We start from the raw sequence: 130391 nt of genomic DNA on the forward strand, positions 1-130391 counted from the left end.
TCTGATTGGCTAAAGAGAGTGGCAAGCTAGTGTGATGGACTACTGCTGGCACACATGTGTTATTTCAAAGCTATCTGCCAGATTATAGAAACATTTCTTGTTTGGTATTCCAAAAAAATGCAGCACCTTTACATTTGATAATATTTATGCTATGAAATAAGAAAATACAAAAAGCATTAATGTACCTTTTGTCTAAACAGGCAGCATCACAAGCACTTAGTATACTTCTCTGAGCTCCTGAATAAATGGTCAGGTTGAAAAAGAAGACGCTTTCTTTCTCTTCACTCACACATAGCATAAACTGTGGGAAAAGCAGTGTCTATTTCAGGAGGGGTTTATTCCCTTGTCCTTTTAAAGATAAAATACTAACCAAAAACTATAAATAACTTTAAGCTCAGCATGAGGGCTGGTTGATGCCCAAAGATGTCAAGGGGTTCAGGGACTGCAGTGCCAAAATAAAAACACTCACGCCAATCTCAACACATCGTATTTTTATAGGAGAAGCAACGAAACTGCCCATGCAAGCTCAAATAAGAAACGAAAACAAAACCCCGAACACAACCAAGGGTGCATAAACTCTGTTTTTAAATGTGGTTATTGTGTCCTGCAGATAATATTATCCGTTACAGGTCCAACACTTACCTACGAAATACCACGGAATTGTTTGTATGAATGAAAGCATCTGTCTGGATGCCATGTGACAGTAAAGAACACAATTTGATAGAAAATATTGCATTGAAGGACAAAATTCAGATACTGTCAGTTCCCGCCCTCTGCTGACATAAAAACGTTGTTGCAAAATGAACAGATATTGCGACGTTTGTGGGCCGCGATGGTATTGCAGGTGGGCCGCCAATTACTATTAAAAGAAACAATAATATTGTTCATATATGCACAAATGTCTAAGTCATAACATAATAACATCATAATATATATATAATATATAATTAAATAAAAAATTATCTTATTTATGTTTGCTGTATATGCTACAGAACAACAGATGTTATATATATTATGATGTTATTATGTTATGACTTAGACATTTTTACATATATGAACAATATTATTGTTTCTTTTAATAGTAATTGGCGGCCCACCTGCCAGCCCGAGTTATTTTCTGTTCATTGCCAGTTCATTCAATAAAGACAGTTAACAATCTAGCTTCTGAATCTGAGAAGTACTCATATGCCTTTCTTTCCTTCATTTCGACCACAACTTGTTAGGCATGATAAAATATTACATTTATATATATATATATATATATATATATATATGTATATATGAAAGAAATGCAATTCTTATACAAAATAATTATGTTGATATTAATATTTTGGTAACTTTATGTAAGGGAACGTTTCAAAATAATGGACTTTTATTTTGAAAGGCGACTTAGGCCGCCATCATTCAAGACGTAACAGCGTCGCTGTCAGTGTTGGTTGGATCCGGTAACTTTACAGCTTTTCAAATCGTTTACTTTGTACCCTAATGCACAAATGTATTATTGTATTTTGTACGGTCTTGAACGCATGCAGTAACGTTACTTTTTCTCATAGCAGAGGTGTTTATTTATGAAATAACTGCAGTATGTGCACTGTTTACCAAGAACTGTATGCGTGACATTTCAGTATAGCAGCAGTTAAAACCTTAACGAAGTTTAAACACAACACGAAATGCTTGATCTAGGGCTGTTTTAAATGCACTGGGTTAGTTTCCCGAGTGGCTCAGTTGCTCGGACAACATGGGAAGCCGTTATATGTTTATGCTGGAGTGCCTCTGTTTCTACAACACAGAGGGAATCACTAGAGACCAGCCTGAGCTTCACTTCTAATCACTCGAGAGCAGAGGAGCACACAAGGACTCTTGTGCAGCACATGCAGTGATTAGATGCTTTGTTCGTGCTAACTAGGCGCTTACAAGTGATTTTAAATAGTCGTTCCTGATGAGATATGACTGCATCTCTTGACTTTGGTTGGCTGAAGTGGAGTCATTTGTGTTGATTGAGGTCTTTGTGGTTTCTGGGAGAGGTATAAAATCCTTTGCTTTTGTTCCCCTCACTCTATTTTTTTTTCTGCTATGGACCAGATGAACCCTCCAGCGTTAGGGCAGTCATCTGCCCTTTTCCCAAACCTGGAGCCTGCAAGAGGAGGTGGGAAAGCCCCAGTCCTCCTGAGCGGCTCTATGGGACTCACCAGCTCCGATATGGAGCTCCAAAAAATGCTTATTGACGAGAGAATGCGCTGCGAGAACCACAAGACCAACTATCAGACCTTGAAAGTGGAGCACACCAGGTGAGGAACTGTGCTGTGCTGTGAATGAATACTGCATATCTATATACTGTAAGATATCCTGTTTAACTTCAGATGTGTGTGTGTGTGTGTGTGTGTGTGTGTGTAGACTGCAGGATGAATACACCCGGGCGCAGACTGAACTGAAACGCCTGCTCAGTGATCGCCAGGTCGCTCAGGAGAAACAGCAGCTGCTGCTGGCCGAGCTCAGAGGAGAACTGCTGGATAAAACACGTGAACTGGAGGAGCTCAGACTGCAGGTACACATTACTGTACACTACTCTTTAGACTTTTTACATTTACTGGGAGCACGTGGACTACATTTCATTATGGCATTCAAAAGTACTATATAAAACTGTAGTCTTACATACTAGTTGCTACTAATTAATAATCCTAGTCGTTCATATATTTTGATTTGAATCTATATGACAATATTTAAAGTTTTATGAAAATTCTGAATACTTTTGCACATTGATAAATAATTATTAAAATACAAGTAAAATGTTTGGGCACATCTACTCATTCTTTGTATTCCACGTTTTAGAATAATAGCGAAACGTCTATTTAAATTGTGAAATAATGCAAATGTAAATATGGGGAATAGGAAAAATATTTAACATATTAAAAAAAACATATCTTACATATCTTATATGTAATATTCTCACTAGGTCGCGATACTTTTCTCTAAATATTTTGTAGAAATTACAAAAATAAAATAAAAGTATACTCGCAGACAAAATGGAAAGGATTTTTATAGATGCATATGAAGCTTTTTTTTTGTAAGAAATACATAAACCAGTTTCATTTTAGTATTTATACATGTACTATTACAGCATTTTAGTTAGGGTTTAGTTTAGTTTTCTATTTAAATTTGAGTTTTGTCATTTTTATTATTATTAAATTATTTCTTTGTAGCTGTATTTTATTTCAGTTTTATTCCTTTTAGTACTTCCACCTTCCACTTTAATTCAGTTAGTTGCCATGAAAATATATAAAAATAAAACAATAATAATTTCAGTTCATTTCAATAACCATTTTATTTTTATATATATATATATATATATATATATATATATATATATATATATATATATATATATATATATATATATATATATATATATATATATAGTTTTAGTTAACAGTAACAACACAGATATGAATATATCTTGGAGCTCCAGAGATACGTAAACATAAGTATGCTTGAAGTAGACATGTTGTGTTGTGTTGATCGTGTGTTTAAGGTGCTGACCCCTCAGCGACTGGAGCTCTTGAAAGCACAGGTGCAGCAGGAGATGGAGACTCCCGTCAGAGAACGCTTCAACAAACTCCAGGAGGTAAAAGATGCCCCTCCACAACGATTAACTCCTGTTCTTATGACAACCACCTAAGTACATGCTACAGCCACAATCCTGTCCATTACAGATGATTGCTTTGTCTTTTCTACACGTTATAAAAAAAACACAGTATCTACAAAGTAGTCTTGAAATGTCCTTCTTTACTTCTCTCTGTAACAGGAAGCAGAGAATTACAGGTCTGAGTATAATAAGCTCCGTTATGACCTCACTTTCCTCAAGTCAGAGTTTGATCACCAGAAAGAGGAGCACGGCCGAGTCCTGGAGGAGAGGCGGATACGCCATGAAGCTGATGTATGTTTTATCATTCTTAATTAGATTCTGACCCAGCAGTGTCTGTTTATGAAGCAGTGTTATATATGTGATGGTGCAGGTGGCCAGACTTGAGCGTGATAAGGAGGATCTGGCTGCTCAGCTGCAGAGCGGAGACCCGGCACGGGACGGGAAACGGGTCGAAGCCCTGCTGAGGGAGAAAGCTCAGCTCCACCAGCGGCTCAAAGGCCTGGAGGCAGAGGTCACTGAACTCAGGGCAGAGAGGAATAACTCAGGTGCACAGGCTGAAAATGTGCAGCGGATCCAGATCCGACAGCTGGCTGAATCCCAGGCTGCAGTAAAAGCCCTGGAGGTGAGCGGATTAAACTGAAGAGTTGTAGATTTTTGATAACAGATAAGATTTGATGAGGAAGTTTGTGAGGCAGGTTCAGTGTAAAAAAAATTATTTTATATATAAATATATTGTTAGGCTGAATGCAAAAAAAAAAAAAAAAAAAAAATATATATATATATATATATATATTAAGGCATTTGAAGACCATTTTCTGTCCCCCTCTGTTGGTGTTTAGGCAGAGAAGCAGTCTATTCATATGCAGTTGGACCGGACAGAAAGTGAACTCCGACTATCTCAGGAACAAAACACACTCCTCACAGGCAAACTGCACAAAGCCGAACGGGAGATCAACTCGCTCAACAGTCAGGTGCACGAATACAGCCTGAGTGACTTGACCAGTCAGATTCTTTCACCACATTCTTTTCCCCATGCTTCATATCTATATTAATATATCCCATCAATTGTGTGTGCTTTCTTGGCCAGATTGAAGAGATGAAGCACACACATAAGCTGGAGTTGAGTAACTTAAAACTAGAGTGTGTCAGAGCCAAAGGAGACCTAGAAAAAGACCGCGATACACTGCAGTGCCAAGTAGAGGGTAAACAAACATCTTTCCTTTCTTTCATTAACTTTCTTGGAACCTATTTTACAATAATAAGTCTCTCTCTCTCTTAGGTCTACAGTCAGATATTGAGGTCATGAAGTCAGTGCTGGAGAGAAATAAAGAGTTGATATCTGAAAAAGAGCGTGAGATGGTGCGAAAGGTTCAGGCGGCAAGAGAGGAGGAGATACACAAGATGGCTGCTCTTCAGGAAGAAAAGTAAGCACTGTTGGTAATATCAGACGAGGAACGGATTCAAAGCTTCATAGGATTTTCTACATTCAAGTAAATTAATTTCATTGTCATCAGGCTGGAGCTGGAGAATCGTTTATCTGAGCTTGAACAGCAGAGAGCTCTTCAGGAGGCAGCAGGGAGCTCTCAGAAAGAGGAGTGGGAAGAGCGTGTCCGTGCTGCACAGTTGGGGGAAGAGTCTGTTCGCAGGGAACTGCAAAATCTGAGGCAAGGGTCATTTGATTCAGTTTAACATCCACATACATTTTTTTATATAAAAACATACATGGATGAATTGTTCACATTAATATTGATTTCACATTGACTTCAACTAAGTGAGAAGAAATTGCTTAATACTCAGTAGCTGTGTTGCAGTAAGATGGTATGATCTTGAATCCCTGTTTGATTTCCTGTCTGAATGCTTGTGATACAGAGTCAAGGTTCAGCAGCAGAGCCAACAGCTGGAAGAGCTAGAAAACTTAAGAGCAGAAAACGCGGACCTGAGACGAGTAAGCGCTGGAAAATAAGTGAAATTACTGTGAATATAGAGATGGAGGTCAAGACGTAATCTGTTTTGTAAATTGTGTTTATCAGCAAAACGCTGAGCTGAATCTACAGATAGGAACCCTGTCTCACTCGGAGAGCGAGCTGCTGGACACCAATAGCAGACTGAGAGAAAGTCTGGAGCGAGTGAGAGAGGAGCTACGGAGCACTCGCACACAAATAGAACGGACCCAACAGGAAGCCGAGAGGTACGCCTTATTGTAATCTGCACACCAGTGTCACTGTCAAATGAGAAACAAAAAATATTTCAGAGAATGCTGCAAAAACAACCATTTAGCATTTCTTCAGGTTAGAAGCTTGCGGTAGAGCTGATTGGTAAGACGTATTGTTTTTTTCAAAGAGAGATTCAGCTTCTATACAAGTGCTTGACAGAAATGTTTCCTTGCTATTACAAATATGGGTGATTTTTGATAATGGTACATTAGATCTCTTTTTTTTGTTTGTTTGTTTGTTTTTTCCGTCCTGACAGCTATATTAAAAATCTGGAAAACATTAAACCATATTACAACAGGTCAACTTCTTGAATGTTTCCAAACCCAATATAGATTTTTTTCTGTATGTATGTAAATTATCCTGTTTGTATATCCCTATCTTTATTACAATTATTATTAATTGTTCTATTTTTTATGTTTTTTATTATTATTAAATAGTTAATGTGATTTTTACTCTTGTTCTTTCCATGAAAATAGCTTAAAAATGATAACAATATATTGAACAGTGTATTGTTCAGTTAAGTTGATTAAGTGAAACGTCAATGTTTTATTGTCACAGGTTGGTGGAGGAAAGGCGGGTGGAATGGTTGGAGGAGAAACACAAACTGCAGGAAAGAGAAGCAGAACTTCGAGAGAAATACAGCCAGGCCAAAGAGCGCCTGCAGAGGGCAGCTTTTGCTCAGAAAAAGGTAGTGTCTAAATTCTACAAACTTCTTTTTGGAAGTTACATTTATATTTCTTTGTACTTATTGTCACAACTATTGTTATTATAAAGGTCCATTATTGGTCTATTTTCTTATCCAGAGAAAAACCATGACAGAACTGAAAGAAAACAAACTTCAAGACAAGATTCAGCTGCTGGAAGCCAAGATAGAAGAACTTGAAATTGAAGCAAGCATGGCTAGAAAGTACTTTTTGTCTTCAGTTTATAACATCATCAGGGGCCTTTTGCTATAGATAATATTGTATGTATATATGTATGTGTTTATTATATTATATTTTCAGGAAATCCTCATACTCTGAAGAACATGCTCAGCTCAGCAAGCGTTTGAAGGAGCTGCAGAGGAGACACAATGAGTTTCGTCGTCTGTTGCTGGGGAACCAGATGACCTCCTCCACCCTTCTGGCCCAATCCCTCCTCATCCCAGCAGAATCCATCTTCTCGAATATACAGGTGTCTGCAAACATCCCGTCCACAATCTAGAATATTCTTTTGTTAGCCATAACAAAACCCATGATACAAATCTGCTGCTTTCCCATCCTCCCCTCTCTCTTTTCCCCTTCTTCATCCCACTCATCTGTTCCTGCATTTCGTCTTTCAGGAGGATCAGCACCAGAGGGAGTTGTCTGTGCTCCGGAGACGCTTGGAAGAGTTGGAAAACAGTCAGCAACAGCAGCTGGAAGAGCTGGCTGCTCCTCTGGACAGAGACAGAGACCGAGAGAGACTCTCAAGCCCACGGGACGTGCTTTCTTGACCACTATCTGTGTGTTTAAACTCACCATGTGCCAAAAACTGAACATACTGTGACATTTCGCAAGTGGTTTTATTTGAAACAAGACACAATGCTTTGCAACAGAAAGGTCCCAGATGTTTCAAGAAAAACCTGTTGCATTATTTATTAATTGTCTGGTGGGACAATAATGTTTTAACTGGGAGGGAGGGGCTTCTAAAGCTTTCATAAATATTGTTGTACATATTAAAAATGATCTGTAACTTGTTTCAAACCTGAGAAGCCATATTTATATGACTCCAAGTGGGCATCTATAATAGGAGACACCACCTTTTCATCTTTTGGAAAAAAAGAGAATGAAACAAATTCATTAAACTGTTTGTATTTTGTGATCTTGAGATTTATTTATCACAATAGCTTTCAGAAGAGCTGACAGTGCATGTGTAACGGGTATTATGATAAAAAAAAAAAAAAATAATGATTTAATTTAATGAACTCACTCCAACCCCATGATATCATTATTATTTTATTTTATCATTATCTTTTCGTTTTGTTATTGTTTACTTGTGACCAAATAATTAAATTAATTACGCAACAACTCAACGAACTGTCTGCCAAAAGAAAAAGAAAAATTAGTAAAAAAAAAAACCTAAAAAAAACAATACAAAGATACATTTATTTATAAAGTAAAAATTTGATGTCAAGTCTATGATTGTGTCTCAAACCCTACTGAGCATCCCATCCAGATAGCATAGGGTCCACAACCTGATCTAATAAGAAAGCGTAAGTGTTTCACGTTTTGGCGGATGCATACGATTTGACTCGTGTAAAAACGTAGTTTACGTACGCATGAGGTCCTCCTAACAGTGGCGTAGCCAGGGGAGGGGCCATGGGGGCACTGGCCCCTCCTGAAAACTGATTGGCCCCCCAGTGTGCCCCCACATTTCTACTTGTCTGTCACTCACAAATTCAAATTATAATCTTTCAGTTTAGTAAATAACTCATCTGTACTTTTACTTCGTTACTGTGAGCGACGCCCCTCTCGTTACTTTATCTTAATGCAATAAATGTTATAAATGCTTCAGTTTATTCCAAACGCGCCGTCTACTTTTCTCTGGGCAATGAGCGATGCCCATTCGCCAATGATTCATTCTTTTGAGTCAATTCTGTTCAAAGGCTTGATCAAACCAATTGGCAAACGAGTGAATTGGTTCATGAATCAGTTTGAATGATTCGTTCAGTTCCCTGCCTCACGCACTGAGCGTCTGAAGCGGTTCACTCAGAGTTGTAACGTTTAGCATCAACAGCGTTGAAAACGGGACTATGGAACTGCACTGAATTGAAAGCAAATCTGCAAAGGCTATTATTTGCTTGCGATGGAGATCCTTATTAGATGAACACCGCGTGTGCTGTCTACTGTTTAACAGGTAATAACTTGGGCTACATTCGATTACAGTACACGATACCACTATGACAGTAGTTTGTTGTACGTGTGTGGCTTATAACAGAGGGGAGTCAAGTTGAATGCAGCTTCCAAAAGACAAAAAATAGCCGATTAAGATTGTATTAATTTTAATTCAATCACACCGGTGCGAGTACGTTCAGCAAGTCATATCATCAGCTGCTAAATTCAGATCTGTGATCTCTTGCTGGCGCTGAGCCAGAGATAGATGCGTTTTACAGCGTTGCGCATTATAACCAATCACACACGGTTCGTTTGAATGCATTGGCCAATCAGAGGTGTTCCGATGAGTCATCGCTGAAATGCCGGTGCTTCCTTCACTCGCTCGCTGACTGAATAACTTACCTCTTTCTGGCGAATTCTCTCGTCAGAAACAACAAAGTGCAGATGTGTGTACGAATCTATAATTAAGATATTGATTTCACAGTGTTAACAGTTTCAGTGATTTTAATGGGAGTTTCTGAGAGTGATTGAAATCTAGACTGTCAGTGAAAATGATCTTTAATAATGTTAATGTTATTTGCTCTCTTTCTGAACAATGAAAGATTAGTAGCAATATTTATATCACATTAACTTTCAATGTTAAATTCACATTTAATATAAAGTCAGTCGTATTAAAAATATGTTATGGCATGAAACCTATATCTGTTACTTAAGTAAACAGACAGGGTTTTATAATAAATTGCAGTAAAGGCTGATGAAATATATACATTTACACACGCACACATACATTACATACATTTATCTATATATCTAAATAAAAATAGGCTCCGTATATATGACCCAAAGTAACTAACTACTTGAGTAGATTTTTTATCCGATACTCTTTTACTCTTACTCAAGTAACTATTCAAGACTAGTACTTTTACTTTTACTTGAGTAAATATTTCTAGAATTACTTTTACTTTTACTTGAGTAAAGTTTTTGGGTACTCTACCCACCTCTGGACACATGCAAAAACATCGTTTTTTTTACTGGTCAATTTTGAGATTTGGGCCTGTTTGTCTTCAGTAACATATCTTCTTTCAGACTTGTGGTGAAAAAAAAGTCCAAAATACACATATAGGTCTTTATTTTTCTACACCTTTAGTCTATTTGCGTCTGTAGATTCCTAATAAATTCAGTTGGCGTTCTAAATCACCATGGTGCTCCGCGATTGCTGTTTTATAGGATCCACATATTTTACATGTTAAACTAAAGCTACCTTTTTGAACAAGTAGCTTTCTAACAAAGTATGGATATATGATATTTTTAAATCAATATGCTCAAGATTAATTAGCCTTGACATAAGTAGATTTTGTTTATTCGTCAATGCAAATTTACTGCAACTGCTGCTATGCAAATTGAATGGGACGTGGATAATAAACAAAAACATATTATGAAATTATATAAAATTTATAGTAGTTATATTAATTAATTAATTGTGTATTTATTTCTATGAATTATTAATGTTATTCTGATTATTATTATTTGTGAGTTGCACACTATTCATACATTGTATTCTTTTATTTATTACAGTTTTTCTTTCACTTTTGTAAAGTGAAAAGTTAATACAAATTGTATTTGATTTTTTTTTTTTTAGAGCAGTGAATAACTGCTATTAAAATATAATAGGGTATCACTGTTTATTACTGATTTTAAAGGTTACTGAACTCTTGAAATGATTTGGATATACAGTTCAAACAACACAAGATTGGCCCCTCTGTATTAATCGTGGCCCCTCTTGTGCCCCCCAGTTGAAAAAATCCTAGAATCGCCCCTGCCTCCTAACCTAATGAAGTCGTACCAATTCATAAGAATGTGCCAAAATGTAAAATGGTTACGAATTGCTATGTTGGCATGTACTATGAAAGGCATGCACGTGCCTAAATGTACACAAACCTTAATTATAATTTGCACACACTATTCAAATGCGGACGTGTTGATGCTCATAATCCTCCACCTGATGCCCAAATGCTCTGTTCACATCTATAATGTCCCAGAGTGTTGCTTGGGCATTAAAGACTTGTGCAGCATCACTCGGAACTATAGGCTTCTGTTGAGTTAGAAAGCTCACATCGCTTTGACGCACTTGCCTCGACTCTGCAGTGAGCCTGAATCCGGACAGTGGCGCTCACTCCTCCTCCCCTCGCGCGCATCTTCCGATGCATTAGGAAACGCACTTCTTTCTATCTATCAAACATGAACTGGACACTGCTCGTATTGGGTAGTGTGTGCTTACTTGTCCTCGGACAGGACGCGTTCGCTCACGGGAAGCGCAACGCTCGGACGGTGACTTTCTCTCGGGCTGCACGCGGACACGGACACTCGAGACACAGACGGGACACCTGGACTGGACCAGCGCGTTTCACAGCATGCAAGTCTCCACTGTCACCCAGAGACCAAGCGCTTCTGCTCAGCCACACGCACGAGGTGAGGACGACATACTGAAGTTCACTCGGTCCGATTAAAGCCTTTTGACATTGAGATGAATCTCAAAAGGTGACACGATTTACCTGCATTTATCCTACTCCAATCCAACACTTAAGGTGACAGATTATAATCATGCTAAAAATATTTATGTATTTACTAAAAGTTAGATATTAGAGATTTCAACTGACGGTTGGGAATATTAAAAGTCTTCAATTTTATTTATTTATTTTGCTGTTTAGTTGTCCAGTGCACTGAAATAGAAATCTGAAACCATTCTTATTTATCTATTATATAATGTAAAATAATAATAATTATAATGTGCTATAGGTCTGAGGTTTGGAACAACACTAGTAATAGTCAAATATTTAAATTGTTGTCTGAACTGTCCCTTAAAATGACAGACAGAGCAGGAATGTCCACTTCCATCAGTATAAGTGCAACCCTGTCCTGTGGTCTTCTTCCAGACTGTGTTTCAAGGTGATGAAGGATCCAGTTTTACCCTCACATGGGTTGGAGATGGAACTGGGGTAAATCAGTCTTACCAAATCATCTAAAGATTGGCAGTCACTAATCATTATCTCATCTAAGTTCTCTGTTTTAGGGTCATTATCTTGGAAATTTGGATGAACATTGTAGTTTTTCATTCACAATCAGTCAGTTTTGATGTAAAGATTTGATATTATTGTATTTAAAGAAATGATGCAGGGCTGGTCTGAATGCTTTTTTTCTGTCCATCGCAGGTAATCCTGGTCCTTTCTACACTGAGCGCTCCCTCGGACTCGTTTTATGAAGGCGGTTCATCACGTCTTTACAGAAGGTCAGTGGTGCAGTTTTTACCTGAACACCATGTAGACCAGAGCTGCCCAATCCTGTTCCTGGAGATCTACAGTATCTACCTGCAGACTTGAGCTCTGTAATCTGTAATTCTGTAATTGTCAGGTGCTCCTGAAGATCTAAACTAGCTGCTTCCGGTGTGTTTGATCAGGGTTGGAGATAAACTCTGCATGAGGTAGATCTCCAGGAACAGGACAGTGCACCCTGGATGTAGACTAACGTTTATTGGCCTAGCCAGCTGTTTCTTAAATGATGCAACCAGTTTGGATTTATTTACTAATAAGCTGAATCTTTCTATAGTGAAGACTATGGAAAGTCTTTTCATGATGTCTCCAATGCCATTAAAAATACATTCATCAAGAAGGACTTTGGGATAAGTGCTGGGCCTGGGAACTCTCAACAGGTAATGTAACATGTGCTAACATCGAGTCTGAAGCCATAGCTTTATCTCTCGCGAGTCAAACTTGTCTTAGCTAATTCGGACAACTAATAATAATATTAGATGTAGTATCTATTTTTTCTATGTGACACCAGAGATTCCGTTCAAACAGCAGGCCGTGGCATTTATAATTTTCTCACGACAGCTCATGGTTTTAACAGACATTGCTAATGACAGCAGTCGCTCTGTGTTAAAACCAATCATGAAACCACACACTTTTTATAACTTCCTCTGAAGTGGGGTTGGTGTGAAGCTAATATCCTGCTGTGTGTTAGTTCTTTGGAACTAACTTTTGTCATCATCTGAAAAAAACAAACACAAAAAAAACAAAGTAATTCCTCCTCTTCTTGATGTCTGTCCTTTATTGTTTTATAAGTAAACTGGATGTAACGTTTTGTCACCATTATAGGTGATTCTAACAGCCAACCTGCCTTTCACCGAGACCCCAGGAGGAGTTATTTTTACGTCGATGGATGCTGGTGTGACGTTCAGATCAGTGCATCTTCCATTCCATCCAGCTCAGGCCATTCAGTTCCACTACCAAGAACCGAAATACCTCGTGGCCATCAGCAATGACGTGAGTAAGGTTCTACCTCCTACTCTTTGAAGCCCCCTTAACAGCTCGCGAGGTGATTCAGGTGTCTTACACCGCCTGTTTGTATTTGTAATTAGTTAAGACACTTGCAATGTTATATGTGACAGTTTGTTGACATGCTCTCTCTCTTCAGGATGGGCTATGGCTCTCAGAAGACTTTGGGAACAGCTGGTCTAAAGTTCATGAAGGAGTTCATACGTTCACATGGTAATCTATTAAAAAAATATTTTCTATATTGGTTTTTCAATCAGAAACATATTCTTATTTGAAAAAAGCTATTCATTTTTGTAACTAAAATATGCTTTCCATTTTTTATTTCTTTTAAAGGGGATCTGGAATCACTCTTTTCTTCAGTTCCAGCCCAAAAGGAACTGGTGCGTGATTTCATCTAGGTTTTTCATCATTGAATAACATTGAAGGAATCATTAGTCAAAAATAGCTGATGTTCTTTGATATACATGTTATGTACAGCACAGAAAATTGGCCGTGCTTATAAACTGAATGATAAATGAGTGATCTCTATTAAATGGGTTTGACCCAGTGGAGGCAGCGAGACGAGGAAAGCTTATTCTAAGACGGACACAGGATTTCGGCAAAACCTTCACCACCATCGCCAAGAACATCTTCTCCTTCAGATATATCGGTGGCTTCCTGTTTACCTCTGTCATGGAAAAACTGGTGTGGAACTAAGCCAATGTGCACACTCAAGCATGTGTTCTCCCACATGAACACACACCATGTTGCCCACCCTTTTTCATTTTCCCTTCTGTAAAGAATCATCAAAGCTTGCTTGAGTTATGGGATGTTGTGTTTACAGGCCTCTCCCCGTGTCATCTATGTGTCCTCGGACCAGGGTGACCGTTTCCAAAAAGCTCAGCTACCTTCAGCAACTACAGAGCAGGTGTGAAAAACACAAAGTTTTCCTAGATATCTATATATAAATCTAATTAATTAATAATTATTCATGATTTATTGATTAATAATAATACAAATATATTAATGTATTAATTGATATAATGTATGATTGATATAATGATATAATGCATGTAACACTATTATTTATGTAAGTGTAAACACACTTAATAATAAATATATATATATATATATATATATATATATATATATATATATATATATATATATATATATATATATAAATTTATAATGTATCATAATAGTATTGAAAATAACAAATATGAAAAAAAAATAATAATACATATGAGACATTTTATATGAATATAATTAATATAGCAACATAATAAATAATATAAGAATTGATTTGCATTAATTTGTTACTTTATTAATAGTGTATACGTTTATTTATTAGTTATTCATTTAATTGAATATAATTACATATAATAATTATAATAGATTATATTAATAACTTATTACTTTATCATTTATTCATATAATAAAATGTGTTTATTTTTTATGATTGTTTTATGACTGTGTGCAACTGTCTGACTCACTTTTGATGTCTGTTTGCAGTTCTACTCCATTTTGGACGGCGATGAGGACATGATCTTCATGCATGTGGACAACCCTGGAGGTGCCGCTTCACGCTTTTCAGCTTCCTCTATCTTTCTCCGTCCTGTACGAGGCGTAAAAGAAAAGTATCAGTATTATTTAACAGCTCAACCACTCTTGCTGTCAGTTTAACAGTGTATGGATTGGACATGTCAAGGGAGTTCCACTTTGTGTTGACATATCATAGAATTCTAGAATCTTTTGGGTCAGTGTGTACGTTATTCATCTTGGAGTCTTGAGGTCTTTGTGCTGTGACGATCACTGGAAAGAGATAAGAGTGAGGATGGTGTAGACTTTCAGTCAGGCCTCCACAGTCACAGTATAGTGGGAAGTTACACACACATACACCCCTCACTGTATTTACATGTATGTACAGTATGACATACAGTCCATGGCTCATGTGAACAGTTATCTTATTTCCCATCATGCTTTTAACATGTCGATTTGTTTCTCACCGGATATTCGATTCACATTTTGTCACACAAAGCTGGTTAGATGGGTTTGCTGTGTAAGCTTATGGCTGATCTCTTATCTCGTCTGAGAGAAAGCGGTGTCAGCCGAGTGTTTGTGTGTGATGTGATCTCGCATGCTTTCAGAAGACACACATTTTGGGACAATCTACACCTCTGATGACCGTGGAATCCTGTATTCGAAGTCTCTGGAGCGCCACCTGTTCAGCAGCGAGGGGAAGAGCGATTTCACTAATGTGACATCTTTGAGAGGAGTCTATTTCACCAATAGACTGGAGGAGGGTATGAACTTGTCTTAAAGGGTGCCCAAAGGGTTAGTTCACCCAGATTTGAAAATTACCTTTCAGCTTCCGTTTACCGTATTTGGTGTGCTTTATGCATGTATGTGAAAAAGGACTAAATTAAATATTTTATGTTATCATAAAAAAACAAAAAGTGACATACAGCCAAGTACGGTGACCCATACTCAGAATTCGTGCTCTGCATTTAACCCATCCAAAGTGCGCGCGCACACACACACCCAGAGCAGTGGGCAGCCATTTATGCTGCGGCACCCTGGGACACATCGGTGGTATTGCTGACACGAGACTCGAACCCACAACCTTTGGGTTAAGAGTCAAACTCTCTAACCACTAGGCCACGACTTCCCCTGTATATAAGGCGATTGAGTCTCTTTGGTTGATTTGGATTAAACTAATGTATTCATATGAATATCTTTTACACATTTTTTGAAGCATCACCATTTAAGTGGAGTGGAGAGGGACAAACCTCTCAGGTTTCATCAAAAATGGCATTTGTTTTTTCTTTCAAAGATGAATGAAAGTCTTATGGGATTGAGTAACTGATGACAGAATTTTCATTTTTGGCGGGTGAACTATCGCATTAAGTGGTACATTTCCAGTCTCACTTGTATTGGTGATGCTTTTATGTCATTACTAAAAGATGTCAAACTCATTTTGGACCGCAGATGGACGCATTCGTTCAGTCATTTCGTTCGACCGAGGTAGACGATGGAGTTTTCTGAAGAAGCCAGAGAATGTGAATTGTCCAGACAGCTCAAAAAAGGTAACCGTTGAGGAATTCATTATGAGAAAATGTATTTCATTTGTAAAAAGTTGCATTTTTTTTTTCTCGCACATTTTCCCCCGCTCTGTTGACGTATTTCCTGTTCAAACAGGAAGTTGGGCAAGAACATATTGAACTAATTAAACTAAATTAGCCCTAACTGGACAAACATTTCACACAAGGCAATATTAAATGAACTGCTAAAAGCATTTATCGATTCAGATTAGCCTCAAAGTTAAAAGACAAATTTTGATTTCCTTAAAACCAAAGTAGCTATGTCATTATGTAACATATCACAGTATAACAGATTGTCAGGAAAAAATAAAAATCATGGCAGTGACTTGGTTCTATACGTCGGTTATTGATTGGATTATGAGACGTGAGGTTACTTTTTTTTCATGTCATGACGACTTTGAAGGTTACTGTAAATGTGTGATTGTATCCGTTTTCTGTTCTAGTGTAACCTGCATATCCATGGAGAGCACAGTCATTTCATTGAAATCACTCCCATGCTGCCTCTCTCTGAACCTACCGCCATTGGTCTGGTCATCGCTCATGGTACTAGACCCTACCACCAATCCCCACAACTTAACAATCAAACTTGTCTGAATGTGAAATGTTACTGCAGGTAGTGTCGGTGACTCCATTTCAGCTGTTCGGCCGGATGTGTACGTGTCTGGGGACGGAGGTTACACCTGGTGGGGGACTCTGAGAGGACCTCACCACTACACCATCCTGGACTCTGGAGGCCTGATAGTGGCTGTGGAGGCGCATAGAGACAGACAGATCAGCTCAATAAAGTAACACACCATCACTTGCCCTGAAGTTGTATTACAAGTTGTTCTTGTTCTAAAAGGAAAAAATGTATAATATGTAGTCACTGTCATATATGACTGTGTGTCTGAATGTATTCAGGTTTTCCACAGATGAAGGACAGTGCTGGAAAATATTTAATTTCACCAGCCACCCGATCTTCTTGGCCGGACTGGCATCCGAGCCGGGCACTAAGTCAATGAATATCAGCATTTTCGGCTACCGACCAGATGATGATGATCAGCCCATGTGGGTGGCTGTCACCATAGACTTTGAGCACCTGCTCACTAGAGAATGTAAGAAACATTTCAAGAATTATGGGCAGATTTTAAATACTGTTATAAGTGTTATGCTACATCACACAAATCATAGTGGCGACGAAAGCCAACTGTGGTGTTGCCTTATGATGCCTGCATCTGAACCAAAATTTGCACTTGAACACACCACAAAGACTACAGCCAATGGGCAACTAGCACATACATTCTAAACTTGCATGAGAGGAAACAGCTCTCCATATCAGCCTTTTCTTTTTTTTTTGCTTGCACTGGTTCACTTAGTTGAATAGCCAATCGAAGTGATCTCTCTTACCAAGCAGCCCATCAGCTTCACCTCACTGCTTTAAGAACGTAAAAGTTCCCTTGTAAAAACTACAGTTTTACAATCTCTCTGGGTTCCTAGGTGATGAACAGGACTATGTGCAGTGGTTGGCGCACTCTGACTATGACTCTGACCCAGAAACAGATGGATGCCTCTTGGGGTACAAAGAAACTTTTCGAAGACTGAAGAAACTGTCAGCGTGTAGAAATGGTAGAGGATATGTGGTCAGCAGGCAGCAGCAAACTTGTCCTTGCACTAGAAATGACTACATGTGGTAGGAAAAAAATGCACCACACTGAGGTTTGGACTTCTGTTTGTGGCCAAACAGAAGAGTTTTCTGAACATCTCTCCTGTCAACAGTGAGTACGGTTTCTATCTGCATGAAAACACCTCGGAGTGTCTCCTGCAACCAGACTTCTTGAATCGAACCCAGTATATAAGCTTAAATGGGGAGCTAGATGACCTTCAGAATACAGGGTGATGGTGAAATATATCTTTATTTTCCATATATATATATATTAAATACACACACACGCATACACATAATTGTTATAATTATACCACTGTGTTAAACAGGTATCGTAAGATTCCTGGTGATAAATGTGAGGGGGGTTTCAGCCCTCCGAGAAGAGAAGGAAAGGACATTTTACTAGCCTCCTCAAAACCGCACAGTGTGAGACCAGTGAGTGGCCAATTTTTCATGACAAGAATTATTGACTATACAGTGGCCAAAAACATTAAGTAAAATTACTTATCATGTATGCTACAATACAAAGAACATAAATCCAGTTTGCTTAACCAATATGAGGAAAAGTGGTGTATTTCTAAATATCAATCTGAATTTCATTCAGAAATGAATCAGAGCTTTAAAAGAATACATAAAGAGAAAGAGAGTTGATGAACTGGATTCATTATACATTTATTGTCTTTCTACTGGCAGCTGGGCATGCTGGTTCTTATTGTGGTGTGTACTTGTGTGGGAGTCATTGGTTTGGTTATTACTGCAGCATTAATAATCACTTCAAGGAGAATAAACTGTAGGCAAAGGTAAGATCTGACTGGCCTCTGTTGGATACAACATCCATTTGAAGCCACATTCAGTATCTCTCACACAAGATATACATTGCAGAAGTTAGATTCTCTATTGGTCAAATTTTGCCCTCTGCAGGTCACCTGCTTATCGCTTCTCTGCTCTGCAACTCCAAGATGATGATCTGTCTGTTAGCAATGACAGCAGGCCCGATGGCAAACTAAATGGTTTCCACGTCCAGGAGGATTCTGATGATGTGAGTTTGATGAATCAATCAACATTATCCTCACCTGTATCCAATGAATTCCTCTGTTTTTATATATTTTAGCATTGGCTTGCTGACTATTTTTTTTTTTTTTTACATCTTCTTTAGGAACTCATTGAATGAACAACATTTAAACTCTAGAAACTACTCCGGATTTGCAGACAAGTGTGAATTGTTTCAAATGAATCTCAAACCCAGGCACTGTAACGGGACAATAAACGCTTGGAAATAATGGTGAACTATATTTTTCAAGCCGAGGAAAATGATATCAGGTTCTTATTTTGTCCTATGAAGTGTCTTATACAGGATAATCATTATGAGTGAATTTATTTTCACCCTCTCTGTGCACTGGAATCATTCACATTCCCTCAGGCTGCTGCCGGCAGTCCTCCTTGAGATTTGTATCAGTCCACCCCTGTCAGTATTTCTTAAACTATGTATTTTCAAATAGACCAATCTACTGTTTTTGAATTGTAAATTAATTAAAATGCATTTAAAAATCTGCATTATTTATGCTTATCCTATTTTTTTTATTGTGTTATCCATAATACACCATAATAAACATATTGTTTAGTATATAATTAGTAAAAAAATGAATTTTTTTAAAGCGCTTTATACAGTATATAGGCAATGTCATACTGCATAATTTGGCAGAAAAGTTCTCAACTGCAATACCAATATAGAATACTACTACAGACAAATGTCAAATGAGAATGACACCAAACAGTTGTCTATCTCGAAAAACAAATAAACCACACACCTCACAAGAGCATACACTCACCTCACACCTCCTCACTAACACACACTCTCACACATATACTACATACCACACTACACACCAACAAGAATCATACTCTCACATATCTTCACTAAAAAACCCATCTCACTCAAGATTCAAGAATAATACAGGGCATAGGAAAAAAAATAATAATAATAACAAAACAAATTAATTACTTTATATATAAAGTATGTAGCCTATACTATTGTCTTTAAATTGCATTGCCTAAATATAATGAGTGTTTTTCAGACTATTGCCTGTGTATATTAACATATAGTATAAATACAATATCTATAATTTCCTATTTAAACACAGTTTAATTTAACCCAAACGTCTTAAAAGTAACAATTATTCTATTCTTTTTGTATTTTTCCAATCATTCCAAACTGCCATCTGTTTGAACTATTTAGGCTAAAACTAGTATGACCAGTTTTTAACAAATTATGCTTACAATCCCTGCGCAGTATGGGCGGGCGTCACATAGGACACGCCCCCACATCTACAAAACACACGTCCACATCTGCACAAACGCACGGTCCTCCTCTCTAGCGAACCCGGATGTGAGGAGATATTCAGCGCTGTGTCGCCGTGGCACCAGGTATTTCTTTATATTCTCTTCTTCTTTACCCAATATCAGTCTAAAATATATATTCGTTGAGTTACATGATGTCCTTGACTTCATATTATATATCTCTTGCAAGATTTATTATCGTGTTTTTGTTTGCATATTCACCTTAAGCTAAAGGCTACCATCACTTTTTCTGCTGTCATCTCACACCTAAACTTAACACTAACAAGCGTGTAGTTGGCTTCTGGCATATTTTTCAGGCATAATTAGAGCATTTCGGGATTTAAGTGTTCGTTTACATGTTAGATCTTGAGCATTTTGTTGAATATTTTATTGGTTCATAGTCATTTTAAGAAATACTGACGGGGTGGACTGATACAGATATATACATGTAAATCTTATATGTTGGTTTGTGTTAAACCGGCTTATGAAATAATTAGAATTTATTCATAAACAATTGAAACAATCTTAAACAATTTAATACATTTTAGAATTCTGTAATGTTGAGTTAAATTTAAAATGTGTTTATTTAACGGAGCTGAAAGTAGTAAAACATAAATATTTGCTTAGCTGAATCAAGTTACTCTGTGTGTATATATAATAAATCAAATGGATGAGACTCGGAAATATTAATTATGAATCTCATTCTGATTCAGTCAAATATAGGTAAGATAGTCAGCCTGGCCGTTGTTTTGCTGTGTGACTTTTCACAATCGTCTTGATCATGTTGAGTAAGTTCCTGTAGGGCATATAAGTATTGTGTTGGGATTATTTAAGAATGCAGGTGTTTGTAACATGATGACGTCTGATCTCATTTCAGGGGTCTGGATCTCGGTGTGGTGATTGCTGCTTGCAAAGCCATCAGGATGATGCGAGCAGGAGGTTTGTTCCGCTTCTTTCAGTATGAACTCGGTTTAAATTACATTTAACCAAAGGCAAATATTTTCTCTTTTGTCGTGTTTATTATAGCAGTGCAAAAAATGTTTTGCTTTAAGAAACTGAATAATTGCAGCAAACCTAATAACTGTAAAGTGTCTAAAAGTGAACAAAATAGTTGAAATTAGGGGCTTAATGGTGTTGTGCCCATTTTGACCCCTTGCCAGAACAATTCCCCCCCTCGCTCAAGTCAGTACCTGATTACATACTGGTAAAAGATGTCAACTATATATATATAAAAAAAATTTAAAAATTAAAAAACCACGCCTGTGGGTCCAGCTTGTCTTCCTCTTGTGAGAGCTCTCCAGCCACGTCCACAACGCCAGGGCCAAAACCCTCCATCTGCTGTGGGTGAACCGAAAACAACTGATAAAGGCTCTCTGTGATGTGTGTTGGGTCCCTGCTACAATAGCAGAAATATTCACAAATGTTTACAGAACAAGCGGGAATGCAGCGTGCCTTTAGTTTTCACTATTTCTGTTTTATCATGAAAGGCCTTCTCAAGACGTACGGCTGACTCTTCAATAAACTGTGGCCTGTTATGCATCAAACTAATATTGCTGTTGAGACAAAATGCAGTGCAATCCAATTAGCATTTTAAACATTCACTCACTAAAAAAAATAAAATCATTTCTGATCCATGACTTAACAACCTGGATTTAATGTTTCTAAACGAAACATGGCTTGAAGAAAACTGCAGTTCAACAGTCCTCATTGAAACAGCCCCTCCTAACTTTACTTTCGTGAGTGTCTGCAGGACTGTTAAGAGAGGTGGAGGTGTGGCTACTATTTAAAGATGTCTATCAATGCAAGCGTCATTTGCTCAGTACTTGTCTTTTGAATATCTAGGGATTGTGCTGAAAGGTGCTCCACGCATTCTCTTTATCATTATTATTTACAGGCCTCCAAAATATTCTCCAGCCTTTGTTGAAGAGTTCACAGAAATGCTATCAATGATTTGCTCACTTGAAATTCACTTTAGCATCTATAAAGTTAGCCTTCGTGCTTTCAACATGGAACTAGCCACAGCTAGACAGGCCTTTTTCTCAAACCTCATAAACAGTAACTTATACAACACTCATACTCGTTTTGCTGCTGTTGAGAGACTGACAAACCCCCCCCCCCCCCCCCCAAGTCAGAATTCCAGTGAAATGCTCTCCGACAGCAAATGTAATGAGTTTGCTTCTTTCGTTTCTGATCAATAATATCAGGAAGGTGATAAGCACATCCCCAAGTTATGCAGAGGTCAGACAGGTTCGACCGCAATATCGAACAGAAGATACTAGGTCTGCTTTTGAAAAAATTGATCGCAAAATTCTTGAAGAAATAGTGCATCACCTTAAATCGTCATCCTGCTATCTTGACACACTTCCCACATATTTTTATCAAAAGGTTGCTAAACTGTTTAGAAGCAAATCTCTTAAAAACACCCCCCTTCTTTCTGGGACTTTTCCAAACTCCCTGAAAACTGCAGTTGTTAAACCTCTTCTGAAAAAGAGCAATCTTGATAACACCATTTTCAGCAATTATAGAACAATATAAAATATTCCTTTTTATAGGAAAGATTATTGAAAAGGTAGTCTTTAATCAGCTGAACAAATACTTAAACGGATACCTGGACAATTTTCAATCTGGTTTCCGATCACATCACAGCACAGAGACCGCTCTCATTAAGATAATAAATAAAATCAGCGTAAATTATGATTCTGGCAAAATATCAGTGCTGGTGCTTCTAGATCTCAGTGCTGCGTTTGACACTGTCAATCATAACATATTTATACGGAGATTGGAAAACTGGGTTGGGCTTTCTGGGATGGCACTCAAATGGTTCAGGTCATACTTAGAAGGGAAAGGTTAAAATGTGAGTATAGGAGAGCATAAGTCTAAGTGGAAGTCCATGACGTGGAGTCCCACAAGGCTCAATTCTAGCACCACTCTTGTTTACCCTGTACAGGTGCTGGTCATATAATTAGATTGTCATCAAAAAGTGAAACGTGTATATTATATCCATTCATTACACACAGACTGATATATTTCAAATGTTTATTTCTTTTAATTTTGATGTTTATAACTGACAACTAACGAAAATCCCGAATTCAGTATCTCAAAAAAAAATTGTGAAAAGGTTCAATATTGAAGACACACTCTAATCAGCTAATTAACTCGAAACACCTCCAAAGCCTTTAAATGGTCTCTCAGTCTAGTTCTGTAGGCTACACAATCATGGGGAAGACTGCTGACTTGACAGTTGTCCAAAAGATGACCATTGACAAAAGTTGGGCAAGAAACAAAAGGTCATTGCATAAGAGGCTGGCTGTTCATTGAGCTCTGTGTCCAAGCACATTAATAGAGAGGTGAAGGGAAGGAAAAGATGTGGTAAAAAAAAAGTGTACAAGCAATAGGGATAACCGCACCCTGGAGAGGATTGTGAAACAAAACCAGTTCCAAAATGTGGGGGAGATTCACAAAGAGTGGACTGCAGCTGGAGTCAGTGCTTCAAGAACCACTACGCACAGACGTATGCAAGACATGGGTTTCAGCTGTCGCATTCCTTGTCAATCCTTGTCTTGAATAACAGACAGCGTCAGAAAGAGTCTCACTTCAAAAAGGACTGGACTGCTGCTGAGTGGTCCAAAGTTATGTTCTCTGATGAAAGTAAATTGAGCATTTCCTTTGGATATCAGGGTCTCCGAGTCTGGAGGAAGAGAGGAGAGGCACACAATCCACGTTGCTTGAGGTCCAGTATAAAGTTTCCACAGTCAGTGATAGTTTGTGGTGCCATGTCATCTGCTGGTGTTGGTCCACTGTGTTTTCTGAGGTCCAAGGTCAACGCAGCCGTATACCAGGACGTTTTAGAGCACTTCATGCTTCCTGCTGCTGACCAACTTTATGGAGATGCAGATTTCATTTTCCAACAGGACTTGGCACCTGCACACAGTGCCAAAGTTACCAGTACCTGGTTTAAGGACCATGGTATCCCTGTTCTTAATTGGCCAGAAAACTCACCTGACCTTAAGAATTTAGAAAATCTATGAGGTATTGAGAAAAGGAAGATGCGATATGCCAGACCCAACAATGCAGAAGAGCTGAAGGCCACTATCAGAGCAACTTGGCTCCCATAACATCTGAGCAGTGCCACAGACTGATCGACTCCATGCCACGCCGCATTGCTGCAGTAATTCAGGGAAAAAGAGCCCCAATTAAGTATAGAGTGCTGTACAAGCTCATACTTTTCATACTTTTTAGTTGGCCAAGATTTCTAAAAATCCTTTCTTTGTATAGGTCTTAAGTTATATTCTATATATTCTATTAATATATATTTCCTTAGTTGTCAGTTATAATCATCAAAATTAAAACGAATAAACATTAGAAATATATCAGTCTGTGTGTAATGAAATAATATGATATACAAGTTTCACTTTTTGAATGGAATTAGAGAAATAAATCAACTTTTTGATGATATTCTAATTATAAGACCAGCACCTGTATATGCTCCCACTAAGTCAAATAATGAGAGAACAAAATTGCCTATCACAGCAATGCTGATGATACCCAGATTTACCTAGCCTTATCACCAAATGACTACAGCCCCATTGACTCCCTCTGCCAGTGCATCAATGAATTTAACAGTAGGATGTTTCAGAATTTTCTTCAGAAAAACAAGTTAAAAACCGATAGTTTGGTACAGTTTAGGTACAGCAGGGGAAAAAACTAAACATAAAAAAGCCAATTTATATTTAAAAGTGGTTCACTGAACAAATGGCTCTTTCTTTAAATAATGGCTATCATAACTTGTTTCATAACAGATTTATTTAAACATACATTAAATAATAAAGACATCACTAACAGGTAAAGTAAAATATAATTTGTATAATCTAATATTTCTTCAAATGCTCTTCTCTGTACTTAATTTGAATTGACTAATGACTTGAGGTAAATGAAATGCTACATGACATTTTGTTTACAAGCTGTTATATTGCCGTCTTAACGCATTTGAAACTCTGATTGAGCGATTACATGAGGCATGAGATGTTCATTCATATTTATTTAGCATTAAAAATAGTAGTATAGAGCAAGGGATGATCATGTTTGAACCGAGGCGCCTATACAGTGATCTTTCGCGCCAAATCAATGAGTCACAACGGCATTTATTGTTTGAATTTCCTGGAAAAAAAAATCTACATAATTTGAAAGCTGAGACTTTTTTATTATTATTTTTTTTTTATACAGGACTTTTGAAACTGGCATTGCTGGTTTCTATCTTGTTTCTAGCTGTGTTCCTGGCATTTGAGCTTTTGGAGAGCAAAGTGAATTTTAATTTGGGCAAAGTACTTGGTGAGTTCATGCATGCAGCCATTTTCTGCAACTTCATTTAAACACACAGAAAACATTGATCCTAAACTGTACACGCCTTTTGTTAGTAAAGATAATACACTAGTCTGGTTAAAGAATGATTTAGCGTTTTTAAGTGTTTGACATGGCACACTGCTATTTGCTAATAGACATCTGCTTCTCTACAGCACGATATGCACCTGCAGAGACTGTCCGTGAGTACATATTTACTTTTTTTTTAATACAAATGAGAACTGAGTATGGTGAATGAGTTCCCAGGACTGGATGAACAAGCTCCTCTTGAACCTTTGTTTAGAAATGTGTAGATGCCAATGAGGGAATAAATTAAATGTAATTTGGAGATGTGCAGAAATCAGTAATTCCAGAAGTAGTGAAACTTTCCGGAAATTACATGAATGGCATGTAGGTGTGTTAGATCTGCTTAAGAAGTGTGTAGCAAGACATAATTCAGCGTGAAGGCACCTATATGGTGCATGTGTAAATAATATAAACAATTAAGAAATCGTGCAATCAGAAAGAAGGCAAGAACATAGCCAAAAATGTTGTTTCTCAAAAAGTAAAGACATCTTCGTTTATGGATGTATTGATGTTGTTTTCAGCCACCAAGTCTCCGCACCACAAATGTGGCCTTTCTAAATCATGTCCGGATGATCATTTTGTCTTCAAGATCACCAGCGGAGCAGCCAGCGTTGTCGGCCCGAAAATGTGTTTTCAGGACAATATGTAGGTTGCACAAAAACTAAAGAAAAAAAGTACAAATACGAACTTTTTTTTTTTTTATTGGCTGAGGATGTCCTGAATTCAGTGGAAATGTGAATCATTTGACTGCTGCTGTTTGAACTCTTTCTTCTTTATCTTTTATCAGATTAATGAGTGGAGTAAAGAACAATGTTGGACGGGGTATAAACATTGCTTTGATCAATGGTATGCCTGCTTTTTGTCTACTTTTTTAACTGAACACAGTGACCGTTTGAAGGCAACTGAGAGAAGTTGGCCTGTATTAATCCACTGTCTTTTTACAGGGAAGACCGGCGAGCTCATCAGGACTCAATGGTTTGACATGTGGTCTGGAGGTATATCTTGTTTACATTTATGCATGTTGTATGTGTAAATGGAATCTGGCTTCTCTGTTTAAACCTTGTATTTAGGCCTGTTACAATAACAACTTTTTTTTTTTTTTTTTTTAAATGTTATAAACAATAGTATTATAATTTTAAGACCACCTTATGTCACTGAAAATATAATCTTAATATAACAGCATAATATAACTTTGTATTCTCCTTGTAGCTGGTTGGCTTGGTTCACTGTTTATAGCGCTTCAATTAAGACTTAAAAAAAAAAAAAAAATCTCTATGGGAAAAATGAATGGGGAAAAATACTAATGGAAAAAGTCAGTTCAAACCATTTTGTTGTCGGATGCTGCGTTTAAGTCCTCCTCAGACCTTCGTTCTTTGGAGTTGACAAATTGTAATTACGACGTCGGGTGCGTTCAAGTCACTTTGGTCAGAACAAGATGGTGGAGTAAAGTTACCTTCTTTTAATAACTCACAAGAAGATACAACAGGATTTCTTTTTGATACAGCACCTTGGTCACTGGTGTTGTCAGAACAGAATCACAGAATAATAGTAGTAATATATATTTTTTTTTTTAGAAAGCAACATGCCACATGGCAAATCAAATGATTTTTCACAGATAGGTTCAAAAAAGAAAGATATAATTTACTAGCTGCATTACAAGAATGTAACAAATTTAAGTTTATACAACAACTAAAATATTGATTTCGACAAAAAGTTTCCATCAACAACAGATGCTGCATCCATCAATTCCACCACGTTTCTCGTTGACACGCCCCCAACTCGGAAACTCTGCGTTTAAAGAAAATTCAGAGTTTCCCACTTGTTATTATCACTTTGTGGTGGCACTCATGTGCGTTTTACGATGTATCCGACGTGACTTGAATACACCATGATCACTCACACCACACTCAGACGTAGTGCGAAACGCATACAATCACATTTTTATTGTAATGTTGTCCTCGGACAGTGGTGCAGGACTGCCTTCTCGCCTCTGTCAACCACTGTACTAAAAAAGTAGTCATAGGAGAAATGTGTGAGAATTGTGGGCAGCTACTCATAGGCCCTCGTCTCGTCTAACTGCTTTTTATTTAGCGGTAGTACTCAAACTTCTCGACTTTGAGGCCCCTTATGATCCAATATTTGAATGCCCCCTATGCAGGCTAAGATATTTCAGATAATTCTGCTGTGATGAAGAAAAAAAAAAAGCTGCTCATTTTCAACTTCTTGTATTTTCAGAAACTAGGAGTCTCAATATATTTAAATGATTCTATAAAATAATTGTATAATTAAAAATGAGAATCATTAAGGTCCATAATTTTAGAACGTCACAAACTGCTATTTATGACAAATGAATTTACATTGCTTTTACTGTCATTGATGATTTGAGGAAAAGGTAAAAATTTGTTGTTGTTGTTTTTTTTTTTTTTTACTCGCAGATAACAATTTCTTACAGTATTTTTTTAAATTAATTCATTCTTAAATAAAAAAGTGGCAGTTGTAGTGGGAGAAAATTAAACTAAATTTTAAAGTGCATTTTAAAGCTTAAATTATCTTGAGGCCCATTTGGAAGTGTGTTGAGGGCCCTTAGTGGTTTCCGGGCCCCCCGGTTGAGTTTTACTTGGATGGCATGATACTGATTTTAATACCAGTTGGAAACAGGCCCACTTATGGTTTCATTGGTATGAGCTTGTTTGTATTTGCAAACTGGGTAGAGTCAAGTAACTGAAATATCAATTTGAGTAGCATGAAAAAGTTGTAATCTTTTTAAATCTTTTTAAATGTTTTTTTTTCTTGTCTAGATGTCAACCTGCTTATCAAATTCTTGAAGGAAATAGAAGATGGGAGTATTGTCATGATGGCCACTTTTGATGACCCTGCAACAAAGTGAGTCACTTCTCTAAATATTTGGGGAGATTTTTACAGATCTGTATTGGGTTGTCTAATAAATTTTTATTTTTTTTTGTATGTGTGTGAACAGGCTAAACGACGAGGCCAGAAATCTGATAGCAGAATTGGGCAGCTCAAGCGTCGGCATACTGGGATTCAGAGACAATTGGGTGTTTGTAGGGGGCAAAGGGATCAAGACAAAGAGCCCCTTTGAGCAGGTATTTGCTTTATACAGTGATGAAAACATTTCACTTTTCAAAATGTTTAACTTGTTTGCGTGGTGGTGGTCGTGGAGGGGGGGGGTCTTTTTACAGTGTTTTTGCAGCACTGAGAACTGTAGCCAATCATAGACTTTGTCTTTTGGGATAGTATTTAGAAAATCTTAATAAACCATCTCTTATGTCTCCAGCATATCAAGAACAATGCAGAGACCAACAAGTATGAAGGCTGGCCTGAGGTTTTGGAGATGGAAGGATGCATTCCCATAAAACATCAGTAGAAGGAATTTCTTAATATTTAGCATTTTCATGTTCAGCCTGGAGATGGTTGAAGAATTCAAAATTTAACATATGCAATGTTGTATTGTTCAATTAGCACCGACAATGATACAATTAAGAATACAACGGACTTTAAATTTGATGTTAAACTTGCTGTATTTTAAATCTTACCATTAGTGCTCCCGAGCATTTGCTGCTCTATGTTTGTACTTCTTTTAAAGGATTCCCAGTACTTTTGACTAGTAAGTTTCCATTACTTTTCTTCTAGTTGTCCATGAACACTAAACTGATTGCACTCATAAAAAGAAATGTATGTCGCCAGGTCAATATTTTACAGCTTAAAATCACCATAGAAATATCCACAACTTTAACCGTTGTGAATTTCCCAGCCCTGGAAATCACATTCTTAACAATGCATGGCTGTTGGAGATTTGATTTGTAGGATTTTTTTGTTAACTGGTCCATAAACAGCAAGTTGTTATCCATTTGTGAGGCTCCAGTGTTGTAAGTAAAAGACAGATGTTGTATCAGGAGATTTGCGGCATGTTTTCTTGGTTACAGCCTTTTATATATTTTTCCTCCCAGAAGATGTAGGGAGAGGGTTTCATGTTTATCACTGCACTAAGACACTCTAAATGTTGATCAAACTGGATTGAAGTTAAATGGCTAAGGGCTTTTGTCACCAAAGTGTATTTATTTCTTTATGGTTCAAATATTTATTTTTTTCTGCTGGCAAATTGGACTGCTGGACTTTATTCCTGAAGATAGATAATGAAGTCTTTTTTTTTTTTCTTTTTTTTTTAATCCTTGAATTTAAAAACCGCCCATATTTTCTGCTGTGCGATTGGTTCTTGATTAGTGTTGGGTTTTGACCTTCTACTGTCTACTTTGCCATTTAATCCTTAGCCTTTGGGAATGTTGTTACATATAGCAACTTCAGAAGATTTCTATCCGTTATTGGGTTGATAGTCAATCTGGTTACATGCCATTAGTGTTCATAGCAAACACTGAATATTTAACCGCTACTGATTTTATTCCTAACTGTGCCTTCTGCAGTGTCAAAAGTATGCGCTTTCCTACCAGGTAGTAAAATGTCCCGGAATTATAATGCAAAGTCAATGATTTTATAATTCCCTGCACGATTTTAACGGTTTAGTTGTGGATTAAAACCCATTTATTTTGTAAGAAGACCAGTTATGTGCCTTATTTGCCACACTTATGCCAAGTGATCTTATCTAGATTTTTCTAGAGTTTTGAGTGAAATCGTTAAAATGGTTATGTTGCATGGCCTTAATGTGTAAAGCTGTTTCGAGGATTAATGTAGTTAAAATTTAATTTAAATCAAGTAGACTTTGTTTTGTGTGATTGAAGAGTCTTTTGTAATGAAATTAGGATTGTGTTTTTTTTTTTTTTTTTTTGTAAAGAAATAAAAGTTTCATATTAAAATGAAGCTGAGCAAATGGTTGTTGGTTTCATTCCTGGGTTTTGTCTTACCTCTGTTTAGATTAAGGCTGAGGACCCCAAGAATAACCCTAGCATCTGTTCTGCCTCATCAAAGCATGATGCACACATCCAAAATGGTACATGTGTCTATAAAGTAGTTTGTGGATTCTTGGAAGGCATCCATTCGGCTCTCATTAGCCCTAAGAAAAGACCAGAGAAGGTTTCAAAGTACACAGCTGCACAAGAAAGCAACGGCAAGTTTCACTCCGCCAGCTTAACTACTGAAAACCATTTCTTTCAATAACCGGTTTATTCCATTCTGAAAATATCAAAATATATAGGTACTGATGTAGGCAACAATATAATGTACAGACCCAGTCTATACAAATGTTAAATTTGCTGAGAACTACTTTTTATGCCATCAATGACCCCCTTCAATTCTGAACAACTCCTCGTCTCATTATACTAATTCTCTAAAGCGAATGACAACAAGCGGGAAGTGCTTCGAGTGAAACATGGGAACTGTTCATTCATTTATCCTTCCCCTCCACCTGCTCAAACCCAGCATCATTATTATGGCAAGGACATATAGAAACTCTATTTACAACTGCATGAAATCCAATCGAGCTCATTGTGTTCTCGCGGGAGAGAATTGTAGGGGGCTTGGGCAGCTGTCCCAAATATGTTCCAGGTTCGATGCTGTCAGTTACCACAGAATAATTTCGACCTCTTTCAGTTTAAATTAAATAAAAAACGTGTTATATTTAATACGTGGTTGTGGTCTAACTCGTCATTTATCATTAAGGGGGGGAAACCGCGAACAATAAATATTTAAAATCTCTGTACCTGATTTTTTTTTTTTTCTACAAGTGGTAACGGAGACACATGATGGCGCCATTTACGTTCTAGTAAAGTAAGCAGTTTCAGTTACCCGGATGAGCGTACTCGCGACAGCACATGGCCAATCACAATCAAGTATTCCACTTCCACAAGGGGCGCCTATAAAGTGGTTTCATCACACTTGGCTAAAGCTTTACTTCAGAAACAGGACATTTTAAAGTTTATACCAGAGCAACGTCTTGAAGTAAACTTATGCTGTAAGTGGATGACTGTGAACACATATTCTTGTACAATCTGAGGAACGAGACAAAATTATCTTACGTGGTAATAAACAGAATCGAACCCGGGACAGACATATTAATATTAAAATAAACGTTTTGCTGCTTTTTAAATTAAATAATAATACAGAAACAATCTGTTAAAGATCTATAGTTGTGTAACAGACTTGATAAATGAATACAAGGCTTCAGACTCTCAAATGTAAATGTACAGAAAGTCCAGACACGGGAACTGAATTGAACAGCAATATTTTGGTTGCTGAAGATCACATAAATTAGAATCTCTACAAATATGTAAAATAATATTGGTTAAAGTTAAAAAAAAGATTTTTTTTTTTTTTAACAGGTGAAGAAAAAGGCAAATACATACTTTTGGCTTTGGAAACAAACCTATTTGAACATGTCATAGATATAAGAAGCAATGAGAGTCAATTTACACTCCAGAGGCAAAGATCATGAAGAGCGAAAAAAATAAAATTAAAAAATACAAAGCGTTCCAATGCTTGATGAGAGAACACTTCTCCACACTAACACCACATTAAGTGCAAAATAAATAATGCAATATCCCAATCCTATAATCCAACAGATTTGGTACCATATTAAGCTTGCAGAGATGTGACATGTGAAAAGTGATAGCCAAAAAATTCCTGGAGCGGGGAAAAATAATCACATCATTATAAAAATATTAAAAGAGGTTGATCTTGGTTATTTCCAACGAGGGCTACTGGAAGGTTCTGAGACAAGTTCAAAAAGTCTTTCTGACAGCATATAACAAGAGTTCTGATTAAAAAAAAAAGATGCATAACACTGTCCTGTGGAGTACTTATGGTATAATATACTACAGAGTTTTTGGCCTCTCCGGGAATTGGGCATTGGTGTTTGATACGGATACAAATAACATTTTGGGGACCAGTTTTTTAGAGACTAGAATACATTTAAAAACAGACAAAAACAAGCATGTCTGCTTTGAGGCAAACCCTTCTGTCCTGTTACAGGGATTCTGAAGGATTTGTAACTTAAGGCAAAGGTTTTTATGATTACTTTAAGCTTTTTGCTTTAAACCCATGATTAAATTTTTGGCAAGCTTGAAAAATGCACTAGAAAATTAGGTAGAAACGGTTTAGTTGATCTGAGTGGAGGAAAAAAAAAAATGGACAAATGTAATTTAATACAATCAGAAGGTCTTGACAACCTACCTAGAATGAAAAAAAAAAAAAAACAGGTGCTTGTATATGCATGATAAATAACGTATTGCATGCAATGAAAAAGTCCAAATAAAAACAAAAATCAAATAGGTACACCCCCACCATTAAGGTCTAGTTTCCAAATGAGTCAAATTTAAATTAAATGGCTAAACATTACTGCACAAGTGCCAACGTGGACACCATGTCAGAGTATTAAGTCATTCATTTGTGCCTCAAAGCACATCAGAACATTCAAATACACGATTTAATAAGATCAGGGCATAATAATGTTTCAAAGTGTACTTGGCGGGGCGGCGACCTGTGCAGAAACGTGACAAGCATTACAGAGCATTTCAGTTGTGCTTCAACATACAGTAAATTGTTGTCAGGCAACAAGGCTTTCGGTTTTGCATGAGGATGTTCCAAACATTACGCCGTGAAGGATGAGCCTGTGCTTTCCAATTAGGACCTTCACATCCCTGTTTCCTACCATCCAAGGCTGAGCGCGAAAAAACGAATCCAGAAAAATTAAGGAAGGGACACAAACCCGAGGAAAAAAGAAGTCCTGACAGATCCTGTAATCACACGGTCACTGCTACATTTAAAACTGTGCATATCTCATACATAGTTGAAAGGATTAAAAGACTAACACCTCTGAGCACTGTACTGGTTTGTGTTATATGCCCCTGGCTTCCTCCTCCAATTATGGGCTGATTGGCAGTATCCAGGACCAATAACATGGCAGCATTCTTTATTTAAACACCAAAAGTGGTATTGAGGTTTGGGGGTTCAGAATGGAAGAGGCGGAGAGTGGGTCGGACTCCTATCCAGAGCCTTCAGACCGGTCCGTTAGGTGTGATCTCAGCTGAAGAAGGGGTTTCGACTCTGTAGAGGCATCAGAGAGAGTAAGAGAGGGTGGAGGGCGCTTTTTATCGATCATATATAACATCTGGTTGATACACATTCACTATTACCTCATCTCCGTCACAGTGGTGGCATCCGACTCTTCTGTAGGTGCTGAAGACTCGCTATTGCCTGCGATGCTGAGCTTCTCCAGAGCTTCAGTAGGCATCTCACTGCACAGAAAAGAGTGCAGCACAAACGTTTACCACTAAATACTTTTACACCTTTACGGAATCAAAATTGCTATCACAATTACGACACTGACAGGGATCACTCTTCATCATTAAAGGGAATGTTCACACAAAAATTAAAATAACCCCATCATTTATTCACCCTCAATCCATTATAGGTGTATATGACTAGCTTCTTTCAATTGGAGTTGATTTCAAAAAAATGCCCTGGCTCTTCTGAGCTTCATAAATGGCACTGAATGGGGCATAGAGGCTAATAAAGGACTTGTGAAGCGAAAAGATGCGTTTGTGTATGAAAAACTAAAACTATATAAATATTTAAAACTTTATAAACTTTAATCTCCAATTTCCGGAAGCTTGAGTTTACGGTTTATAAACTTTTACATATGGATACTTTTCTAACACAAATGCATCGATTCACTTCAGAAGATCTTTGTTAAACCCCTGGAGCAGTGTTTGATAAATGGATGCAAATTTTTTGGGCTTTAAAAACTCAACCCCATTCACTGCCATTGTAAAGCTTGGAAGAGCCAGGACATTTTTGAATATAACTTTGATTTTGTCCATCTGAAAGAAAAAAAGTAATATTCACCTAGACTGGCTTGAAGGCAAGGGCGAAATTTTCATTTTTGGGTGAATTATCCCTTTAAATCATTCAAAACTTGATTTAATTCTTTGGACCAGTAGATTAAGTGTCATTCTAAAGGTGCAGTCACACAAGCAAAATTTTATAGACAAAAAAAAACAACAAAAAAACGGTCATTAGTATAGCGATGTATGAATCATGACAACAAAGTCACTTTCAATCCAATTTTCAGATTCAAATTCACAACAACCAATTTAAACCCTGCAAAATCACCCTTACAAAATTTCTGACTGAACTGATTCCTATTGAAATGACTGAAGTTTGTCTGTGAAAATTCGCCAAACTACAGTAAATGTGACCGCAAGAGCCTGAATGGGATTCACTTTTCAGTCTGGTCCGTCGTATTTATCTCGCCTATTTATCTCGCTTTTAAGTGCTTTGTTTAGAGAGCATAACTAAATGATCATCACACTACAGGTCTTCTGTCATTGATTAAAAATGTGAATATTATTCCCTTGCTAAAGACATGAGAAACCTTTTTTTTCCGTATCTACATTAAAACACTATTGCTGCTGTAATGCACCCATGTTCTTACCTCATGGTTGCTGTTGTCTGGTTGGCAGGTGTTTTAGGGGGACCCTCTGTCTTATTTTCTCCAGGGTCCTCTTCACTGTCTGAGCCTCCAGATGAGCTGCTGTCTGAGGCCACCAGAGGGACTTTTTGCCCAGGGCTTCCTTCCCACGCTCCAGTAGCCGAACCACTGCCAGCCACTGCAAAAAAATTAAATAAAAATATAACAACTAAATTTCAACTTTGTTTTTCTAGTGTATCTACCTTATCCATATTAATGCACCATGCCATTGCCATGTAAATGTAGGTGGTTATTTGTTAATGTTCTGGAGTTTCTGATGTCAAGGACTTTAAAATGATGCATTGGGCTATTTTTTATTTTAGGAACAGAATATATTTTTAGGAAAGCTGTCATTAAGAACACACCACCATAAGCTAACCTTAGCAAAAACAAATATGTTTAACCAGAACGCACAGTGATCTGCATTTGCAATAATCAGTCCCTGTAACATTCAACGTTATTGAAACACTTTTTGTGTAGTAAGGGTACAGGGGAAGAAAAAACTAAGTGCATGCAGAATTCTTTAGTTAAATGTATATGCATAATATGTATTTTATAAAAAGACAATATATATTCTTATACCCTGCTTTAAAGGTTCACAGTTTAAGTTTACAATTGTGACATACAATGTCAAAACATTTTGATCAGAACAAAAGAATTACATCAGCTTAATATCAATGAAAAATGAAGTATTTACAAGATTCCTAAACAAAACAAAAAAACGGTAAAACAATAAAATAAATACAGATGTTGAACATTCTCAGAAGCTTTCAACTTGGATTTCACAGGTTTTTCAGTTTGTATTAATGTTTCGTGTGGGATCACAGAGACCGCGATGCGAGCACTGCCCCAACTCTTTACACGGGACGTGGCAAGTGGCAGAACCAAGGTGCCACCCGCGCCGCGATCCCGGGGGCGGACGTTACAACACATAAACATCCAAATGACGTCACACTTCAGCTTTATACACAGAGACGGGAACAGGAAGAATTCTTTCATCCTCTATTACTGGCAGCAAACTATATTAATGCTAATGATAGTGGCGTGCCTTAATGCTAGTATTTCCTGTCACTGTTTAAGTTCAGAGATGAAGACTGCAATCTAGCGGTCAGGATATGAACTCAAAACCAAACAACTGACATGAATCTTTTTTATTTATTTATTAAATCTTGATATTCTGTTTTTGAGAATCAATACAGTATTCCCAAACTAAATATCACGATACTCACGTGTATCGATATTTTCTTACACCCCTAAAAGTTACAGTATGTTTTCACAGTACCGTATTTTGCGGACTATAAGTCGCACCTAAGTATAAGTCGCATCAGTCCAAAAATACGTCATGACGAGGAAAAAAACATAAGTCGCACTGGACTATAAGTCGCATTTATTTAGAACCAAGAGAAAACATTACCATCTCCAGCTGCAAGAGGGCGGTATAGAGCAGAATAGAGCGCCCTCATGTGGCTGTAGATGGTAATGTTTTCTCTTGGTTCATTTCTCTCGGTTCATGTCAAATTAATTTTGATAAGTTGCACCTGACTATAAGTCGCAGGACCAGCCAAATTATGAAAAGAAGTGCGACTTATAGTCCGGAAAATACGGTACTCTAAAGATCGAGGAAAATGTGATTCCCCAAGATAGTACCACTTTAAACATTTCATCTGGTAAATTTAAGAAATAAATCTTGGTTAAAACTGTGTCAGTGAACAACTACTTCCCACGTTGTGTATTAACAGAGTTAATATTCAGACAGACTCAAACACTGCATACTCACATTTTTTTTCTTGGCCTTGTTGAGGTTGTCCCTCACTCTGGCTGGACTCTGTGCTGTAGTGTAAAAGCCAATGGATTAGCACAGATAAAGGTATTCCCATGATTCAAACATCCAAACCAACCAATATAGCCTCACTTTAACTAACATTACAAAGTGTCGTATGTAGCATTATACAACTTTCTTTAAAGTGGAGTGTTCTTTACCTGCTGAAAGGCTGGAACTCAGTGAAAGTTGCCCAGCTTGTGTCCTGCGGACCCTCACCTTCCTGCTGAGGGGAGCCACCCCAGGCGCTAGAGGAGCTCACCTCGGTCTCGCCAAAACTCGCCGTCCACCCTGGATCTGTGCACATACCCAAATAATGTTCAATGAACAAATTCACCTGAAAGATTCAGAGTTGTGGGTGATGTTGTAGCACTCACTTTGAGTCTGAGCTGCTGCAGACTTCTGAGGACTGGCCTCTTCCTCAACATCCTCTTCCTCAGAGCCCGACCCGCGGCCTCCACCCCCATTCCTCACAGCACTCTTGGGTGAATTATCTGAAGAAAGAGACACCCCGAACCTGGAAGGAATAAATATAGAATGTGAATTCAATGAACAAAACAGGAGAATCCATTTCCTCAAGCATATCAATGTGCTGTACCTCGATCTGGATTTGATTTGTGTTGCATAGTTTATTTCTTTCTCATCCCAGATATCCTCTTCTTCCTCACAGTCATCGAACTGCTGGATTCTTTCTTTACAACACGCTTCAAAAGCTGCAGCATTGGCCTAAGGGAGCACAACAATCCGAATAAAGCATCAAAACAAACCCTTCATCATTTGAATAATATACAATGTTTCAGTGGCAGACACTTACACTATGATCATCTGCATCTATATTGAAGTTAATTTCAGCAATTCGATCGAACGCAGCACTGCAAGATATAAAGAGGTCTCTCAAAGATCATACTGACAATCTTTACCACAAAAACATATCAGCACTGCACATCAGTCTATGTCTGTGTAGCATTCAGATATAAATGGCAACACCTACCATTGGATATGAGAAACATTGATATATAGCACTCACTTGATATTTTCATCATGCTCACTAAACTCTTCATCATTAAAACCAAACTGATCCACAAAGTTGGCGGTCATCTGCTGAATCTGGTAATCAGAGAATGCCTGAAAGTACAAAAAAAAAAAATTTTTTTAAAAACATTGCTTAAATGTTTTCCAATCAGCTGTGAGGAAATTAAAGCAGACTTGTGCTGGCTATTTATTGGTTGCTTCTTACCTGTTGGATGGACAGATCATTGGAGAAAGAGCTCTCCATGTCATCATCTTCACTAGATGAGTGTAAGTTATGGGTGCTGACCTGGAACACAGGATGAGAACCAATCAGAAATCAGCATCAAACAATGTAATATTCTCAGAATGAAAGTGACAGTGACAAAACACACACACAGCTCATAATGAACCCTGATAACTGATTTCCTTTAAAATGAACCAGTTTTAAAGCCATTTTGGCCATATTTTAATGAAAAGGTAGAATAACCAAGCATCTCTGAAATATTTACTGTTATCATATATTGCAGTAAACACATTTGTAACTCTTTCTTAACATATTTTGAAAGGAGAAAAAAAGGCACGATCATTACAATGACTACATTTAAATATCTTATCCAATATAATGCACCTGTGCAATAAATGCAAAGACATTTGTGTAAATGTTTCCTTACCAGATCCACTGTGTTTCTCCTGTTGGTCTCTCTCAGGGTCTCACCCACAAAACCCTCCCAGCGGCCTCTACAGTCCTCTGGCAGCTCTGTGGACATACAAGTGATTACGATCTCAGTAATCACACTCCTATCTCAGGCATCATTATTTTATAAACTATGTGGCTCTTGTGACATATTCATGCACAACAAACCTTTAATTAGGTCATTAATTTGAGAGTGAACCAGCCCCTTCTCCAGGTTTTGAACCACAGTGTTTGCAATTCTTGTCAGGTGACCCATATTTCCCTTCCGCCTTCCCCCTTCAGCCCTGGAGATGAAGGTAGAGAAACTACAATCAGCCAACAGCAGAAACTAACAGATACTGACACAACAAAGGATATCAAAATGAGCTTCATGGGAATATCACACATGTGTTAGAGACCCACTGCTTAGAAATCAATGACAGCAAATAGATGAGAGGCTCTTACTGGATTTTGTCATTTTCCTCCCAAGCATCCAGAATCCTTTGCACCAGCCGGCAATGCTGAAAGAGCTGAGGAAACAAAACAGCCAAAGATTGAGAATAATGAACAACAGGAAACACACAAGGGTGTAGGTAAAAGGACAGCCAAAAAAAGAGAGAGAAAAAAGAGATAAGAGAACATAAGGCAGCAAATAAAACTGACCTCTACTCAGGAAACTACTCAGGAGTTATGAGCTATCATTCATTTCTGTGGCACAAATGGTGGGGGAGGAATCACGGGTCAAATTTCAATACTTAGGCTCAGTGGTTTGTTCAAATTCCTGAACCAAAGTAAGCTCAATACATTATTGTTCAAAATTCACTAAGATCTTTTTCACGCTTTTGAACAGTGTTCAAGTCTTTTTTTTTTCTCAGCATGGCTGCATTTAATAAAAAAATAAAATAAAAAAATACAGCATTAACAGTAATATTGTAAAATAATATTGCAATTTAAAATAACTATTTTATTTTTATATATATATATATATATATATATATATATATATATATATATATATATATATATATAATGTATTTATTCCTATGATGATAAAGCTGAATTTTCAGTAGCCATTACTCCAATCTTCAGTGTCACAAGACTAATTTGGTGCTTTATCAAACATTGGTAATAATAATGGCGGCTTAATATTTTTGTGGAAATGTTATGTCCTGTGACATAATTTGTACTGTTCTGGGTTCAGTTTTTTTTTTCTCTCCTGTGCTGCTGCTCTAATAGGAGCTGATTACTGGCACCTGATACCCGTTTGCTGATGAACAATTATCTCCTCATTCATTGGCTCCTCCAGAGAGGAAACCAGCTAAAAGAGCCATCAAGAAAGCCCAGTGGAGGAAGAGAGGAAAGAAGAAGGTTTGAGCCATCTCTCTCTCAGCATAGACCTTCTCTGCAGCCTCAGACAAGTGTTGCTAGTTGTTGTTTTGGGTGTTTGTTAACTGCATGTAATCACAGACAGATTCAATGAGGGTGAGATCAGATCTCCATGTGGAGCTCTGTCTGTTGTCAGACTGCTTGTGCATTCAAAAATCTTACTAGATTATTATTAACATTAAATGGCAAAATTAATTTCTGGAAATGTAAACTGATATTTTCTACTGACACACTAGAGCAAAATACATAAATAACTTGCCGAACACTATTCTTTGGGGTGAAAGTACTAACGTGCCTAAGACCTTTTGTAAACTGTTTTTATGTCAAAGAACTGCACAGCGACCCCCATGCTTCTTGCGTACATTTCGGAAAACCAGGACAAATATTTCAATCAATCGCTCAGATATTTAAGTTCGGTTCGTACCGTTTACATAGGTACCGGTGGCATACGGGCACCAGGTTTTGGTACCCAACCCTAGTGTTAAGTATTGAAAGTGGTGCATGCATTCATGACCACCACTAACAAGGCCCCCTACATTGTTTCCTTAAGCCAATATGACAACAGGCACTAAAAGGAAGTGGTCATGATCAAAAACACATATGATCTAAAGCAGAGGACATACATTGGCAACGAGAGCATCTTGAATAGGTGTGTTTGCTGGGTCTGAGGTGCTGTTCTGGCCCGGTGTTCCCTCCTCCACTTGGCTGCCTGTGCCTGTAGCTGGTCTCTCCTCGTGGTTCTGCAGACCTGAGTTCTGGTGGTCTGCATGGGCAGAGTGGTTCAGGATGGATGCCACACACAGTTCCACTTGCAAGTGCAAGAAATTATTCCAGGTGTATTTAAAGAATAAATCCTGCAACCAGAAAGCGGTAGAGAGGACAGAAACAAAAATGATGAAAAGCGAGATCGCCCACCCACAGCCAGCTCATAGTGTTGAGTCTGCAATATTTGATGCGTGTGCGCAAGTGATTTACCAACAGCAGGTCCATGGTGTTGAGTCTGCAGATCTCTTGGCAGATGCTGAGGTCACAAGTCTGCAAAAGAGAAGCCACCAGTTTGGCCACATGAAGGCGGGCGCTCCCCAGGGGCTGCTCCAGGACGCCCACTGTAGTGAGTATTGCACTTCTCTGTTCCACAGCAAATGTAAGGAGATTGACACATTGTTAGAGGGCTATCAATCTCAGCATTGCACAATGATTGTGAAGACTGAAGCTCTGTTCCAGAACTCATTGTGCTGCCAACAAACACTGACACCCTTTATGGCAACATTAAAATTATGCTCCCGAAGGCTCTTCCAAAACGTTCAGCGGCAATATTTACATTTACATATATGGTGAATTCTTTTCATACAGACTTGCCTGAAAAAAATGTCCATTCCTTCAAATAATTGAGTGTGCCATGCATTTTGAGACCTCATGAAGTACAGGGTTGCCAACTCTCACGCATCTGGCGTGACACTCAGGCTTGGACTTCAGCGTGAGATTGATGCTGAAAGCGTGAGTGTCACGCCAGATGCGTAAGAGTTGGCAACCCTGGAAGTATTTTGCTAGCTTAGAAACATCAGAGTTTCTCAATGAGCTTCTTGTGAAGAGTACTATTTAAGTGACACAGGGTTGTCACCAATGTAATGTATTCCAAAACAGTGACTTATGAGGTTTTATTTCAGTTATGCACTCAGCAAGGCAGCTTAAGTATGGAAACAGAGCAACAAACTTTAATTGAACACACAAACAAAATTAGAACAAATGGTTCAAAGCCCTGAGATTACATGTATGCCCAAAGGGAGTTTAGTTGCGTGTGTGTGTGTTGGTACCGTAGGAGGGTTCAGCAGGAGCTGCTGGAAGTCCTTTAGATGAGGCTCAATAGCACGTAAAATACTGCTGTTGACAGTGTAAGACCTTTCACATCCCTGAGAATACAGGTCCATCAGACCCTCCAGCCTAACAACATCAGACACAGAGATAACAGAAGGTCAAAGTAAGAGTTAAAAAAGGAGGAAGAACAGCAAGCATCCAGGCATGACTTTTTATTTTAGGATTAATTATGCCCCATAATGGATGAACTCACCCTGACCTTCGGGTCTCCAGTAACGTAAGAAGCACTTGTGTTCCATTGACGACAGATGCTTCAGTCCTTTCCCCTTCGAACATGTTCTTCAAAAGCTCTGCCACATTCTCCTGACTACAAAGACATAAGCATGCATGGATAATAAACAAAAACAGCCTTTTTATATACAAAAACAAATGGCTCATTACATTGCACAACTGTGATCTTAGATAATCAAATGAGGCACTTACGACTCTAATACAGCGAGTAAGGGGTCTGGTTCAGTGACCTCTGACAGCTGATTGGCCTGGTCTCGACTAAGTCGAATGATATCACAAAGAGTCTGGGATGCATTAGATTGTCTCTGCAGAACAACAAAGTGGAAAAGAATGTCCTCAGTCCTTTTTTAAAACTTCAGTAACTGAAATCATGTGGGCTGGAGGTGAAAGGTTCAGCAGAGCGAGTGATATTTTGTACCTCTTCATCTCTGCCTGTGTGCATGAGCTCTGTGAGTCTCTGGATGAGTCTCTCTTCATTCAGCCACTGCAAATACATTCATTCACAGATCAGAATCACAGCCCCGTAATGAGTAGTGGGGATTCAGCCAGGGCTTGAAAGATAACAGTCAGACTAAATGCAGGTCAATGTCTCATTTAAGCACCCCATTTTAGCTTCGCTTTAATAGCTTCTGGTCCATTTTGTTGGTTTTTAAATCCATTAATGATCAAGCCCCCTCCTAACTTTAAGACCTTCTTACCTCTTCTCATCTAACAGATTTTTAAGATCTTCTGACAGGTCTTTTTTTTATTTGTCCCTCATTCCCATTTAAAAACTAAGGGAGCTTTTTCTGTTGCCGCCCCCGTTTTTGGAACCAACTGTCTCTAGTCATCCATCTTGCACCTTCTATTACCATTTTTATTTATTTAGCTTTCCTTTACTCTGTTCAGCACATTGGATAGCTGTGTTATGTTTAAAGCTGCAGTAGGTAACTTTTGTAAAAATATATTTTTTACATATTTGTTAAACCTGTCATTATGTCCTGACAGTAGAATATGAGACAGATAATCTGTGAAAAAAATCAAGCTCCTCTGGCTCCTCCCAGTGGTCCTATTGCCATTTGCAGAAATACATTGCTCCTGTTAAGAAACAACCAATCAGAGCTGCGGTCCGTAACTTTGTTTGTGTCGAAAATGTAGAAAAAATGTATATAATAAGCGAGTACACCATGAATCCATTTTCCAAACCGTGTTTTTAGCTTGTCCTGAATCACTAGGGTACACCTATAATAAGTGTTTATATTCAGACTATTTTAGATTGCTTCGGGGGTACCGCGGCGGAGTAACCCAGTAACTTTGTGATTCTTCATAGACATAAACAGAGAGTAGTAGTTCCGGCTACGATGTTCTTCCACAAGACGCAAGCAGTTCTGTTTATTAACCGCTAGAGCGTCAAAAGTTACCGACTGCAGTTTTAAATGTGCTATATAAATAAAATATACGTACTTAAGCAGCTGAATCAGTTATTAAAGGGGGGTTACAATGGTGTTTCATGTATTCAGAGTTGTTCACAGTGTTAAGAGATGGATTCTCATGCTAAACATGGCCAAAGTTAAAAAAAATATTTTAGAAGAATGTGAGAATTTCTGTGCCGAAAATCTTACTTCCGGGTTGGTACAAGTTTCGGCTGTTTATTTTTCAATCGTGGATCTAATGACGTAGACGAGAACGGAACTCCTTAAATGAGCATTTCTCTCGGAAAAGTGCGCCCGTGCACACGTTGACCAGAGGAGACCGAGACATCAACGCGCTTTGAAATCGTTGCCAGCGCTGCATAGGATTTGTTCGAGAATGCCTCCAAATAAGTGCATTTTTGGATGTGAGGGAATGTTTACCGTGTTCAGCTTCCCCAAGAACCCAGCGTTACATGGACAGTGGATGCAGTTTGTTTTTCTGGGGCAGCAACGGAGTGTATCAAGTGTATCAAGAATGTTTTATAAACAAACCAAAGTCGACGCTGGATTTGCACATCGTTTGATATTAAAACATGGAGCCATCCCTGTGATAAAAGACTCCATTCATGCAAGTACAATTGCATCAGATTTCTGTATGTTGTTGGAAATCAGCACGTAAGTGAATATATGTTTATGCAAACAACACGAAACATCAGTATTATAGCTCCGCTCACGGCACAGAAAAGAATCGGAAAGCTGCATTTTTCTTTTAGAAATATGATAAAACTAAAGACCTTTTGGTTGCACTTTATTTTACAGTATGTGTACTAACATGTACTTAAAGTGTACTTACAGTGTATTTATCTAAGAAAGTTCTGGTAACACAAGGTAACTACATGGGGTAGGGGTTAGGTTTAGGGGTAGGTTCAGGGTTAGTACCTAGTTATTAAATAGTTATTGTAATTACAATAATATGTACATAGTATGTACATGAGGAACAGGACTTTAAAATAAAGTGCTACCGACTTTTTGGATATATGAAGTATGCAGTACTACTCTATAGATACTCAAGATTAACATGAGATTAGGTGAAACTGTGTATGTTATGTACCCTTTAATGTATAATTTATTAGTTTGCTTACATTGAGGACCTCCATCCTCAAGAGGGCAGGCTCTACACAGCTGATGAGGCGCAGCAAAAGATCCATCATGGCCGAGGCATCAATGTGATTCAGCACCAGACTGATGAAGTTGTGTTTTTTCCTTAGGAAAGAGATTACCTGCGTGTACAATGACAGACAACTTACTAACTATACAAATCAGACAAATAACCCCCCATATCTCCTTTTTGCCATTTGGTGAGTGCATTCATATTCTGAGCTGTATGGATCAGTTGTGCATACCTGGTCTGTTTTACGTGCAATCAAGTTGCCAATGGTTTTGCTGAAGAAAGACGCCAGCAGGGGATTGAGGGGTGGCTCCTGCTCCAGAAAGTGGTAGAGCTTCTCCAAAAGGGATTCATCTCCACCCAGCTTATCATTGATAAGAGCCACATCAGAGGTCAGGAGCTCACAGGCAATGTTTGGAAACCTGGATAAACAGCACCCAAAGAAAAACTCTATCATACAGTAGTTACACGTTACATGTGACAACTGGCAACACTATCAAAAAACAAATGCAACGTGCCAAAACAGTCTATGGTGACTTGGACTTTAGCATTACAAACAAAGCCACTTTCTGAGTTTCCAAGAAGGCATTTCAAATGAAACTAATTTGCTCTGTAGTAGGGGTGGGTGATATAGCCTCAAAATTATATCACGATATTTCAAGAATATTTGCAATAACGATATTTATGACAATATCGAAAAGAAAAACATGGAACAACGTTTTATTGGTTATTGCAGCTGGCAGGCAGCAGCATTTATTAGTGCAAACAAAATGAAAGGCATTTTCAATCCTTTTCCAATGAGCTACTGTCATCGATGACAGACTACCTAATTTGAAGTGTAAATCTATTGTCAAAGTGGCAGCAGCAGCAGCAGCTGTGTGTTCGACTCGAAGCAGACAGATTGGTGTACAGGGCTGTAGCTGGGGTTTTTGGGGCTCTAGTGCAAGTAGCTGGGCCCTGTTTGAAATTGTGTAAATAGCAATTGTGCAAATGGCATCGTCTTTCGGCCCGACCCTAGTTTCACCGAACAGCGCGCAGGTGCTGAATAAAACTTTTCATGTATTTTTGTGCTTGTAGGTTTAAACTGGCAAGTGTATTAGTTCATTCAGGCACGGGAGGAAGAGAAGAGCTCTGTTTGGTGTTTGCACGGCTCGGTTCGCGAACTCTGTCGAGTTTTTCCGCATCTTCCATTTTGAATGCTTTAAACTGGTTTAAATGTTTAAATTAGCAAGGCTTAAAACTCGTGCAATTTATAAGCTTTCGTGACCGTCTCCTTTACGCTGGCCTTGACATACCCCGATCAGTCAGCGCAGCGCTGCTTCAAGTAGAACAGACCTGTTGGGTTTGTGGTGTTGTTGTTGTGCGTGCTAGGGAACGTATAGCCACCATACGTCATCACGTCGCTATATTATTGATATTGTGATATGACACTTTTTTTTTTTATCATGTAAAAATGTATACTGGTATTATCGTGGATGGTATATGCCACACCCCTACTCTGTAGCACTACTTATATTCTGTCACTCAGATAGCATTATAGTAAATATTAGTCAACTGTGCAACAAAAGAGGGTAATAAGCTCTGCTTCAGTGCCTTTTATTCTAATGTATGATTCTACATTTGACAAAAATATCACCAAACCAAAAATCTGGATCAGTGCAGCTGTGAACACATATCAATCAATGTAATACCATTTCACAATCCTCAGAGAGAAAAGACATTTTGAGTGAATCCGCTTGCACATTTCAAGACAAATTATTCTGCTTCCTACACACAAGAACCAAATGATTTATTTTAAATGAACTGTAATCTCTCTCTCTCTCTCTCTCTCTCTCTCTCTCTAACCATTTGGTCCCAACAGAGCGCCAAAACTTCAAGCCTTCAGAAAATGTGTTTTTCATATATTTTATGTTGAACACCACAACCCTCACAAACACAGCAACTCTGATTTGAAACACAAAAGTTGCAGGATGCAAGAGTTGTTACTTGTAGGGTTGGGAATCATTAGAAATTGTCCGGTTCCGGTTCTATTAAAAAACTATAAAGTGAATGGTGTTAAGGAAAAATGCACAATACTCAATCAATACTGTTTATAACTTACTTGCGGCTTAATTTAAAGGTTGACAATGGCAATATGCAACATATTACACTATACGGATCTTCATAAGTAGGGTTGGGTATTGTTAGAAATAGTGCACCAAGTTGAAGTCAGAATGTATATTACTGACAATATGGGACAAATATAATGTAATTTAGTGGCGGCAGGTGCTGCGTGCTCCCAGTACATGTACAGTCAGACAAAACAACGTTTCTGTTATTTGCTTTGTGACATCCTTTACGGGAAATGCCGAATTGTCAGAACACCAGTGGATAAAGGCTGCTCACAGTGCTTGGTCACGTGTCCCACCAGAACCATTTTCGGAACTGAAACTTAGAAATAACAATAATAATAATTCCTTACATTTATATAGCGCTTTTTCTAAGCACTCAATGTGCTTTACATAGTCAGGGGGTATCTCCTCATCCACCACCAGTGTGCAGCATCCACCTGGATGATGCGACGGCACCCATTTTTAAAGACCACAGAGAGCCAGGACCTCGGTTTAACGTCTCATCCGAAGGACGGTGCTTGTTGACAGTATAGTGTCCCCATCACTACACTGGGGCGCTAGGACCCACACAGACCTCAGGGTGAGCACCCCCTGCTGGCATACCTAGCACCTCTTCCAGCAGCAACCTAGTTTTCCCAGGAGGTCTCCCATCCAGGTACTGACCAGGCTCAACCCCTGCTTAGCTTCAGTGGGAAACCGGTCCTGGGCTACAGGGTGACATGGCTGCTGGTAAATTACTCACGGTTCCGGTTATTTTCAAAACCGGTTCTCGGTTCCCAACCCTACTTACTATGGTGTACAGCACTTATCGCCATAACCCCGCTAAAAATACCCATGCTTCTTACATCCATTTTGGAGAACCAGGACAATTATTTTCAACCGATCACTCAGGAATTTAAGTAGCACTGAAATCTGCATTCTGATTCAGTTCTAGTACATACCCGTTACATAGGTACCAAAGTGGCAATGGGTTTTGGTACCCAACCCTAGTTGTTACACATCACCTTTCAACGCAAACATTTCCTCTGTTCCTCTGCATCATCCCCTTCATTTGCCATTTTAAAATGCACACCTCTCCACTTCTAAATCTGCACTGTCAGTTTTATTAGTCCTCCCGTAACCAAGAGCTCAAAGCATGCAGGGTCTACCAATGAACACCACATATGCCATACCCGTCATAATTCTGCAATTCTCAGTAGCAGTCGGAATACTTTTTACTGCCAGCTATATTTACATGTAAGTAATTGGTTATTTGCAGTGAAGAAACCCTTAATGTGCTGTCTTGTTGGTCAAAACTAGCAAAAAGAAGGCGCACAGCCATATCTCTGTCTTACTTGAAGCGAGTTTTCTCTTCCAGGTCAGCAGGGGGCTCCTCTGTAATAAGGGTGACCAGCTCCTGCATACAGTGATCCTTGGAGAGGAAGAGCAGGAGTTTGCGGTTCTGTGCTTTGCACTCCTGCAGGACATCCTCCTCTTCCATCAACTCCCTCAGAGTAACTCCCTCTCGATCCAGCAGCTGGTCGATATGGGAGGTGTTGTTCAGGTCAAACTTCCAGAACATGATGGCGGCGGTTGCTGCTGCAGCAGGAAGCCCAGGCCTAAAGAGAAGACATGAATAAAAAAAAAAAAAAGGCACAGAATATTTCTTTTAAAATAAAATATCTATTGCAGAGAAGGCAATCCCAGACTATGAATGAAAACAATAAACACAACAAAAAAAAAATCCAAGGTGGTTGACGCATTGAACAAAATGCAGGCAAGAAGAAGTGCTTAAGCTTTTTGACTCAAATGTCTCGTTGTCCAACACAAAATTCAAAGATAACTTGATATCATGGCCTAATGGTTAGAGAGTTGGACTTGTAACCCAAAAGTCACAGATTCAATACTCGGTATCATCAGAAATTGTCAGTGGTGGAGTGGATGACCCTTAATACCACAACCCTTGAGCAAGGCACCAAACCCCCAACTGCTCCTCGGGTGCCACAGCACACCACCCACTGCTCCAGGTGTGTGTTCAAGGTATGCATGGGCCAGTATGAGATTCTGACGGTATGATAACCTTAGATAAAAAAAAATATCATGGTTTCACAGTTTACAGCTCTAAAATGTGTTATTTTTAAATGTCTGGGTAAAAAACAACAACTTGTTTTATTTTCCACTGAACACAATACATTTTATTTTTAAGAAGCGTATAACATTTTGGAACAGTAAATAATTAAAATAAATCAACTGATTTTCTTAATTAAATTAAGTGCAGTCACTTAAGTGAGCCTAAACCAGCAGCTCAATCGAAAACATAAATCAAAACATACTTTTTGTAAAAAAAAATTAGATACATTAAAAAATGCAGTCATTAAACCTGCAGCTCAACAAGGTTTTTGGAGACATTCTCACTTTCTACAAATTCCTCTATCAGTCCAAGGAATGTTCACCTTTCCTGGATTAAGTTTGGAGCGGTGAGGTACAGGGATGTGCACACACAAAGAAAGAGAGAGTGTGTGTCTCTCTCACACTCACACACACACACACACACACACACACACACACACACACACACAGTCCCTTCTTACAAGACTCAAACAGTGGCAAAGTTAGTTTTTGGTTTTTTAAATGTTGTGATTTTTAACAGATGTAAACAATGCCAGGAGGCTTAAAAGTATAAGATGTGATATCAGCTAAATTTAAGTATTGTACTAATTCGCAGAAAAATACAGTTCGTACTTTAGTCTGCTATTCCTAGCTCTGTGAAGTAACGTGAGGGAGGAAACTAGTTGACGTTAGCTAGTTAATTGGTCTGTTATCTGACTCGGTAGCAAGCCAAATAGTATTTATTTCAACACTGAAAGAAACGATGGGAGGGTCTCGGTCTTGATCGGGGGCGAGTGTATGACATCATTCACTACACAGAGCCGTAGTTCACTGACAAGCCAGATGATATCGAGGTTGAAATAAAATGTGATTCATCTGCAATTATGAACGCGATTTTGCCTCATCGTCAGTGAACAACGGCATTGTGAATGGGTGTAGAGGATGCTGCTAAATCTGACAGCAGGTGATGGAAATTTACTACTAATCCATGCCCATTTAAAAAAAAAAAATTATTTTATTTATTTAGAATTAGATGATTGTAAAATTGTAATAATAATTTATCAATTTAAGTCATATTGTAGTCATCTTGAATGCCCCCTGAAAGTTTGTTGAAATTCCTTGTGGGCTCTGAACCACTTATGAAGTTCCATAATGGTTAGGGAGCTGTCTTAAAAGCGGCTGTCTATGTAGGCAACCTAATAGTTTTTGGAACAAAGCTATTGAGTGGTGCTGGGGGGGGGTGCACTAATAGTGATGGAAAGCAGAACTAACAGATGAAAGAGAATCTGGAGAACATAAAAACAAGGAAGCGGATAATAATAATTGATGGACCTTTAAAGCATCCAACTAACACATCCCACTCGAAACAAAACATTAAGCAACTGGAACACGAAGAGCATCTTTCCTGCTTTCAGTACTGATTGAAGTCACCTGGGCTGTGAAGATTTTCTAACAACTCTGGTCATGAACAAAGCAGACCTTTCCCACAACATGACTGGTGCCCACGCATAACACCCTGGGAGATACATTGATTTCACACAGCCAGGTAGGCTTTGCTTGCTCAAAGAGATGCGATCTGTTAGTAAGCCTATGTAAAAGACTCTTCAGGAACATTAATAGCTTTTGTTAAATGAATATCTTTTTACCAGCTGATGAAACGTGTGAATCCTTAGTTACACCTCCTCCACAAGCAGACAGGCATTTGAGTGGCAGAATGCAGACAGCACAGAATGACCTAGCATTAATCTGCATGAGGTCCACTTCCCACCAGGCCTTCCTCGAATACACGTCTCAGACGGACTGACTCTGGAAGAAAAAAAAAAAAAAGAGAAAAAAAGTTCAAATACTAATGCAGGCACAGTGTGACAAACAATTTGAACTAATGGAACAAATAATACAAAGTTAGTTTATCAATGTATGAAACCACATTGCATCATATAGTTTAGGACCCTTGAAGCACAATATACTGTGCAAGACTAAAATCAGAACTATGAAAGGTCTCATGAGCCCTATACATGTTTCTTCATCAGAACAGATTTGGAGAAATTTAGCATTACATCACTAGAGGTGCTCACTAGTGGATCCTCTGCAGCAATTGGGTGCCGTCAGAACGAGAGCTCAAACAGCTGATAAAAACATCACAATAATCCACAAGTAACCCAAAAGCAAAAAAAGCCAGTTCAAAAGTCATCTTTCCTGAATCAACAGAGAAATATGCACAAATAAGCACTCTTTACAAGTGAAGAGAGTCCAAAACAGTTCTAAACAAATATGTTGGTGGATTTTAATATGAAAGGACAACAGGGGATGGAATTTTTTTACTGGAAGAATTTATGGATTAAGACGCTATTAAGGCGTATTTTGGCAAAAAAGTGAAAGTTTAAAGTTACAACACTTTAATGGTGGATATATTTCTTACAAACATACAACTTTTGACTTCATAAGGCGTTAATTGATCATCTGGACTTCTGTGGATTGTTGTGTTATTTTTAACATTTGTTTGAACTCTCATTCTAACGGCACCCATCCACTGCAAAGGATCCGTTGGTGAACAAGTGATCTCAAAACCTGTTCCAATGAATAAACGAATTGTTCGACATCTTTGATGGCCTGAGGCGGGAGTACATTTTCAGCATTTTAGGTTAACATTTCCTTTAAGTGCCATCATATTTACCATCGTGGGGTGAATTTTTGCGGACAAAATACACGCATTGCATGTGTTCTGGAATTCTGCAAGGAGGATGAAAAAAGAGGTTCAAGATCAAGATTTACCACGCTGACCAACCCAAACCTATTTGGGGAAAAAAAGCTTCATAAAATACAGACCGTTTACTTTTTTGCCTGAAGTTTAATACTTTTTTTTTTGGACCTTTAGATCAAATTATAGGAAGTTAAACAAAGTTTGAAGCACTTTCTTCCTAAATGAAATGCGCACCTACTCCACATCTCATGTACATATGGCACTCTCAAAACGGTAGCTGGTAACTACATACTCATTTGATGACAAATGATACAGAGAGGACATACCGGAAAGAATATCTATCATTGATCTGAAGATGTGCAAGCTGAAGTACTTCTTTTTTTCTAAGTGGCCAAAAAAAAAGAAGAAAATAAAAGCAAATGGGACTTGTTTCCTTCTTTTATGCGGTAATGACTGTGTACGTGCAGAGCTTAGTGGGACAATAAAAAGTGAAGAAATCCTCAATGAACTCTACACAGGAAAGCAAATCATCAAAAATAGTAGCAGGCAGCCGCATCTGCACACAATACGAGCTGCCACAAACAACAGACACGAGCGGGGATGTTGCATGAGATCTCTGACAGCAGCTGAGGTCAGATAAACTGGCACTGATTGCTCAACTGTCCAGAAGCTGCCTCTTGTCCCGACCCCTGGACGCCCAGAGGGGGGTTCAAGCATTACAAAACTTCAGACTGGATTGCATTCGTCATAGTGAACGATCGTGTTTTACAACACAACAGCTGGAAAGGATGAACTGATTCGGAGTTACTCATGTGGCTACTAATGAAAACATGATTTGAATCAAATGTTTACAACAGACGTCAATGACATACCAGATCGTTTTCACACCTTATAAAGCCGGGACGGGAAAAGAGCACTATCAAATGCACACATGTGACGATGATTTCAACGGTTTCAGTAGAAAACCTCCGCTGTTGCATGTTTACAACTGGGCCCCGCTAGCAACTGTTAGCATCAGCGGCTAATATTAGCGACAAAATTGGTTTCCGTATTTACAAAACAACCCCAAACTCGACCGAAGCGACTCAAATAAACACCCGTTTTTATCTCAAAACTGGTTAATAGAGATGCTAATTGCATTTGATTTCATTTAATGCTAAAGAACGGGATGTTTTCGGTTTGTTTGTTTGCTAGCTCGTCTGGTTGACTTCAGCCGAATCTCTCTCTTACAGAAGTTTCTTCCCATCTGAGGAGAATCAAAACGACACATTTTCGAAGTAAAACACTCATAAACAAGAGTGGTTTTGAGTAAAGCAGAGAGGATCGGCCCCGGCAGTGCTATCTGCGCATGTAAACAGGTTTTGCATGACGCTTACCCCCGCGGTGTGTGTCTTCAGACAGGCTGCTGGTTGTCGGTTAGTGCTGGTCTGGCTCGTGCAGCGGTGCTGCTGCTGCTGGCCCGCGCGGCGCGCGCTCTGTGAAACCCCGCAGCTGCCACGAGAGCGTTTTCCTCTCAACTATCTGCCCAAAGCGAGAGCCATCGTCCTGCCCAAAGTTGTTTTCCACTGTCTTGTATTTATAAATAATTTTAGAAAATTGCTCCGCTCTTAATCACTACGTAGAGTTATCTCGGCCGCTCACGAGCAAAAAGAGGGAAGGGGGGGAGGGGATCGAAAAATAAAAAAAATCGTTCATGTGTTTATATTCAAAATGGCGAAATTCTGTCACAGACGCGCGCGTGCACGTGCTGTCAAATTACTCGCCTTGCCGCGTTCATTCCACCAGCCTTGACCAGACGAGCATAGATTCATATAATAAGAAGAATGAAAACTGGAGATTGTTCACATACCACAAGCATTATATATCCACTGACACATGCTGAGAGGCTTCGCCTTTTATTTGAATATTTGCCATGTTTGATATTCTTTAATCATCAGTTCCGTACCCTCTACTTTTCCCCCATCTTCTTTAATAGGACAATTCCTCATGTATTTTCACTCTTATACGTCTTAATTTCGAATGAAATTGATGTCTTGATAGCGTATCAACCGATTAAAGGAATAATTGCTATTTCTTTCTTCTTGTATGTTGAATTAGCATTAATAAATGGGAGGACAACTTAAAAATGTTGAATGCTGCATTGCAATATTGGTTCATAGAAATCAATATATATATATATATATATATATATATATATATATATATATATATATATATATATATATATATATATATATATTAGTTATTTTGCGTCATCCTATGTAACATTTCCTCATGAGAGCCAATAGCATGCAAGAGGATTGAATGATTCCTCCCCGCACGAGGGCGCTGTTTATCCACAACGGTTCTTAAACGATGCTCGAGGACGCCACTATTCACAAAAGCAAGCGGTTCTCAAATGGATTTTTAGGTCACAATGGACCCATTTGACAGCTCCGATTCGCTGGAAGGGCCATCAAAGACAGCGGCGAAAAACGCAGATGCACCGGTGCCGTGGTCGCGCTTCTCAGCCTGGCTCGAATGCGTGTGCGTCGTTACCTTCGACCTCGAGCTCGGACAAGCCATAGAGGTACACAAATAATTATGTGCATGTTCCACTAACATCTGTTTGCTTATTTGTTTGTGACACGCTTAACGCTTTACAAGTGGGCCGTAATCTGACTGTGGGGGGGAAAAGGATGCTGTGAATCATCCTGATTGTAATATCAGCACAGCAACAGCAGCATCACTGTGTGTCTCTAACATTTTTTTTATGTTGTTATCAGCTCGTTTACCCCCATGATGTCAAACTCACAGAGAAAGAGGTAAGACTAATTTGATATGAATATTTTATTTATTTTCCAGTAGCAGTGTTATAAATACATAAGGCAAAATGTGCTACAGCGATTATCAAAACACTAATTTCATTCTAAAAAATACTAAAAGCCTTCACTCCCCTCTGTGTTTTAGAAAACAAGCATCTGCTACTTATCGTTTCCTGACTCATACTCAGGTAATGTGCTGGCACAGGCTGATCTCAGCAGTGCTTTCATGGTAAACAGCTGAAACATGAGCATTACAGCTCAATCACATGAGTGCATGTCTATCCCAGGATGCCTCGGGGACACGCAGTTCAGCTTCAGACTGCGGCAGTCGGTGGGCCGCAGTAGCTCTTGGTTTGGACACGAGGATGCGTACAACAGGGATGCACCTGTGACCCTGCAGGTCAGAAACAGACATTTCTTAAGACATTTCACAGGATCACAGCTGATTGACCTGCTTTTGGACCTAAAAAGTCTTGCTGTAAATAACCATGCTGTCTTTCAGAAGGAGCAAGCACATTTCCATGGGTATGTGTATTTCAGACAAGTGAAAGATGCGTCTGTGAAAAGGGGTTACTTTCAGAAGGTATGTAAGTGAACTGAAGATACACGTTTGTTGTTGTTTCTCACTATGAGCTGTTGCAGTCTATTTAGACTTTACATTGGAAGTATTTAGTCAGGGTCCTTGTGGTCAAATAATATCCTGGAATAAATGACTGCTGCTGTATTGCTATATCCCTAGTCTCTGGTGGTGGTGTCCAGACTGCCGTTTGGGAACCTTTTCCATTCGCTGCTGCAGGTCATTGCTCCTGAGTACTTTGAAAAGCAAGAACCTTGTCTGGAGACAGGTGAGACCAGCTTGACTTGATAAAAAAAAACAAAAAAACAACATCTAATGTTTCCACAAAAGAAAAAAAAAATTAAAGCGCACAAGCCTTTTCAACATTGATAATAATAACAAATATTTATTGAGACACAATGATTTCTGAAGGATCAATGTGACACTGAAGACTGATAATTCAGCTTCGGCAACATAGGACTAAATTACATTTTAAAATATGTCTGATCCAATAAATGAGAGATGAGAACGTTACCCTTATGGAAAAACTTTTGAATGGTAGTGTTTATATGTGTATATGTATGTGCATGAATCAACCAGGTAATTCAGTAAAGATTTACATACACATGAAAGCCATCCAGGGAAACAAACATTTGCATGCCTGCATTCATGTACTCCCTTTAAAATATCAAACAGAAAGTCTTAAAGTCTTAAACCTCAAATCCTCAATCATATTGGTCAATATCTTTCAGTCTGTAATGAGATTGACCAGTGGCCAGCGCCAGTACCAGGACAGACACTCAACTTACCAGTTATGGGTGTTGTGATGCAGGTGAGAATATTACTGATGGAAAAACTCTTCAGAACGATTCTCGATCATTCTCATACATTTTCACGTTATTTGTTGTTTTTTGATGTCTTACCAATTTTAATGTCTTCTCTAATTATGTTATTAACCTGCCATTTGTTCAGTTTATCAAATGCTGATTTTGGCTTTGCAGGTTCAAATTCCTCCAAAAGTCGAAACACTAGGAGGAAGCCCGGTAAAACAACCACAAACAGAGGTGCCTGCCTACCATATCTTATTATGATATTATATTTTACTGTGATTACAAATAGTTATAAATGTTAGACTTGCACCTTGTGTTGTGTGCTGTGCTCTTCTCGGTCTCTCCTTCGTCCGAGATAGATTTCGCTCTGGTTGGTATGGCCATCCTGTACCATCCTGAGCCTTCGATCTCGTCTGATCCCGGACGAGCCCCCAATTTGTTACTCTTCCCATAAATCCTCTAGAGTAGAATGGAGGACGTACCATATTTTCCGGACTATAAGTCGCACTTTTTTTTCATAGTTTGGCTGGTCCTGCGACTTATAGTCAGGTGCGACTTATTTATCAAAATTAATTTGACATGAACCAAGAGAAATGAACAAGGAGAAATTAACCAAGAGAAAACATTACTGTATACAGCCGCGAGAGGGCGCTCTATGCTGCTCACTGCTCCTGTAGTCTACACTGAAATCATAGAGCGCCCTCTCATGGCTGTAGACGGTAATGTTTTCTCTTGATTCTTGGTTCTAAATTAATTCAACTTATAGTCCAGTGCGACTTATATGTTTTTTTCCTCATTATGATGTATTTTTGGACTAATGCTACTTATACTCAGGTGCGACTTATAGTCCGAAAAATACGGTAATACAATGGCAGTCATAAACACATGCTTTTATTTCAACTTCTGATTGATATGTGGTTTAATCTTTGCAGAATCTGCTCCCTGCCCCCACGGTTCTTCCATCAGTTCACGAGTTGGATCTTTTTAAGTGAGTATTACACTGGTCGCACATGTTATCCGTAATCACTAGACCATCTGGTAATTTTACAGCCGTCACTAACGGCTGCCCTAACTGACCTTCATGTAATCAGATGTTTCCAGTCAGTCCTGATTCACATGCAGATGCTCTGGGAGCTCATGTTGTTAGGAGAGCCAGTGGTTGTTATGGCACCCTCTCCGACCGTCTCCTCGGAGACTGTGCTGGCCCTAGTCAGGTATGGCCATTGCGTCCAGAAACACATAAACAAAAGTTGTTATTATTAGGAACTTATAATAGTGACAATGACAGCAGATAGGGTTCCTATTGGTCTGTTTCTATTAGATGCTAATTAAAAAGAATAAAAAACACGTTGTTAGGGCATTGTGTATATTTTATGTTTGTTTTATGTTCACTGTTTAGCGCTATCGCCCCACTGCGCTACTTTGGTGATTACAGACCTTACTTCACCATTCATGACAGTGAATTCAAGGAGTACACAACCAGGACTCAGGCTCCGTAAGCAAAAACATACACACCACCTCAGTTCACCCCAAAATTAAAATACTGTCATCGATTATTCACCACCATGTCTTTCAAAACGTGTGAATTTCTTTCACAAAAGATAATGTTTAACGAATGATTGAACCCATTCTTTACCAAGTGAGTGGGGACTGGAACAGTCAAGGTGCAAAATAACAAAAAGGGCATCATCCTGTTCCTTCCGGCAAAGCTATCATGACTTGGAAGCTTAAAATATAACACACATTAAAGTATAGACCAGTTTTATAAGACTTTTATGGTGCTTTAAGTAGTTGATAAAGTCTCTGATAAAACAGCAGCCAGGATATTCTTCAAAAATTCACCTTTTTCATTTTTGGGGGAAACCTTGACTTCATGTGAACTACTTAAATAGCAATGTAGAAAACAACATTTGTGGCGCAGGATATGACTCTTTTAGTCTATTTTCTGCTTTTCAGGCCTAATGTGATTCTTGGTGTCACGAATCCATTCTTTATAAAGACCTTTCAGTGCTGGCCACACATTATTCGCCTCGGAGACCTGAAGATGTCTGGTAAATAATGCTTCATTTTAGCAACAAGGCTTTTCTGACAGTCAGAGGTTTTAACTCCGCTTTCCTGCAGGTGATTTACCAAAGCAGGTGAAGGTCAAGAAACTGGCAAAGTTAAAAACACTGGACACAAAAACAGGTATGCATGTAATCTTATGTGCTAAAACGTGAAGGCATGTACACACACACTCACTCATATATATATCATTTTTTATGACTATTGTTTTTCTCATACGCCATAAAGGTATATACACAGCATACAAGACCTTCCTACACAAAGACAAAGCCTTCATTAAGCGACTCTTAAAGGTAGGCTGCAAATCTTCACTCTTTAAAGTGTCATTTAATTTAAAATTAAAATTTAAATTAAAATTAAAGTAAAATTATGTTGATCTCCTTGCTTTTGTTTTTCATTCTTTACTTTAAGGGTATCCAGAAGAAAAGGCCATCTGAAGTGCTGAGTGCCTTTTTGAGGCGGCATCTGATGGAGCAAACCGAGAGTTTCATTCTTCCGCTGGTAAAAACAAGTCTAAAAATGTTTTTGCACCTTTTGTTCAGAGCTTAATTACAGCTTAACTGTTTCATTTTAATTCGCTAAGCAGTTTTGAGCGTCACACCCATTCTTTTCTTTAGGAGCGGTATTTGGAAAGCCTAATGCCGCCACAGAGATCGGTGTCTCCATGGAAGGTTGGTTCAAGATGATGTACAGTGGATCAGATTAAGAAGACGTGTATGAGGGATTGATTATGTTGGGGATGTCTTGGGATTCAAGGTTCAATGAAACAGTTGTGTATGTATTTCTCAGACCCCACCTCAGATCCGGTCCTTCAGTCAGGATGAGTTCATGAAGACCCTGGAGCAAGCAGGGCCGCAGCTAACACTGAAAGGAGATTGGACAGGCCTGTACAGGTAACATGCCAGAGTTGTGCTTCCTGAAATCATCAATAATCTGTACAATCTACCTAGGCACATGCTTCTTTGATGAGAAATGCAGCCCAGGGCAGGCATTCGGGAACTAAAGACTGAAACTTCCTGCTAATTGTTCTTATCATACAGTAAATGTTTATATGCCATTTCAGGCGTTTCTTCCGTTCACCAAACTTTGATGGCTGGTATCGGCTCAGGCACAGAGAGATGAGTCAGAAAGTGGAATGTCTCCATTTGGAGGCCATCTGTGCAGCTGTGAGTATGATATTGGAGCTGGATTCAGGCTCTGTTTTACTTCTTAAATTGTATTATTATTATTATTATTATTATCATCATCAGTTCAGAATTTTTGTGCAAATAAAAGAAGGTTTAAAAGATTTGTTCACCCAAAAATGAGACACCCTCAAGTCGTTCCAAGCCTGTGTGACTTTTTCTTCTGTTTAACACAAAAAGAGGAATTCTGAGGAATTGAACTGGTCGCTCTTTTCCATGCAGTTCCACTAAATGTACAACAACAAAGGCTTTAAAGCTTCTAAAAGGATGCAAAAGCATCATAAAAAGCAAAGCATCATAAAAGCATAATAACAGTCTGTATAACTAACACTACCTTACGAAGGTTTAATGTCATAGTTTTATTTTTCTTGAAAGAAATTAATGGTTTTTAGCAAGCATGCATTAAATTGACGAGAAATGACTATATAAATTTATAATTTTATTTAAAAAGTTTTTAAAATATACTTTTACATTACAGTATTTTTGCATACAGTCTTAAAATTAATGTAGAAGCAACAGACAATATATATTTTTAAATATTTGTTTAATGGCATCTTTTTTTTTTTTTTTTTTTTTTTTTTTTGACTGAAGGTGCGTATGAATGATAGCAATACTAATGATGTCTCCATGAATTTTTCCACCCCATAATATTTAACCATTAACTATAATAGTATAATTGAGAGCTTCTGATTTTAAAATGTATTAGCCTTTAAAAAATTAACTTCTAATTTAAGTAAACTTAAAACGATCTTCACATAAACCCATTAAAATAAATATCATATTTAGCTACATGTGCCCTTCAGCAAGTAGGAAACATACAGAAATCAACTAAAGTTATCAAACACTTAATTCTAAATTAAATATGGATGAGTCGTTTAAGCTACAAAAGATATTGATATTTTTTTTTGATTAAAAGACATTTTATTTTAAATTAACTGTTATCACTTTAAGAGCTGAACATGATGCAGATCTGACAAGCATCGCATTTTCTCCCAACTCTTTACCTTTTCTAACTCACTTCAGGTCTTGAAGTCTCTACTAATGAGTTGAATCAGGTGTTAGATGAGGGAGGCAATGCTGCTGCTCCAGGACAGTTTTGAAAACCGCCGCATTTCAGAGACATGTTCTTAAACATGACTCATATATAACAAATACTTATAGGTATAGTTTCAAGGCAGCTTTAATTGCCTTTTTGGCGATTTCCTGGTTAAACTGACGACATAACTACGATATTACATAAAAAAAAAAAAAAAAAAACACCAAAGCAGCAGTTGTGAGTGGAGTGGCCAACCCTGTGCGTTTTTTTTTTTTTTACTGTATCATCGCAAAGTGAGGAACAGACTGAAATTTAAGTTGTTATACACAGAATCTTCTCCTCCAGTCTGCTGTCAACTATTGCGACTAGATCATTGAATCATTTCGTGAACAAATCATTCGGGTTTTGTGACTCTGTATCAACTGATTATTAAAAGGAACGATTGGCTCATGTCTCAAATGTCTCTAATGAACTTTAAGAAACCAAAGAGAACAGGATGTGAAGATTTGTATTAAATAACGACTTAAATTTTCAGTCCGTTTTAAGTTGCATGGAAAAGCGCGACCGAAATCCTTCTTTTGTGCTCCACAGAAGAAAAGAAACCCTTCATGTTCAGAACAGCATGAGGGTGAGTAAATAATAACTCATTTTAATTCATAAATTACTCTTTAATGGATCTTTTAATGTTTGTTTTCATTTAATTCAGGATCTGCTGACGTGGAACAACGACAAATCGGAGGTAGAGATTGTTGACCTCATCCTGAAGCTTCGAGAGAAACTGGTGAGGAAAACAGTCGCTTTTTGAATATGATGGGGATAAAAGTGAATTATTTGTGTTTTGCTATAAAACATTAGCCTTCCGTCTCTTGTTCTGTTCGTCCTACCCAGATGAGAGCTCGAAAACACCAGCTTCCGGTGAAAGAAGAACTTCTGGAGAGATTAGAGCAGTCCATCCAGACTATCATCAGCTCCTTGCCAGAGGATCTACAGACATTATTACAAAGACAATGACGATTAGACCCACGTGAACAACTCTGACCAGCAGTTCCACTGATACATACATAGAATGTCTGTCTAGAATATACCAGCTGTCTAACACCCACACAGGTATCAACCCACATTTCTTCTTCTGGTAAACCCATACACTACCTGAGAGGCCTTTCATTTTGGATGTACAGTACAGGAGAGAAACCACAGATACTGCTGCTATATGAGGTCCTAGATGACACATGAAGAACACAGAAAACACTGATACTCGGATTAAAATAATTTTGAATTCCTCAGCTAGACTTTACACCGGATTTTAAATGTCTGCTAAATTACATTTTAACATGCATTTGAACAAGTATTTATAGCCTGCAGTCCGTTAGCACTGCATGACATTTATTTTATAAATCAACATGTAGTGAAATAGATTAATAAAAGGATTAACAAACTGACTTTTAATTGGAAAATGCAGCATGTATTTGTCACATGCAGTGAAGTTCATAAATATGGATGACGTTCATTTATGATGATTATTTATTAAATATCAATGCTTTTATTCCAGTGATGTTTTTGGTTATTATTTAGGGACATTTTGAAGCACATTGGCATACCTGACCCATAAAAGATACTGAGGCACTTTTGGCTATTATTTATTTATTTATTTTATACCTTACCTGATCTTTTACCTTTGCATTGGTACACCTCTACTGTATCGTTTGGCCAGTTTATATAATTTTTATATTAGAAGCTGACTATCCAGGTCATTTTTTGACCTTTTAGATTAGGTTTTATTGAGGGCTGGATTAACAGACTCCGGATTAACAAACTCTGGATTAAGATTTATCTAACACTAGACAGATTTTAATGGGATTTATGAATGACTGAGCAGTGACAGTGAACTTAGCCACACAAGAGAGTTAAATGATTCATAAAGAGTTTTTGGATTGGAGAATTTCAAATTCAGTGCCATTAATACGCAATACAATCATGTATAAGGTACTCCGTCTGTATATAAAGTGTTTGCCAGTCATGAATGTTAATTTTTTGATACAACCTGGGCCTTATTTGAAAAGGAAATGTTGGTTGTTCTCTTTAGTAGTGCTGTGGCACTCTTTATTCACCGTTTTGAACCTCATGCTGAACATTTTAGTCATATTTTGACTTTTTCAGTAGTAGTGTGTGTAGATGCTTATTCTGTGATTTTTGTGTTTGATCATTTTTCATTCCATTCATTGAAAACTGTTCAAAGATTCATTTTAAATTATGCCACTTCTGCAGTATTATAATATGTTTGAAAGAGCCAGATTATGTTTTTATGGTCGGGATTGTTTTTATTAAAGTACATGTTTGAACAGACCAGCAGGAAGTGTTTGGATGTTAATTATATTTCAGCTATATGCTAATTCAAATGTGTTTCTCAGTCGTAGACCTTCAGAAACCCCTCAACATTTCACATTTTGGGAGACTTCGGGATGTGATGCACCTTATTCGACTCATCTATTATTAGTAGTGTTCATAACTTACATACAAAATGTGAAGCTGGGAAACTCCAAGACCAATGCTTAAAATACTAGATGAATGTAAATCTCATAATACTCAGAAATATTAAGAGTAGAATTGTATTTCATATTCGGCTACTTTTTTAAATGATGCAATATGTGCCTATGAATGTAAAAGCAAGAACACACATTGCAGATTTCTCAATATACTGTAGTTTTCAAATATATAATAATAATAATCAACTGAGCACTTACTAGTTTTTGACACGATTATTCCAAAATAGTTTATTGTTTTGGGCAAAATTGAAAACACGCATTTACCTGACTGATAAAATATGTAAAACAAACCAAGATAAGTGTAAAAGTTATCTGTAATTAGTTTTCTAAAAAAATCATAATGTATGTATAGCTTATATAAAGGGATATCAGTGTAGTCATCAAATGCCCTAGACTGTCAGGAAACAACAAAAAAGATCTTTACGATGTTAAAGTAGCTCACATCATGCTTAAGATAAAATTCTAAACTAATATAGGTTTAAAAAAGTCAAAGCAACTGTTGGATTTTTACATGTATTTTTTTTTTTAATTAATAATACATATTCCCGATAAGAACCTTGGAATTAGCTTTGTGTGTTAAAATATATACATGGAGTGCTGTTGCCTGCTAGATTCTCTCGTAAAAGCCTGCTAGAGCTTTTTAAGAACATTTTCTTTGGCATAAGCCCTTCTGTAGATGTTAACCTTTCAAATTAACCAAATAGTGTTACATTACGTCTCCAGTTATTATACAAAATCAATGACAATAGTGTCAAGATCTAATTACGTTGCACACATAGGAGGAAAGTTCCGGATGACTGTTTAACTGTGTTACATGATCCAATTCTGGATTCAAACCATTCATAGACTGTGTGTAGTATCCTGTCATGCAATAGTTGGAGTACATGTCATTATCAGAAACATATTCACATTGTTGCTCCTGTTATTTGGTACCTTCTCACACTCCACACAAAAAAAAAGTGGTCAATAAAAATAAATGAATATTTATCTCAGCGCATCAGAACCGTACACAAGTCCACACATAAGTCTCTCTTCTAAAGTCGTTTGCATCATCTCATCCCTGTCGTCCACCAACTGTGGTGTTGCTGCTTTAGCACGGCTTGTTTCTCTTGAGGACTAAAGTGCAAAATTGTCAAAATGGCCGTGAGTGTTTGCTGGCGCCCTCTGGTGTCATGGAGCGTGAGAAACCTATAAATGACGTTCTTGAGATACTCAAGGTTGGCCCCATCTCTCCCCTGGTCCCGGATACGCTTGTCCAACTGGCACCGTAGCTCAGCGACCTCTTCTTCATGCCTTTCACCATTAGCGATCAGCTTTCCTTGAAGCTGATGCAAGTCTTCTTCTAGACGATGCTTTTGTTTGCGCAAGGCGGCCACATCCACCTCCTTGCGTGCCAGCTGTTCGGCATACAACAATAAAGTTGGCTCGTTGGGCCCAGCTAGTTTTAGAGCTTGAGCAATAATTTCGCTTTCTTCTTGTTCTGGATCAGCTTCCTCTTGGTCACCTCCTTCTATCGCTGTACTGTTATTTGTAGCTTGCCTTCCAAAGCCGATCGCTGTGGCCGCCCGGAGTCGCTCCAGCTCAAGGTCTTTTTCCGCAAGAAGAGCCATGGTGCGATCTCTTTGTTTGTGCAACTCTTCCTCAAGCCGCAAGAAGTTCTCCCTGTGTTGAGCCTCCAGCCTCTCCGCTTCCTGTTTGTGGGTCTGCTGAAGCGCTACAAGCGCTTGTTGCCGCTCCTCCAGGTCCCGTTTGTGCTTGACTTCCGCTTCGTCGGAAATTATACGAAGGTTGATGTACTTCTCCTTGAGCTCGGCCAGCTGGTCACGTGCCTCTTCTAACTCTTTGGCCTGGTTGCCATCTTTTGTGTTCTTGTTTTTCAAAACACCCTGCGCCCTCATTTTGTAACGCTCATATTCCTCCCTAAGCTGCCGGAGCTCTTGCTGGTAGTGAACCACCGAAGCCTTCTCACTCTCCGAGACTTCCTGGTCCTTTTCTCCTTCCATTAGCCTTTCTATGTCCAGACTCTGGTCTTGAGATCTTTGCGCAGCAAGGAGGAGTAACTTCTTAACCTTCTCGAGTTTGTCTTTCAACACGTCCACGCTCAAGTTGGTGTCATCGATGCTGAAATCGGAGGTCATTGATCGGTTGACTGCTGCGATGGCGAGGGTTTTATTCTCAGTGTCGAGTTGAAGGATGCGTTCTCGCAGCCTCTGAGCGTTTTGCTGGTCCTTCTGCCTGGCCTTCTCGCAGGCACCCAGTAGATCAGAGAGCTCAGACACTCGCTCCTCAAGGCTGGCAACTCGCGCTTCCTCCATTTGTGCCTGTTCTCGGAGACGCTCATCTGCTTGTGCCACCTGCAAAGATTCACAAAGGAAATTAGAATAAATGTTTAGATGGTGTCAGCCAGCCTAATTAATTACAATATTACAATTCAAAGTAGAAAAAGTGCCTGTTTAGTCAAGTGGGTGGCATGAATAAATACTGGAAACCTCAGATTTCGTGGACTTCAATACAAAACTGTAAGATACGACCTCTTTGAAATGTACCTTTCGAATTTCCTGCTGAAGTTGCTGGTTGAAGTGAGCTTTGAGCTCTGCAATCTCTTGCTGGAGCTCCTCGACGCGTGGATCAGGTTTGCTCTTCTCCGCTGCAGCAGCCTTTAGGCTCTTCCTCAGCTCCTCTCGTTCCTGAGTGATCTCTTTAAGCTGCGTTTCATAATCTATCCCTCGATCTGCCGCCTGCATTGCTTCAGCCAACGCCTCTCGCGAATCCTCCAGTTTGAGTTCGGCATCCTGTCTCAGTCCCCTCTCCTCCTGCAGGAGTTTCTGGAGCTCTCGGAGCATGAGCGCATGATCGCCCTGCTCCTGCTCCCGTTCGTGCTGCTGGGTGATGACGCGGGCTTTGCTCTCCGCCAGCTGCTCCTGCAAGCTCTGAATCTCCACCTGGTGCTGCTTCTGCTCTTCCTCCCTCCTGGCCTGTAGCTCCTCCAGTTCCTGCTTCATCTTGCGCTTGTCCGCCTGGAATGAAGCTTCCATTCTGGATTTTTCTTGAGCGACGGTGGCTAAGGAACTGGTCAGAGTGGACAGCTGCGTCTTTAGTTGGATGACACGGCGGTCTGTGTCCGCTGCAGATTGCGGCATCTCTGTGCATCCACTGCTGCTGGAGCTGATACCACTTTCAGACCCACTCGCCTCCTCAGATTGCTGGGGCAAAGCGTTTGCGACAGTCCCAGCGATGGCTCCATCTACAGAACAGCTTTGGTCCTCTTCTATTTGGTCTCCTTTAGTACTGTTGCTGGTGACGCTAGTGGCTGTTTCAGCAGAGGCTGCTGTATCCAGGCTGTCTTCGCTGTGTAGTGAAGATCGGTCATCCCCAAGGTCAGAGGGCAAAGGTCGTTCAGCGTTTTCTGAACCTCCACCAAACGACAGGTTATCACCATGCTGGCTTAAATCGACCTCTTGCGAAATGGTCAGAACTTTCAAGCTGGCTTCCAACGCTTCTTTTTCCTTAAGTAGGCTTTGGTATGCTCTGACAACATCTTTAAAACGTGTCTGATACTTCACAAGCTGTTTCTTCTGCACTTCGATGGTTTCAAGCAGTTCCTTCTTGCTCGGGCCTCCACCAAAGCTCATACCGAACTTCTCCATGGTGTACCAGTGTCAGTCGGGTTTCATACTCTCTGATGTGATTTCCACCTAGAAAGTAAACACGATATTCGGAGTTTTGCTTCAAACCTAAACATCTCCCAAAATGCTTTTGTGAATAAAGTTTGTTTCACACTTCAGAATTATCCATGGAAGGCACCAGTTATAAAATGAAAATAAAATACTTATAATTTGTCATTAAACTTTTTTGTTTGCTGTTGGTCTTTGAGACAGCTCATGTCTGGTATTTTAAGAAAATACTGACTGTATTTATTGCTCTTATTGTTGATTGTTGCCTTTAACTAGTTACTAAATTGTAAAGGTGTTAGAATACATACATTATATTAAATCCCACATTGTGACATTTTGAACAAAAGCCCTGTGCAAAACATGTTAAAAGAATGTGCACTTCTTCTGCTTCGCTGGTTTTTTTTTTTTTTTGGCAGCATTTGGCAACTTAATTTATTGGTGCATTACCACCACCAACTGGACCGGAGAAGGGATCAGGATATTTGCTTGTATATAGGATGAAAAAAAAAAAAAAAAAAAAACAATTAAACAACAAGAAAAAACAGAAAGACTATTTTATGTTTAATTTGCTTTCTTCAAATTTAATAATATCATCATATATCTTACTTGCCATTTTCCATAAAAGACCTGATAAAGTAAAGTCGAGGCGTTTTACCTTTTCAATGACTGAATAAGATGACGTCTCCCATTGTTGTAGGCTTATTTCCTACAATGAAGTATTACATGATCAACTGTTTCTAGTTGGCTTCAGTGAATGCATTCCCCAGTTGGGCGTTTTCAGTTTTATATAATGTACTGTTAAGTCCAGTATGACCCATTCTAATCTGAGTTAGGATTTTTCCTTCCTTTCGATTCGTGCTCTCCCTCCTCCCAGCAATGACTCAATTTTGTATAAATGTCTACCTGTTTTATTGTTATCCCAATATACCTGCCATACTAATAATTGTCAATATGTTCTAATGAGTCCTTTAGCTTCTGCTTTATCAATGGGACTTGTAGATCTACTAGCTTTATTCTTTAGAGTTTGTTTAGCCAGAATAACCACCTTATAATGTCCCTCCACACCAACGTGAGCATGAACCCAAATGAAACATGTAGATTTCATATTGTACATCATACGTTATATCTCAACTATGATATCCATCCTAAACGATGACCTGTCAGATCATATACTTTCAAGTGATGAGTAGCTATGATATGTAATGAGAGTGTTATTTATTTTCTTGTCCTCTATCCACTGCAGGGTCAATTATACTGGCAATAATTATGTTGACAAATGATTGGTTACTCCTGTCTTAATATAAAAAACTCTCATTGGGATATAACGTTATACAGCTGCACCTGCATATCCTGATTCAGGATCTTTGGATCCATCTGTGAATACAAACACTGATTATGGGTAATGTTTCTCAGTATAATGCTGGACTATATAACGTTACCATATTGGAAGTTGTTTACTGAGATCAACATTTGGGAAAGGGAATAAACAAGGAGGAATGGAAGAAATTTAGACCAATTAATCGACGCAATCCTGTATTTCTTTCCTTAGAATGTAAGGTTAATTTCATTTGCTGATCATATAAACGTATTTAAAGGAAGAAATATCGCATTACCCGGAGACGTGTCCTGTTTACTCGCAGCCGTCGCTTCCTGGATGGGAAGTGACGTTTGAGTGAAAATGTAAAGTTTTACAAAATAGTGCATTACAAAACGATATTATATGGTAAAATATTCGATTTTTCATTAAAAAAAAATGCTATCTATAAAAATATCCATTTAATAAATATGTATAGAAATGGAAAAAAATCCTTTCAGTACTTTTCTTGTTGTGGTTAAACGGTGAGTACCGCCACCTATTGATACTTTAAGAAGTCTCATTGCTTTCAAAATCAAAGTTATGTATAACAAATGTGCATATTTTGGCATTAGCATTATATGCTATTTAATATTCCAGTGTGGCTGTATTAACCTGTAAAGCCCATGTACAATAATACCCCCCCCCCTTTTTTTCTTTTTACATTCTAACAGTTTATTAAACCTTAAGACAAAATCTTAATACAAATTAAATATAATAATAATTAAGAATTAAAACGTTTATTTTTTATTTTTAGATTAACTGCTTTCAGTTTAATTTTAGTTAAAATATTATTCAAAAATATTCTAAAGGTATATTTCTTCTCAGTTTTATTTCAATGTCTATTCTTTTCATTACTTTTTATTTCAGTTAACTAAATGACAGTGAGAAATGTTTCTGGCTGAAGTATAGGTTTATTTATGTGTATTTTGTTTTTATATAATATTTATTTTATTTCAAGTAACAAAAACGTCTCTTTGTTTTAGTTTTAGTTTTAGAGGAATTTAACCATAAAGGACTTTGCAATAACCTTAAGGTTCTTCTTCTTTGTTGTGTAACTGCGATTCGCAAAATTATAAGTGCACTACTGCCTCCTACTGACACCGTAGCATGCGTAAACATATTTCTGGAATATTTTACACCATCGGAGTACTCTTAAAATATGTGAAAGAATTATAATCACATGATTTCTCCGGTACAAATTTTTTTTATCACATTCTGTCATTTTTTAAATTCTTTTTTTGTAACACTATCTTTCTGTGGACCATCTTACACTGCCTTGTGTCCTCTTAAAAAACCATGACACAGGCCATGTAAACTCTCCAAAACCTTATGAGTGATTTGTGCTATAACATCACATAATTCTTTAGTAAACTGTGCACTGTGGCACTGTTTCTAAAAGCATCTCGCTCTGTTTTTATTCAGCCACAGGAGGTTGAACTGAGATTTGCAGCGCTGCTAGTATTGACCAAAATCTGGAAAGACAGACAGTGTGAGTTTAATGCAATGTTTACTAAGTGTCTTAACAGTAGTACATCTTCTTTCATTACTCTTTTGCTTTTACATATGTTGAGGAATTGCTTCATTTCCCCTTTTTGTCAGTGTTATGTTCAGGCCACATGTGCCACCCAAGGAACAGATCTCAATGTGGGACTAGACTGCTTATCTAAAGAATATGAAAACTGTCTAACTATTAAGAACAAAGATGCAAATAAATAACATTTAGGATACAGTTCAGTAAATCTTGAAATGTTCTTTGTTTGTTTCAACACATTTAGGGACTTTGTCATCAGTTCCTTTTCTAAAGCACTTTTCTGTATTTCCTTCTCTTTTTACCCTTTCTTTGTCACCCTTTCTTATCTTATTAGTCATTTGACTTTGTATAGTACAAGTGTGTATTGCTATAAAACAGAGATGAAATATTAAGGCAAATATTGTACTATTTTAGTGGAAGACAGGGATAAAAGCATAAAGGACTTCTGGAATGATGAGTGATTTCCAAAACGTACTTTCATAAAGCATTTCATTCCTGACTATGTAATAGGAAAACAAGTTTCCTTATAGTTTATGAAAGACTATTAAATTTTAATAACGGTTATAATTCAGTGAAGATTATGTCAGATGAAAGCACTTTTTGTCAATTCGTAATAAATTAGAAAATACTATTCTCGTTCTACATTATGTTCATTAGTGGAATCATTTAAATGTATTTGTTTATGTATTTATATTTTACTTTAAGTATTCAGTATAAGCTTTATGAATGGTAAAAGCATGACAAACATTTTAAGCTCTGAAATAAAGGTTATAGTATAATATTAAACTTATTCAGCATTCATTGTTTCAACCACAAATAATTCAATACTTTACTTTCTACAACTATCCACCCCCCCCCCCCAAAAAAAGGAAGAAAGAAAAAAAAAAGAAAGTAAAATATGCATAGTACTTTATTTAATATATTACAGTTAATGCAATAATTCAAAGTTGTGATTTCAAGCATGTTAATTGAACACATTTGTAAATAGAGCGTAAAAAGGATTCAGTGCACTTAAGCTTTCACAGATCCAAGGGAAAATAAATTCACCTCACTACAAAGTCTCACACTGGAATCTGAAACTTCTAATGAAATGATAACACCCAGTGTAAAACTGTCAAAGACAAACTGCTTCCGTGGCTAATGCATGTTTGTATACATGATTCCAGTCTGTTATGATTCCTGCATAAAAATATGATGCGATAAGCAGGTCCGTAAGGTCCTGTATTTATATCGGGAAACCATAGGTTAATGGATTGTACTGGTTAAATGTATTTACGCATATAGTATATCTCCAGTAACACCGTAAATGTGACCACTCAAGCATAAACGGGAGCTAAAATATTGACAGAATTTACTCTTTCATGAAAAGACATCAGATGAACCCCTTAACCAGTCTGTAACATTGTAATTGTACAAGAAAAACCCATTCAGTTACTCTGGCTCAGGACAAATATACCTGACACCACCCTCAAATTTGTGTAATTAAATCTTTTACAAAAGAAATTGAGTGTGATTGTGCTAAACATCAGATGGTGGTAATGGCCGGGTCATTTCAATGTGAGGGCAGCATTTTGAGCTTGTAATAATAAGTAAGATCAGTCCATATTTTCCTCTTTACTACACAATAACAGGTTCCCGCTGGTTGTTCTGTCTTTTGACTACAAAAACCTTCTGTCCGGAGATGGTCACAGCATAAACGTAGTCTTCAAACATCACTGTGAAAAAAAATTAAAAATAAAAATAAATTATATAATATATTTTATATTATATATATAAGGGCATCAGGATATTTACTAAGTGACAAATTTACATAGATTGTGCTGTAATATCGAAAACAGGACACAATTGTTTAAATTACAATTAAGCAAGCATATTTGTGTTATAAATACGTTTATTTTATATATATATATATATATATATATATATATATATATATATATATATATATATATATATATATATATACACACATATACAAACACACATTGCAGTAATGACAGATAAGGGGAAATTGTATCATGGAAAAAAAAAATCCAAAATTAGAAATTATAGACAAACACATTACTGTCAGGCTTCAAGAGATTCACCTGTGCGGGATATAGAGGTCCATGTGAAAATATGCATGTTTCTTACCTGACATGCGTTTGAAAGGGGGCTCAGCTGTCCCATGCAATCTGAAACGGCAAGCTGTTCTGACCATCTGCATGATCACTCCTGCCGTGTGCTCGTCATTCTCCAGCTCTCCTGCGGACTGTAACAGGACAAGATCTATCCATCAATCAATCTATACATCTATCTTTCTCCATATACACAAACATCTGTATTTTTATTTAATATAAATTATGTATTCCATTAAAATGAGCTGTTTGTTTGGAAAATTCTACTGGAATTTTTTTTCCCAAGACATTTCATCATGTCAGGTGGTTGCAAAATGTAAGGTGATGAACTTTACTGCACATTTGGTTTTAAAATGACTTACCGCCAGTACACCTTCCTCACTGATAACCAAATAGCCGGTCTGGTCGGGTATTCTCTCTAAACCTTGGGTCAGAGCGGTGGTCTGCAATTCAACACAAGATAATACAGGAAATAAACATCAGCAGAGCTCGTCTGGCTAATGGGTTCTCCTCATTTTATCACATCTTTTACAATCTCTATCACTTTTTCTGTTTTCCGTACGCATGCGCACACAACATCAAAAAGACATATTAAGCTGGACAAATACTCCCATAGTAAACCTTGGATTTACCATTTTTAGGCAGTGCAGATGAATTCACACTGTTGTGTTCCTGCACACCCCGCCTCACGTGACTGACAAGCAGGCGTCGCGTGTTTACAACGTCGCATCAGAAGGGAGCTGGCTTTCTCTGTAAATTTGACAGCAATTTTATTTTTATTATTTTTATTTATTTTTTTTTTTTAATGCCCGGGAATGTACAACAGGTGATATATCCGCGAAATGATTACAGAATTAATCATTCTCATTTAACTTAGGCATCAGATTAGCGCAATAACACAAGCAGCACCGGAAAAAGAAACATTTCACCCGTTCCGTTTGTTATTTCAACGAATATAAGCAAAAAGACAAAATGTCTGGACGGGGGAAACTGATCGCCGTTATAGGGGATGAAGACACGTGTACCGGATTCCTCCTCGGAGGGGTCGGAGAGCTGAACAAAAACCGAAAACCCAATTTATTGGTGGTGGAAAAGGAAACTAGCATCGCAGAGATAGAGGAGACCTTCAAGTAGGACTGGATTTGATGACTGAATGATTTAAGATCATACCTATTACAATTCATATAACAGCCATAAAAATAAAATAAAATAAAAAATGGTGCAATCATATATGTATATTGTAGATATTTTGCCTATTATAATACGTTTTATCATTGTTATAAGGTTAATCACACAAACACACAGTATCTATCTGTCTGTCTATGTATAGTTTTAAAATAATACAATTTTGACTGAGAATAGTAGTCTGCATAATTTTATAATACACAGGTCATTTTTAACTTGATTTTTAACATCAGTTATATCTATTTCCAGGAGTTTCCTGGCTCGCAGTGACATTGGCATCATCCTCATCAACCAGTTCATCGCAGAGATGATTCGTCACGCTATAGATGCCCACATGGAGTCGATCCCGGCCGTCCTGGAGATTCCTTCAAAAGAGCATCCGTATGACGCCTCCAAAGACTCCATCCTGCGGCGGGCCAAGGGCATGTTTTCAGCAGAAGACTTCCGATAAGCCAATACCCCCGTGGGGGCATCGTCTGACCTGGGCAGACGTGAGAAGAAACAAGTTTTACTTCTTGATCTCATCCATACTGCTGAAGCTGGAACCCTTATTACAAAGATTAAATAATGATGTGTTGTTAATGTGATGTTCTGTGATGTGTATTTTGCCATTCCCAAGATTGAAGAAGAGGACATTTTTGTTAGTGCTCCTAATATATATAACATTTACATTTATGCATTTAGCAGACGCTTTTATCCAAAGCGACTTACAGTGAATTCAGGCTATCAATTTTTACATATCATGTGTTCCCAGGGAATTGAACATATATATATATATATATATATATATATATATATATATATGACAAAAATGTGTGCTATTTTACCCATTGTGTAAAATACATTATATACCACAAGAGTTTAAGTTAAAATTTATTATAAATACTTTTTATACCTTTAAGTTCTTTCATTTGAAAGGTAATATCATATATATTCATTTGAAAGGTAATATCATAACATTGGACTGCAAAACCACCGTTCACTTAGTGACCCAATTTAAATCAGTCTCAAATAACTTAAAATGCTAACTGGACATCTTTGGATCTCTGAAATCTTTCTTTTAAATTTTTATTGGCTGACACTTTGAGCACTGCAAAGAACTTTGCATGGTGAGATGTTATTAAAATGTTAAATTATGTCTTCAGATCTGTGACTTGCAATTTATTAAAAGTAATGGAGTCTGACACTTTTTTTGATTTTGTGTGATGAATGTCTGATGTTTAAAAACAATAGTAATAAATGTGTATTATTTTAGTATTATATTAGTAATATATTGGTATATTCTTAACAATATATTAGTATACAATAAAAAAAAAAAAAGCAAATCTAAAACCACATGATGTTAATAATCATAAGAAATGAGAAATGGAGTTCTTTGGTGCCAGTTCCTGAAAATCAAATTATCACTTTGTTTTTGCCCCCATTTTTTATGAGCTGAACTCAAAGATCGAAGACTTTTTCTATGTGCACAAAAGGCCTATTTCTCTCAAATATTGTTCACAAATCTGTCTAAATCTGTGTTAATGAGCACTTCTTTAATACAACACGTTTACTTAAATGTCGCTATCAATCACTACTGAGTGTTTGTAATAACTTCTGACTGCGATTCAATGTAGATTTTGGCCAAATAATGAGGCAGAAATATAGAAGAATTTTATGGGGAAGAATGATACACAATTACAACTTCTCTGGGGCATGTAGGAAAGTAATGTTACTAGCAATTTAACTAATTACTGTTGCCAGAAAGTTATAAGTAAAGTAATAATGTTACTTAAAAAAAAAAGTAACTAGTAACGAGTAAAAAATTATTATTTTTTGAATAAACGAGCACAACACTGGTTGTCACACACATCAAAGTCTAACTGAAACCTAAAACATATACATTAAAGTTTACTGTAAAGGTCTAAAGGTCTTTGCACACCGAGTCTGAAATTTCACATAAAAAATAAATACGACCTCACATTGTGTCAATCATGTTTACACACTGCCTCCAAAACTTTTGTCCATCATAAAAAATAAAATAAAAAAAAATTTCAGATCAGGTTCAATTTTCTGTGTTTTTGCATCCATAGCATGCATTTTGATAGGAAAGGATGATGAATACAAAAAAAAAAAAAAAAAACACATGCAAAAATTTCGGATTCGGTGTGCAAAGACCTTAAGATGACAGGAAGTAATTCATCATTCTGTGGTTTCTTACTCTCAGCGATAAAGTCACATCACTCTTCTCTGTCCCCGTCTCATTCAAGGACAAAATCTACTCCGGCTTGTGGGAATCACACACAACTCAGAACCCAGAAAGATTAAAGAGCTTTTGAAATGATCAGGGAATTATATATAAGCTTAATTCAGCTCTGATCTGCTTCATTCACATTCACTCTGTTCAGAAAGTCAGTGCTGGTGATGAACAGCATGTGTCTTGTCTGACTCTCAGCTCTCTGATACTCAGCTACACTCTTGATTTTTCCACCATTAATAGCACAAAGCAAGTTATTTTCATGCATACCTATAAGTTAACATGTATTTCTTCCACAAAAAATAATAATAATAATTTTCCCAAACCATAATCCATACTTATTATGTATTCTTTTCAGCGGTGGATGTCACATGGAGACTATTCCCAATGTTACAGAGAGGAACTCCACAGAGTATATTAAGATCTGACGAAAAGGTATAGAAAATTTTGTGTCCTACAGAATGCCAAAACAGTTCTCTCATTTAAACCAATCGTTTTGACCTTTCCTAGTTCCGAAATAAGGATAAAAAAGGCATTCTCTGTAAGTCATGCATTTATCATTATTTTTTTAAATGCATGCAATATTATATATATATATATATATATATATATATATATATATATATATATATATATTTTTTTTTTTTTTTTTGCATGTGCAAACTTGTCCAAGCTTTTTAATGGTAGCTTGTATATAAATATAAACTCTATTTATTCTGTAACGTGCTGTGTTTTTCTTGTATTTAAAAATGATGTTGTTAACATTTGCATTTAAAATAATGGAATCATTATTTCCATTGTAGTTGTTAATTAGTTCATTAATGCATGCTGGCCTTCTGACATATAAAATAAAGACTAAATGCACAAAGAATGCTTGTTTTGTTCATAATCACGCTGATAACAATTAAATTGTGTTTTCGGCTGTTAGACACACTCATCTAAAATGCCAAACGAAAATGGAGTCATTCATGACAGCTTTCCTTAATCGTTTTAAATCACTAGTGAAATGTCACCATAAAGTAGAACAAATAACTTCCTGTCTCTTTATTCACGTGTCATTCTCTGCATCACCTTTTTGACACACAACAGATTCACTATTTGTATCGCAGCAAATGGCCTTTAAATAATGTCCTTACTGACAAAAGGACAGGATATTCCATTTGAAATCCTCGTTCAGTATTTCTTGGTGCCTGAGATTTTCTTTCATTTCAGCCGAAGGCTTTGTCTTCTTTCCACTTGCTCCTTGTGGAACCTGGGGTCATTGCTAAAGACTTAGATTGGGGACATGACCAGTGATCAATGGGAATTGTCAAGAAATGAAGCCTGGTCCTGAAAGATCAACAATCAAGTGGTGTTTCAACTGAATAAAAGGAAGTTTCTGCATAACCGTATGTTACAAATCTATAAGAGACAATATATGTGCTATGTTTGTTTCATGTTAAGAGGAAGCAGATCTTTCCTTTATTTTTTTTTAAAGAACTTATTTTCTTGACTTCTGTCTCTGAATATTTATTATGAATAATGTATTTACACTATATACAATGGCCTATAATGTCCTATAAAATTCAACAACTGTATTTCCACCAAATGTCTTAACATATATACATTGAAACATAAAAAGTCAAATAACTGAGACATGAACTGAGACATGACCCCTTGGTTACAATTGTTTCACAGGTGCATATGCAATAATGGTTCATTGAACAAGCATGAAGAACATTATGTAAACCATTGCTAATATAGATCTGCAAAGCCTGGACTTTACAAGATTACTACAACAGATAATAGATCAGTCAATGCAGTTATGTGGTTTGACATTAACAAAAGATGTAGTTAACAGAATGTTCTTTCTCAAAATAAAAACAAACTTTGTTGAAAGACCTTGTAAGTAAATGAATATCCACACACTTCAGAACAAAATCAGAGGTTTTCCCATGATTATGCTCCAACAGTGTGACTCTAGGAATTGATTTGTATGATATGTGGTGACTTATTTTCTCTCTTTATACTACAAAACATTGATAAAGTCTAATTAATCGTCTCTGCCTGTCTCATTCGAGGACAAAACCAACTCCTGCCTGTGGGAATCCCACGCATATACAGATGCCTAACATATTTAAAGAGCTTTTGAATCCTCTGAGAAAGAAATATATAGTTCATTCAGCTCCGGTCTGCTTCATTCACCTTCACTCTGTTCAGTAAGTCAGTGCTGGTGATGAACAGCAGCATGTTTCTTGTCTGGACCCTCAGCTTTCTGATCCTCAGCTACACTCTTGGGCTTCCCAACCCTAATAGCACAAGGTAAGATATTTTCAAGCATATTTGGAATATTTTCCTCAAAAAAGACCAGATTCTACTGCATTGCATTCATTTTCAGCAGTGGATCTCACGTGGAATCTTTTCTCAATGTCACCGAGGGGAACTTCACGGATAGTGGGACCAATCAGACCAGGTATAAATACACACAAACATGCTTAATGATGACTAAATAAAACTGAGTGAATGATGTTAACAGACTGGGGTGGGAAAGCAGTGGACACATTCTCTGACTTTGCATGTAGACATGCAGAATTTGACCATCTTATGCATGTTGGGCTCTTTTTCTTATAATTAAATCAGGTAAGAAAAATGTCTTCATTTCTTCAGTAAACATGAAGTTTTTCGCGTTTCACTGTTACCATTTGGCTAATATTTGTAGGAATTTACTGCTGTTCATAAGTAAGAATGTCAATCACGACAACTCTCAGAATAGTTTTAGTATATTAGTGAGCATGACATTGTTAATGTATTTGGTCTTGTGGACTAGATCTGATATATATGCTTGAGTAGAGCATGTATGGACTTGCTAGTGATAATAGATACACAGACACACTGATGTATAAGATATGCTGCTGTATGAATAGGTATATGTAAATCCCATAGCAGATCTAGACAGGTGGAGCTGGGGAAGGTGGAGGGTTTAAGATGAAGTCTCATAGAACAAAGGAGCGAACACTGTACCAAACAAAGTAATATAATAGACTGTGGAATCAGCAGCTTGTGCCAAGTAGGAAATTCTTTCTAGCAGATTGTGTATAAAGGATCTAGCAGCTTTTTAATGCAGAAAAAAATATGTATTTTACATATTGAGAATTGCTGTTTTTTCAAACTGAAACTTTTTTGAGATAAATGTTCTTTATTATCGATAATTTATCTTTTCTGACGTACATGACTTACAAGAAGAAAATAATTTTGTAAAAGTTGTAAATTTTCTTTATAAATTCTTTCTATTGGAAGTACTGATTAGATCAGAATCATCAGGTCAGACAAACTTAGGTAGATCCTTTGCCATTCTCTGTCTTTTTCTACACACACACACACACACACACACACACACACACACACACACACACACACACACACACACACACACACACACACACACACACACACAAAACAGCTTGTAAGTCACAATTCAAACTTCAGCAAATGGCTTTTACATTTTTAAGAACTAAACGTCAGAAAACTATGGACTCCCTCCCTATTGACAATCCCTATTTCCTTCATCATTTCAGCCATTTGAGTTATCTTCTGGCAACTTATTCCTTGTCGAAACGTGAGATCTTCCCTCCAGCTTGGAGCTGAGGTTGCTGGAGAGAGATCCAATGGGAAATGGCAAGAAATGAAAGATGTCAAAATTAGCATGATCTTGAATGAGAGAATCTCAGAGCATTCTTCATAGTTTTACTGCATTATACTGTTCACCAGTGAAAACAGGAAGGATTTTGATATGTCGGTATCAAAATATGCTTGAATCCTTTATTGTATGTGGTGCTCTGGTTTTTTGGTGGTACTTTAAAATAAATAATTCGTGAACTGAATCAGTGCTTTAAGTGAATGGATCTGTCCCAGTTCTTGAAATGTAATTAAACTTGTGCGTTGTGTGTCTTTTTTTTTCATTTCATGTAAAGATTTTTTACACACAACATTGTATCCTTTATCCTTACGAACACAAATCTGAGTCTATATTAATCACAACAAGTCCTGTCTTGATTTGTCTATTTAGTCATGTTGTTCGTTATACAGATGTGCTAGTAATATTGAATTTGTTTTTTCTTTCTTTTTTTAGGTCAAATTTCAATCGCATGGGGTGAGAAATTATAATTAACATTATTGAATTGAAATATGAATTTAGCTATTTATGAACTAGTTAATCACATTCACATGAGTAGCTAAAATTCTTCCAGGAAAATCTATGGCATCCAAATATCTGTTCTTCACAGTCCCAGATGTCTTTTGCCTACCTGTGGCACGCATACTCTAGCCCACAAGTTGCAGATTGGGGATGAGAAAGCAGGGAAGAGTGCAAGCGACCCATATGGGCCTGGGAAAAAATAAGAGATACCTCGGAGAAAGATGGTTACTTTTATTTGATTGTTTTCATTGAATTGTAAAATGTCTTTACTTTGAACCATACTTTGATTAAAAAATGCAAACTTTCTTTACACATTTTATTATTCATGTGAGCAAATGCAGAAATATGTTAGCAACATCTTGTCACACCAATAAAGAACACAATTATTTTTATTAATATCCATAGACTGATTTTCTTTATTTCTATTTTTGTTTTATCACATATGAAAATACATCTACAAATACGTTTTTTCTTTTCTCTTTTTTTAATGTATGGGTATCCATGCAACTAAAAACACATATGTTCTGCAAAATGTATGAATCAAATCCGTCTAGCATATCTAGGCTGCATAGCTTCAAAAGAACTGGTGTAATTTTACTCAGAAACTATAACTGCCACAATCAGTTACAAAGAAAAGGCATGTAACATGCTGAATTAAAAAGGAAACTTTAAAGTAGAAAGACTTAAATAGTATTTACTTATAAAATACAATATAATCATCTTTGTTTAATATTACAACCTTTTTTTTTTTTTTTTTTACAGACAAGGAATGAAAGATTGTGGCAAAATGTCTAACTGCAACTGCATGTGATCACCAAAAGAGGGCCCTATAATATAATATAATATAATATAATATAATATAATATAATATAATATAATATAATATAATATAATATAATATAATATAATATAATATAATATAATATAATATAATATAATATAATATAATATAATATAATTGTGCCCTTTTAGCAGTGGAACAGCTGGCACTAGAGGACATTTTACCACTTTATTTGAGCACAGTTTAACTGTTTCAGTCTCCTCTGGTGGACAGATTTCATGAAACCAAATGAAAGCTGTATAAATAAACAGTTCAACAGTGAGGCGAGCAAGATTTTCTAAAGGGCTCATCATGAGACATTAAGAAATAAAACAATCAACTTACACCTCTAAGAAAAAGAAAATAAAAAATAGAAAAAGATAATTGTGACTTTACACAGTATCTAACAAGTGTAACTTTATTTCTCAATATTGTGACTTTATATCTCACTGAATAAACTTGTACGAAGACTGTCTTATAGCCTATTATATATTTTAAACTTTATACTATTTTATACTTGAGTTTATATCTCCCAGTATGACTTTGCATCTCACAATTGCAGCATTATGTCTGCTAATTACGATTTTACATCTCACAAGTGTGACTTTTAAAAATCTCCAATATGACAATTTACAACTGTGACTTTATACTGTGAAATCACTTTATTTCTCAGAATTATGTCTTTACTATATTGTCACATTATACACTTTATATTTAAGTGTGGAACACTTAACAAAGCAGTTTATACTATACAATAATCATGTATGGGGATATCAGTAATTTAAAAATAGGTTGGTAATGCAAATTTATTCTAACAATACAATTTTACTTTGTAAAAAGTCTCTAATAACCAGGTATTTGTCCCTCATTTTAAAGATCAAGAACAAAGGTCTCACAGAGCATCACAATGTTTCTGAACTGTCATCAGACTCCAGATTTATGAGAAAGAGTGCTGTGAAAGATTAAGTTCTGGCCAATTAGTTCCACCCCACTTCCAACCTTCGGAACGATTCCAATAATTCTGCTGCCACTCACACGCTGAGGAGGGAAGAGGCCAGCAGATTTACTGACTACTGAGCTCTCACAAGAGATAGACACCATTATCTGTGATTACTCTGGGTTAATCAGAGGGTCTTCATCATCACATCCACTCGTCATTCAAAGGTAAATGTGACATGTCATGTTGCTTGCGATTATCAGCTTGCTATAAACTAAAAAAAGGGGCCTCAAGTGGTTTATGTGTGTCTATCTCTGTTACTGACTGACACACACACACACACACACACAACCTTGGGACTCTTGGGACTCAACCTGATGGTCCGCTGACATTGAAAATGCTATTAACCATATTAAAATGTTAATATGAATAATAAAAGTCATCCGAAGGTGGTTTTCTGGTCATAGCTGGGTTAAGATGGTTAAGTCGGTCTCCTAGTCTAAGTTCAAACTGTTTTTTGGGATTGACAAATTTATTTTAGAAGTGTGACTCTCCCAAATGGCACTTAATATTTAGTCATATTATCGATTTGACTGCACTGACACTCACATCTTGGATGAGAGCTGAATTCAGCTGAATGATGACACTATTGTCTTCTGTCGAGCTGCTTTAAAGCTGAATCGAATTAGTTTCATAAATAATCAGTTTTCCAACACTGACACTGTTATTGAACTGAAATGAATTCCAGTGAACTGACTCAAGCTGAATAACTTGTTTCATAATTACTTTATACTATTATTGAACTGAACCAGCGCTAAAGCTGAATAAGACACTATTGTTTTTTTCAGAGCTTCTTTAAAGGCGAATTTGAATTTGTCTCATGATGAAATTTGCATGATTGATTCTTTTATTGTCCTGTTTATTACTCTGAGGCTGCTTTAAAACAATCTGTATTTTAAAAAGCACTGATAACCATTGTTAATTTAATCTCTGTTCTCACCATATAGCCAAGAATATCATGATGACTAATAAGGCAACATCCATAACACTGGAAAGTCTCGTCGCAGTTGACGTGAAACAAGTCCAAATCGTTTTTTTCACACTTCCACGTTCCTGGTTTCCAAATTGGTGTTTGCAGGGTCAAATTATTTCCAGCAACTGCCAAACCTAACAAGAATAAGTTTTGGATAGCGTTTCAATTTCACACGAGTTATGCAAACTCTTGCTGTATAATGTTTAACCTCCTACATTTGATATTCTAGAAGAAATTGGTCGAATGTGAACAGTTGCAAACATTAGTTACTTAGATTTGATGACTTAGCTAAGAGATTATCTGTTTCCTTCCATGTACCTTTTCTTATTGTACTTTAATTTTTTTTCTTTTACTTGTTTTTTTTTTCAGTAAACCTAAAGGTAGTCTGACAGATTTTAATAGTTTGGACTACTTTCTTCTGGAGAGCATTTTATGCCACAGTGAGGTCACCACAAAGTGGATTAAGACAAAAGTGAAGCTCTCCTGCTGTGCTACGAAAGTGGATGCCTGCCAAACATGCACCTATTCACACATAATAACCGCAGCATTTTGGAGTCGCGCTTCACAGCCCGGCCAATTTCACTCCATTACTGAAAATGCAGATGAAAAGTCTCTCAGTGGTTTTTAATCCGGACATGAAAGTGTAAGCAGAACTTTCTAGAAGTTTCTTTCACTCACTCGCTCACTCCTACTCACATTACCTCTCTATGGCTGTTTTGATGTAATCAAGGGTTGTTAGTTTCAGATTGAAATGCCTATCGTTGCCTCATTACAACCTCTTATTGACCAATCACTCGAGTTGCCCAAGTCCTTCCTCTCTTTTTAAAAATAGGCCTGGCCGATGGTCCTCATCTTTGTCTTCTCTATCTTATCAGTCCAACCTTCTCCCCTTATCTTCATCACTCACTTCTTGATGGAGCAGTCAATGTAGGCTGATCATTAAAGGTTATAATGAGAGTGTACCTGTCTCTGCTCACAGCCACTGACCTGCTTCCATCCACTGTGACTCATTAGAGAGCTCTTCATTTTCTAAAGAACAAGCCAGCCCTCTCTACACCCACACAAGGGCAAGGCGCACTAGTCTCTGTCATTATTGATGTGTGTTGGATTGTAATTTGCCATTGAGCAGATGCTTTTATATCACAAAGCGACTTATATGAAACTAACATAACTCCCATTGAGAAGCATGTGGATAAGTGTCGGATAAATACAGTGATGGTGGTTTATACAGATCATCTCAACTGTTTCTCAACTCTATCTCATCTAATCTCATCCTCAATCTCATCTCAGTTTTATCTCAACTCCATCTCATCTCATCTTCTATCATCTTATCTCAAAACCTCAATGTCATCTCACCTCATCCTCGATCTCATTTCAATCACATTTCATTTAAACTTAATCTCATTTTAACTCCACCTCACCTCACATTTTGTCTCATCATCTCATCACATATCATCTCGCCTCGTTCTCAGTCTCATCTTTTAAACTCTCATCCTTCACCTCAATCTTACTTCATCTCAGTCTGATCTCATCCTTAGTTTCAACCTTTCAGTTTCAATCTCAGCTCATCTCATCACATCTCAACTTCACCTTATCTCATCACAGCTTCACCTTATCTTGTCTCAACCTCAACCTCAATCTCATATCAAACAAAATCTCATCTCAATTATGTCATTCAGCTCTTCATCTCAACTAATCTCCCTCTCCATTTCACCTCATCTTTCAGTCTCAAATCATCCTCAGTTTAATCTTCACCTCCACTGAAGCTCATCTCTAGGACTTTAATTGCATGCACCCCCTCTGTTCTGTCTTAAACCTGGACTATCAGTGGGGTAATTACGTGAAAGATGGAAACAAATTGCAGTTAATTTCTGCAAAGGAATCACACAGGCAGCTGGCTGTCGGCCACCCTGGCAATAAATTCACATGGCTCACAATCAACTGACACAATCAAATTTCTTCACACTCCCTACACACACACGCCCGTGCCAACTGAGCTTCCTCTGTATTTGGGATTTAGTCTCTTATACACATGAAATATGGCAAACATTATACAGTAATACAGAGGAGAGCCATATGCCCACAGAGTTGACTAGAGTGTTAAAGTCTCTGCCAACATGTGAGCAAGTTAACAGGAAAACTTTTGATGCTGGTTATTAATGATAAAAAAAGAAAATCACAATCACAAGAACATTGGCAAATGACCTTACATCCTATGACTATTTGTCATTCACTGTTAATTTAATACACAAATCAGGTTGTAAAGTTCAAGCTAATTTAAAAGAAAGGACAAATATTGGCTCATGTCACCTTCCTGTTACCCACAGAGGACAAGAGCCGACATACAGTGACTGCAAATTAGAAATCTTTGATAAAGTCAAATTGACATATTTTTTATGCTCATAGCAAGGCCATCAGATCCATAATACATAATCCCTTTTCCATTTTCCCTGCATCTCTTCATTTATTTCCCTCCCATTCATCTGTTTTTCACACGTTATTGACTCATCTGCTTTAATACTCTGTTACTCTCCTCAGGCCGCGCCTGTGGCCGCTCTCCCAATCTCTATCTTTTGTGTGATGTCCCTGTAGATCCCAGATGAATATAGATGTGAAATGTCAGAGAGTTACCTCTCAGCTGTGTTGGAAGACTTTTGTTGCACTGCTCTGCCAGAAAGTAACATTCGCCTGCTCCCAGCCAGATATCTGCTCCTCCTCAGGTGTTTACACTCCCGCCCACAGACTTGCTGGAACCGGAGCTGACGGATGAATGTGGGTGCCACATGTTGTTGTTGTTGGCCTTGCTGCCAGTCACATACATGAAAACAGTTAATCCATCCAAAAGTCAATAAAACTGCTATGTTTTTTTTTTGATTATCGGCTTGTAGCCCAAATTTAATAAGTTCCAGTCATTGATTTTGATTTGCACAAGTGACCATATTTATGTACATTTTTAATATGCCTACTTTTGCATTTTTGTATTTTTCTATCACTAGGCTTGCCTGCACATTTCAGACAGACTGTCAGTTTGGGCATTTATCATAGCAATAGTGCATTTCAGTGACCCTTTCGGCAGGCTACATCGACAATCCAGTAGAAGACGACAAAGGACTGGCGACTCATTGAATCATTCATTCAGTTAATTCATTTCAAAACGCTGATTTGTTGAAGAATGAAACACTGCTGCTGTGTTTTGCTAGGAGATGCGGCGTGTTTGATTCCGCTGCAGCTTCGTTTGAAACTATTTATGGACCGAACATAGACAAGATATCTAACATCGTGGGACCTATCATACACCCGACCCAATGCCCAAGTGTTCTTTGCTAGTTTCAGCCCGACACATTTATCATTTTCAAGATGGTCCTCACTGCAGGACACAAGTCCAGGGGGCATGGTTTTTCCCATCGTTTAACTAGCAAAAGTGGATTCGGACTTGCCCTAAGTGGACTTGCCCAGTGCGCTTTAGACCAGTGGAGTCAAACTCAACTTTAGCTCCAACCCTAATTAAACACAACTGATCCAGCTAAGCAAGTACTTCAAGTTTATTTGAAAACAACATGGTATGTGTGTTGGAGAAGGGTTGGAACAAAAGTCTGCAGGGCTCTGGTCCTCTAGGAATTTAGTTTGACACCCCTGCTTTATGCCATGCGTTGATCGTTAAAATATGGCCTTTGTCTCTAAAAGGTAAGCCACTAATTTTCTTGTTTATGTACTGTTGTTTAAAAACAATATTACAGACGCAATCGTTCGTATGCATGGAGCTGCACATAATATTGCTTAATTTAAAATGTTAACCATATATAAAAAAATCAATGTGAACTGTGGTTCATGCACTACACTACACTACTGAGAATAGAAAATGGCACTTTGTAAAATCATTTAAAATTTTAACCATTTACCATTTAAAATGTCTGCGTTGCATCTGCATGATTTTTTTATTAAGACCAGAAAAAGAAAATTAGAACTAGAGAGAGCTGTCATGGCATTGCTCAATGAATGTTTAATACAATTATAATTAAATTGAAATACAAACAATGCAATCCATTTAAGCTGTAATATGAACAGTGTGCCAACATCATGAGACTTTCCAGCCATCTTATCAACCCTTCCTCATACTCAGTCATGGTCTTCCTGTTTTAATTAGTGGTGCTGATGGCAGCTGCACTGGGAACCTTCAGAACAGTGAGTGAATCAGGGTGAAGGAGGGTTAACTGATTGGAAAAGCAATCACAGCCCACCGTAGCTGCCTGATTAGATGATTATCTGCAGGGGTTGGGAGCTCCATGAGCAATCAGCCATGGGTGAGGGGGAGAAAGGAGCAGGTGTGAGGGAGCCGCTTTCATGGGGAGATGTGAACATGGCAGCTGACGAGGGCTGGAATACCAAACATCAAAAATGTAGTTCGATCGAAGGAACTGCCTCCAACTGGCAGTGTGAGGTAACAAGTTATTGGATTAAGACCGTAATGGGCAAAAGGCAGGAGAGGGTAACGTGAACACATGCACAAAAGACCAAATGGCATATAGATCACAAACACATAGAACAACCCAGCAACTAAATTATATTATACAAGTTAACCACATGTTAAGCAGCGGTTCGACACCTGTTAAGCTTTTTCAGCAACAAGCTATTTCTGGCATCACTGTTTTCATGACACATTATTAAGCACACAGCCGAACATCCTGAAGAGTTTAGATGATGAAACACACTTCCCTAGAATGTCTTTGCGAAATACAGCTCATTAAAGTGAATTGGTTCAATCAGACATTTAATTGCAATGAAGCTCTACATCAATATAACACAGAAGATTTTGCTTATGCCTATGATAGGAAAATGTAGATCTTGGTCAAATCTTTTTGTTCAAATAGCCTAAATATTTTAATGATAGAATTTCGGTTAATAATGGACTTCTTACAATAATACAGCATAGTACTATTGTAATTCATTTGATTTATTGTTTGACAATTTTTCGAAAATGTTGTCATATATATATATATATATATATATATATATATATATATATATATATATATATATATATATATATATATATATATATATATATATATATATATACACACACAGCATTTATTTATGTATAGGTGGACAGCAGTTTAACAACTTTGATTTTAACACTGAAATGTGTCGCTCCTGAGAAATCCGAGTAAATGTAAGGTCCCATAAGTCACTGACATTGACTGACACCAGGGGATTTTCAAATGGCGGTCGATATCTCACCACAGGAGGATGACTGATGGACATTGTGGGGTGCAAACACCATTTGGAAACTCATAAAAGGTATTCTTCCACAGTAATGATTGGCCACAGAATAAATAAATAAATTCCTGCACGTTAATGACCAGACTGCAATGATTGACATTTTTTTTTTTGTGTGCTAGTAATGAATGTACTAACTGCTAAACCCTGTGGACCACTGAGGGTCATCTAGCCCCTTATTAGAGGTGTCACTGAATAGGAATAGCAAGAAACAAGTAGATTAACGTATATTCATAACCGAAAGGTACTCTCGAGGGACTAAAAACAACAATTACCATTTACATATTGCCCTTGAGAAAAAGTAGTAGACTTTAGCACAGTTAGAGAGATAATATACTTTACATGAATTTACTGTGAGCTGAATGTAATGTTTTCAGACATTCAAATACATTTTACTTACAATACAATGAAAATGTAGTTTACATTTATACTAAAAAAAATAGTTTTATTGACCCACCTAAGTAGGACTTAGGTACAGTTTAATATGGAAATTCATAATTTTATTTTCTTTGAAATATTAAAGTTTACTGCCGGATACATTTTTAAGCTAATTTTTATTATTGCAAGTTTTTCCTGGGAATAAAAACTCATTAACTTTAGGTGCCAGTAATTGGACAAAAAAAAAAAAAAAAAAAATCATTAAGAATTCCATAAATTCTGATAATACTGTACATTGATAAAGCAAAATAATAAGAAATAGTAGCAGTTGTGACACCATATCGTGCAAAAGCTGTGTGTGAATAAACAGTCTCAAGTACATTGCATTATACAGTAATAATAGTTTATTTCTTATATAAACATCCCAGCAATAAGAACTTTTGTATTTGCTTTATAAGCTCACATATTTGAGTCTATAATCTTTAAGATCGTAAGGCACATTATATTGAGTCCCTTTGTTTTTATTAAAACACACAGGTTCTGAGCAGGAATTCATCATGGACATGACTGATTGTGGGTGACCAAAGTGTTTTTTTTTATGTTTTCATTCAAGCAGTTATTCATTTACACTAAGTATAAATTTTACTTAAAGTTGACTAAATCCTCTCGATTGCTTAAATAAGTTCATACAATATTTAATCCAAAGTTATGCCGACAGAACAACATGAAGTTAAAAAAATTGTCTTAAATTATATTAAGTCTTAGAACAAAACATTAGTTGACACAACAAAATGACTATTTATTATAACTGAAAGTTTCAATGAACTCAAGATTGTAAGGCAACCAGGTTACTTTAAGTTATACCAACATATTTTTTTACAGCGGGATATTGGAAGGATGATATTTCTCTCTCAGGAAATGACATCTTTCCCTTCTCTCTGAGCTATAAAATTCCATTTCACAGTCCGAGTCTAATCCAGACGCCCTCATGCAGGACCTAGTCAGGGTCTGAGTCACCGTGTCTTCAGCGGTTACTGATGTGTGAGTCTCTACTTGAGACCCACACAAAAAGCACCTACTCTGAGTGATTCGAGCAGGAGCAGTTCAGTATCCAGGGCAAAAAGGCATCAGCTTCAGTCACAAAGCCATTAAACATCAGAGCAGTCAGTAAGTTTGTGAAGTAGTTTTTTTGATCCATGGAAAGGTTGTGACATTTCTCCATTAACCTCTTTCTTGCTCTTTATCACCTACTTCACCGAAGCCGTTTTTAATGTCAACGCTGTTGCACAGATTTTGGATGACTGCATTTTTCTTTCCCTTTACTTCACACATGCTCTGCTTGAAAGTGTGCTAATTATTGCTCTAGCACACACTATTCCTTGCCGGAGAATCAAAAATGCTGGTTGCTTTTAGTATGGAAGTTTTGTACGAATGCTGAATGCAAAATGTTATTTATTCATCAGTTTGACATATTCACAGCCGAAGGTTGCACACAAAAATGATGCAGTGCTTACCTTATTGCATGAAAGAGAAAGTAAACAAACCTGCCGTGTATTGGCAGATATCAGTAAACGTCAAAGATCTGTGATTAGGGTGTCAGGCTCACATGCTGTAAAAATAGCAACCACATTGTCTTTAAATAAAAAAAAAAAAACTAAACAAAGAAACCTGATTATTTAACCGCCTTAGTCATGTGCCTGCGTCACAAGTAGGATGGGTGATGTCACTTACTTTTTGTTTAATCATACCAAAAGTATTATCCGTAAAATATAATGCCGTTATTGCCGATTGCAGACTGATGCAAAGTCTATCCTAAAAAAAAACCACTTTGTATAAATAAAAACTCAATAACTTTTGAAAAGTTTGAGTTTTGAAAATAATGTCTCTAGATCTTTACATAGTGCATGCCATTGCAAAGACTGTAAGTCTGTCACTCACAGTCTGTTTTTATTGGCATTATATTCAATAAGTTTAAACCGACTAAGGTCTATTGATACCAAAATATATGATACCTCTCTTAAATGGAACATTCATGCTATTTATGTGGATCAGATGGATAGTAATTTAACATTTAAAACCTAAATTGAGTTGAAACTCAAATTATAACTGATTAAAATATTCATTTTTATTATTCAGCAAGGAAGCATTATCTAATCAAAAGTGACAACGACATCTATAATGTCACAAGTAATTTATATTTTAAATCCGTTTGAAAAAATGTGTCATGGTTTTCAAATAAACAGCACAAATGTTTTCTGAAAGATCATGTGACACAAAAGACTGGAGTTATGATACTGATAATTCAGCTTTGCGGTCACATGAATAAATTACATTCTAAAATTTATTAGTCAGCAGTTTTTGTTTAAATTGTAATATTGCGGTACTCTATTTTTTTATCAAGTAAATATAGATTTGTTGAACTTCTTTCAAAAACATAAAAAATCTTCTAACTTTTGAACTGTAGTGTATTTTTTTCTATACATTTTTCACTTCATCAGATGATTTCTTCCTGTCTAGTTGGCCGGTGATTTACCAGAATAAGCTAAAAACCAAAGGCAAAAGTCTGATGTGAAGCTCTATCAAACAGCACAAAAGCCTATCTCATATTTAGCTTCACCGATTGTCATGCCCCTGGATTGATTTTGTTGTGTTTTTGTTCCCCATGTGCTCCGTGACCCAGTTTCTGTCTCCCGTTGATTGTATTATGGTCCAGGTGTGTGCCAGTAATTATCTTCATTTGTCCTAGTATTTATGTCCTAGTCTGTGCAGTCGTTCTCTGTCAGGTGTGCTTGTTATGTTCATGTGTTTCCTCCTGTTCCCAGTGTTGGATGTACTCTGTGCTTAATCCTTGTCTCGCTATCACAGATTGTGACACTGATATTTAATGGAGTGAAATAACTAGACTCAGTTCTTCTTTTTTTGTGTGTTGACCTGTAGCCATCAGTGATTTTCTGTATGAATGCATTCTGTGTTTGTTGTTGACTGCTGAGTTTCTGAATGTCAAGATGAGCACAAAGAGAAATAGTTGCTATGTGAGGATCGATCCGCAGGACACTCTGTCTGGTATTTCAAGATTGATCCGCCCATCTCTACATCAAAATTGATGTCTCTTTGAGAGAGAGGAATATTTCAGGTTCAATACAAGTTAGGTTCAATCAAACAACACTTGTGACGATTTTGATTACCAAATTGGGAAAATCTGTAAATGTTAAACTCTCTGCTGTTAAAAATAATATGCATGCTAACATGAAGTTAGTGTGAAAAAGAGCACTTGGTAACCTTTCTGTGAAATGTTATGTAATGCTAAAACAAAAATTACGAATGCAAAACGCAAGTTTTACTTGATGAATTAACGCAAGCAATTTTATCTTGACTTTCATGCATTTAAATTCTCCAAAAATTGGCCCCATTTGCTTGCTTTCTTTTTTTTTTATTTACATTTATGTTTAAGAATTTTTTTTTATTTTCTTAAATATTTTTGGACTTATTTATATTAATTATAAATGATGATATTTTTTGGGGGGCAGAAATTAAATGAATTGTGAAATGTAAGCTCAGAATAAAGTCAGAATTGCGAGATGTAAATTTAGAATTCTGTGGCAAAAAGATCGAATTGTGAGATATAATCTAAGCATCAGAATTCCGAGTTAAAAAGTTGCAATATACTTATTATTTTTTTTTTTATTCCTTTGTTGAAACAGGCTTTCATACTGAAACAGTGAACCGAAACTGGAATAGTCCTTTAAATATACAAATAAAATTCAGTCCTGAATTATGTATATCAACCCATTCTCACTCCAAAGGCGTCAAAAACCGAAGCATGGTCAAGCGCCCCTAGCGTCACTTTTATGACGCCAAATGTGCCTCTCGGCGTCGACTATCGAAGCACTACGACCTTCATTGCTTTCAGTGGGAAACTTTTGGCGTCAGAATTCGACACGAGGACATGAGATGTTTATCGCTATGAAATCACGTTCAAGAAGTCTCACTCATCACACACATCGCGCGATACTTGCTATCAGTTCCACAGTTTGGGTGAGTAGTCGTATATACGCTCTTTTAATGCCTTTTATCAAATGTATTCTGTCTTCTTTATTAATCAGATTAGTGCCATATGTTAAATCGCTGTATTATATCGGTCATCCGCGGCTGTCTTTGAGTTTCATTGCGTTTAAATAAATGAACGCAGCTGCTAATTAGTGTGATTAAACTCTATCTGTCACGTGACGTGCCATAGACCTTCGATCCGTTTTATATTATTATTAATTTCAGGATCAATGATGTAAGTTGTATTTGTAGTAAAATCATGGTAATCACGACACAATAGTAATAAATGAAATGTGAAGTTAAAACACAGTAAATGGGACATTAGTAACTGTAACTGTAGTTTTACTATGATATATTAATAATCAATACAACAATACAATAATCACCAAACCAGCTATGTTTGTATCACTTTAAAGTTAGTGTTTTTATGTGCTTTTATATGACAGATATCACAGTAATCATGTGTTCTGTACCATGCTTTTAATACCTTTTAATGTGAATCCAAAAAAAAAAAAAAAAATCAAATTAAAAATAAATAATAAAACATGTATTTTTCCATCTTGCAGTTCATTCATATCAGTTTATATATATATATATTTTTTTTTTTTTTTTTTTTTTGCTCACAGATCATTATTAACATTCTGTATATAATTCAATTTTATTTTCTCTCCCCTTTTTTATTATTTTTATTTTTAGCTGAAAAGACGTAAAGGCAGTCAGCCCAGTGGTGTTTCTGGAGAGGGATTCCTTCAGAAATGGAGAAGACAGAAAGCTGCGGAGGCAGATATTTGCAGCAGTAAGTCTGTGATAGTTTGTCTCTTTTATCAAAAATTCCTGCTGTTATAATTTGTACAGCATTTGTTGTTTCTTAAACTGTTGCACTGTCCAAATACCCACACTTGCCATCTTTTCACTTGACCACTTCATTACTTATTTGAAGTCTTTCCTGTATTTGGCCTAGTGTTCGAGTGAGCATGATGACCACGAGTGTGTGTCGAACTTTTCATGACCTGATGACTGTGTTTCCCAATCCTGATCCTGGAGAACCCCAGCACTGCACGGTTTTGGTGTCTCTCTTATCTGCCTTGGAGTCTTCACTGATGAGCTGATGAGTTGAATCAGGTGTGTTTGATCAGGGAGACATCTCAAATGTGCAGTGTTGGGGTTCTCCAGGACCAGGATTGGGAGCCACTGCCTTATGGGACACTTATGTGTTTAAAGAGATTTTTAATATCTAATTATCAATATTTCACATACTGTACTAAACACATCACAGTCTTAATAATCCAGTTTAACACTTGTATGATATTGTACAAGCCCCAGGACGGTCTCATCTGACACTATCAAAAGAATTCATATGACTATAGCTTGTTATTAATTACTTGCTTTCAATAATGGATTCATTTAACATTTAATTTTACAGCATCTTTACAGAGGCTGCTTTTATGGTCTAAACAAAACACAGTGTAATGTATAAGTTGAATGTAATGTAATATTTCTGTTTTACAGGATTGTTTGAGAATAACACTGCAGTTCTCCATCATGCACAAGGACTCACCTCGTTAACTCTTTATCCCCCACACACACAGATATGGTCCCTGGATCAGTGATTAGACTTTGCAGTGGTTTGATTTTTGCAGAAGATGTAACTTTGTTTTATTTATAAGCTCATAATGAATACATTACAGAACCAGTGATGAAAACAATAGTTAAAAATAGTATTTTTCGTATTGATAAAGCATTTTGTTCTATTTTTCAAGCTTCATACAGTAAACGTTTTAGACTTTAATTAAGAGTTTTAGTAAAGGAGATATTCATACACAGTCATCCCCTAGCTCCAGTCATGAAGTGAATTCATGATGTTATTGTCAAAGCTAGCAGGTGTTTGTTTTCCTGAACACTTTCTCTGTCTTCCATTGTTCAGACAATCAGTGATTATTTGATGCTGTGCTGATTGAGTTTTATAGATGATATTGCACACTTGACATGCATGTCTTCATGGTGTTTTTTTGTGAGTTTGAAACATTTACATTGTGTTGTATAACATTTTGGTCAATTTAATTTTTTTAATAAAATTGATCTTTTTCCAGTGTTCTCTGAAAGACATACTGTATTTACTGTTTTGTTTTTTAATAAAAGCATTTTCATTTGCATACTGAAAATAGTTAATGTTTACAACATAACTGCCTTTTTATTCTTTATGGTGGCAAAAACGAGCTTGGTGACAGAGGACGCAGTGTAGTAATTTGGGCATGTTGTCTTTAAATGAGTTTGACATATCAATAAATAATGGAAGATCCTTACAAACATATGCATGTTTATTATGCTTTATGTATTTATTTGTTCATTCATTCATTCATTAATTTATAATTTCTGTTTTTATTCCTAGGGTTCAAATGGTAGAGAATGGTAAATCACAGAAACACAAATGTGAACAATTTTAACTTTAAAACACAATGTAATATACAATGTAAATTTTAGAAGCACGTCATTTGATTAGTAAATATATTTGTCTTTGGTCAAAAAAAAAATATATACAAATCTTAAAAATGTGTCTTATATTTAATGAGAGGAATCTATCTGTTGGATACAACTGCGACTGCTGGGCATGTGCACATCAATATTGCCCAATTTTTGTCAAGCTGAACAACGGAGGAAGGTGAAGACGTTAATAAAACTGAATCTAATAAGTAACAAGCTTAATCTATTGTTAACCGAATCTATCCCTTCAGCCGAAAAACGAAAGACGTCGGTCATACATGGATAAGGAAGTGTGACGCTGCTGCTCAGCTTAGATGCCATTGGCTATGACTTTTCAGGACAGTCTGTGGTTGGACTATCTTTTAACCCATATTAAACAGCGCATCATGTTAAAAAGTATGTTTTGCTCCTATCATCACATTAGTAATATATTAAGTCAACAATGAAGTGTTGCTATCTTGAGAAAAATGACATCTTTAGCGAGATCCTAATCCTAACCCTAAGCATAACTTCAATGAACTACAAAAACAGCCCCCTAGTGTTGCCTTTCTATAGATAGAACGACGGAGGCTTGTGGGTAATGTAGTTTAAAACTTTTTATTAACGAAACTAAAAAAATTATTTATTTTAAGGTAAACTGGATATCTAAATATGTTTATTGTGCAAACCTCTATGATATATTTGAGAGGCAGGCTGAAATGTGGTATTTTACAGTGAGCAATATTTAAAATGCTTTTATGCCAGCTTTCCACTTATTTCTGAAAACTGAGCTCAACATTATTTTATCAGCATAGCATAAGTAATAATCCTGCCCATTTTCTCTTTGATATGTTAATTGGACTCTGATTTACAGCCATTTGAAATGTACAGTTTTGGGCTCTTCCGGGGGGTGCTACTGGGCCCCTGGGGGTAGCAGGGCAGTAAAACCTACATATATGTATTCTCCTCATTATGAACAACAAACTGAGCTGAGTCACATTTATATCTGACAGTTTTCACAGTCCTCTGTTTTCTATTCTATTCATCATGACTATTATACCTTTTGACAGGACATTGTGAGGCCATCTGATGAAACATGGAAAAATTATAAAGAAATGATTTAATAATGAAAATAATAGATTATTTCTTTGATTTTTGAAGTAAATGGCAAGAAATATAATGGATGAACCTGCAACAACTTGCCATTATCTATTCCCCACTGTAAAGCAGTAATCAAGGACAATGTATACACATTGTGATACTTCACTATTACACAAGGACAAATTCATGCAGTGCTAAGAATATTAATTTATATATATATATATATATATATATATATATATATATATATATATATATATATATTAGCATTATATATAACTAATTAGCCGAAATCAGTGTAAAAATGTCCTCCTCACCCCCGTATCTTGCTCCTCATGCTGGACATCAGTAATGTGTGTGCTCTTGGTTTTAATGCAGTACAAGATCCACGTTGATCATTCCTGCTACATTCTCAGTTATCCGTCAAGTGCTTGTAACAATAAAGCCCATGGCACCATCTTGTAATGCAGAATAATTAATCTTGTAACTCCCTGTATTTCACAAAAAATGTGCATATTTGTTACTAAAATATAAAAAAATTACTTTCTGGTGTACTGATGTCCCAGATGTTATTAATCCGATCAAAAATGTTCATGTCTTAAATAAAAAAATAATCCCAATAATTAATATGTCGTTTTTCCAAGTCTAAAATAAACACATATGAGCCTACCTAGTAAAATGATGTATTTACCAAGAATCTTCAGAACACAATATTCACCATTTTCATTTTATTGAAGCATAGACTATAAAGTTGATAAAGTAGCATCAAGACAAATAAGATTCAATGAAAATAATTATCATCAAAGATACATTAACCTCATATATAAATCAGTTCACACAGATGAGTGATGAAATGTCCTTAAAAGTCACACAGTCCCATCCAGTCAACTGTGATACAGATCATGTGATACATATAAGACATGAGATACTGTTTCAGAAAATAATGATTCCCATCATCACATCTAAACTGGTTTCATCTCCCCATCGTGATCTTCTTCTCTCGTGTCTGGAAACAGTTTGTGGTTGATGTCCAGCACTGATGTGGTGTAGCTTGTTCTCAGCCAGAGGATCTCTCGGTCCTAACATCCCAGACCTGGTCAAAGTGAAACACACAATGCAGAAGAAGTTGTTTAATGGACAGAGAGCGCAGCTTATGTTCTGTGTGGTTTTAGCAGGGTGAGTAACTATGACCCTTGTAGTACTGTACACTTACCATTCTTCAAGCTGTTTTAAGATCTTTTGAGAAGCTTTTCTCTGAAGACAATTTACCACATCCTCTTCTTTCACTCCTTTCAAGAGCATCACTTGGTCAAAACCCCTCATATGGCTGATGAGATCATCTGTACAAATAAAAATACTGCAATAAATATGTCATTCTGCAAGAATTAAGAAAAAGTTACAGAAGCAAAGGACTTGCTCATGAGACTGCATTAGCATGTGTAGTTCTCAGAGACTCTAGAATTAATCTATTGTTGCAGTAAATGTGTTTTCTTCCTCTAGAATCTTTCTCCAGAGCTAATGACTTCTCTCACAAATGTGTTTTAGTCTGTGCAGTGTAATGCCTGGCTTCAAACCAATCAACTATCAATTCACAATTAATAACATAACATTTACAAAACAATGAAATAATGTCAATTGGTGTTTATATCAACTAAACCAATTTCATGACACTTGTCTGCTAATAAAACAGGTGGTGTGTTTTTAAAAACATAATATTAAAAATGTCCAGTCACACTTTGCTAACATGCTGTAATTGTAATAGTATAAAAAGAAATCAAGGCTGACATGACCAGTTCTGTGAGAGATCATCATAAAATGTTGTATAACATTGCTTCAACACACACATACCAAAGGACTTCTGTTTGTTTGAGCACAAGATGGCCATCTTCATTCCTCATCCTGAGCAAATCATATCCTTGGTCTTCCTTCTCTTCTGTGAAACAAGATAATCTCTACTTACTCTCTGTGCAATTAATATTGCTCATTAAACATAATTAAGTTAATTTAAAGTAAGATTCAGACCAGAGCATTTTTGGAGTAAACAAATGTACCTGGGAAGAGCTGATCATGGCAAGATTCGCTGAGACTCAGTAATAGCTCTTTTAGGTTTTAGGAAGGTTTGTGAGGGTTGGCTCTTAAAATAGCTGTTGAGTTCGATATTTTAGACCTGAAAAAGAAGAACAGCATTATCTGGAAAAAATCCTGTAAGACAGAAGGAAGGACATATTATTAATTACGTGCAGCTTGTACATTACACCTCTGTAAAGATGCTGTATAATTAAATGTTAAATGAATCCATTATTGAAAGCAAGTAATTAATAACAAGCTATAGTCATATGAATTCTTTGATAGTGTCAGATGAGACAGTCCTGGGGCTTGTACAATATCATACAAGTGTTAAACTGGATTATTAAGACTGTGATGTGTTTAGGGATCATTTTTAAGACTTTGACCCTGTCCAGATACCCACACTTGCAGTCTTGGCCACTTGAGAGTGTGTGTACGTGACAGTGTGTGCACAAGACTGTCCCCGGTCTTAATAATGCCAAAGCACAGCGTCCTTAACACACACTAAACCTCTCCAATACTGCTCTGGAGCGCTATACAAAGCTTAGCATCATGTTTTGGAATAAATCGTCAGACTTTTTGCCGAGATCTCACAAGAGGTCATGGAAAGCTGTCCAATGTACAGTATGTGAAATATTGATAATTAGATATTAAAAATCTCTTTAAACACATAGGTGTCCCATAAGGCAGTGGCTCCCAATCCTGGTCCTGGAGAACCCCAACACTGCACATTTGAGATGTCTCCCTGATCAAACACACCTGATTCAACTCATCAGCTCATCAGTGAAGACTCCAAGGCAGATAAGAGAGACACCAAAACCGTGCAGTGCTGGGGTTCTCCAGGATCAGGATTGGGAAACACAGTCATCAGGTCATGAAAAGTTCGACACACACTCGTGGTCATCATGCTCACTCGAACACTAGGCCAAATACAGGAAAGACTTCAAATAAGTAATCAAGTGGTCAAGTGAAAAGATGGCAAGTGTGGGTATTTGGACAGTGCAACAGTTTAAGAAACAACAAATGCTGTACAAATTATAACAGCAGGAATGTTTGATAAAAGAGACAAACTATCACAGACTTACTGCTGCAAATATCTGCCTCCGCAGCTTTCTGTCTTCTCCATTTCTGAAGGAATCCCTCTCCAGAAACACCACTGGGCTGACTGCCTTTACGTCTTTTCAGCTAAAAATAAAAATAATAAAAAAGGGGAGAGAAAATAAAATTGAATTATATACAGAATGTTAATAATGATCTGTGAGCAAAATATTTATATATATATATATATATATATATATATATATATATATATATATATATACATATATGTATATATACATATATGTATATATATATATATATATATATATATATATATATATATATATATATATATATATATATAAACTGATATGAATGAACTGCAAGATGGAAAAATACATGTTTTATTATTTATTTTTAATTTGATTTTTTTTTTTTTTTGATTCACATTAAAAGGTATTAAAAGCATGGTACAGAACACATGATTACTGTGATATCTGTCATATAAAAGCACATAAAAACACTAACATTACAGTGATACAAACATAGCTGGTTTGGTGATTATTGTATTGTTGTATTGATTATTAATATATCATAGTAAAACTACAGTTACTAATGTCCCATTTACTGTGTTTTAACTTCACATTTCATTTATTACTATTGTGTCGTGATTACCATGATTTTACTACAAATACAACTTACATCATTGATCCTGAAATTAATAATAATATAAAACGGATCGAAGGTCTATGGCACGTCACGTGACAGATAGAGTTTAATCACACTAATTAGCAGCTGTGTTCATTTATTTAAACGCAATGAAACTCAAAGACAGCCGCGGATGACCGATATAATACAGCGATTAAACATATGGCACTAATCTGATTAATAAAGAAGACAGAATACATTTGATAAAAGGCATTAAAAGAGCGTATATACGACTACTCACCCAAACTGTGGAACTGATAGCAAGTATCGCGCGATGTGTGCTGAGTGAGACTTCTTGAACGTGATTTCATAGCGATAAACATCTCATGTCCTCGTGTCGAATTCTGACGCCAAAAGTTTCCCACTGAAAGCAATGAAGGTCGTAGTGCTTCGATAGTCGACGCCGAGAGGCACATTTGGCGTCATAAAAGTGACGCTAGGGGCGCTTGACCATGCTTCGGTTTTTGACGCCTTTGGAGTGAGAATGGGTTGTGTATATTGTCCTCTCCTGGTCATGGTACACATATAATCATATTAATATGATGAAATGGGAAGATGGGAAGCCATGGTCAACCATTAGAGGATGGTCTTTATGAGGGTCATGCTATTAAATGCTTTTTTTTTTTTTTTTTTTTTTACAGCCTTTTGCAGAAGGCAGTTAAACCTGCTGTGTGTGTGGAGTTTTTTTTTTTCCCCCTTTCTTTCGGTAAGGCTTGAGTTCAGTGCCAGATGTCCCCTCTTAATGACAACTAAAGTGGCAACCTGTTTTTGACTGAATGTGCATCTTGTCCATGCACTTTATGGCTTGTCTGCACGACTGTGTGTCCACAGATTACATTTTGTGTCCTCTGTGTGTGTGTGTGTGTGTGTGGGTGTGTGTGTGTGTGTTTCTCAGAGTTGACTGGAGCTGCTTTCTGTGTTGTCAGAGACACCTGCTCCTCTACTTTCCCCCTCGGTGCTGCTGATTGTTTTGGCTAGGTGTCCTGAAGCGATAAGTACATTTCCTGTCCACAGTCGTCTAAATCTTTCCATTTACTTTCTTCATTTTCACCATAACAGCCAGGTGCACCATCAGTCCAAATGTACTGTTAAAAAAAGCACGTAATGTCCAGCCACAGCTACAGGGAGGCAATATTATGTCTAGCAATGTTCTAACAGCCTGATCTCAAACGTGTGTGTGTGTGTATATATACACCTCAGTGCTGTCAAAAGAGATAAGGGAACAAGCGTTGTGTTGAATGCTTTGGGGTAAACTCCTGTTTACTCTGAATACTGAAGTCTAATTTGTTGGATGAGTAAAGTGGGCATTTACTCCTACAGGTCATTGTAATCCAGGGCTATAGCATCCACCACCCAGCGATATGCGTATATTATAAATATTTTTATGCAGAGTTCTAAAAACAAAGGTCTAGATTATTCTTATTGTATTAATATTTTAAATGTTTGTATACTGTACATTTATATTTAAAAACTTAATTCAATAGGGAAATAAATGTACAATTTCAATCATTATTTTTATATCCTACTGCAAAAAAGATCAAAAGTAATTAAGTGACATGATTATGCAATGGTATAGACAGAATTTTCATTCATATTAGAATTTAAAGTTCAGGCTTGAGTACAGTGATGGAATCCTTTGAAATAAGTTACAATTAAAAATTAACAAAAAAGTAACTGACAGAATAGTAAATTAGGTATAATCTATGTGATGCCATTGAACATATTTTAATAGTCAAGTTATTAATTCTATGAACTTAATGTTCTATGAACTTAAAAGCAAAGCTAAAATCAACTTTTGCCTCTCAGAATTCTTCAAGATTGCGACATTGTCATAAACTCAGATTTGCCAAGAATCTAAATCTGACAAAAAAAAAAAAAAAAAAAAAAAAAAACCTTTTTGATGAAAATTCACACAGGTTACAAATGCCACGTCTTCAGACATGCTGTAAAACCCAGAATCTAAAAAAATGTTCCTATGAAAATCCATAAAAGATCAATGCATGTTTTTTCTGGAATCAGCTCTCCAGCCACACCACTCATGTAGATATCGAAGAAATCCATTTGCTTGCTTTGCATCATTGGTCTGCTTCAATTTCATTCTGACTGTGTTATTTTGAAGATCAAAGTGGAGGATTGAGGTCCCTTTGTCAGACTGTTTCATGACTGTGATGTTCAGGAGGGCTGTTAGTTCACCACACACACACACACAGACAGAAAGAGAGAAACGTTCCGCCAAGCGTTCTCATCATCTTCTCGAATCATCTTCATTTAGTGTGCAGGGGAACCAGGAAGAGCTCTCAGGCTTCTAGGCTGAATGAAGTTAAAGGGTCAGAAGAGGCTGTTTGGAACCGATGTGAAGGATAATAATGCGATTACCACTGAATGCTTCTTAGAAATGACTCACACACTTACTGTCTTAATGTTTATATGTAAACCTTTTATCTTTTATTGAAGAGGAAAATCTTTATGTTGTCAATTCTACTTTGCTGGAACAGCTTGTAGACTGGCTTAAGGATAGTCGATAGAACTCAATCAGTGCCATATTTGGCATGATGTTGATAACCACAAAAAAATTGTGCAATTAATTTTTCTTTAACAAACCGAGGTTACAGTTAGGCCCTTACAAAGGAAGCAAATGTGTTACATTTTTGTAAGATTTTTTTTAGCAGAACTGATGGTAGAAGCTTTAATTTTCTAAAATCATACAAGTTCCTGTGGCTCAGTGGTAGAGCATTGTGTTAGCAGCGCAAAAAAGGTTGTGGGTTTGATTCCCAGGGAACACAAGTTAGGTTAAAAAGAAATTATAGCCTAAATGCACTGTAAGTCGCTTTGGATAAAGGTGTCTGCTAAAAATACGTAAAAAGTTAATTTTTCTGTCAAAGCTGGTTCATTATTTTTCTGTAAAAACAAAAAGAAAAGATGGTGTGAGAATGATTTGCTGAATTTTTTTTTCATGCTTTTGGAAGTCATCAGTAGTACATGTCTCAAGATGGTATTCAAAATCTCAAGTAAACACTACATGAACACTATTATGCTGCAGAACCAATATCCTCTTTCCTGAAAGACTCAGGCGTGCAATAAGCAAAACTTGACATAGCTTAAACACCCTACAGACATTATAAAAATTTCAGCTGGAAACTTTTATCTCGACACTCGTGAAGACTGTTAGTGCCTTCATTAAAGGTTTTATGAGTTAGCCTGCTGCTTTGGCACTAGATTCAACCTCTGTTTTCTTCTGCATCAGAGCCGATACGTCAGTCAGTAAACAGTACCCTTACACCCTTATGTACTGCACATTCTTTTCAAAACGCTTCTAAGAAAAGTGAAAAATCTCTTTTCCATTTTAGGTCTTTTATCTATCAAACTTATAATCTTTTTAATGATGTTTACCTGAGCCTTTGAGCAGCTGTTTAATCCGAAGTTGTTTTCATCATGAGACAAGTTTGCTTTAGGGGATCCTAACAGGTTGTACAATTTAGCTCAGAAGTACTTACTCAAAATAGAGATAATTAATAGGGTTTGTGTTTGAGAGGAGGAGTTTTGCACAACCTTTAACTAGCATTGTATTATGAAACAAATTGAACTGCAAAGATAGAGCACCCATGCTATGACACACTGAGGTTTTTGTTGTTGTTATTTGGTATTTGGTCATCTCAGGTGCTTTAGGTTTTATATTACACATCATGTGATAGATATAGTTATTATGATTACTGATTGATTACAAAAGTTTTGAGAAACATTCTGGATTTTGTAAGGTTGCTAATCTGATGCCGTTGAGTTAGCATACAGCTAAGCTAACTAAGTGGGTGTTTACACAATGCTCCATTTTCAACTAAAAAAGGAAAACCTTTTATGCATTTTGGGGGCCTGAAAACACAAACTTTTGAAAACATATTTTCATGTTGCATATTATGTGTTCAGTCTATGTTTATGTGTGCGTATAGTGTTTCTTTACAAAGTGACATTGGCAACTATGGCCTGGCATACAGCATTTATAGTCATTTTTTTGCTAATCTATGTAGATTGATTTGACAACATTCTATGCAAATAAAATGCAAAAAAAAAAAAAAAAAACATTTTTTAGTACTTCATTGTAAACTGTAAATGTACTCAAAAACTAAAAGTATAAAAAATAATAGAAGTCAACTGAAATAAAGCTAAAAATATTACATATAAATATTATGAAAAAAATATATAAATATAACATTTTTTCCTTGGCTAGGTTTAAGTAACACTAATAAAATTAAAACGGAAATATAGATAAACTGTAAATTATAAATAAACTTAAGGATAACTTTAATAAATACTAAAGTTTAAACCAAAATTGAAAATGAAAACTGAAAATTTAAAGCTGAATATTAATAAATTTTACAATTGTTTAGAAATGATAATAATAATAATAATAATAATAATAATAATAATAATAATAATAATAATAATTATTATTATTATTATTATTTTTATTTTTTTTGCTGATTTGGATTATATGGTATTAGTGGTGCTTTAGAAATACTGCCACAGTAAATTTTTGTCAGGATCATAATTTGTTGCCCCAATATACAATATGACGTGTTTTCAGTCACAGACATTATTTCATTACTCTCACACTGAGTGTCATTAGATCTTATGAAGGCCCTGATGAACCTCATTAACTAATTGTCTTCGTCAGGGGAATACATATCGCTTCAGACAATTTAACTTCAGTCCTTAAAGGCAATTTAATGCATCCGTCAATACCTTCAATACATTTAATTTGCTGCTCAATAATAATGAAGGCCAGTTCTTTAGCCGTTTACAGATAATTTTATTTTTAATCTAAATGCTGCCATTAGGGATGCCTCTGTCAAAATGATTTAATCATATCTGTAGGTTGCAGGTAAGAATATAGATAGACACACATTACTGGCCAGATTTCAAGCCAGAAAACAACTTGAAATGTTGCTAACCTCTTTATTTTTACCTCAGCCAGGTGTAGCATGAAGAGACCGATATGAATTCTAAATCGTCTTTGTGATGGATGCCAACAACATCTACTGCTGTCCGTCTCATTGTTACATCTTAAGAGGTTTGTGATTCAAAACGCCCCTTGAGATAGGTTTTTGTTCCCCAACCTGGAGTAAACCAAAGGCACAAAGCATTCTGGGAAATGTTTTGCTTTCACACACAGGACTTATTCAGAATACAGTATGCTGATGAACAATGTCTCTGAAATGTCTGTTTTGCATTGATATCGGTAGGCAGGGTGCAAAATGAACACGGCAAAAAACAAATACTGGTAAACCCTGAATGGAAAAGGAATAGCCCTCAACTTTATTATTGCATTAAATCATATTATATGTAATAATAATAATAATAATAGTTTGACCCTTGCTGATGTGAATGATGCCATATATGACAGTAAGTGACTTTCAAACCTCAGATGTTGTCTGCAGTCTGTTGTTTTATCTTATCAAAACTAAATCACAGATTTAAGCACTGTTCAAACAATATATTTGGGAATTTTGATAAATTATTACAAATTATTAATATTATTTCTAAATTAATAAAGTATTTGTGCATGTACACAGACTGTCAAAAATGTGCTCACTATGCTGCATTAAATTCTATTTGAAAATAAAATTAAAATTTACACTTTTAAATGTAATTTATTCCTGTAATGGCTAAGATAAATTGTCAACAACATTACTCCAGTCTTCAGTGTCACATGATCCTTCAGAAGTGATTATAATATGCTGAATTGGTGTTCAAGAAACATTTCTTTATCAAGAGTTTTGACTGTTTAATGTAAATAACTAATAGTAATAATTAATAAATAATTAAATAACTAATTGAGCACCAAAATCAGCATATTAGAATGATTAATGAAGGATCATGTGACACCTTAGATTCAAATGTGCATTTACAGGCAAAAAATTAAATTTTGAAGTTTAAGGTTGGAAAAAGTTAAACAATATTTTACAGTATTTCTGTTTTTACTGTATTTTTACGAAATACACCATACTTGCTGTGCATGAGACTTGTTTTCAAAAACATAAAAAAAAATCTTACTGACCCAATCTGTATATTAACATTAAAAGGTCTCACAGTAGGAAAATTAAGGTGCAGGAGAAACCTCAAAAGGTTTATCGTCACTGTGTGTGAGGTATGATGACAAAAAAGTGATATTAATGTGTAAAATCAAGTTCAGGTTCTAAATACCAGGTGGTGCATGTAGGCCTGGTTGACACTAAATCACATGGTATGATTTCATCTTTACAGAAAGAAGACATCATTAGCAGGCCTATTTTTAACTCTCACATCTGAAGTTTTGTCAGAAACAAGACAGCACGAGGCGTGAACATCTATTCCTGTGTGCCAGAGAGAGCAGCTGCTTTATCCACACTGTGCAGGGTCCAATAATGCTGGTCTCTTCATAACATCACATACAGCTCAAGATCAACAGAAGTAAAAAGACTGGACAAGAAAAGGCTCAATTATGTGTCAAAAGCCTTTCTATTAAAATCAAATTCACATTCATACATTTATATATACAGTATATGGTTTTGATACTAAGAACTTTACTAGCAAAAAAATACAAAGAAATGACCAAGGCTTGTTTTTCCATAAACGATAGATATTACATATTTTTTATTTCCTAGCAACAATACAGCACTGGTACAGCAATACAAATATTTTTTCCAATCATTTATTTATAAATCTTTTTTTTTATTTTTATTTTTTTTTTACATTTTAAAGCATTTGGCGGAAGCTAGAGATTAAAAAAAAAAGAGCTTTGAGGCCCCGACCTTGTGCCCAAGGTTCCCACAACTTCCTTCAGTGGTCAGGTGGTGAGCCTGCAGGCACTGTCCCTGGAGGAGGCAGACCCAGCCCTAGTTTAGCTCTGTCCCGTCCAAGCCTTGAGATGCTACGTAGACCAGACACAAAGCTTTAGGATCTCAGACCAGCTCTTTGTCTTTTACGGAGTCTGGCAGAAGGGGAAGGCTGTCTCTGAGCAGATGATGGCCCACTGGATTGTGGATGCCATCGCCCAGGCTTATCAGGCACAGGGAGTGTCCTGCCCGCTCAGGTTGCGACCTCACTCTACTAGAAGTGTTTCATCCTCCTGGGTGCTGGCTCATGGTTCCTCACTGAAATCTATTTGACAGGCACTTTGGTAGGGATTCCAATTCATCAGTCACTGACGTGACGTCTAGAGTGACAGACTTAAAGGAAAAGTCTCAGTTATGTATGTAACCCTCATTCCTTGAAGGAGCTGCTGTAACACAGCGGAGCCATCGGGTCACCACCTTGGCTCCTCGGTGAATACCTGGTATATGTTGCACCTACTGCCTTTCTATGCTCACTCTTTGATTAGCGGCAGGTGGATTCAATATTTGCATGCCAGTGTGCATTGGTTTTAGTTTACACTCAAAGTAGATTGGTGTCTTTAAGCGAGATCCTAATTTGTCACTTTTTTTGTCACTTAATATTATATTTTCTATTAGATCTATGAATCTATTAGATCACTTGGTTTATAAAACCTTGATCCCCACTCAACAAAATGGTCATCTTTTTTGCATTTTAATGTAAAATAAAACTCAAAGGAGATTATTTTTGTTGAGTGTGGATCATGGTTTTATATATTGGAAGAAATTATTCAAACAAATGAATCCGACGTCTCATTCCCCTTTTGTACCCCTTTCGTTTCCTATCTTTTCTCTTGCTGTTCTATGGTTCCTTGTCAAAAAAGTCAAAAATAACTGTATAAAAAGAAATGATGTAATTCTCTTTTCAATGAAACCCTGATGTAACAGAGGTCGCAGCATGAGCCTCTGTTTGTCTTTGTCTCCCTCTATACTGTATATCTTTGATTCTCAGTCAGTTTTTGTTTTTGTACAGGTCACCATCCACCCTGGATGGGATGGTACATGAGCACTTGTCATGTCCTCCAGGTCCAGGGCTCTAATAATTGTTTTCTTTCCTTTTACAAGTGTGTCTCTATTGCTGTTATATATGATGAAATCTCTTGTATATTATTAAAAAGGTCAGCGTGGGGAATTCTTATTTTTTTTCTTCAAGTGATGTAAAATTTTAAGCAGTGGGCTAATGACAACCTCTTCAAACTTACAACAAAACCTACAACTTAATGGATTAGATAATGATTTTTCGTACACATCCAATCTAAACAAATCTAAAGTAAGTGTCATTTGGAATTTAACTGAAAATGCCATTTTTAATTTCAGTTCAATTACTGAATTTGAATTAAGGTAACAACAGAATAGAGAATTATCAAAACTTTCAAAATTCAATACGATTTTTTAAAAGAAGTTAATACTTTTATCAGCAAACACAGGCTCAGTTGTTCGAAAGTAACAGTAAAGACATTTGTTACAAAATGTGTCATGGTTTTCACTAACATAAAAATGTGTCCATCTATTATTGTTTGGACAAAATGCGGCACATTCCCTGTGAAACTGAAATATTTCAAATAACAAAACCACATTGAAATTTAAAAACAAATAAAAGACTTGCTAAGGCTTGCCTGTGCTCTTTCCATTTAAAATTAGAGGAAACCACTGCATTTTTATCACAATCCAACACCGTTTTCTTGGTTGCCATTGTATGAAAGCAGTGCTGTGCTTATGAACATTATATGCATTATACAGATGCAAGATTAAAAGGAAATATCATCTAGAATTCAGCTTTGCCATCACATGAATTAGGCTAGTTTCCTTTTAAAACATTTAAACATAGAAAACAGTCAATTGTAATAATATTTTACAATATTTCTGTTTTTAATTGTATTCTTGATCAAATAAATGCAGCCTTGCTGAACAGAACTTGTTTTAAAAAACAATAAAAAAGCTCATTCCAGTCATGCTGTTTGTGATTCACACAATGACATATTTCTGATGGTTTATAGCAATGCAAGTGACAGAAACAGTTAATGATACAACAAAGTTGAGAGAAAGCTGAACCTCATGAACATGAACAGACTTGATGTGGTGACTACCAATGGAAGGGAAGACAGTGAGCAGCCACCTTGTACATTTAGATGCCTCAACAAAACAGATACCAACAGCTCAGTGGCTCTATTCCATCACTATCATATGAACAGAGAGACCTTTTTTTCCCCTCTCTCTCGCTGCCTTACAGTATGTGATGTGGACATTTGTTGTACCTATTCCTCTCTAATAAAACAGTCTGTCAAGATCAGACATGACCCATTCACACAAGTCAAGAGAAAAAGTGCAGACAGCCGTTTCCATCTTGATGTTTGTCCGGGCTCACATGTGCTCTTATTCTCTGGCTCTTTAAGTACTATTTTTTTATCTTTGTGTGTGGAACTACAAAGCATCTTAACACCCTGATTGGGTTTAATGTTGTATGTAAAGAAGTGCCTGAATGGATTTTGTCTTCCAACATTTTGTTGGCCCTCTCCAGAGTGCAAAATCATAGCAAAATAGATGTTTAAACACCGGAAACATGTTCAATGTATGGCTGGATATAAAGCATTCAGACAGTTATTCTGCTCGAGTGAAATATTGGTATGCTGGGGACACTTAAAATGTCCCCAGCATGCCAGGTTACATACCTTTCAGAATGTTGTGAGGTCTGCCTGCCAAATACAGAGGAGCTGAGCTCTTTAATGCTTTGCCCTTTCTCACAGCTGAGCTCTCTCTCTCTCTCTCTCTCTCTCTCTCTCTCTCTCTCTCTCTCTCTTTTCAGAGCCTGCAATTGTTAAGTGTAAAAGATCAAAGGTTCCATGGAGATGTAACACTCATTTACTGGAAAAACAAGAAGTCAGCATTGTTGAAGAAGGAAGGTACAAATTACTTTTTGCTTATGTTGCAGACTTGAAAGATTAAATGATGACAAGATTCTGTGTTGTCGTGTGCTTGCCTTAAATACATTTTACATTTTAATTGGCTGAGAATGTACTTATTCTCAGGCCATCCAAGATGTAGATGTGTTTGTTTGTTTATCAGAACAGATTTGGAGAAATGTAGCCTGGAAATGGATCCTCTGCAGGGAATGGGTGCAGTCAGAATGAGAGTCCAAACAGCTGAAGAAAACATCACAGTAATCCACAAGTAATGCACAAGACTCCATTTGATCAAATAATGTCTTGTGAAGTGAAAAACGTAAATTTAGAAGAAAAAAAAATCCGTAAATAAGACTGAGCTGAGTAATGTTGTCTAAAGATTGAGTAATGTTGCTTTCTCCAGTAAAAAAGTATTGCTAGGATATAGGAATACACACAGATCAAACACTGTTAACAGTCTAAAACAGTTATAAACAAATATGTCAGTGGAATCTGATGTGAGATGACGACATGGAATGGTCTTTTTCACTTGAGGAGGCATTATTTTGGATTATGGACTATAGTATTTTTATAATTGGATATAACTTTTCACAAAGTGAGTGATTTTCATGCTAAGATCATGTTATATTGTCTATATTTCTTGTGACTATACTGATGATTATTTTAACATTTATGGATTGGCCCCATTCCTTTTTATTGTAATTGCTTTATTGTAACCCAAATTTACTTTAACACAAATTTACAAATACTGATCCCAGTAATGAACCCAGAATACTCTGCAGTCTGCTTTCAGCTCTGCTTCTTTTGAAGGACTGTTAAAATCCTGACATACAATTTGTGCACCTTTAAGAGGCTGTTGCTCATGGAACAAAATGTGAGAGAATTAACAAATAAAGCTTTGATAACTCCCATAAGAAATCATTTTCACAGTAGATTTTCATTGATTCTTCAAAATAGCTCCTCACAAAAGCAGGGATTAAAGCTCAAGAGAATCAGTCAAATCAAGAAAATACAGCTAACATCTGTTCAGCCTGGCGCAATTATAATGCCAATAACCAAGAGCATAGGAACGAACGTCTCTAGGTTACGTATGTAACCCTAGTTCCTCGAGGGAACGAGACGCTGCGTCAATGCGCTTTGGGGAACGAGTACCAACGCCACCGGACTACCAAACCCCTGCCTAGTGTGTATCCGAAGAGCACAGCCTAGGACAGGAGGGCGGAAGCGCCTGGAGTGACTGGCATGTCTAGGCCATATGATTTTACAAACGTAGAGGGCGTGGACCACCCCGCAGCATTGCAGATGTCCAGCATGGATACACCTGCTAAGAAGGCCTTGGAGGCCGCCATACCCCGAGTAGAGTGAGACTTGGCTCCCGACAGCGGGGGACGACCAGAGGACTCATAGGAAGCGTTGATAGCCTCGACTATCCAATGACTAATAGTCTGCTTAGAAGCAGGAGAACCCCTCTTTGGGGGACCGTAGCATACAAGCAATTGGTCGGTCTTTCTCCACAGGGCAGCTCTGTGGACGTATGCATCCAGCGCTTGAACTGGACACATACAATTTAGCTTCGCCTGGTCGGGCTCCCGAAAGGGAGGAGGACAGAAGGCCTGCAGCACTACAGGTTGTGGTGTGACAGAGGGAACCTTAGGAACATATCCCGCTCGAGGGTATATGGACGCTTTAGTAATGCCTGGTGCAAACTCAAGATAAGTAGGGGCCACAGAGAGGGCCTGAAGGTCTCCTACTCTCGGAGGTGATAGCCAACAGAAAGGAGGTTTTAAGTGAGAGATGTCTGTCTGAGATATCTTGAATAGGTTCAAACGGGGGTTTGCACATTGCCTGTAACACCACAACCAAGTCCCACGGGGGAATACAGGACCGTACTGGAGGTCTCAGCCTCAGCGCACCGCGGAGGAAACGTGTAACTAGGGGGGTGTCTTCCCAGAGACTGGCCATCGAGAAGGGCGTGGTAGGCCACAATAGCCGCCACGTAGACCTTCAATGTGGAGTGGGTCAACCCTGCAGAGAGCCTAGCCTGTAGAAACTCCAGAACTGTACCAACCGGGCAGTTTGCTGGGTCTAACTGGCGGTCTCTGCACCATGAGGTGAAGAGTTTCCACCTCAGGGCATACAGTTTCCTCGTTGAGGGAGCTCTGGATTGGAGAAGGGTCTCAACAACCTCGGTTGAGAGACCGGCTGCTAACAGATGTGCCCCCTCAGGGGCAACACCCACAGCTTCCACAACTCCAGGCGAGGGTGAATTATTGTACCCTGTGCCTGAGAGAGTAGGTCTGTCCTGATCGGTATCTCCCACGGAGAGCCGTCGAGGAGCGAGACTAGATCTGAGAACCATACCCGGCCCGGCCAGAACGTGGCTACTAACAAAAGACGGACCCCGGGAGCAGAGCGATAGGGGGAAATGCGTACAGACGAAGCCTCGGCCAGGTCTGTACCATAGCGTCCAGTCCCAGAGGAGCTGGATGAACTAGAGGGAACCAAAGGGGGCATTGTGATGTCTCTTGAGATGCAAATAGGTCTACTTGAGCCCTGCCAAATACTCTCCATATCTGCTTCACTACTTCTGGGTGAAGTCTCCATTCCCCGGGCCTTGGCCCCTGCCTCGACAGTATGTCTGCTCCCATATTTTGTTTCCCAGGAATATATACTGCTCTTAATGAGAGGAGTTTGCTCTGGGACCACACCATGATCTGGTGCGCCAGCTTGTACAAAGGGCGCGAATGCAGACCTCCCCGGTGGTTGATATAAGAGACCACCGATGTGTTGTCGGTGTGCACCAACACATGGTGACCCCTTAGGACTGGGAGGAAGTGCTTCAGTGCATTTCAGCATTTCTAGACAATTGATATGCCATGTTAGATGGCGATCGCTCTACAGACCACGGGCAGGGTGGCCACTCATGACTGCACCCCAGCCGGTGAGGGATACATCCGTCGCTAGTGTTACACGGCGACAAGGAGCTCCCAACACCGGGCCCTGTTTCAAGAACCAAGGTTTCTTCCACATGTCTAAGGCACAGAGGCAGCGCCGCGTAGTGCGAAGTAGATTGCCCCTCGGGGAAAATCCCTTGGTCTTGAGCCACCACTGTAGGGGTCTCATGTACAGCAGGCCAAGAGGTATCACGCAGCTGCTATCAGACCCAACAATCTCTGAAATTGTTGGACAGTGAGTGACTGGCCTTCTTTGACTCTCTCAACTGAGATGCAGATCGACTCGATACGAGCAGGGGACAATCGTGCCTGCATCGCGGTCGAATCCCATACTACGCCTAGATAGGTGGTTCCCTGAACCGGAGAAAGCACACTCTTCTTGGCGTTCAGTCTCAAACCCAGCTCCCCCATATGTGCGAAGACGACATCTCGATGCCGAACCGCAACCTGATCTGACTGAGCTAAGATCAACCAATCGTCGATATAGTTGAGAATGCGGATGCCCTGCATGCGCAGGGGGACCAGAGCCACGTCTACACATTTTGTGAACGTGCGGGGTGAGAGTGCAAGGCCAAAGGGAAGTACTCGATATTGGTAAGCTTCGCCCCCGAAAGAGAACCTCAGAAACTTCCTGTGTTGTGGAAGGATGGATATGTGGAAATATGCATCTTTGAGATCTATTGTGACAAACCAGTCTGAATTTTAGTCTCATAACTGAATGATTTAAGACCCTTAAGTCTATAATCGGATGCAACCCCCCATTCTTCTTTGGAACTATGAAATACCGGCTGTAAAATCCGGACTCCCTGTCCTGAGGAGGGACCACCTCGATGGCCTCCTTCTCTAATAGGGTTTTCACTTCCTGTTCCATAACCAGACCCTGCCTGAGGCCGACTATCGTCTGAACGACCCCGTTGAATACTGGCGGCACGGAGCCAAAATGAATACGGTAGCCTTTTTCTACTGTGTGCAGGACCCATCGAGATACATTTGGCAGTAGTTTCCACGCTGCTAAATAATCTACTAAGGGAATCAGTCTCTCGAGACTGATTTCTGGTGTAAGAGGCCCCCGCAGGGGCGGCTAGCGTCTCAGCCCTGCTACGCGCACGGACGGAAGATACTGAGAGTGATGCTCGCTGGGACCTGCTGCGCCCTGGAACACTGGCAGGGTTGGCAGACCAGCCCCCAGAGGGCGCTGAGGCGAGACGGGCACCGTGTACTACGGTGTGTACCGCTCTACCCCAGCAGAGGCTGCCCTCTGAAACCCTGGGCTCTTGGCGTCAGGGTTTCTTGGCCGAGGACTTCTTAGCTTCGATAACTGAGATCTTGTTTGGGCTTGGAAGTCCTCGGCCGAGAGTGTCGTCGAGACTGTCGTTCCCGACGCGGAGGAGCACGAGAGGCGACGCTCTGTTTTTGGGCCTCGTGGTACAAGGAGCTAGGGTGTGGCTGGGGCATCTCCCACCCAGATGCCCCAAGGGAGCGATGAGGGAGGAACTTATGGAACGCCGCTGCCTGTTTGCGGGCCTCCTGAAACCTGTCGACAACAGAATTGACTGCGTCGCCGAACAGGCCAGTTTGCTGAATCGGGGCGTTCATGAGGCAGACCCTGTCCCGCTCTTTCATATCAGGCAGGGTCAACCATGCCTCTTCGTGGCCACCATAGCTGCCATGGACCGCCCAATCACTCGGGCGGTCTCCTTGGTGGTGCGGAGGGAGAGATCAGCGGTCCTTCTTAGCTCTGAGATGTCGTGGGACTTGATCTCCTCTCCCTCATCTAGCTTCTTAAGCAGGTCGGCTTGGTACGCCTGTAACACCGCTATGGTGTGCAGACACGCACCAGCCCGACCTGCAGCCGCATACCCTTTGCTCACCAAAGCCGATCTTGCTCTGAGTGGCTTTGAGGGCAATGCCGGGGCCTTTAGAGACGACGCCGCGCTAGGGGACAGATAGCTCGCGAGCGTCTGTTCCACCCGGGGCATCGCTCTATAACCTATAATAGTTGGCCCCCTCGAGAGCCGACTCAGCGTGCTTCGAATGCAGGCAAACCACGCACAGGCTGTGTGTATCCCCACCCGTTATATATCTCGGGCAGGGAGGAACACACAACCTATAGCGCGATTTGGAATCGCCATCAGTGTGCTTGAATTTCGCCTTGCTCTTTGGCATGTCTAGGAGCTCTTAACTGGACAGACAACAGTAAATAAGACTCACAAGACAAACAGTTTGACATTCACACACAGAGCGCTTGCTGAAAGATGCGAAGCTGACATCAGCTGCGTCGCATGTGCTTTTATAGCTTCCTGGTCGCTTACGTCACTCCCCCGGTGACGTCACGCTCTTCCAATGGTCTGATTTCACACGATATTCAGAGTCGCGCACGCTGGGCGCGTTCCCCAAAGCGCATTTACACAGCTCGAGTTCCTGAAGAGGAACTGAAAACCTCAGGTTGAAAGCTGAAAAAGGAATTTCTTAGTAAAGTAATAGTCCATCTCTCCTCAACAAGCCACACATTTTAAGCTATCATGCATCATGTACTGGAGTTCAATAAATAGGTGCAGTGAATTTTAAAAGGAAATTTCAGCATTGGGTTTTAGAGTTGAGTGCAGATTTGTATGACCCCCATAGTGCAGTTAGCTACTTTTGTATTAACATTTTTTAAAAATGAAATAAGCATTAAAAATAAAAGTTAAAACAAATATAGAGTTTTTAAATATTAAGATCTGGTCTCCTTTTATCGCTTTTATGTCTTTTTAGTAGTCGTAGCAGTTATTTCTGTTTCCACTGCAAATAAAGCAAAATGAGCTCAACAGGAAGCAGACATTTAAGCAGAGAGTGTGCCTCTGTCCCATATTAGGTCAGTCTCCTCGTATGAAAATGGCAACAAGGTTTTAACCTTTAGCTCTGCTGGGCTTTGCTGCAGCATATTGAATTAGAGCAAGTCAGATGTACAGTACATGGCGAACAGATGCACTGCACTTCCTGTTTGAGTGGCATTACACTGATAGAAAACTCTTATAGGGGGCTCACATCACACTGGGAAAAATCTTCCCACTAAAAAGACTGTATTTGTTTATTAGAGGGCTTGTCTGAGGAATAATTTTTTTTTTTATAGAAATATATTGAAATTGCACAAATAAACTTTACTTTACATCAAAATTATATAATATGTAATTTTTAATATATATATATATATATATATATAATATATAATTTTTTTGTTTTGTTTTTTTATTATAATTTTTTTTTTTTTCGCCACATCTGATTGGTTGATTAACCTGTCAAAATTTTTTATTGCAGGTGTGGAAAACTACCTGAATGGATCAAATTGGTATAAATGAATGAATGCAATTGTTATATTGTTATCCAAATTTTATATTGTTAATTTGGGTTAGATCGACCAACCTTTCAATGATGACAACAACTAGCAAACATAGTGCAGGATGACATTTAGAACATAATTTTTTAAGAAAACGTATTTTTTGTTGTGCTGACTTAAATGGTCAAATAAAACAGTATGTTAATATAAATTATAATTGGTTGCTGCTTGAGAGTCTGGAGTGTAAACTGTATGTGCCATTTGTTTATGTGTGTGTGCGCAATGACGCAGTCCCCGGTAATCGGTATCCATCACATGGTCTCCATACCATGTTTATCTCGGAGCACCAGCCTTGAAGTCTGTATTAATCTACTTCGGTTGTGCCTGGAAACCATAGAGAAAATGGGAATGGAGAGTGTGTAAAGAAGGGTCATATGTGTTTTGAATGTCTTATTCATTCAGTCAGTCATTGAGTCCGAAATAGATGACACTTAAATACCATTAAGTGCCCCCCACTACACCACCTTTCGAACACCATTGCCACGCTCACAAGGAACCCTGGAGGATAATCAAACAATGCTGTGTGTGACAGCGGATGACAACCTAAATCTCAGGCTCGCACACACATGTTCTCCTCTCGTGTGCAGGATTACAGACTAAGGCGTCGATTTTTTTTGTGTGACTTGGCAAATGAAACTACCTTTTCCAGATGGCTTGAAGAGGGAAGGAGGGAGGCCACGTCAGCATAGACAGAGCTGTCCGTGTCACGAGGGCCACTGATTGAAACACAATAGTCAGAGGGAGGTCATACACACACATACAAAACAGGGACAATAGAGATGCAAGTTTAAATGCAGTGTCCTTCAGCTATGGGGACTGAATGATAGATGACTCGGAGACAGGTGTGGGTACACTTGTTGTGTGTCTTTGACTTCTCCCAACCTGTTGTGTCCTTCAGTGCTTTTCTCATTAGTGAAAATGTGTGTATGTGTGCGCAATCTCTGACAGATCGAACAGACTCCCTTTCGTAACTGAAAATTCTAACAGAAAAACTAAAATATTTAACTAAAAATGTTATTTATGGATGTAATGTCTGTAATAAGTTGCCTTATATATATAATTTAGGATGAAATTCCCAATAATAATAAAAAACAGAACAAAGCGCAGCTGTTTTAACTCTAATGAACAGTTTTATGATCAGGTCTGTATGAGGATAATTGGGACTGAGAGGCAGCAAAAATCCAAGCAGATATGTGCCCCTGAGACAGATAGATAGATAGATATTTACCATACCATAGACACAGAACCTGTTGACCTTGAGTCCACTTTTGTGTAGTTTCCACAAACATCACTCAAAGCCACTCACAATAAAACTCCCTTTTAAAACCAAATCAGATTCCACCTGACTGTCTCTCACACAACCACACACGTCTGACCGCTGTTGTCTTTCCAGATAAATGAAGGAGTGAGCGGGTAATGTAAGTGAGCAAAATGTTCCATCGCTCTCCCTCAGCGCACTCAGGCTGCTGGGCTCTCAAAACACAGTCACCCAATTAAGGCCCACTGTGTGTGTCACTTATGGTGGATGCTGAGAGCGTGTGTCAAAGTGAGAGAGCGAGAAATGGATGAATTCACTGGTCTTTTTGGGGTTTTTCCTATATTTTCAGTGTTAGGTCAAAGACTCAAAAAGACAAGAAGAAAAAAGAAAGAGGGAGTGCAAGATAGAGGGACAGAGGAATGACAAATGAAGGCGATTTCTGTGGAAACAGTGCACAGATGAAAGAAGAGAGTCAGAGACTTGGAAAATGAACGAGCATGAGTGAAGGTGCAGTGATCAAAGCCTCCTCTTCTCCTCATCTCCTTTCCGCTCCTCCCTTCAATTTTGCCACGTCTCCGTCTTCTTTGATTTCTTCTATATCTTATGTATTTTGTTGTTTTCTTGTCTGTCACCTCTCCATCCTCTCGTTGTCTCTCCTCTCTTCATAATTTCACCCCCCCCCATTTCCTTCACCTCCTCTTCTGATCTTCTTGTTTCTCTTCTCCTAATCTTTCATCTATAGTCTCTATTCTCCACAGAATTTCTCCTCTCCTCCATATTTCTCTCCTCTTTTGTCTTCTTATTGCCTTGTCTCATCATCTTGTCCCCTCTTATAACCGGTCCTCTCCTTGTCTCCTCTCTTCTGTCTCTTCTTTTCTCTTCTATCTCCTTGTCTCATCATCTTGTCCCCTCTTCTAACTGGTCCTCTCCTTGTCTCCTCTCTTCTGTCTCTTCTTTTCTCTTCTATCTCCTTGTCTCATCATCTTGTCCCCTCTTCTAACTGGTCCTCTCCTTGTCTCCTCTCTTCTGTTTCTTCTTTTCTCTTCTATCTCTTTGTCTCATCATATTGTCCTCTATTCTAAACGGTCCTCTCCTTGTCTCCCCTCTTCTGTCTCTTCTTTTCTTTTCTATCTCATTGTCTCATCATCTTGTCTCCTCTTCTAACCGGTCCTCTCCTTGTCTCCCCTCTTCTTTTCTCTTCTATCACCTTGTCTAATCATCTTGTCCCCTCTTCTAACCGGTCCTCTTCTGTCTCTTCTTTTCTCTTCTATCTCCTTGTCTCATCATCTTGTCTCCTCTTCTCACCGGTCCCCTCCTTGTCTCCCCTCTTCTGTCTCTTCTTTTCTTTTCTATCTCCTTGTCTCATCGTCTTGTCTCCTCTTCTAACTGTCCTCTCGTTGTCTCCTGTCTTCTGTCTCTTCTTTTCTTTTCTATCTCCTTGTCTCATCATCTTGTCTCCTCTTCTAACTGTCCTCTCGTTGTCTCCTGTCTTCTGTCTCTTCTTTTCTCTTCTATCTCCTTGTCTCATCATCTTGACTCCTCTTCTAACCGGTCCTCTCCTTGTCTCCTCTCTTCTGTCTTTTCTTTTCTCTCATATCTCCTTATCTTATCATCTTGTATCTCCTCTCCTAACCTTACCCTCTCATCATCATTCCTCCTCTCCTTGTATCTCTTCTCTTGTCCTTTACTTGGCTCATCTCATCTACTCTTTTTTGGCTCATCTTTCATCTACGTAATTTCTCCACAGTTCTCCTCTCCTTTATACGTGAAAGGTAAGGATGCTTAAGGTACAAGCAGCTTTACACTCACTTCTTCACACATACTGAAATGGCAACAGTGTTAAAACCTCTGCTACATTTGAGGTGTGGTAAGAAAACTCACTTAATTTTTCACAAAAGAGTAGGAAGGAAAGAGAGAAAAAGACAGGTGAGAGAGGAAAGAAAAAAAGCAAAGAAAGAGCTGTCTGTGTATGTTTTCTACATTACCTACAAGAAATACAGGTTTAAGTAAAATATTTCATATAAAACATGTTTTAATTTCCTTTTCCAATTTAAATGTTATGATTTAATGAAGGAAATTAATATGATGAAATTCCAGAGTTTAATAATCTTCTATTACTATTTGTTGTTTTGTTTTCATTTTTAATTAGTTATTAATTAGTATATTATAAAAAATGTAACAAACTCTTTGCCTTCCTGTGCTAAAGCCAAATGTTCCCGTAAAGAAAGATGGCATAACTTTTATTCTCGTGTTGTTGTTACCGCCATGTTGTAGAGACCCAGAGTTTCATTGTGAAAGCGAAAATACTTTGTTTGACCTTCCAAAAGAGGACGATGTCCATACATCAACTTTGAAATACATCAACTTTGCACTGTGGCCGAAACAGAGTCCAGTCCGGGGTCGTCACATGTGTTCTTCTTCTAACCCGCCGGTTCCTCACTCAAGCCTGCAGTGTGTGATGCTGTGTGATGCTGTGTAATGCTGTGTGATGCGACCGCTGTGTTCCTGAACCTGCAGACTAGTCAACAATGGGTCTGTGCTCAAAGGCTGTTTCTATAAAGTGGGGCAGTTCCAACTTTGCCAGGACAGTCTGGCGCTTCTGACTTACGTATTAAGTACGTATTCCTATATAAAGAATTTGCCACTAGTGATTCAAACCATGGGCATAGGTTTGGTCTCAGTTTTGGTGGGGACATCCTCATACCCCCCCCCCCCCCCAGAATTCTTTTGATGTAAGACACCAGTAATTTTATGGTGATTTCCTTTTTTATTTCAGACTGTTGGCAATACAAAATAACACAATACAGAAGTTAATCTACTTCATTTAATTACTTCATTTAATGTATCCTAACCCCGATATACCATACTGTCCCTAAAGAGCTAGAATAACTGTATAATCTCAAAAATGCACTCTCAAAAAATAAAAACCTGAGACTGTAATGCTGAAAAACCAAACGTTTTATTAACATAAATTATGTACATTAGTATTTACACTAACAAAAAAATACTCTGCAACAAGGAAACAAATATAAATAAATAAATATAATAACCTTTTTCTATTATAAACACTACCTCCAGTACACTCACGTTTATGTTGACTGCAAGATTCTAAGTTAAGGTACAGGCTCATTGACAGTTACTTGCTAACGTAGCATTCTATCATCCTGGGTAACACATACTATCACCAGTTAATACTATTTTCCACAGTAGAATCTGCATTTGAAAGCCTGGTGAGTTACTGCTAGTTTATTTGTGTGGCTAGCTAGTTATTTTGCCTACTTACACTCTGACTCTGCTTTATGAAAAAGCTTCTTATATCCCCTTTTTTCTTCTTGGGTGGCATCTACAAAGTACAAAAAGGGGCAAACCGGAATATTAAAATGTTTTTACTCTGGCCTTTGTATGTGGCAGAGAGACAGCCCTGGTAACTTACTTTCGGCGTCGTCAACATGCGCGCCGCGCACACATACGCACGCATGCACGCACGCATGCACGCACACAAAAGTAGTCCCGGCCCGCGCGTGTAGCCTGTCAGATACCCCGCCGCCAAGCGTTGCTTGTACTGTCATCGTCCTGGCCGTTAGAATCGATCCAAATAGCAGTTCAAATGTGCTTGCTAAATATTGGTGGGGACAAATTTGTAATCTCAAAATATTGATAGGGACAAGTACCTAGCGTCCCCTCCTAAACCTATGCCCATGATTCAAACACAAGTTTTAAGCAGTGTAGAGTAGTGCTTGTTGTTAGTCATTCCTCCAATCACAAATACAGACATGGTTTTATGTTTATGCGGTGCGATATGCAGTGCAACATGTAAAAAGACAGTTTAAGTCATTATAATCAATAATTATGTCCCGACTGGATGTAACAAATGCCTTGTTTATAATGGGTTTTATTGTTTTTGTCTTGTCATTCCAGGACACATGTCATCACAGTATGGTAAGCATTGTAACATTTCCATCACACGCCTGAGGTATTCAGCCAATCACAACACACTGGATAGCTGGCCAATCAGAGCACACCTTGCTTTTCAGACCAATGAATTTGTAAAAATTGACCCGTTTCAGAAAGGTGGGCCATAGAAGAGAAACAATGTACATAATGTGGAAAATAAGTGTTTTTTTTTTTTTTTATAAACCACATAAACACATTACATTACCGCAAATACACAAAATAATGTTATTTTTATCAACATCATATGACCCCTTTAAAGGCTTGCGAGACAAGTTGTTTTTAGCTAACCCTAATTAAGTCTCCATTTAAAAAAAAGAGATATAAAAAAGACACACAGTCCTTGAATACCTCTAACAAATTCTCTTTTACATTTTACAGTTTTCTGCTGCATTCGTTATTATGCTGCTAAACATAATCAACATTGTATGATCCCAGCATAAAACTGTGACCTAGGTCTGGGTGAGATTGACAGGCCAAGGTGATGTCCTTTTTAAATTGGGGTCTCCTTTGCCTCATATTTGAAAGACTTTCTGTGCTTTATCAACAGGCAGCAAATGTTCAGCAATCCACGTTTTCCTTATCTGTGTTTGCAGAGGTTTAGAGCACATGTTCTGATTCCTGCATCCAAAACTGATCAAGCACAAACATCCAAACACCTATACATCTCACACAAAGTGGTCCTCACTGCAGAACCTGCGGGGTCTTTCAAACTGCCTACAATTTGTGTCAACAAAGTGGCTGGAAGTTATTTGTTCAGTTCTTCAATAAGAACTGCTGATGTGAGGCAACATTAACAAATATTGAGTAGAAAGTTGAGTTCAAATGCAAAAGTGCAGATATGCAATGCAGCGGCTCTGAAAGTGAGATTAAAATGTGTCTAAATGACTAATTTTTCCACAATAGTAACTATGTTTGCTGGCAATAACAGTGGATTCAAGAAAAATTCACGAGAGGAGGCTCATTACCCTGTCAATGCAATGCAGTCATGTTTACAAAATGTCCAAAAATCGGCCCAAATGGATCAAACTTTTATAAATGGATGGACTAATCACCACTTTCAGTCACGTCTGAAAAGAATCTACTTGAAATGACTTGAATGTGAAATGATCTGTTTTTCAGTGAGCACTCAGCTCTTTTAAATTAAAGCTGCAATCAATTTGACACGTGCAATGTTTACAGAGGATTTGATGACTAATGGTCTAAAAGTAAAAGAAAAAAAACCTTGGCAAAATAGAAATGTATAAAATATATACAAACACACAAATATATATATAATGTATATATTTTATTAATTAAATAGTATTTTAATATAAGCCTAAAAAAAATCACATTTAATTGGCTACAGTTGTTAGTGAAAGGAAACAATATTCAAGAAATGGTATAAACATCATATCAAGCAAGAAATTAATCAATATGCACTACTGTTCAAATGTTTGGGATCAGTAAGGTTCTTTATAAATGAATGGGCTACTTTTATATTCGGCAAGGATGCAATAGATTGTTGTTTTTATTTTGTTATTTCTTTTCAACCGCGATAATAATGGAACGTCAACCAAAATCAGCATATTAGAAGGATTTCTGAATGATCCCGTTACACTGGCGACTGGAGAAATGATGCTGAAAATCATAGGAATAAATAACATTTGAAAATATATTCAAATAGAAAACAGTTATTTTAAATGGTAATAATATTTCACAATATTAGTAAGTTTTTGATCAAATAGATGCAGCCTTAATGAGCATGAGAAACATATTTTAAAATATTTTCACACCCCAAATCCCCCAATTTTTAAAAGGTAGTGAACATATGTGATTATATAAGTAAATAACAATAATAAGTTAATATTAATTCATTTTTTAAATGTCATGACTCATTACTATATGCTACTGTTGTAAACATTATATATCAGAACCAGATCAGACACAACCAGTTTTCACTAAGACATTGTTTTGGCAAGGATAGATGTAGTGGGCTGAGTCTGGGTAGGTATAACCCAGACAAATACATTTGTTGGAAGGTAATGGTTTCCACCCACCCATTTGGTTTCCCAGATGCATGTATCCCATACACTTACACAACATCCCCCATACACACATACATTTACATCTGTCTCTTAAAATATCCACTCAAAAGAAAATAACCCCGATTTTGTTTGCATTACTGCTTATACTCCTCAAGAGCTCAGGGACATTTACTATTCTAAAAGCTCAAACAGATATAAATAAACGAAACCGAAAAGGGTCACCGCAGGGCCAGTCGTCACAACCAAAGCAAACAAAACCTAATTGGTTGTTATCAGATAGGTAATGCATCTGAACACTGGAGCCACTGCCTACCTCTTCCTTTTGAGTAAATTTTATCAGTGAGACATGAAGGACAAGCCACAAATTAAGGACTCCTGGTCCTGGGTTAGAACCATGATGATTGTTCTGGGTCAATGATTGGTCAACAGCTGTTTTGAGACATGCATCAAAGAGAGGGAGCTCAAGGCATTCATCTGTCAGCCAATCGCAGCCACAGGTGCACCACGGCCAATTAAAAGCAGAGGAGAGAAAGAGTGGGACTGACAGCAAGAGAAAAAGTGAAAAGAGAAGAATAAGAAAGCGTGAGAGACAGGTGTAAAGAGTACCTGTGAGGGACAGAAGAAAAGAAACATAACTAAAAAAGGAATCTGAAGGTAAGAAGGAGGGAAGAGAGAGGTGAGAAAGAGAGCGAGTAACAGAAGCTCAGAGCACGTGGCGTGCAGACAGAAGAGCCGAGAGAATAGGAGCGCTCTCTCACCCCATCTTCACAGAGAGCAGCTAATGAACTAAGAGAGCGAGAGACGGCACGTATAAAACAAGCGATCTGCCACCTGTGGAAACTTTCAGACACCTACAAGACCGTCAGAAAACATCATTGGGTTGCACATCGAAAGAAGAGACGCTTCTCTCATGGAGAATAACGTAAATGCTGAGACATTGGGAGACTGACAGGACACTCTTTTGACCTCTGCGCTGACACCTTTTAGGATGGAAAGGCGCTTTAATGGATTTCTGATGATTTCCTGTGACAGTTTTCTGTCAGTTTTGAGTTTGGAAGAATCAGGTAAGAACATTTTAATTTTAACATTTTAACATTTTTTTTTTTTTTTTTTTTGTATTTTAGAACTGCTAAGTTTTTTTCTTTACCTGTATGTAAGACTCAACTGTAATTACCTGAACAAGCAACTAAATAAGACTAACATGATAAGATGAGAGGCAGTCTGTTTGTGTTAGATTTTACATCTTCGTTTTGGGTGAACCAGAAACATTTGCCTTTTAAATTATGCAAATGACAAACACAATTCATGAATATGAATGAGCACAGACTTATCTGCACTGAATTGAGACAGGGCTTATGGTGTATCAGTACAAAGCTTTTCTGCTTGAGTGAATTAGCCCTTTTTTTCTGCATTTGATCACATCTACAAATGAGTGTAATAGCCATGACCTGAACCAAAAAACTGGAAAAGTGACAACCAAATTACGCTGATATCCTCCGACTATGTGTAGCTGCTATTTATGTTTTATAAAATATTTTACAATTATTTCTCATATATTAATAATAATACAAATATTTAATACACTGTGTGTGTGTGTGTTTGTGTGTGTGTATACACACACACACACACATATATACATATGTATGAAAAAATTACAGAAAAATGACACACAAATTTAAGGCACCAAAAATAAAAATCTAAAGCAAATTAACAGAGACAATACTTACATTAATTAAGGAAAACATGTATTTTATTATTATTATTATTTTTTAATTTAATTTAATTTAATTTAATTTAACTAAAGATACTGCATTAGATAATTTGTCTTTATCACCAAGTTTTATAATGTCAATATTTTAATTGAACTGAATTTTGGTGAAATTTCTTTTATCCAAATGTATTAGCAATAAATCAGAACAAATCAATTATTTTAATCAGTGCTCACTGGTCTTGAACCTTGTGCCCTTTATCAAATCTAAACCTCCACAGAGATCCTTCCAAAACAACTCAACCTTACTGACAGGTTTAAGTTAAACCTTAGTGAAAATGTTTTCCTATGTTTTCAAATGAACCACATACAAAACCGGCAAATTGTAAAATTTTCTCATGAGATTGGATTGGACCATTAACATCAGCCATATGAAATACATATTGCAAACAGTGCTCTGAAATGAGCATGAGTTTTAGAAACCATAAGTGTTAGAAAGTCAACACACACACACCGTGTCCGACAGTGGATCTGGTGGCAGCTCAAACCCCAACTGCCCCCCCCCCCCAAACCATATGTCAGGATGTTGTTGCTGGTTGCACACAGCTATGTGAAACCGTGAAAACACATTTAGGTTGTCATTTCCTCTAGAGATGGACACTCAGTGGAGTGGATCCAGCAGAACCACACTGGTGAAACAAGACAGGTGGCTGTTATGGAGTCCAGGCGGTTTAGCACCTGTTGGCTCAAGACACGTAAAAACAGCCTTCAAAGAAACGCTCTGACAACATGTCAGCATTCACATGAAACATCTATAAATCTCACGCTTCCGCTCGGCATCTGCAGAACATTGATCATTCATTCAAAGTTCATCCAATGACCCATTGAGGAAACTTGTGGCTTTTAATTACACCCTGATTTTTGACATGCCATCCGCCCTGAAAAGTCATGGTTCTCTTCACCCAATTGGGTAAGATATACAGGCGATTAAATTCCTAGTTACCATCTGGCACTGAAATCCACAGGTTGGTTGCTATGCTACTGTGGACGGCAAGTGGGCGGACTTTTTATTCATTGCCCACCCTACCCCCATTCCAGCCCCCTCCTTCCATTGTTTAGTGTAATATACATAATTATGCTACATGTCTGAAGAATTTCTTGAGAGGTGCAGGAAGTAAATCAGTATGCTATTTCAGGCCCTTGGTGATGACTGTCAAATGCCGCTCAGCACTGTGGGTTGTGAATAGATTATATCATTGCATGCTTGAGTGTGAAATACGTTGTTCAACTACAATATCTAAAAATACACATGTGTGGAGAGACCCAGGTCAGGGCTGAAGTCAGCAATGAACAAAATACAACTAGTAGAGGATTTGCATTGTGGCCAAATAGGACAGTTTTTTTTTTTTTTTTTTGGACTAATTTTTGCTAGACTAGCATCGTCTTCGAACAAAAGTCATGTCGGACACTGTACAATCCTATAGTAATTTGAGATGGCAGTATGTTTTTCTTTTCATAAAAATTCAATAAAACTTGTATGCAGTGATATAGTTAATTGTGTAATCAGAGTTAGTTTAAAAAAAAAAAAAGTTTACTCTTGGTGTTTTCACGTTCGACAAAACCAGACAAACACAAAACAAGAAAACTATCAAAAAAAAAAAAAAGAAAGAAAAAGGCATAAAGTGTGGAGATGTTTAAATTGGGAATCTTGGGCGCTTCTTTTGAACTTACTTAGAATTAAAACAGCTGAATCTAAATCCTGGTTAAAAGGGCAACTCATTGGTTGCCAGGTCTGTAAATGCACTGAGAAGCTGAGATCAAGCAGGAAAAGGTCAATAATTTCTTATAAACCACTTGGCTCCATCTGGCACAAAGCCTAGGGGGACATAAATACCTGGCGCTGGGAAATGCTGAAGCTGGGGTATTTGATAGTAATCTGACCATGGTGAAAAGTGTCTGATGTGAGTGTTTGAGTGTAAAAGAGAAGAATCCACTCATTCAAGTGCCATCCTGGCAGATGGTTCCTAGCTCGCAGCAGGCACCACTCTCATGGAGTAAAGAGGAAAGTGGGGCTATGAGGAAGAGGTTCAAAGCTGGTAAAAGAAACAGAAAGGATTCTTGTCATAAATCTAGACCCAAAGTATGATGATCCCCTTGCAAGGGAACCTCTTTCTTTTATATACTTATATTCAAGAGTTCCAATTTAAACTTCATAAGACAAACAGTAAGCTTAATATTTATATAGAATTTATTTAACCATGTCCAGTAATTAGATTTTTTTTTTTTTTTTTTGTATTTCATTTGTAAGTAGTTAAAATATTGTCTAGAAAATATTTGTAATGGAACTTTTTATTAGTTTGACTGTCCTTTTTAAATGATGGATTAAAAAACGTTTAAATAAAGTTCAGATTTCTTTTTCACGATAAACAATTCTAGCATTCACATTTAATACATTTATAGATATTCAGTAAATATTGTAATACATTTTACCTTGACATTTCCAAAAAATATAAAATGAATAGTAAAAAAAAAAATAAACATTCAAATTTGTTTTCTTTTCTCTTTTTTTTTTTTCACCACTTTGCAGCCCCCTAACCCCCTGCCTTAGAAAATGAACAATTTATTAAGTTTTGGCAGAAAATAACATCACAAAAATTGCAATTTTTAATTATTATTATTATTATTATTATTATTATCAGAATAAATATATTTTAAGTTATTCAATTACAAAAACCTACCTGATAAAAAAAAAAAAAAAAATCGCTTTAAAATGTTTTTACAAGAAATGCATTTTATTAGGCCACTTTACTGGGCCATTTACTGGAAATATTCATACAAAAACTGCCGACATTTAACAAGAAATCCAACAGAGATTGTAAATCATCAGTCCCTCAGAACTAGAAACTTTGATCTGGAGCCTGCTGTTCCTCATACCGATTCCAGCCCATCATATCTAATCTTCCCCTGCCATCAGAATAATTATGTCATTTTCTTTTTCTCCATCTCAGGCCTTCTAATTGACTTTCTGAGGGTGCTGTCTGATGGAGTGTGACCTCGCACTAATTGCAGCTGCACTGGGTTCACCCAACTGTTGAGTTCATTCACAATCCTAATAACATTTCACCATGTGGATGCCAACAAAATGTCCCTAATTGGTATAGTGGAGATCTTTGTTTGCTTACTCTAACAGATTTGCAAAATGTAATGCATCCGTTATCTCTATAACATCACTCCAAGCACAGCTAAACCTATAAAACCTAAATCGTTCACAAAAGGGCCGAACTGCACCCGTTCTCTTTCAAATCTCGATTGTGTGTTGAATGCTTATCGGCCAAATGAGACCGCGAGATTGTGAAAGGGGCTTTAGATGAGCCAGCAGTTGATCTACAAGACTTGAGCCATGAAAATCAATGACCAAGATCTCACAGTGGGACAATAGTCATGAGGCACAAACGGTGAATGCAGTACATTAGACTTTATGTGTTCATAAATTAAATGAATTACAGATTAAATCGTTAACTCCGAAGCATGTTTAATTAGCCCATGACATTTCACTTTCATTAGCACACTGTGTACATGTAGGATATCAAACTGTGGATTGTCATGAACATACATACATATTGATTCAGTAAAGTGCTAGTGTTAGCTATTCACACAGAACTAGTTTTTCCATTCAATTGTGCTATTTTTTCTTTTTTTTTTTTCTAGGTAAACATGTGCTAGACATATTTGCAGATTGTGTTTGTGTCTTTTGCTATTTGCTAGTGAAAGGATTTTATTGGACAACATTTCCATCTATATACAAAACATCAATATTTTTGTCCTAAAAGAGATAGACTTCCAGGATTTGACATGCTACATGCTAATGCTAACCATATTAACCTAATGGTTAATTTGATCAATTTTAGGACTTCCTAGCATGTAGATGTCCTCAATGCTGAACCGTCAACATTTGGCTAGTTAGCACGGCCTAGTTATTCCTGACTGGTTCTGTAGATGGCATAACTACACTCTTAAGTGAAAAAAAAAGTCAGTTTCAAACCAAAGATTTTTCTTTTTGGTCTTTTTGTATGACCAACTTGAACACAAACACAATTTTCATACCCTACAAAGACAAACACATACATTCATAAAAACTTGATCTTCTGTTTTTCACATGCCTCTTGCACACACACACACAAACACACTTAATACGTGATTGCCTCCTTTAACACAGATCATTGCCTCACCTCCCTCTGGAGCTTTTATTGTTGATGTGAATGTCTGCCCATTTATCTCTCCTCTTCAACCCTCAATGTTTTCCTGTAGAGCCTCACGGCTATAAATCTTCAAAAAGACATTCATCCACACAAAGGTCATCGCCTGATCTGCCACATCTCAAGACTTCTCATGAAAGGTGAAAAACCCTTTTCTGTCAAGCTTTTTCCAGAACCCCAGAACATAAATAGACTGCAACGTAAAAAGTCAACAAAGACACTTTACTAACCTCCACTAATAAGGCAGCACTTATTCTGTGCAAACATCCTTATTGGATAAAAAGTTTTCGGAAAAAAAAACAGCAATAATCCAGTATCCTTATATTTCCAATACAAAATAATAGTTTAATTTTGTTTTTTTACTATAATTTGGGTAACAGTTTTGAATGGCTGAACCCATTGAATGCAGTCAGCACCACAATAGCTGTACAGACTGCATAAAAGACAGTATTTCCCAATATATTTCCAATCATGCTGCATGCCGGACACCACAGATAATTTTTTTGGTAACAGTAACAATGTTACCCAAATTATTAACTGTGGGACAAAGCTAAACATACTTTCCATACTAGAATTTAATCTAGCATAACTAAAAAAATTATTTTCACTTCTAGTGCTCTCACTAGAAGTCAATGGACACCAAAATGTACCGTACTTGTAAAAAATGCAGAAGAAAAACATTTTCAGAAGGTCAGAGAACGTGAAGCCTCTAAAGGGCACTTCCGCTAAAGAGACTAATTTTAAATCATTGCACCTGTAATGAAACGACCTTTCTGTATAAACTTAATCCCAGTAAACGTCTCATATTGGCCCAGGTAGCTTCATATGTGCAAAATCAAACAGTTCATGCTTGAAGGTGGAGCGTAATGAGATGCAACCTTCCGAGTCCTTCTGCTCTAGGGTGAACGTCTTTGTGACAATGGCATTTCAAACTTCCTAATGAAATTATTCTAGACGTCCTCTATCAACAAGACAGGATTAGAAGCCTTTGTGATGGGATGTTCTGGGACAGGGGTGGGATGGCTGGTTATGTTATCTGTGTGCCTTGTATGAAACGTTCTGGTCTGACAGACTTACACCGGGGTGTGTTAGAGACTTTTTATTCTTTCCCCTGCTGTTCCCATTACCCAAGGATGTCATACCTGGGATGACATTTACAAGCAGAACGCAGGGTACGAGAGGCATGGGGATAGATTACCAGACTGACAACTGCACGTGGCACACTGTGTTTTTTAACCTTTGAATAATGGGAGATTAAAGAGTCATCACTTAGTACTTTTTAGATTTCTGCTAATACCCTCACAATGATGGAGCATGCGATCCATGCAATGAGAAGATTGTGTGGCACATGGCCACAGCCAGAACAGCATATCAATTTGACACTTCTACAAATTAACTGAATTGAATATATGCAAGGCAAGACACTACTGAGAAAACTATTGTTTTTATATGTACTTGTCAGTTGTGAGATTTTGGGTTTTTCATAACCTGTTTCAGACTAGTGGAAAGAAATCAGTCAAAGTACACGTTTAAACTTTATTTATTTGTGCATGTATATTTCAATTATAGTACATATTTTTAAAAGACAAAGATGATTTCTGTTTGTTATTAAAAAAAATAAAAAAATAAAAATAACTTATTCAACTTGAGTGTCTTGCCTTACATTAAATGTCCACCAATTTGTTTTATATATATAGGTGGTATTTCAAAACCTGGTCATTAATAACATATTATTTCTGTAAATACATGAAATGCTGTGTTTATGCTAACAGGTTTATTAGTCATTTATGCTGACATTTAAATTAAAGTATAATTATATAAAAAACTACACAAATCACTATTGCGTTTTTATTTTTTGAGTTCATTAATTTTAAATTGGAGATATATTTAATGTCAAATTATGTTTAATAGCGATTGAAATGGATCTTAAAAGGCTTCTCAATTCAATCTGGAATAGGACACAACTTCTCTAACTGCGAGACCTTCATAAGAATCTGCAAGGGAAGAAAAGACAACATCGATCTGAGAGGAGATTTCTCTAACTGCAACATTTTCATTAGCTAGCATGGGGGATGTGAACTGGAATGGGTTTGATTGGGTTTTTATTTATGCAAGTGCCTCCCGCCTTTATTGTGGTAGACACACACACACACTGGAGGTTGTCATGGCAACTTTCACCTGTTGTTGCGAGAGGGGAGAATTTCAAACAGTCCGTTATCACACAAGCAGAGCATCCTCTGATCCCATACTCCAAAGTGTCACCAGAGAATAAAGAAACCGAGGCAAATTGCATGATGACAGCCAATCTGACAAAAAGTCAATATCTGGTGCAACTCATTTATATTGACCCAAAAATTCATTGATTTCATGACATATTATACGCCTCTGTGCCTCTTCAAATACTAATTCCAGAATGACACGATGATATCATCAGCTATTAAACAAGAAACTGAACCTGCAGTTATAGAGAAAAGA

The 130391-nt window shown here is 37.5% G+C and overlaps 8 protein-coding genes and 1 long non-coding RNA gene across 20 annotated transcripts; 6 read left to right on the top strand and 3 right to left on the bottom strand.

Moving 5' to 3' along the window:
- The first annotated feature begins 1388 nt into the window (after positions 1-1388).
- LOC113048103 (centrosomal protein of 83 kDa) lies at positions 1389-7697 on the top strand. 2 transcript variants are annotated; one of them, XM_026209636.1, is made up of 16 exons: positions 1389-1445; positions 2083-2288; positions 2395-2545; positions 3530-3622; positions 3803-3934; positions 4014-4265; positions 4483-4614; positions 4731-4845; positions 4923-5067; positions 5158-5307; positions 5513-5588; positions 5674-5831; positions 6415-6544; positions 6660-6763; positions 6861-7029; positions 7178-7697. In XM_026209636.1, exons 2-16 carry the CDS (start codon positions 2083-2085, stop codon positions 7328-7330), a joined length of 2166 nt encoding a protein of 721 aa, XP_026065421.1. In that variant the 5' UTR covers positions 1389-1445; the 3' UTR covers positions 7331-7697. The 2 variants fall into 2 exon arrangements, with proteins under 2 accessions (XP_026065421.1, XP_026065420.1); XM_026209635.1 differs by lacking the exon at positions 1389-1445 and having other exon boundaries at positions 1452-2288.
- Positions 7698-10555: 2858 nt separating this feature from the next.
- On the top strand, positions 10556-19140 carry LOC113048105 (sortilin). 3 transcript variants are annotated; one of them, XM_026209640.1, is made up of 21 exons: positions 10558-11180; positions 11645-11707; positions 11921-11997; positions 12315-12417; positions 12863-13030; positions 13182-13255; positions 13376-13422; positions 13590-13726; positions 13866-13949; positions 14537-14597; positions 15172-15327; positions 16013-16110; positions 16569-16668; positions 16739-16910; positions 17026-17219; positions 17602-17794; positions 17881-17997; positions 18097-18202; positions 18461-18567; positions 18689-18806; positions 18924-19140. In XM_026209640.1, exons 1-21 carry the CDS (start codon positions 10950-10952, stop codon positions 18936-18938), a joined length of 2421 nt encoding a protein of 806 aa, XP_026065425.1. In that variant the 5' UTR covers positions 10558-10949; the 3' UTR covers positions 18939-19140. The 3 variants fall into 3 exon arrangements, with proteins under 3 accessions (XP_026065427.1, XP_026065425.1, XP_026065426.1); XM_026209641.1 differs by having other exon boundaries at positions 15175-15327; XM_026209642.1 differs by lacking the exons at positions 18461-18567; positions 18689-18806; positions 18924-19140 and having other exon boundaries at positions 10556-11180; positions 17881-18003; positions 18097-18177.
- A 951-nt stretch (positions 19141-20091) lies between these two features.
- fam3c (FAM3 metabolism regulating signaling molecule C) lies at positions 20092-30328 on the top strand. Of its 2 annotated transcripts, XM_026209644.1 has the most exons (11): positions 20117-20191; positions 20818-20892; positions 20982-21043; positions 25328-25432; positions 25618-25644; positions 26050-26173; positions 26316-26374; positions 26473-26523; positions 28327-28411; positions 28506-28632; positions 28824-30328. In XM_026209644.1, exons 3-11 carry the CDS (start codon positions 21028-21030, stop codon positions 28911-28913), a joined length of 684 nt encoding a protein of 227 aa, XP_026065429.1. In that variant the 5' UTR covers positions 20117-20191; positions 20818-20892; positions 20982-21027; the 3' UTR covers positions 28914-30328. The 2 variants fall into 2 exon arrangements, with proteins under 2 accessions (XP_026065428.1, XP_026065429.1); XM_026209643.1 differs by lacking the exon at positions 20818-20892 and having other exon boundaries at positions 20092-20191.
- A 321-nt stretch (positions 30329-30649) lies between these two features.
- Positions 30650-53105, bottom strand: LOC113048104 (serine/threonine-protein phosphatase 6 regulatory subunit 2-like). 3 transcript variants are annotated; one of them, XM_026209638.1, is made up of 25 exons: positions 52798-53105; positions 51395-51450; positions 50367-50526; positions 47967-48230; positions 44757-44943; positions 44496-44633; positions 42381-42446; positions 42155-42267; positions 41925-42038; positions 41671-41797; positions 40832-40984; positions 40480-40710; positions 38936-39000; positions 38660-38775; positions 38469-38554; positions 38024-38104; positions 37814-37911; positions 37601-37658; positions 37385-37512; positions 37164-37303; positions 36948-37083; positions 36745-36797; positions 34932-35106; positions 33631-33732; positions 30650-33541 (listed from the first exon to the last, which is right to left on the bottom strand). In XM_026209638.1, the coding sequence occupies exons 4-25, from the start codon at positions 48191-48193 to the stop codon at positions 33493-33495; spliced, it is 2643 nt and encodes an 880-aa protein (XP_026065423.1). In that variant the 5' UTR covers positions 48194-48230; positions 50367-50526; positions 51395-51450; positions 52798-53105; the 3' UTR covers positions 30650-33492. The 3 variants fall into 3 exon arrangements, with proteins under 3 accessions (XP_026065423.1, XP_026065424.1, XP_026065422.1); XM_026209639.1 differs by lacking the exon at positions 51395-51450 and having other exon boundaries at positions 41931-42038; XM_026209637.1 differs by lacking the exon at positions 51395-51450.
- Positions 53106-53723: 618 nt separating this feature from the next.
- Positions 53724-62236, top strand: dennd6b (DENN/MADD domain containing 6B). 3 transcript variants are annotated; one of them, XM_026209650.1, is made up of 21 exons: positions 53724-53990; positions 54187-54225; positions 54371-54413; positions 54513-54625; positions 54728-54808; positions 54965-55070; positions 55534-55613; positions 55783-55845; positions 56544-56599; positions 56703-56825; positions 57011-57106; positions 57568-57662; positions 57733-57798; positions 57904-57968; positions 58087-58176; positions 58293-58346; positions 58465-58568; positions 58739-58841; positions 60487-60523; positions 60602-60676; positions 60784-62236. In XM_026209650.1, the coding sequence occupies exons 1-20, from the start codon at positions 53838-53840 to the stop codon at positions 60646-60648; spliced, it is 1614 nt and encodes a 537-aa protein (XP_026065435.1). In that variant the 5' UTR covers positions 53724-53837; the 3' UTR covers positions 60649-60676; positions 60784-62236. The 3 variants fall into 3 exon arrangements, with proteins under 3 accessions (XP_026065435.1, XP_026065433.1, XP_026065434.1); XM_026209648.1 differs by having other exon boundaries at positions 53725-53990; positions 60431-60523; XM_026209649.1 differs by lacking the exon at positions 60487-60523 and having other exon boundaries at positions 53726-53990.
- A 408-nt stretch (positions 62237-62644) lies between these two features.
- gcc1 (GRIP and coiled-coil domain containing 1) lies at positions 62645-67842 on the bottom strand. 3 transcript variants are annotated; one of them, XM_026209646.1, is made up of 3 exons: positions 67726-67842; positions 64985-66133; positions 62645-64792 (listed from the first exon to the last, which is right to left on the bottom strand). In XM_026209646.1, the coding sequence occupies exons 2-3, from the start codon at positions 66083-66085 to the stop codon at positions 63488-63490; spliced, it is 2406 nt and encodes an 801-aa protein (XP_026065431.1). In that variant the 5' UTR covers positions 66086-66133; positions 67726-67842; the 3' UTR covers positions 62645-63487. The 3 variants fall into 3 exon arrangements, with proteins under 3 accessions (XP_026065431.1, XP_026065432.1, XP_026065430.1); XM_026209647.1 differs by lacking the exon at positions 67726-67842 and adding an exon at positions 67454-67471; XM_026209645.1 differs by lacking the exon at positions 67726-67842 and having other exon boundaries at positions 64985-66529.
- Positions 67843-69892: 2050 nt separating this feature from the next.
- On the bottom strand, positions 69893-71904 carry LOC113048110 (ragulator complex protein LAMTOR4-like). Its single transcript, XM_026209652.1, has 4 exons — positions 71750-71904; positions 71480-71560; positions 71134-71251; positions 69893-70715 (listed from the first exon to the last, which is right to left on the bottom strand). Exons 1-4 carry the CDS (start codon positions 71750-71752, stop codon positions 70618-70620), a joined length of 300 nt encoding a protein of 99 aa, XP_026065437.1. The 5' UTR covers positions 71753-71904; the 3' UTR covers positions 69893-70617.
- A 98-nt stretch (positions 71905-72002) lies between these two features.
- Positions 72003-72970, top strand: LOC113048109 (V-type proton ATPase subunit F-like). Its single transcript, XM_026209651.1, has 2 exons — positions 72003-72247; positions 72552-72970. The coding sequence occupies exons 1-2, from the start codon at positions 72090-72092 to the stop codon at positions 72751-72753; spliced, it is 360 nt and encodes a 119-aa protein (XP_026065436.1). The 5' UTR covers positions 72003-72089; the 3' UTR covers positions 72754-72970.
- Positions 72971-85082: 12112 nt separating this feature from the next.
- Positions 85083-108588, top strand: LOC113048619 (uncharacterized). 2 transcript variants are annotated; one of them, XR_003276515.1, is made up of 4 exons: positions 85083-85186; positions 103551-103646; positions 108290-108386; positions 108550-108588. It is a non-coding gene; the product is annotated as an uncharacterized LOC113048619 (long non-coding RNA). The 2 variants fall into 2 exon arrangements; XR_003276516.1 differs by lacking the exons at positions 108290-108386; positions 108550-108588 and adding an exon at positions 104840-105060.
- Positions 108589-130391: the final 21803 nt, after the last annotated feature.

The sequence above is a fragment of the Carassius auratus genome, chromosome 29 (genome assembly GCF_003368295.1).
Source record: "Carassius auratus strain Wakin chromosome 29, ASM336829v1, whole genome shotgun sequence".
Lineage (NCBI taxonomy): Eukaryota > Metazoa > Chordata > Actinopteri > Cypriniformes > Cyprinidae > Carassius > Carassius auratus.

What these genes read in the sequence shown, in the direction of transcription:
- LOC113048103 (XM_026209635.1), top strand. Translation starts at nt 2,074, where the DNA reads ATGGACCAGATGAACCCTCCAGCGTTAGGGCAGTCATCTGCCCTTTTC. An exon ending in TGGAGGAGCTCAGACTGCAG is followed by an intron (nt 2,546 to 3,529) that starts GTACACATTACT and finishes CGTGTGTTTAAG; the next exon opens with GTGCTGACCCCTCAGCGACT. An exon ending in TCAACTCGCTCAACAGTCAG is followed by an intron (nt 4,615 to 4,730) that starts GTGCACGAATAC and finishes TTTCTTGGCCAG; the next exon opens with ATTGAAGAGATGAAGCACAC.
- LOC113048105 (XM_026209640.1), top strand. Translation starts at nt 10,950, where the DNA reads ATGAACTGGACACTGCTCGTATTGGGTAGTGTGTGCTTACTTGTCCTC. An exon ending in TTCCAGCCCAAAAGGAACTG is followed by an intron (nt 13,423 to 13,589) that starts GTGCGTGATTTC and finishes GGTTTGACCCAG; the next exon opens with TGGAGGCAGCGAGACGAGGA. An exon ending in AGACAGATCAGCTCAATAAA is followed by an intron (nt 16,911 to 17,025) that starts GTAACACACCAT and finishes GAATGTATTCAG; the next exon opens with GTTTTCCACAGATGAAGGAC.
- fam3c (XM_026209643.1), top strand. An exon ending in TAATTTGGGCAAAGTACTTG is followed by an intron (nt 25,433 to 25,617) that starts GTGAGTTCATGC and finishes GCTTCTCTACAG; the next exon opens with CACGATATGCACCTGCAGAG. An exon ending in AAACATTGCTTTGATCAATG is followed by an intron (nt 26,375 to 26,472) that starts GTATGCCTGCTT and finishes GTCTTTTTACAG; the next exon opens with GGAAGACCGGCGAGCTCATC.
- LOC113048104 (XM_026209637.1), bottom strand. Translation starts at nt 48,193, where the DNA reads ATGTTCTGGAAGTTTGACCTGAACAACACCTCCCATATCGACCAGCTG. An exon ending in AATTAATGACCTAATTAAAG is followed by an intron (nt 38,555 to 38,659) that starts GTTTGTTGTGCA and finishes GTATGTCCACAG; the next exon opens with AGCTGCCAGAGGACTGTAGA. An exon ending in ACAAGGCCAAGAAAAAAAAT is followed by an intron (nt 35,107 to 36,744) that starts GTGAGTATGCAG and finishes ATTTTTTTGCAG; the next exon opens with TGGCTGGCAGTGGTTCGGCT.
- dennd6b (XM_026209648.1), top strand. Translation starts at nt 53,838, where the DNA reads ATGGACCCATTTGACAGCTCCGATTCGCTGGAAGGGCCATCAAAGACA. An exon ending in TAAAACAACCACAAACAGAG is followed by an intron (nt 55,846 to 56,543) that starts GTGCCTGCCTAC and finishes TAATCTTTGCAG; the next exon opens with AATCTGCTCCCTGCCCCCAC. An exon ending in CGGAGACCTGAAGATGTCTG is followed by an intron (nt 57,663 to 57,732) that starts GTAAATAATGCT and finishes GCTTTCCTGCAG; the next exon opens with GTGATTTACCAAAGCAGGTG.
- gcc1 (XM_026209646.1), bottom strand. Translation starts at nt 66,085, where the DNA reads ATGGAGAAGTTCGGTATGAGCTTTGGTGGAGGCCCGAGCAAGAAGGAA. An exon ending in TTCAGCAGGAAATTCGAAAG is followed by an intron (nt 64,793 to 64,984) that starts GTACATTTCAAA and finishes GAATCTTTGCAG; the next exon opens with GTGGCACAAGCAGATGAGCG.
- LOC113048110 (XM_026209652.1), bottom strand. An exon ending in GTGAGGAAGGTGTACTGGCG is followed by an intron (nt 71,252 to 71,479) that starts GTAAGTCATTTT and finishes GTCCTGTTACAG; the next exon opens with TCCGCAGGAGAGCTGGAGAA. An exon ending in CCCTTTCAAACGCATGTCAG is followed by an intron (nt 70,716 to 71,133) that starts GTAAGAAACATG and finishes TTTTTTTCACAG; the next exon opens with TGATGTTTGAAGACTACGTT.
- LOC113048109 (XM_026209651.1), top strand. Translation starts at nt 72,090, where the DNA reads ATGTCTGGACGGGGGAAACTGATCGCCGTTATAGGGGATGAAGACACG. An exon ending in GAGATAGAGGAGACCTTCAA is followed by an intron (nt 72,248 to 72,551) that starts GTAGGACTGGAT and finishes ATCTATTTCCAG; the next exon opens with GAGTTTCCTGGCTCGCAGTG.